Source organism: Salvelinus fontinalis, chromosome 18 (genome assembly GCF_029448725.1).
Source record: "Salvelinus fontinalis isolate EN_2023a chromosome 18, ASM2944872v1, whole genome shotgun sequence".
NCBI lineage: Eukaryota > Metazoa > Chordata > Actinopteri > Salmoniformes > Salmonidae > Salvelinus > Salvelinus fontinalis.
The window spans coordinates 44556880-44701058 of NC_074682.1; the positions used below are offsets into that span (position 1 = coordinate 44556880).

At 42.6% G+C, this 144179-nt stretch overlaps 3 protein-coding genes and 2 pseudogenes across 3 annotated transcripts; 3 read left to right on the top strand and 2 right to left on the bottom strand.

Annotated features, from left to right (window-relative positions):
• Positions 1 to 9758: 9758 nt before the first annotated feature.
• LOC129815618 (cytokine-like protein 1) lies at positions 9759 to 12254 on the bottom strand. The gene is made up of 4 exons (XM_055869591.1): positions 11527 to 12254; positions 11393 to 11437; positions 10882 to 11028; positions 9759 to 10574 (listed from the first exon to the last, which is right to left on the bottom strand). Exons 1-4 carry the CDS (start codon positions 11665 to 11667, stop codon positions 10470 to 10472), a joined length of 438 nt encoding a protein of 145 aa, XP_055725566.1. The 5' UTR covers positions 11668 to 12254; the 3' UTR covers positions 9759 to 10469.
• A 2386-nt stretch (positions 12255 to 14640) lies between these two features.
• LOC129816044 (limbin-like) lies at positions 14641 to 37270 on the bottom strand (annotated as a pseudogene).
• A 980-nt stretch (positions 37271 to 38250) lies between these two features.
• Positions 38251 to 55542, top strand: LOC129815619 (uncharacterized; annotated as a pseudogene).
• Positions 55543 to 70409: 14867 nt separating this feature from the next.
• LOC129815620 (major intrinsically disordered Notch2-binding receptor 1-like) lies at positions 70410 to 77994 on the top strand. The gene is made up of 4 exons (XM_055869592.1): positions 70410 to 71547; positions 72350 to 74483; positions 76020 to 76253; positions 76746 to 77994. The coding sequence occupies exons 2-4, from the start codon at positions 72363 to 72365 to the stop codon at positions 76938 to 76940; spliced, it is 2550 nt and encodes an 849-aa protein (XP_055725567.1). The 5' UTR covers positions 70410 to 71547; positions 72350 to 72362; the 3' UTR covers positions 76941 to 77994.
• A 6161-nt stretch (positions 77995 to 84155) lies between these two features.
• LOC129815621 (rac GTPase-activating protein 1-like) lies at positions 84156 to 97174 on the top strand. The gene is made up of 17 exons (XM_055869593.1): positions 84156 to 84335; positions 84689 to 84776; positions 85248 to 85450; positions 85705 to 85859; positions 86097 to 86166; positions 86359 to 86412; positions 86592 to 86669; positions 87820 to 87940; positions 88077 to 88222; positions 88629 to 88796; positions 89011 to 89109; positions 89313 to 89511; positions 89604 to 89709; positions 89985 to 90120; positions 90391 to 90514; positions 90823 to 90928; positions 92927 to 97174. Exons 1-17 carry the CDS (start codon positions 84270 to 84272, stop codon positions 93000 to 93002), a joined length of 1995 nt encoding a protein of 664 aa, XP_055725568.1. The 5' UTR covers positions 84156 to 84269; the 3' UTR covers positions 93003 to 97174.
• The last annotated feature ends 47005 nt before the right edge of the window (positions 97175 to 144179 follow it).

A 144179-nucleotide genomic window follows, 5' to 3' on the forward strand; every position in this document is an offset into this window, starting at 1 on the left:
ACAAATAGCACAAATAGAGATAAAATTAATCACTAACTTTTGATGATCTTCATCAGATGACACTCATAGGACTTCATATTACACAATACATATACAGTGGGGCAAAAAAGTATTTAGTCAGCCACCAATTGTGCAAGTTGTCCCACTTAAAAAGATGAGAGAGGCCTGTAATTTTCATCATAGGTACACTTCAACTATGACAGACAAAATGAGAAAAAATAATCCAGAAAATCACATTGTAGGATTTTTAATGAATTTATTTGCAAATTATGGTGGAAAATAAGTATTTGGTCACCTACAAACAAGCAAGATTTCTGGCTCTCACAGACCTGTAACTTCTTCTTTAAGAGGCTCCTCTGTCCTCCACTCGTTACCTGTATTAATGGCACCTGTTTGAACTTGTTATCAGTATAAAAGACACCTGTCCACAACCTCAAACAGTCACACCCCAAACTCCACTATGGCCAAGACCAAAGAGCTGTCAAAGGACACCAGAAACAAACTTGTAGACCTGCACCAGACTGGGAAGACTGAATCTGCAATAGGTAAGCAGCTTGGTTTGAAGAAATCAACTGTGGGAGCAATTATTAGGAAATGGAAGACATACAAGACCACTGATAATCTCCCTCGATCTGGGGCTCCACGCAAGATCTCACCCCGTGGGGTCAAAATGATCACTAGAGCGGTGAGCAAAAATCCCAGAACCACACGGGGGGACCTAGTGAATGACCTGCAGAGAGCTGTGACCAAAGTAACAAAGCCTACCATCAGTAACACACTACGCCGCCAGGGACTCAAATCCTGCAGTGCCAGACGTGTTCTCCTGCTTAAATCAAATCAAGTTTATTTTATTTTATATAGCCCTTCGTACATCAGCTAATATCTCGAAGTGCAGTACAGAAACCCAGCCTAAAACCCCAAACAGCAATCAATGCAGGTGTAGAAGCACGGCGGCTAGGAAAAACTCCCTAGAAAGGCCAAAACCTAGGAAGAAACCTAGAGAGGAACCAGGCTATGAGGGGTGGCCAGTCTTCTTCTGGCTGTGCCGGGTGGAGATTATAACAGAACATGGCCAAGATGTTCAAATGTTCATAAATGACCAGCATGGTCAAATAATAATCAGGAGTAAATGTCAGTTGGCTTTTCATAGCCGATCATTAAGAGTATCTCTACCGCTCCTGCGGTCTCTAGAGAGTTGAAAACAGCAGGTCTGGGACAGGTAGCACGTCCGGTGGACAGGTCAGGGTTCCATAGCCGCAGGCAGAACAGTTGAAACTGGAACAGCAGCAAGGCCAGGTGGACTGGGGACAGCAAGGAGTCATCATGCCCGGTAGTCCAGACGCATGGTCCTAGGGCTCAGGTCCTCCGAGAGAGAGAAAGAAAGAGAGGAGAGAATTAGAGAGAGGATACTTAAATTCACACAGGACACCGGGTAAGACAGGGGAAGTACTCCAGATATCACCAACTGACCCTAGCCCCCCGACACATAAACTACTGCAGCATAAATACTGGAGGCTGAGACAGGAGGGGTCAGGAGACACTGTGGCCCCATCCGATGATACCCCCGGACAGGGCCAAACAGGAAGGATATAACCCCACTTACTTTGCCAAAGCACAGCCCCCACACCACTAGAGGGGTATCTTCAACCACCAATTTACCATCCTGAGACAAGGCCGAGTACAGCCCACAAAGATCTCCACCACAGCACAAACCAAGGGGGGGCGCCAACCCAGACAGGAAGATCACGTCAGTGACTCAACACACTCAAGTGACGCACCCCTCCTAGGGACGGCATGAAAGAGCACCAGTAAGCCAGTGACTCAGCCCCTGTAATAGGGTTAGAGGCAGAGAATCCCAGTGGAGAGAGGGGAACCGGCCAGGCAGAGACAGCAAGGGCGGTTTGTTGCTCCAGAGCCTTTCCGTTCACCTTCACACTCCTGGGCCAGACTACACTCAATCATATGACCTACTGAAGAGATAAGTCTTCAGTAAAGACTTGAAGGTTGAGACCGAGTCTGCGTCTCTCACATGGGTAGGCAGACTATTCCATAAAAATGGAGATCTATAGGAGAAAGCCCTGCCTCCAGCTGTTTGCTTAGAAATTCTAGGGACAATTAGGAGGCCTGCGTCTTGTGACCGTAGCGCACGTGTATTTATGTACGGCAGGACCAACTCGGAAAGATAGGTAGGAGCAAGCCCATGTAACGCTTTATAGGTTAACAGTAAAACCAGCCCTTGCCTTAACAGGAAGCCAGTGTAGGGAAGCTAGCACTGGAATAATATGATCAAATTTCTTGGTTCTAGTCAGGATTCTAGCAGCCGTATTTAGCACTAACTGAAGTTTATTTAGTGCTTTATCCGGGTAGCCGGAAAGTAGAGCATTGCAGTAGTGTAACCTAGAAGTAACAAAAGCATGGATTCATTTTTCGGCATAATTTTTGGACAGAAAATGTCAGATTTTTGCAATGTTACGTAGATGGAAAAAAGCTGTCCTTGAAACAGTCTTGATATGTTCGTCAAAAGAGAGTAACGGGCTCCAGAGTAACGCCAAGGTCCTTCACAGTTTTATTTGAGACGACTTTACAACCATCAAGATTAATTGTCAGATTTAACAGAATATCTCTTTGTTTCTTGGGACCTAGAACAAGCATCTCTGTTTTGTCCGAGTTTAAAAGTAGAAAGTTTTCAGCCATCCACTTCCTTATGTCTGAAACACAGGCTTCTAGCGAGGGAAATTTTGGGGCTTCAGCATGTTTCATTAAAATGTACAGCTGTGTGTCATCCGCATAGCAGTGAAAGTTAACATTATGTTTTCGAATGACATCCCCAAGAGGTAAAATATATAGTGAAAACAATAGTGGTCCTAAAACGGAACCTTGAGGAACACCGAAATGTACAGTTGATTTGTCAGAGGACAAACCATTCACAGAGACAAACTGATATCTTTCCGACAGATGAGATCTAAACCAGGCCAGAACTTGTCCGTGTAGACCAATTTGGGTTTCCAGTCTCTCCAAAAGAATGTGGTGATCGATGGTATCAAAGGCAGCACTAAGGTCTAGTAGCACGAGGACAGATGCAGAGCCTTGGTCTGACGCCATTAAAAGGTAATTTACCACCTTCACGAGTGCAGTCTCAGTGCTATGATGGGGTCTAAAACCAGACTGAAGCATTTCGTATACATTGTTTGTCTTCAGGAAGGCAGTGAGTTGCTGCGCAAAAGCTTTTTCAAAATTTTTTGAGAGGAATGGAAGAGTCGATGTAGGCCGATAGTTTTTTATATTTTCTGGGTCAAGGTTGGGCTTTTTCAAGAGAGGCTTTATTGTCACGCCCTGGCCTTAGTATTCTTTGTTTTCTTTATGTTTTTTAGTTAGGTCAGGGTGTGACATGGGGAATGTATGTATTTTTGTAGTGTCTAGGGGTGTTGTATGTGTATGGGGCAGTGTCTAGTGTAGTTGTCTAGTTATGTCTATGGCTGCCTAGATTGGTTCTCAATTAGAGGCAGCTGTGGTTCATTGTCTCTGATTGAGAGCCATATTTAAGGCCGTCATGGGCATTGGGGTTTTGTGGGTAATTGTCTGTGTCTATGTTGCATGTTTGCACTTAGTCTTTGATAGCTTCACGTTTTTTGTTTTGTTTCGTTGTCTTCTAATAAAGAGAAGATGTATTTTTCACACGCTGCGCCTTGGTCCCCTCTCTCTCCCATAGAAGTTCATGACATTTATTACTGCCACTTTTAGTGAGTTTGGTACACATCCGGTGGATAGAGAGCCGTTTATTATGTTCAACATAGGAGGGCCAAGCACATGAAGCAGCTCTTTCAGTAGTTTAGTTGGAATAGCATCCAGTATGCAGCTTGAAGGTTTAGAGGCCATGATTATTTTCATCATTGTGTCAAGAGATATAATACTAAAACACTTAATAAGTGTCTCTCTTGATCCTAGGTCCTGGCAGAGTTGTGCAGACTCACGACAGCTGAGCTTTGGAGGAATACGCAGATTTAAAGAGGAGTCCGTAATTTGCTTTCTAATGATCATGATCTTTTCCTCAAAGAAGTTCATGAATTTATTACTGCTGAAGTGAAAGCCATCCTCACTTGGGGAATGCTGCTTTTTAGTTAGCTTTGCAACAGTATCAAAAATACATTTTGGATTGTTCTTATTTTCCTCAATTAAGTTGGAAAAGTAGGATGATCGAGCAGCAGTGAGGGCTCTTCGATACTGCACGGTACTGTCTTTCCAAGCTAGTCGGAAGACTTCCAGGTTGGTGTGGCGCCATTTCCGTTCCATCAAGACAACACAATCTTTGTGTTGTCTGAGAATTTATAGCACGACTTTTGATGCTCATAGGTTGGGGTCTGAGCAGATTATTTGTTGCGATTGCAAACGTAATAAAATGGTGGTCCGATAGTCCAGGTTTATGAGGAAAAACATTAAGATCCACAACATTTATTCCATGGGACAAGACTAGGTCCAGAGTATGACTGTGACAGTGAGTAGGTCCAGAGACATGTTGGACAAAACCCACTGAGTCGATGATGGCTCCGAAATCCTTTTCCATGTGAATATTAAAATCACCAAAAATTAGAATATTATCTGCTATGACTACAAGGTCTGATAGGAATTCAGGGAACTCAGTGAGGAACGCTGTATATGGCCCAGGAGGCCTGTAAACAGTAGCTATAAAAAGTGATCGAGTAGGCTGCATAGATTTCATGACTAGAAGCTCAAAAGACGAAAATGTATTTTTTTTTTGTAAATTGAAATTTGCTATCGTAAATGTTAGCAACACCTCCGCCTTTGCGGGATGCACGGGGGATATGGTCACTAGTGTAACCAGGAGGTGAGGCCTCATTTAACACAGTAAATTCATCAGGTTTAAGCCATGTTTCAGTCAGGCCAATCACATCAGGATTATGATCAGTGATTAGTTCATTGACTATAACTGCCTTTGAAGTGAGGGATCTAACATTAAGTAGCCCTATTTTGAGATGTGAGGTATCACGATCTCTTTCAATAATGGCAGGAATGGAGGAGGTCTTTATCCTAGTGAGATTGCTAAGGCGAACACCGCCATGTTTAGTTTTGCCCAACCTAGGTCGAGGCACAGACACGGTCTCAATGGGGATAGCTGAGCTGACTACACTGACTGTGCTAGTGGCAGACTCCACTAAGCTGGCAGGTTGGCTAACAGCCTGCTGCCTGGCCTGCACCCTGTTTCATTGTGGAGATAGAGGAGTTAGAGCCCTGTCTATGTTGGTAGATAAGATGAGAGCACCCCTCCAGCTAGGATGGAGTCCGTCACTCCTCAGCAGGCCAGGCTTGGTCCTCTTTGTGGGTGAGTCCCAGAAAGAGGGCCAATTATCTACAAATTCTATCTTTTGGCGGGGGCAGAAAACAGTTTTCAACCAGCGAGTGAGTTGTGAGACTGCTGTAGAGCTCATCACTCCCCCTAACTGGGAGGGGGCCAGAGACAATTACTCGATGCCGACATCTTTCTAGCTGATTTACACGCTGAAGCTATGTTGCGCTTGGTGACCTCTGACTGTTTCATCCTAACATCGTTGGTGCCGACGTGGATAACAATATCTCTATACTCTCTACACTCAACATTTTTAGCTTTAGCCAGCACCATCTTCAGATTAGCCTTAACGTCGGTAGCCCTGCCCCCTGGTAAACAGTGTATGATCGCTGGGTGATTCGTATTAAGTCTAAAACTACGGTTAATGAATTCGCCAATGACTAGGGTTTTCAATTTGTCAAAGCTAAAGGTGGGAAGCTTCGGCGTCTCAGACCCCGTAACGGGAGGAGTAGAGACAAGAGAAGACTCAGCCTCAGACTCCGACTCGCTACTTAATGGGGATAACCGGTTGAAAATCTCTGTCGGCTGAATGAGCGACACCAGTTGAGCATTCCTACAGCATTTCCCTCCAGAAGCCATGAAAAAGTTGTCCGGCTGCGGGGACCGTGCGGGGGGATTTATATTACTATCTGTACTTACTGGTGGCACAGACGCTGTTTCATCCTTTCCTACACTGAAATTACCCTTGCCTAACGATTGCGTCTGAAGCTGGGCTTGCAGCACAGCTATCCTCGCCCTTAAGGCGATCGTTCTCCTGTATATTATGAGTACAGCGACTGCAATTAGAAGGCATCATGTTAATGTTACTACTTAGCTTCGGCTGTTGAAGGTGCTGACTAACCATGTCCAGATAAAGCGTCCGGAGTGAAAAAGTTGAATGAGGGAAAAAAGTTGTGAGGGAAAAACTAAAAATATAAACGAGTACATGTCCAGTACATGTCCAGGCCCGTCTGAAGTTTGCTAGAGAGCATTTGGATGATCCAGAAGAAGATTGGGAGAATGTCAGATGAAACCAAAATAGAACTTTTTGGTAAAAACTCAACTCGTCGTGTTTGGAGGACAAAGAATGCTGAGTTGCATCCAAAGAACACCATACCTACTGTGAAGCATGGGGGTGGAAACGTCATGCTTTGGGGCTGTTTTTCTGCAAAGGGACCAGGACGACTGATCCGTGTAAAGGACAGAATGAATGGGGCCATGTATCGTGAGATTTTGAGTGAAAACCTCCTTCCATCAGCAAGGGCATTGAAGATGAAACGTGGCTGGGTCTTTCAGCATGACAATGATCCCAAACACACCGCCCGGGCAACGAAGGAGTGGCTTTGTAAGAAGCATTTCAAGGTCCTGGAGTGGCCTAGCCAGTCTCCAGATCTCAACCCCATAGAAAATCTTTGGAGGGAGTTGAAAGTCCGTGTTGCCCAGCAACAGCCCCAAAACATCACTGCTCTAGAGGAGATCTGCATGGAGGAATGGGCCAAAATACCATCAACAGTGTGTGAAAATCTTGTGAAGACTTACAGAAAACGTTTGACCTCTGTCATTGCCAACAAAGGGTATATAACAAAGTATTGAGATAAACTTTTGTTATTGACCAAATACTTATTTTCCACCATAATTTGCAAATAAATTCATAAAAAATCCTACAATGTGATTTTCTAGATTATTTTTTCTCATTTTGTCTGTCATAGTTGAAGTGTACCTATGATGAAAATTACAGGCCTCTCTCATCTTTTTAAGTGGGAGAACTTGCACAATTGGTGGCTGACTAAATACTTTTTTGCCCCACTGTATGTCTTGTTCGATTAAGTTCATATTTATATCCAAAAACCTCCGTTTACATTGACGCCATGTTCAGAAATGCCTCCAAAATATCCGGAGAAATTGCAGAGAGCCACATCAAATAACAGAAATACTCATCATAAACTTTGATGAAAGATACATGTTTTACATAGAATTAAAGATACACTTGTTCTTAATGCAACCGCTGTGTCAGATTTCAAAAAGCTTTACGGCAAAACACAATATTCAATCATCTGAAAACAGCTTTCAGCCACAAAAGCAAGCCATACAGTTACCCGTCCAAATTGTGCAGTCAACAAAACTCATAAAAAGCATTATAAATCTTCACTTACCTTTGCTGATCTTCGTCGGAATGCACTCCCAGGACTCCCACTTCCACAAGATTTTTTTATTTTTTTTCGGTAATGTCCATCATTTATGTCCAAATAGCTATTTTTGTCGGGTGTTTGGTATACAAATCCAACGTCAGGAAAGCACGTTCACTAAAACCTGACGAAATGTCCAAAAGTTCAGAAACAGTCCGTAGAAACATGTCAAACGATGTATTGAATTAATCTTTAGAATGTTTTTAACATAAATCTTGAATAACGTTCCAACCGGAGAATTATATTGACTTCAGACGAGCGATGGAACGGAGCTCCCTCTTATGTGAACGCACATGGTGAAAGAATGGTCACCTCATGGCAGACCTGACTAATTCTCCTCTCATCCGGCCCCCCTTCACAGTAGAGTCATCAGACAAAGTTCTACAGACTGTTGACATCTAGTGGAAGCCATAGGAGGTGAAAACTCATCCATATCGCGCTGTAATTTCAAAGGGAGCTTGGTTGAAAATCTACCAGCCTCAGAATTTCCACTTCCTGTTTGGATTTTGTCTCAGGTTTTTGCCTGCCATATGAGTTCTGTTATACTCACAGACATAATTCAAACAGTTTTAGAAACTTCAGAGTGTTTTCTATCCAATACTAATAATAATATCCATATATTAGCAACTATGACTGAGGAGCAGGCCGTTTACTCTGGGCACCTCTGTGCACCTTTCATCCAAGCTACTCAATACTGCCCCTGCAGCTATAAGAAGTTAATGATTTCTGATTTCTACAGCTGCACTAGATGGAGGATCCATGACACATACTGTATCTTAAGGGAGGCCTCCTGCCAAATCCCAAGAAAAGAAATCTGGTAGATTCAAAACCTAGTGATGAGTAAGATTGATATCTTGTAAAGTATCATGTAAGTCAAAAAGTATCATACATTTCCCAGTTTGCCATAGGAACACATGTAATATAAAATTGGTCCAGAAGATACAGCGGAAATTGGAAACAGCTGACAAGCAATATCAGCTCACTCTCATAAGTCATAGTGGTTATAATAAGTACCATCTAACAGTGTGTTCCTACACTAAACCTATTCATGTGTGTTACCCATTTATCTAAAAATGTATAGGTATTTGATTTTTAGTAAGGACACTGTGAGAAAGTCATATAGATGTTTAAAATGTTACTTAATTGACCTTTCTCACCTGTCAGACAGTCATATGTAAGGCACAATCCATTCTGAGGGACTCCCAGCATCCCTTGTTTGATGAATATATATATTGCTTCCCTCAGAGCACAGATACAGGCTCCCCAAGTTCAAAACAAATAGGTCTAAACTCTCCTTCATGCCAGCTGCTATCAGCTTTCTCAATAAACTGCATTAATACAGTTAGCTGTGTACATATTGCTGCATGTGTTGTTTTGGTGTATATTGTTATGTACTCTGTGCTAAATGAATAGCCCCCTGGGGATAATAAAGAGTACTCTACAACAGATCTCAAAGGGGTGTGGAAACACAATCACCTAGATTAACAGGCTAGCAAGACAGAGGATGAGCAAGAGATTACAAAGAAAGTGGAAAAATACTGCACCAATATTTCAGTAAAGCAGTATAATGGCTTATAAGAGAGTTCATCATTTGGTTGTTTCTGTTCAACAAATGTGTGTTTAAGCAGATAGTATCACAACACCACCAACATTTATTAGTCAGGTTTCACTTGACAAACTTTGTCAAGTGAAACCGATGTGAAGTCTTCATCTCATGGTCTTGGCACACAATGTCTAGTCTGGGACATCATTTCGATTCACAGGTTAAGGGTCTGGGACCTTGTTTCGATACACAGGGTAAGGGTCTTGGAACACAATGTCTCGGTCTGGGCCTTGGTCATGGACAAGAGCAGGATTTTTGTAGTCTGTCAACCCATGTGGTCAAGATACACCACTGAGTACCAGCTCTTAGAGTATTTTAACTAACTAGGAGTGACAACTCAGAAGTGCAGGAAACTACATTTTTCCATATGGAAGCCCGAGGGTGTGCTTCCCCCCTATTTGAACTGTCTTGGTCTGATCTATAGTATGGGTCTCTAGAGTCTTGACTTCATCTCTGCGAGAAACATTACGTTTGTCTGAATCCTAACAGTCTGAGAAACATTGTCCGATTGGCAAAAAAAACAATATTTACAGGCAAGCACAACAGGTAAAGTTGAGACATGGTAGCGAATGGTTGCAATCAATTGCAATTGTGCTTGCTACTCACACAACACATTTGAAAGCTTACGAGCATTAAAAAAAGTTGTTTTATTACATACATATAACTAATACACATATGTATAAGCCTACTGCACCAATTACAAGAAAATGCAATCATGATTAAGTATAGCCTACATCTGAACAAGATACATTACTAGAGTTTAGGTTAAAGACTAGGCCTAGTCATACAATCAGCATGAGGTAATCAATCTTTTCTCGGGGATGTACGAGCTGGGACCTCGGTATGTATGAAGAGTTATGGAAACATACAAGATATTTGGATAAATAAGGCATGCCTTTCGAACGGTGTGGTAGGTAAGCAGCAGTAAGTGAGGCACACAAACATTTTGGTTTATTCTGGTAAAAGGTTTTCATCAGAATAGCTGGTATTCAGCTAATTTCCTGTGGAAAGTTCTCCATTTGAAATGTAACACATGCCATCTAACATGAGACCTCACTTGGACAAAAAACTCAAATCTTTAGGCTTACAGGTTAGAAATGAAACTATGTTGGCATGTTTTTTAGCTACAGTTGTGTGTGATGCTATGTATGTGTGTGTGTGAGTGAAACAGAGTTTACATGCCCTCACAATTATATTCCTGTGTGTGTGTGTGTGTGTGTGGTGTGTGTGTGTGTGGTGTATGTGTGTGTGGTGTATGTGTGTGTGGTGTATGTGTGTGTGGTGTATGTGTGTGTGGTGTATGTGTGTGTGGTGTATGTGTGTTTGTCTCTGGATGGGCTCATCTCTTCTCTTCCACCAGCAGCTGGAGCCTGTCCTCTCTGTAGTGAGGGGTACTCTGGCCAGTCTCAATGGCCTCACAGTCATCTGTAAAATACACTAGGTCCTGTGGGGAGGTCACACAGTCACACACGACATCTCCAACGGCAGAATGTGGGTGCACGGCTGACTGACATGTGTCCACAGATAATAAACTACAGAAGCAATTATCAGAAACACTCCAACTCACATGGTCATTGTTGTTATATATAACGGTTGGCAAGACAGCACAAACAGACCTGGAACCAGGCTAGTTATTCCCTGCACCACATCCAGAGTAGGCTATGATAGACCTTTTTTTTTCTTAAATTTTTTCTTATTCTGGCTATGAGAGACAGCATGGTTCATTCCTCTGCCGAGCTGAGCAGACATACCCGATAACAGATTCTGTTGATGATTCTGTACAGGTTGGTGACTTTCTGCTTCAACAACACGATCCTGGGTCGCTCTCTGCAGTACTGCGTAGGAAGGTTCTCCATGACATAGAGGAAGTCACGGAGCTTGGTATTGATGCACGAATTCTATAGGGAAATAATAATGGCATTGTAAATCTTATTGCTCAATGGATATTATACTATTTTGAATGAAAATGTGTCACAAACAGGTTAAGTTACTGGGGTAGAACAATGTTTTTATATGAATTTAAATCAATTGACAAGATATGTTTTTGAGCTTTGATATTGGCATTCAACAACATTATGGAATGTATGCATCTTCTAGTCTACGGCAAACGTAGGTATTGCATCACCAACTCATTACAGTTGCTGCAACATAACCCAATGAGACATCAAATCTGATGCAGGTTCACTCTGTCAACATTTTGTTAAGTACTGACGTTTGAGAATCAACCTTTTGTTCACATCAATAGGATGTATAAAAACTCACTTGCACATCCAGAAACATCTTGGGCAGAATCTCAACGCATGTTTTCTGCAAAAGAAAAAGTAAAAATAGGAAAACATTTGGATACATTAGAAAACGGTTTTATCAAATCAATAATGTAATTTGGAATAGCTCACCGTGCGATGATAATTGTTTAGTTTTTCCAAAAGGTCTATTATTTCCTTGCTCAAGCCGAGCACTCGGGAATAGCATGTCGGTGGTACACAGTCAGCCAACCAAATAAAACTGAAGAAACACAACAAAAGTGCGAGTCTCATCTTTCAACCGTTGTTGCGTCGGTCAAAACAGGCTTATTATGTTTAGGCAACTAAGCAAGAGCTTTACAACACGAGTGTACTTCGCCCAGCACCTTTGCAGATTATAGTTGGACCGAAAAAGGAAAAGTGATGATGACGTCGAAGAAAAATATTTCACTCCAATGCATTTTGGAAACAAGTGTATGGAATACGATACGCCGTTTGGGTCTTTGCGTGTCAAAAAAGATACACGTCAAATAACACTATTTGATGCGCAACAAAGTATATCATCCCATTTTGTAACAATCCACACGTTACAATCAAAATGTATTAATGCATATTTTGTTAACCATCGCCCGCAAATTGATTTTGTTCACTCACACCAGAAGCGATTAGGACATGCAGGTTGAAATATCAAAACAAACTGAACCAATTATATTAATTTGGGGTCAGGTGAAAAAGCATTAAACATTTATGGCATTTTAGCTAGCTAGCTTGCTGTTGCTAGCTAATTTGTCCTGTGATTATAACCATTGGGTTGTTATTTCACATTAAATGTGCAAGGTCCTCTACTCCGACAATTAATCCACAGATGAGAAAGGAATTCGGTTTACCGTTTTATCGATCTCTCTCCTTCCTCGGGTTTCTTCTTATTTTGGATTTAATATAGCTGTTGGCAACCAACTTTATAGCATTACTACAACCTACATAAAACCATACCGGACTCGCGAAAATTGATTTTGTACCCCAACACCAAACTCGATCACGACATGCAGGTTGAAATGTCAAACCGAGGTAAAAAGAGTTTCAGATTGGATATTCTACGGATATTCGCCTGTAGTTTTCCTTGTAACACGGAACCAATACCGTCTGCGCGCGTGCGCCATCGTGCATACATTTATTGTGTCCCCCCACAACAAACGCGATCACGACACGTAGGTTAAAATATCAAAACAAACTCTGAACCAATTATATTAATTTGGGGACATTTCGAAAATCAGTAAACATTTATGGCAATTTAGCTAGCTAGCTTGCACTTGCTAGCTAATTTGTCCTATGTAGCTAGCTTACTGTTGCTAGCTAATTTGTCCTGGGACTTAAACATTGAGTTGTTATTTTACCTGAAATGCAGAACGTCCTATACTCCTACAATTTATCCACACATAAAATGGTCAACCAAATCGTTTCAAGTAATCTCTCCTTCTTCCACGCTTCTTTTTCTTCTTTGGAATTTATATGGCGATTGGCAACTAACTTTCATAATAAGGTGCATTACCACAAGTGACCTCAGTTCATCTTTCAATCACCCACATGGGTATATGCTTCTAAAAACCAATGAGGAGATAGGAGAGGCAGGACATGCTCCTGACAACGCAGACGCTCGTTGGCGCTCGCGAGCAGTGTGGGTACAATGATTGAATAACATGTAGTATGTGTACATTTATTTTGCAACACTCGCGCACAGGACGTGCCCTGGTTTGGGCATGGTGTTATGCTTCGGACACACATTACATATCCAGATGATGCGGCAAACAATTTTGCACAATGATGCTGTCGATATGTTCGAAGCGTTACATGCTGACCACACCACTTGTGCAGTGAGCGTTGCAAAATACATTTACACATACTTGTTATTCAATCATTGCACCCACATTGCTTGCGAGCGTCTGCGTGGCCAGGCGCTAAAATAGAAATTGGTTCTATGTGAAGCTCAACGAGCTGCAAGTCCGGCCTCTCCCATCTCCTCATTGGTTTTTAGGAGCATATGCCCACCTGGGTGATTGAAAGATGAACTTAGGTCCACACTCTGCTCGGTTATAGTAATGCTGTAAAGTTGGTTGCCAACAGCCATATAAAGTCCAAAGAAGTCAAATAAGCCTGAAGGAAGGAGGAGAGATGAAGAGAAACAAATTCGGTTTACCCTTTTATCTGTGGATTAATTGTCGGAGTAGAAGACCTTGTGCATTTCAGGTAAAATAACAACCCAATGTTTATATTACAAGGACAAATTAGCTAGCAACAGCAAGGTAGCTAGCTTAATTGCCATAAATGGTTCATGCTTTTTGACCTGTCCCCAAATTAATATAATTGGTTCAGAGTTTGTTTTGATATTTCAACCTGCGTTTTCTGATCGCTTCTGGTGTAGGTGAACAAAATCAACTAGCGCGCGATGCGCATGTGGACGCATGTGTGCATGTGGTTTGGTCAGCATGTAAGGCACTGCATCTCAGTGCTGGAGGCGTCACTACAGACCCTGGTTCGATTCCAGGCTGTATCACTGAGTCCCATAGGGCGGCGTACAATTGGCCCTGCGTTGTTAGGGTTTGGCCGGGGTAGGCGTCATTTTAAACAAGAATTTGTTCTTAACGGACTTGCCTAGTTAAATAAAGGTTAAATATATATATTTTTAAATGTATTGACAGTTATAACACATTGGTTGAAATGTGTTAAAAATATATATTTTGGAACTGGCCAAAAACGGAGCTATAAGATGACTGCACTGTTGCAGATGTTTAACATACAACTGACAAGAACACTAAAATAATGTTTTTGATAAAAATGTTATTAATTTATCATAATTGCATTCATAAAATGTTTTAAAATATTGATAATAGTGAATACATATGTATTTAACAAGACGTGCAACTCATTTGTTGTAATAAAAACTACCTGCCTAAAGACAAAGCCTGCAACTATCTGACTATTTTACATTACTTGCTGACTATTTCAACAAAATTATTATAAATCATTCTGTTCATTTTTCTCATACCATCAGTGAGTAACATACTAGTGGGACATTTAAGACCACATAGCAGAATCTAACAGGGACCCCCTACCCTTGTCCCAGATCTGTTTATGCTGTTTTGGCCATTGTCATGGCATCAAACAGATCTGGGACCAGGCTTGGGGTACAGTATAGGACTAGTAGGAATCTTCTGTACCCAGAATTGATCCTATGACCAATTTTTAGACGACCAACCCGGACCAACAAACTCAGGGTTGGTCCGTGGGGGCCACCGACCCATTCTTCAGATTAAGGAAGTTCCTCTTCGTCCTCTTCCTGTTGGTGGCTCCCGTGGTGTCCTGGGGTTCCAGCGGGGTGCGGAACACAAACACCCTCTCCCCCGTAGTGGGGATGTCCAGTACTACTGCATCGTTCCCCAGGCCAGAGGTGGAGGGTTCTGCTGCAGTAGTAGAGTCAAACACAGTTTCACTGTCCACCTCTACTCCTCCTCCCACTGAAATCAGAACAAAGTCTTGGAGCTGTTCCGAGGTTGTGGTTTGGCTCATTCCAGTCGCGACTGGTTTGGGAGTGAGTTGTTGTGGAGTGGGTCGAAGAACTCCCTCCCTCCCCTTTTCCTGGACCAACACTTGAATGACGTCCCTGGGAGCCTCATGTCTGGGTTTGAGGAACAGCCTCTCCAGCAGGCTCTTTCTCTTGTCCTGAAACCTGGAAAATTAAGATCATGACATTTCCTTAGGATTTCTGAAGCACCTACAGAGCATTCGGAAAGTATTCAGACCCCTTCACTTTTTCCACAATTTGTTACGTTACAGCCTTATTCTCAAATTGATTAATTAAAAAATTTTACTCATCAATCTACACACAATACCCCATAATTACAAAACTAAAACAGGTTTTTAGAAGGTTTGCAAATTTATAAAAATAAAAAACAGAAATACCTTATTGACATAAGTATTCAGACCCTTTTGCTATGAGACTCGAAATTGAACTCAGATGCATCCTGTTTCCATTGACCATCCTTGAGATATTTCTACAACTACAACTTAATTGGAGTCCACCTGTGGTAAATTCAACTGATTGGACATGATTTAGGTAAAATAAAGGTACTTTTATTTTTTTGAAAGGTCCCACAGTTGGCAGTGCATGTCAGAGCAAAGACCAAGCCATGAGGTCAAAGGAATTGACCGTAGAGCTCTGAGACAGGATTATGTCGAGGCACAGATCTGGGGAAGGTTACCAAAACATTTCTGCAGCATTGAAGGTCCCCAAGAACACAGTGGCCTCCATCATTCTTAAATGGAAGAAGTTTGGAACCACCAAGACCCTTCCTAGAGCTGGCTGCCCAGCTAAATTGCGCAATCAGGGGAGAAGGGCCTTGGTCAGCGAGGTGACCAAGAACCCAATGGTCACTGACAGAGCCCCAGAGTTCCTCTGTGGAGATGGGAGAACCTTCCAGAAAGACAACCATCTCTGCAGCACTCCACCAATCACGCCTTTATGGTAGAGTGACCAGATGGAAGCCACTCCTCAGTAAAAGGCACATGACAGCTCGCCAGGAGTTTGCCAAAAGGCACCTAAAGGACTTTCAGACCAGGAGTGGCTTCAGGACAGGTCTCTGAATGTCCTTGAGTGGCCCAGCCAGAGCCTGGACTTTAACCCGATTGAACATTTCTGGAGAGACCTGAACATAGCTGTGCAGCGATGCTCCCCATCCAACCTGACAGAGCTTGAGAGAATCTGCAGAGAAGAATGGGAGAAACTCCCCAAATACAGGTGTGCCAAGCTTGTAGTGTCTTAACCCAGAAGACTCAAGGCTGTAATCACTGCCAAAGGTATTTCAACAAAGTACTGAGTAAAGGGTCTGAATACTTATGTAAATGTAATATTTTGCAAGAATTTCAAAAACACTGTTTTGATTTGTCATTATGAGTTATTGTGTGTAGATTAATGAGGAAAACCCCCAATTTATTCAATTTTAGAATGATGAAGTAACGTAACAAAATGTGGAAAAAGTGAAGGGGTCTGAATACTTTCTGAATGCACTGTAATTAGCAGACATACCCATAGGTTCTAATTGTCTCTACCAAGTTATTTCCTAGTAATTAGCACACATACCCATAGATTCAATTCAATTAGGGTTTACAGTATTGGGTTCAGAAAGGCTTTTCTTGTTTTTTAGTGGGACCAAATTGGATGTACCACTCTGTCGCTATGCTTTATCGTTATCGAGGTATTAACCTTTTTAAATTCACAAAGACCCACCTGTCCTCGTTAACATTGCATTGATAAGAGGGAGATAGAGAGAGAGACACAGCTGCATTTGAGCTCCTACTTTTTTCAGTATCTTTTTACAAAAAGATAGATTTGGAGTTAAATAAAGTTGGATTTTTTGGCAGGGACATATACATGATTCTAACCTCCATAGCATAACCTTCACTCCAGATCAAAACTCCCAACCTACAAATTGATTTTGGACAAAATTACCTGGAAGGTTTCCTACTGCCAAGGATTCCTTTTTCCAAGCTATACAGCGGGTGCTCTGGCAAACAAACAGCAGAGACCTGAGGACACCATCCAACCTGGAACTGAGCGAGTAATGTTTGGTCTGATGCTATTTTTAAAGCCAAGAAATACATTACAATGATATATTTTACTTTATGGGGACTGAATGCTAAGTTAATATTTTTTTCTTGTAACTTATGCTATTTGCCTCTTGACTCCTGCATGCTTTGTTGACTATGAATTTTCTTGTTCACCCAACCGTGGCACAGACTATGTTTGTTCTCACACTTGGGTCTCTGACTCTCTATTTGCTACACGGACTCTTGGCCTCCCATCCTATTCTAACCACCTCTCGGCAGCTTTGTATTCATGTTACCTGATGAAATTGCTGTACAATATGATCTTGTTGCCATCTGATGCACATTCAGATGTCATAAATCATCACTGCAGAGCTCTCCCTGTCATATGCAGTGCCATGATTGTACTACTGCTGATGATATCTGGAAATGTGCATGTACACTCTGGCCCATCTACTGTTGCAAGCCCCAATTCTGACTTGTGCTCTGATATCTGCTTCACTGATTTCTGCTCTCGTAAAAGCCTGGGTTTTCTGCACGTTAACACTAGAAGCGTATTGTCTAAAATGGATCAATTTAAAGTGTGGGTTCACAGCTCCAATCCAGATGTGTTGGTCATTACTGAGACATGGTTAATGAAGAGTGTTTTGAATACTGATGTTAACCTTTCTGGTTATAACCTTTTTCGGCATAACTTATCTTCCAAAGGGGGTGGAGTGGCAATCTTTACCAAGTATCACTTTCAGTGCTCGGTTGTCTCCACCAAGTCTGTCCCCAAACAGTTTTATTTGCTGTTTTTTGTTGACTGTTGCTGGGTGTTACTGTCCTTCATCAGCACTGGCCTGGACCATACCTGCCCTAAGCTCTCTCCTGGCCCCTTACACTAAGTCTGAAATTGTCCTGCTAGGTGACCTAAACTGGGACATGCTTAAACCACCTGACTAAGTCTTAAAGCAATGGAACTCCCTAACTCTTTCTCAGATTATTACCAATCCCACAAGGTATGACTCCAAACACCCAGAAAAAGCTACTCTCCTCGGTCATCCTCACAAATAATCCTGATAGGTATCCGTCTGGTGTTTTCTGTATTGACCTTAGTGATCACTGTTTTACAGCCTGCATTCGTAATGACTGCTCAGTGAAACGACCTGTTCTGATTTGTCATAGACACTTGCAAAAAAACTTTAATGAGCAAGCCTAGGCCACCCTAAAATGGTTTAGAATCAGCTTGATCCCCTTTGTCGAAGATGCTTGGACCTTCTTTTTTGATATTTTCAGTGGTATTGTTAACAAACATGCCCACATAAAGAATAGAGAATTAAAAACAGGTTCAAACCCTGGTTCAACCGTAATCTTGCAGAGTTACTCCACCTCAAGAATTCAATTTGGCGAAAGGCTTGGCACACGCATACTCAGGCTGACTGGCTCTCATTCAGGCAAATGAGAAATAAGTGCACTCAGGCTTTCTGGAAGGCCAAAGTTTAAGAGAAGGTCTCTCTCTATGGGTCTAACCCCAAGAAGTTCTGGAAAACGGTTAAAGATCTGGAGAATGAACCCTCTTCCTTACAGCTGCCCATGTCCCTTAATGTTGATGATGTGGTTGTTACTGACAAGGAGCACATGGCTAAGCACTTTAATCACCACTTCATTAAGTCAAGATTCCTATTTGACTCAGCCATGCCTCCTTGCCCGTCTAACATTTCCTCATCTCCCTCCCCTTCTAATGCGACTAGCACCGATGCTCATCCCTCTTTTTCCCCTGCCCCGCTACAAAGTTTCTCCCCCCAAAAACATCTGGGTCAGATGGTTTAGAGTCGTAGTCACCTCATACAAGTACTAGACGGTCCACTGTCCTTCTCTTAGCACATATCAAAGCTGCAGGCTAAAGTTAAATCTATACTTGGTTTCCTCTATCGTAATCTCTCCTCTTTCACCCAAGCTGCCAAACTAACCCTGATTCAGATGACCATCCTACCCATGCTAGATTATGGAGACGTCATTTAGAGATTGGCAGGTAAGGGTGCTCTCGAGCGGCTAGATGTTCTTTACCATTCGGCCATCAGATTTGCCACCAATGCTCCTTATAGGACACATCACTGCACTCTATACTCCTCTGTAAACGGGTCATCTCTATATACCCTTTCGCAAGACCCAATGGGTGATGCTTATTTATAAAATCTTCTTAGGCCTCACTCCTCCCTACCTATCATCCCTCATCCTCCACATACACCTGTTCTGCCAGTCACATTCTGTTAAAGGTCCCCAAAGCACACACATCTCTGGGTCGCTCATCTTTTCAGTTTGCTGCAGCTAGTGACTGGAAAGAGCTGAAAAAACCCCACTTAAACTGGGCAGTTTTATCTCAATCTCTTCATTCTAAGACGCAATCATGGACACTCTTACTGACAGTTCTGGCTGCTTCGTGTGATGTATTGCTGTCTCTAACTTCTTGCCCTTTGTGCTGTTGTCTGCGCCCAATAATGTTTGTACCATATTTTGTGCTGCTACCATATCGTGTTAGTACCATATTGTTGTCATGTTGTGTTGCTACCATGCTGTGTTGTCATGTGTTGCTGCCATGCTATGTTTTTGTCTTAGGTCTCTCTTTATATAGTGTTGTGGTATCTCTATTGTCGTGATGTGTGTTTTGTCCTATATCTTACATTTTTTTTATCCCCCGTCCCCGCAGGAGGCCTTTTGCCTTTTGGTAGGCCGTCATTGTAAATAAGAATTTGTTCTTAACTGACATGCCTAGTTCAATAAAGATTAAATAAAAAATCTAAATTGTCAATATTCTGAGATTATGAGAATTGAATTGGGGCCTTAGATAAAGTGTATCCACATTGGAAATAAAAGCTCCAGAAGAAAGTTGAGAGGCTCTTTGTCTTGCCCTCACTGGTTTCGGTCCTGGTCCGTTGCGTGGGCTGAGACATTCCTCCCCACCATATCCTCCCTCAGTCTGACAAGCAGAGATTTACCTGCTCCCCCTGGCCACCTGAGAAAACAGCCCAGAACGGAGAAGGAAATTAACTCTCTAGCTATATCAAGAATACATCAAGAATGCATCACATTTCCGTTGATGTATTTTTTATTGTACATGGTCCTTGTCAAATAAAAGTAATAAAAATAAATTTTATTATATACATTATTCAATTGAGGGCCAGGGTAACTAAGCAGATGGAGATGGATATTATGCTACTTAAGTTAACGTTCTCATGAACTTCCCTGAATAGACAGGCCAAGTCCCAGGCCAGGCGTCCTCAAACAAAGAGCATTATTCACATAAGCAACAGAGTCCAAACAGAATGTTGGCCAGACAGGACGTTGACAGAAGTGTTCCATGCTCCTAGCCAATGTATCATAGGCAGATGAGAACGTATGATGCACAGAAGTAGTATTCTTTCCTCCTCAGTGAGATCCCATTGATTGGTCTCACTACTTCGACAGTGCTGTAAAATTGGGGGAATAACCAAACTTTTGCAGATAGGTCTTTTCGCTGATTCAGTCAAACGTTCTCATGTGTACAGAAATGCCAGCACCCCCCTGTATGATCAATAAAGTCTTAGCTTGCTACTAGATCCCTAAATGAATGCTGAAATGTTGAACCATTTCTTTGTAGTTTCTTTGAAATACTAGCCTTTGTGGCAGGCTATTTGTTTGACAGGTAGCTAGTTACAATGGCAAAAAGGGGCCATATTCAAATTCCGTTGATAGGAGCCAAAATACATGATTCAACTGACATGATGAATGTGTCTTATAATTCTTTAAGCATTTCCTGCATTCAGCGTTTACTAACAAGTAACACATTGTGCTGGTGTGATTCACTGACAGACACAAGCCTAAACATATGGTGCACGGCACAAACTGCTCCAAGATTTCTATTCTCTAGTGCAGTGGTTCCCAAACTTTTTATTGTCCCGTACCCCTTCAAACATTCAACCTCCAGCTGTGTACCCCCTCTAGCACCAGGGTCATCGCACTCTCAAATGTTGTTTTGCCATCATTGTAAGCCTGCCACACACACACACTATACGATACATTTATTAAACATAAGAATGAGTGTGAGTTTTGTCACAGTGACAAAGAGCTCTTATCTTCTTATGGCTGGGGGCAGTATTGAGTAGCATGGATGAATAAGGTGCCCAGAGTAAACTGCCTGCTACTCAGGCCCAGAAGCTAAGATATGCATATAATTAGTAGAATTGGATAGAAAACACTCTGAAGTTTCTAAAACTGTTGGAATGATGTCTGTGAGTATAACAGAAATCACATGGCAGGTAGAAACCTGAGAAAAATTCCAACCAGGAAGTGGGAAATCTGAGGTTTGTAGTTTTTCAAGTCATTGCCTATCCAATATACAGTATCTATGGGGTCATATTGCACTTCCTAAGGCTTCCACTAGATGTCAACAGTCTTAACCTGTTGGGGATGGGGGCGCTGTTTAGACTATTTATGCTAATTTGGCTAATTTTTTAAACGGCTTCCCACAAAATCCTTGATCGTACAATATGCATATTATTATTATTATTGGATAGAAAACAGTCTATAGTTTCTATAGGAGTTGAAATTTTGTCTCTAAGTGGAACAGAGCCCATTCTACAGCAATTTCCCTGACATGGAGTCAGATTTGAGAAATGTTGGCCACTTTTCTGAAGTCAGTTAAAAGGGCACTGTCGTTGCTATGACTATACGGACACTTCTTACGTCTTCCCCTGGATGCCTTTACGTGATGACGATTCCAACGGGGTCGATTGCGCGTTCACAGGCCCTACAAATGAAAAAAACCTTTAGCTAGCAAGTCTTTTCTTGCTGCGTAACGCGCGTGGAAGACACCGACCCTCTCCTGTTCCAAGCGTTAGTTTAGCCTGTTATATTTCTCCGGTCATCTTTTCACTCGTTATAGGAGTTACAAACATCATAAAGTAGTTAATTTAAAGCGTTTTATAGCAATTTATATCCGTTTAGTGCGATTTTGGGACATTTATTTTTGCAACGATGTGAAAAGTTGGGCACGCTTTTCAGTTCATCCCGAACGCAGTTGACATTTCCACATGGCAAGAGGACAGCTTTCCACCAAAAGACGATTTCTCCCAAGAAAGGATCCTTTGCCCAAGATACTGATGGAAGAACAGCTCAAGGTAGGACATTTTTATTATGATAAATCGTGTTTCTGTCGAAACATTTTAGTGGCTTAGGACGCCATGTTTTTTGACGTAGCTTCGCTTGGCGCAAACTGTATTGAAAAGTAAGGATAAATTAAAAAATGTAATAACGCAATTGTATTAAGAATTAAATTGTCTATCAATCCCTGTCCACCCTATATTTTTTAGTCACGTTTATGAGTATTTATGTATAAGAGTAGATCACTGTCTAAGTGGCGCAAGGACATTTTCTGACCAGCTGAGCTACATTTCACATTGTCTAACCATGATTTTGGTGGCTAAATATAAACATTTTCGATCAAACTGTATATGCATGTTGTAATGTGATGTTACAGGAGTGTCATCGGAAGAATTCTGAGAAGGTTAGTGAAAAAATTAATATCTTTTGGCGATGTTGACTTTTATCGCTCACTTTGGCTAGAATCAATGCTGGGCTGCTAATTGCTATGTGCTAAGCTAATATAACGATTTATTGTGTTTTCGCTGTAAGACACTTAGAAAATCTGAAATATTGTCTGTATTCACAGGATCTGTGTCTTTCGATTCGTGTATGCTGTGTATTTTTACGAAATGTTTGATGATTAGTAGTTAGGTAAACACGTTGCTCATTGTAATTATTCTAGTCCATTTGTGATGGTGGGTGCAATTGTAAACTATGCCATATACCTGAAATATGCACTTTTTTCTAACAAAACCTATCCCATACCATAAATATGTTATCAGACTGTCATCTAATGAGTTTTTTTGTTGGTTAGGGGCTATAAATATCTTAGTTTAGCCGAATTGGTGATGGCTACTGGTGTTGGTGGACAAATAAAAGATGGTGGATTATGCTAATGTGTTTTTAGGTAATAGATGTACATCTTTACATATTGTGTCTTCCCTGTAAAACATTTTAAAAATCGGAAATGTTGACTGGATTCACAAGATCTGTGTCTTTCATTAGCTGTATTGGACTTTAATGTGTGAAAGTTAAATATTTTAAAAAAATATTTTTTTTGAATTTCGCGGCACTGGTTTTTCAGTGGGGGGGGGGGGGGTGTGCCGCTACCGCCACGCTGATCCTAGACAGGTTAAAAACCTTGTTTCAGACTTCTACTGTGAAGGAGGAGAGAATAAGAGCTGATTGCTTAAGTAGTCTGGCAGAATGCCATGAGCTCAGTCAGGCGCACGCCCGTGAGAGTTAGCTGCGTTCCTTTTCCTTTTGTCACAAGCCGGCTCATAGCCTGTGACAAATGAGAGGACACGAACAGGTATAGGCCAATTTAAAAGTGTTCTTTATTATAAACAACCTACTAACTTAAACTAAGAAATAGGAATGAGGTGTGGATGTATCATAATGTAAGGTGTATGTAAAGTGCATGGGTGCATGAATATGTGTGTGTGAACATGACTGAGTGGAAACTATGCAAAACTAAAAAGGAACAAACAAATCATGAGCATACCTGGAGGAGCAGAGAGAGAGAGAGCAAGAGTGATTAGTGACAGCTTTATACCCTGAGCCCAGGTGGCTCCAATCACTTAACGACCCTCCTCTGCCTACAGGAGGAACCACCCCCTGCACGGCAGAGGAGGAGCCGTGACACCCCCCTCCTTAAAATGAGGGTCCCACCCTCAACCCAACTTCCTCCAACATATTCAAAATAATTCAAATTTCCCAAAAAACGAATAAACAAAAATACCAATCCCGGCTCCTAGCAGTAGCCCCGTGTCCCCCAGCTGACTGTCCGCCCCTCAAACTCAGCAGCCCTGGTACCTGGGGAGCAATTTAAGAGAAAAGAGGCGCAGACAGCCCGTAGGGGTCAGCAGAGAAAAGATACAAGCTAGGTTAAAGGAGCACGGGACAGAGCATCAGCAATGATATTATCCTTACCCTTAATGTGCCTAATATCAAGGTTGAATGGTTGCAAGAACAAAGCCCAACGCATCAGGCGCTGGTTTGGGTTTTGCAGAGACCTCAGAAAAACAAGTGGGTTGTGGTCAGTGAACACAGTTAACCTGTTTGGGGTGCAAGCCCGACCTCGGACCGAAAATGACACCCCTGCAGAGCGCGAAATTCAAAATCTATTTTTGAAAAATATTTAACTTTTACACATTAACAAGTCCAATACAGCATTTGAAAGATAAACATCTTGTCAATCCAGCCAACATGTCCGATTTTTTAAATGTTTTACAGAGAAAACACCACATATATTTATGTTAGCTCACCACCAAATACAAAAGTGGACAGACACGTATGAATTATGATTATGAAGTATGAATTATGATTGAAGTAGCATGCACAACCAACCGAAATAAACTAAAACCAACCTAAAGAGCCCAGAAAAAACGACCTCAGATGACAGTCATATAACATGTTACACAATAAATCTATGTTTTGTTCATAAAAAGTGCATATTTTAGCTATAAATCAGTTTTACATTGATGCTACCCAAAAATGCTAATACATAGCTACAGTCTGAATCCAGCCGGGAGTAGCCAGAGAAAATACATACACCAACGTCGGCTACTAATTACACCTCATAAAACATTTCAGAAAAACATATGGTGGATAACTAATGAAAGACAGATATCTTGTGAATACAGACAACATTTCCGATTTTTGAAGTGTTTTACAGCGAAAACACAATATATCGTTATATTAGCTAACATCATAAGCTAGCATAAGGCAGCATTGATTCTAGTCAAGCGCTAGCCTAGCATAGTTAGCAGAGTTAGCATTCAACAGTTCGACATATATATGAAAAAGCATCCCAAATTGGGTCTTATCTTTCTTGGTACTCCATCAGAATGTTGTAACGGGGTCCAATGTCCAGTAGAGTCTTTAGTTGGGTTCCAGAACGAATGATTTCCCTCTTTGGTTAGCTAGCACGGTAGCATTGCTGCGCCAGAAAGCGTTTCTTCAAAAAATTCTTCCGTCGTTTCACATCTAAAGTCCAGAATAAATTGCAATAATATAATTAAAGTATATTGAAAAAACACACTTTAGGATGATTTTGTGACATGTAGCAAATAATATCGTAGTCAGGCATCATATTCAACGTTAACTACCTTGTTCCAGAAGCCGAGATCAAATTATCCTTCGCGCCCGGATTTTTATTTTAACTGCGCAGGTCTCACAAGAAGTTCTGTTATTCAGTCCAGGGAAGAGATATTCGACTCCTTTCAATTCTCACTTCCGCATTACAGTCTGGCGAACGCCTCTGACGTGTCCCTATGGTCATAAGTCAAATGGCCTTTTATAGAGAAGGTCTTAAAGAGACACATCGCATTTTGGGAAACTCAATTCGGCTGGGAAAATGGCTGTAAAAATATTTCTGTTCGACTTAGAGAAACAATTCAAACCTTTTTAGAAACTACAGACTGTTATCTATCCAACAGTAGTAAATATATGCATATTGGAAAATAAAAAGTTTCTTAGGAGGCCGTTTGAAAATGTGCACACATTTTCCAGTTTTCAATATTCAGCGTGCAGCCCAAACAGGTTTAAAGGGGTCAAACCAGAACCAACATAGACCTTGAAGTGCTGTAAAGCCCAAATGAGACCTAAAGCCTCCTTTTCAATTACAGAATAGTTTTTCTGATACTTATTAAATTTTCGGGAGAAGAAACTGACTGGACACTCAACCTTGTCGTCATTCTCCTGGAGAAGCACAGCCCCAGCACCGATTTGACTGGCGTCTACCTGCAATTTGAAAGGTTTCCCAAAATTTGGTGCTGCCAACACAGGTGCCAAACACAAAAGAGTCTTAACTGCATCAAATGCCTCTTGACACTGGGTGGACCAGATAAATTCAGCCTTGGCCTTCAACAGATTGGTCAGTGGGGACACTACTACCGAAAAGTTTACAAAAAGCACGGTAGTACCCCACCATTCCCAGGAAGCGCATCAGTTCTTTCTTTGTAGAGGGCTGTGGGAACTGCTTCACAGCCTGAACCTTGGCTTCTACGGGACAGACAAATCCCTGACCAACAACCTTGCCTAGGTATGTGACTGTAGCTTTGGCAAACTCACATTTTGCCAAATCAATACCTGTGTCCAACATAGACTGCATCTCTGTTTCCAGTTTTAGTCTCTTCTCCTCAGATACACGATAAAATCTGTGTTTGATAGGCTTAGCATCTCCGATGTCTATCATGTTCAATTAAGTGGGTTTGTGATGGAGTGTCAGAAAACAAAACAGGGTAGTTTCTAATAAGAGCTACCAATTCATCACGTTTCTCAGGGTCTAAATGATCTACCAAAACCCCAAGGTTTTGCAAAGTCTGAGAGTTTTTCAACCGACCTTGTAAGACCTCATCTGAAACTTTAACTTCCTCTTCTCCCCCCTCCACCAAATTAAAGCCACAAGATGCAGGGACTGGGGCAGCAGTCAACACTGACCTCACTGCTGGAGTGCCTTCAACTTTGCTTAGATCACGGGAGTGATAACATTTTAACAGGTTCACATGGCATAATTTAGAGGACTTCCTATGACTAGGGGTTTCAATAAGATAGTTCAAATCTGACACTTTACGCAACACAGTGAAAGGACCACAGTATTTTGCCTGAAAAGGTGAACTTACAAGAGGCAGAAGAGCAAGTACCCGATCACCGGGACTAAACTCACGCAGCTCAGCCTGTCCGTCATATTTCAGTTTCATTTTCCGTTGAGAACATTTTAGTTTTTCTTTCGCTAGTTCACCAGCCCTATACAACTTCAACCTAAAACCATTTACATAGTCAATAAGGTTCCGAGGTGGTTCCTCAGGCAAACAACCATCCTGCAACACTGCTAAAGGCCCACGCACCTTATGGCCAAACACTAAGTCATTTGGGCTAAACCCTGTGCTTTCCTGCACTACTTCACGAGCAGCTAGTAACAGCCAAGGTAACCCCTCCTCCCAGTCGGCAGACAGTTCCGTACAATATGCACGAAGCAAGGATTTTAAAGTTTGATGAAAACGTTCCAAAGCTCCCTGGCTCTGGGCATGGAACGCAGTAGACTTGTTGTGTTTAACTTTAAGCTGTTTGAGAACCTGAGCAAATAAATGAGAGGTAAAGTTAGACCCCTGATCTGACTGGATGGTTTTTGGAATCCCAAATGTTGAAATAAATTGAGTTAAAGCTTTAACTACTGATTTTGAAGTTATGGTACGCAAGGAAAAAGCTGCCGGATATCTGGTTGCTTGACACATAACAGTTAATAAGTAGCTATGACCTGACTTGGACCTTGGTAATGGCCCAACACAATCGATAATAAGATGCTCAAAAGGTTGCCCTACGGCTGGTATTGGATACAACGGTGCAGGCTTTACAACTTGATTTGGCTTGCTTGTGCGCTGACACGTATCACAAGTTTTAATAAACTGAGATACATCCCGCTTTAAACGTGGCCAGAAAAAATAACGAAGTATACGATCATACGTTTTACGAACACCCATATGACCTGCCACATCACCATGTGAAGTTTGCAACACTTTATTTCGCAAAGTAGTAGGTACAACTATTTGAAAGACTGGTTCTCCTAAACCCTTATCATAGTGTGGAACCCATTTCCTGACCAACAGCCCATCAAGAAGAAAATAACACTGAGCACTATTCCTCACCACTGAATCAGGAACCACTTTATCAAACAGATCAGCCAAAGTAGTATCGGCTTTTTGCTCAGCCATCAATGAATCTCTAGAACTAGTCAACTGTTCTGTCTGGAGTTTGACTGGCAACTCAAGACTTTCTGGCTTACTCTCAATCTCCTTACGAGAGGCTGCGCGGATAACCGCACAAACTGGAAATACCTCAGGAGACACACAGTTCTGATCCGGAGATTCCCTTGCAGGGGTCACTGAAGGTTGCTTCTTACAGATGTTTAATTTGCCATCTGCCCACACCTTACTACCTGCCAAGTCATTCCCCAAAATCATGTGCACTCCCTCTACTGGCAACTGAGGTCTAACCCCAACATCTACATCACCCTCTACCAGACCACATTTTAGGGTAACTTCATGTAAAGGACAAGAGAATGGAACTAAACCCATACCACATACCATTACACAACGGCCACCCTCACTACTAGCAGACTGACCGCCAAAAACACCCATTTCCCTAAGACCCTGCTTTAAGCTAGTTTTAACAGTCTCTTTAATTTTTTTATCAACAATATCAATCTGATAATGTTCAGCAATTTCAATTAACTGCTCCTTAGTACACAACTCTAAGGCTACCTCTGAAGGAGCTTGAACAAAACTACTCAAAATGGAAGACATTTTCCTCAACCAATACAACTATTACAAATGCTCAAAAAAAACACAACTCACCTGCTGTCAATCTGGGTTCAAGGACAAGAGCCACACCCCACTATCCTCCAAAAACTACTAACTAACTGGCCCTGGTCTTCGTGCAGTCACATGTGGTGGGGTTTTATGCACACAAAACCAGTGGAGTGGAAAAGACAACCAGAAACTGGCAGCCCTCCCATAACCACAGAGGTGCTCCCGAGCCGATGTAGGGGAAAAGGGAAAAGGATGCTCTACCCACGTTCACTGCCACCTAAAACAAAAAACACCACGAGCCTCCTATGGACACTCGCTGATAAGCCTAACCAGGAGAGGACTCTCACCTGAACAAAACCCAGAAAAACAGAGTGAATTGCTTAGCTACGAAGCTAACTGAACCAAAAGAACACATGGCTCTCAACGCTCTCTTCAACAAAATTGGCCCAACCAAAACATCCCCTCAAACAAAAAAACATTTGGCAAACTAAACTAAACTAACCCAAGTTAACTACTATCCTGGACGAGCCCCCACTTGTCACAAGCCGGCTCATAGCCTGTGACAAATGAGAGGACACGAACAACAGGTATAGGCCAATTCAAAAGTGTTCTTTATTAAACAAACTATTAACTTAAACTAAGAAATAGGAATGAGGTGTGGATGTATCATAATGTAAGGTGTATGTAAAGTGCATGGATGCGTGAATATGTGTGTGTGAACATGACTGAGTGGAAACTATGCAAAACTAAAAAGGAACAAACAAATCATGAGCATACCTGGAGGAGCAGAGAGAGAGAGAGAGCAAGAGTGATTAGTGACAGCTTTATACCCTGAGCCCAGGTGGCTCCAATCACTAACGACCCTCCTCTGCCTGCAGGAGGAACCGCCCCCTGCACTGCAGAGGAGGAGCCGTGACACTTTCTAAAGACAAAGAAATTCTCTGGTTGAAACATTATTGAAGATATATGTTAAAAAACATCCTAAAGATTGATTCTATACATCGTTTGACATGTTTCTACGAACTATAATGGAATCTTTTTTACTTTTCGTCTGGCCTGCGCGTCGTGAATTTGGATTTTCTGAACTAAACGCGCAAACAAAAAGGAGGTATTTGGACATAAATCATGGACTTTATCGAACAAAACAAACATTTATTGTGGAACTGGGATTCCTGGGTGTGCATTCTGATGAAGATCATCAAATGTAAGGGAATATTTATAATGCTATTTCTGACTTCTGTTGACTCCACAACATGGCGGGTATCTGTATGGCTTGTTTTGGTCTCTGAGCGCTGTACTCAGATTATAGCATGGTGTGCTTTTTCGAAATCTGACACAGCGGTTGCATTAAGGAGAAGTTTATCTAAAGTTCCATGCATAACAATTGTATCTTTTATCAATGTTTATTATGAGTATTTCTGTAAATTGATGTGGCTCTCTGCAAAATCACCGGATGTTTTAGAAGCAAAACATTACTGAACGTAACGTGCCAATGTAAACGGAGGTTTTTGGATATAAATATGAACTTTATCGATACAAAACATACATGTATTGTGTAACATGAAGTCCTATGAGTGTCATCTGATGAAGATCATCAAAGGTTAGTGATTAATTTTATCTATATTTCTGCTTTTTGTGACTCCTCTCTTTGGCTGAAAAAATGGCTGTGTTTTTCTGTAACTAGGTACTGACCTAACATAATCAGATGGTGTGCTTTCGTCGTAAAGCCTTTTTGAAATTGGACACTGTGGTGGGATTAACAACAAGTTTATCTTTAAAATGGTGTAAAATACTATTTTAATTATGAGATTTCTTTTGTTTGAATTTGGCGCCCTGCACTTTCACTGGCTGTTGTCATATCGATCCAGTTAATGGGATCTCAGCCGTAAGAAGTTATAGGACCAGGGAGCAAATACTAATATAATAATCAACAATTTTGCTCTTTATTTAGCCATCTTACATATAAAACCGTATTTGTTAATCAACAATTGTGAATAACTCACCACAGGTTAATGAGAAGGGTGTGCTTGAAAGGATGCACATAACTCTGCAATGTTGGGTTGTATTGGAAAGAATCTCAGTCTTAATCATTTTCCACACAGTCTGTGCCTGTATTTAGTTTTCATGCTAGTGAGAGCCGAGAATCCACTCTCACATAGGAATGTGGTTGCAAAGGCAATCAGTATCTTAACAGCGTAATTTGCAAAGGCAAGAAACTCTGAGAGCAGCCCTATCCAGTAATCTGGCAGTGGTTTCTGATTAAATTCAATTTTCACAGAACCGCTTGTTGCAATTTCGATGTAGCTCTCTTGTTCAAATATCGGTAAGTGGACTGGAGACAGGGCATGAAAGGATAACGAATCCAGCTGTTTGTGTCATCCGTTTCGGGAAAGTACCTGCGTAATTGCGCACCCAGCTCACTCAGGTGCTTCGTTATATCACATTTGACATTATCCTTAAGCTTGAGTTCATTTGCACACAAAAAAATCATACAATGATGGAAAGACCTGTGTGTTGTCCTTGTTAATGTAGACAGAAAAGAGATCCAACTTCTTAATCATAGCCTCAATTTTGTCCCACACATTGAATATAGTTGCGAAGAGTCCTTGTAATCCTAGATTCAGATCATTCAGGAGAGAAAAAAATATCACCCAGATAGGCCAGTTGTGTGAGAAACTCGTCATCATGCAAGTGGTCAGACAAGTGAAAATTATGGTCAGTAAAGAAAACTTTCAGCTCGTCTCTCAATTAAAAAAAATGTGTCAATACTTTGCCCCTTGATTACCAGCGCACTTCTGTATGTTGTAAAATCATTACAAGGTCGCTGCCCATATCAGTGAATATTGCAGAAAATACACGAGAGTTCAGGGGCCTTGCTTTAACAAAGTTAACCATTTTCACTGTCGTGTCCAAAACGTCTTTCAAGCTGTCAGGCATTCCCTTGGCAGCAAGAGCCTCTCGGTGGATGCTGTAGTGTACCCAAGTGGCGTTGGGAGCAACTGTTCGCACGCACATTACCACTCCACTATGTCTCCCAGTCATGGCTTTTGCTCCATCAGTACAGATACCAACACATCTTAAACACCAAAGTCCATTTGATATCACAAAGCTGTCCAGTACTCTAAAATATCCTCTCATGTTGTCCTAGTTTCCAGTGGTTTGCAGAAGAGGATGTCTTCCTTAATTGGCCCCCCATAAATGTAACGGACATATAGCAGGAGCTTTGCCAGGCCCACCACGTCTGTTTACTCATCCAGCTGTAATGCATATAATTCACTGCCTTGTATGCAAAGCAGTAATTGCTTCAAAACATCTCCTGCCATGTCACTGATGCGTTGTGAAACAGTGTTTTTTGATGAAGGCATTGTCTGTATAGTTTTTTTGGTCTTTTCCCCCAGCTTTGTCCCAGCATCCAGTATTTATGCTGCAATAGTTTGTGTCAGGGGGCTAGGGTCAGTCTGTTATATCTGGAGTATTTCTCCTGTCTTATCCGGTGTCCTGTGTGAATTTAAGTATTCTCTCTCTTTCTTTCTTTCTTTCTCTCGGAGGACCTGAGCCCTAGGACCATACCTCAGGACTACCTGGCCTGATGACTCCTTGCTGTCCCCAGAGCTACTGAGTGTGCAGGCTTTTGCTCCAGTCCACACCTGTTTCAAATAATCACCTAACTATTGTCTTCAGCATTATTAGCTGAATTAGGGTGGGTTAGCGCAATGCTGGTGCAAAAGCCTGCACACCCACACTCTCCAGGAACAGTGTTAGCCAAGCCAGCCCTGGACTAGGGGGTTGGTTCTCCATCTGTGCCCGTAGGAGCCATTTCTGGCCTGTTTAACCAATTTCTTGTGCACAAGTCACATTGATCTTTACCTGAGCCAGTGATTTTTGGATTGACGATAGCCCCTACAGACAGTACCTGTTGGCCGGCATGCTGAAACAGCACCTCTGCCGGGGCCTTCTCCTGGGCTTCCCTGCAGTGCTCCGCCTCCATCTGTTCCCTGGTCTCCAGGTTACACTGGGCTGCCATGCGCCACGTGTTCCTCCTTCAGCTTGCCCTCCATGCCCATCAGCTGGCTGTGAAGCACGCTCAGGAGGCGCTGCTCCGCCTGCTGGGACATGTGATTCTGGGAGCACAGCGTGACCAGCAGGGTGGCGATCACATTCTTGTACATCTGAACATGGCTGCTCTCCAGGCTGGAGGTAGCCCCCAGCAGGCTGAATGACCACCTTATAACGTCTAAGCATCCTGACATAATGATGCTGACTAAATTTCAGTTACTTCAGTCTAGTCAGAATATAAATATATCATATAAGCCTTGAGTATAAGACACAATTGTAATGAACACGAGGGGAGACCGAGAGCTGGTTTCAAGCGAAGGGCGCAGCAGGTGTTTATTACAAAGGACCACAGGAGGAGGCAGGTAGCTGGGTCCAGGGGAAGGCAGGTCATACACAGGGGTCCAAAAGGACAACAGTACAGGCAGGGAAAAGGCTAGTGACGTAGTCTGAGGGATCAGGCAATAGGTAGATAACAGGAAATCCGATAGGCTAAAGTACAGGCAGGGAATAGGCGTCGTTTGTGAGGCAGGCAAAAACTATCATACACGGGAGGAGTAAATCACGGGAAAAACAGAGTTACGAAAGAAGTGTGTCACAAAACAAACAATACCTCACATGGGTTACAAAGAACTGAACTAAATAGTGTGTGATAATGACATACAGGTGTGTGAACAAGTGATTAGAATTCAGGTGATTGGGATCTGGAGAGTGAGCTACGTTCAGGGGATCTATGAGTTTGAGAGTGTGAGCTGGAAAGTGAGCTGCGTTCAGGGGATCTACGTGTTTGAGAGTATGAGTTGAAAGCAGACATTAGAACAATAAAGGCTCATATACGCTTGTGACAAGTAATAAAGCAATATATCTGCTGGTGTAGCCATTCTTCTTCAGAGCTTGATACATGTTCTGGGGGTCTTCCAGCACCATAATGTCCACCATCTTGTCCTCGAATGCCGCCTCTTCCTTGGCCGTCTCGCTCATGTTGCACACTGCATACTTAGGGTCTGAATCACCTTGCTTTTTCTATGGGAAAGACAGACATACAGAGAAATAGTCACACTCTCGCTAAAATAAAAAAAGAATCCTTAAGTCAACCAACAAGAGGGAAAAAAGGCATCACTCTAAATATTTCAAATAAAGGACAAAAGAGAGTCCATTTTATTCAATACATTGGTTTCATTGGGTTTTATCCTGGCTGTAGCCCGAGTCCCACATCTGTTCTGCTGTCTTCCCTACTCCATTGCTGTCATTGTCACACAGCCAACATGGTACTGACAAGCAGCAATGGAGTTGGCAAGACAGCACAAATAATCTGGGACTCAGGCTAGCTAATAGTCGTGAGGTAATAGTCATAACGGCCTACCCTTCACTGCAGAGAGGTTTTCCTGGCTCTGGCACATATCAGGTTCATGGCCAGAAATCCTAGGGACAGCAGCAACAAGGATAGGAAGAATCCCCCAACAAACCCAGCAAAGTGGACACCGTGATTGGGGTGAATCTGAAAGTAGGTCATGAGATATTTACATAATATTCAATATAGAGAAGGAAATTAGTATCAGGGTCATGGCCAAACCTGTGACCTGATAACTGTGATAAAACATCTGTAAGGTGAGGCAGGCTAATGTATTGAAAAGTCCATACTAAGTTACCTTGTCCATGGAGTTCACCCTTAGTGTTAAATTAGCCACTACTGGACCAAACATATTGACGTCATTCTGTGGAGCGAGAACAGTTAAATGTTTTATGGCTACCGAACACGACCTGTGTGACAGACAGACTGAGGAGAGACAGATTTCTCATGACTTACAGTACCAGTTAAAAGCTTGGACACACCTACTCACTCAGTTTTTCTTTATTTTTACTATTTTCTACATTGTAAAATAATATTGAAGACATCAAAACTATGAAATAACACATATGGAATCATGTAGAAGCGAGAAAAAAAAGTGTTAAACAAATCTAAATATATTCTATCGTTGAGATTCTTCAAAGTAGCCACCCTTTGCATTGATGACAGCTTTGCACACTCTTGGCATTCTCTCAACCAACTATAAGTTAGTCACCTGGAATGCATTTCAATTAACATGTGTGTCTGGTTAAAAGATCATTTGGAATTTCATGTGGAATTTCTTTCCTTCTTAATGCATTTGAGACAATCAGTTGTGTTGTGACAAGGTAGGGGTGGTATACAGAAGGTAGTCCTATTTGGCAAAAGACCAAGTCCATATTATGGCAAGAACAGCTCAAATAAGTAAAGAAATGACAGTCCATCATTACTTTAAGACATGAAAGTCAGTTAATCTGGAAAATGTCAAGCACTTTGAAAGTGTCTTCAAGTGCAATCACAAAAACCATCAAGCGCTATGATGAAACTGGCTTTAATGAGGACCGCCACAGGAAAGTAATACCCAGAGCTACCTCTGCTGCAGAGGATAAGTTCATTAGAGTTAACTGCACCTCAGATTGCAGCCCAAATACATTCTTCACAGAGTTCAAGTAACAGACACATCTCAAAATTAACTGTTCAGAGGACACTTCATGAATCAGGCCTTCACGGTCGAATTGTTGCAAAGAAACCAACACTACTAAAGGACACCAATAAGAAGAAGAGACTTGCTTGGGCCAAGAAACACAAGTAATGGACATTAGACCGGTGGAAATCTGTCCTTTGGTCTCATGAGTCCAAATTTGACATTTTTGGTTCCAACCGATGTGTGTTTGTGGGACGCAGAGTAGGTGAACGGATGATCTCTGCATGTGTGGTTCCCACCGTGAAGCATGGAGGAGGAGGTGGGATGGTGTGGGGGTGCTTTGCTGGTGACACTGACTGTGATTTAATTAAAATTCAAAGCAAACTTAACCAGCATGGTTACCACAGCATTCTGCAGTGATAAGTCATCCCATCTGGTTTGCGCTCAGTGGGACTATCATTTGTTTTTCAGCAGGACGATGACCCGAAACACACCTCCAGGCTGTGTAAGGGGTATTTGACCAAGAAGAAGAGTGATGGAGTGCTGCAACAGATGACCTGGCCTCGACAATCCCCCGAACTAAACCCAATTGAGATTGAGTGAAGGAAAAATCTGCCAACAAGTGCTAAGTATATGTGGGAACTCCTTCAAGACTGTTGGAAAAGCTTTCCTCGTTTTTTATTTTGTTTTATTTCAACATTATTTCACCAGGTAGGCCAGTTGAGAACAAGTTCTCATTTACAACTGCGACGTGGCCAAGATAAAGCAAAGCAGTGCGACAAAAAACAACAACAAAGAGTTACACATGGGATAAACAAACGTACAGTCAATAACACAATAGAAAAATCTGTATACAGTGTGTGCAAATGAAGCAAGGAGGTAAGGCAATAAATACGCCAAAAGTGGAAAAGTAATTACAATTTATCAGTTTACACTGGAGTGATATATGTGTAGTTGAGGATGTGCAAGTAGAAATACTGGTGTGCAAAAGAGCAGAAAAACAAAAACAAATATGGGGATGAGGTAGGTAGTTGGTTGGATGGGCTATTTACAGATGGGCTGCATACAGTTGCAGAGATCGGTAAGCTATTCTGACAGCTGACGATTAAAGTTAAGTCTCCAACTTCAGTGATATTTGCAATTTGTTTCAGTCATTGGCAGCAGAGAACTGGAAGGAAATGTGGCCAAAGGAGGTGTTGGCTTTGGGGATGACCAGTAAAATATACCTGCCGGAGCGCGTGCTACGAGTTGGTGTTGCTATGGTGACCAGTGAGTAATATTGAAGCTGATTTAGAGAATGCCAAGAGTGGGCAAAACTGTCATCAAGGCAAAGGGTGGCTATTTGAAGAATCTCAAATATAAAATATATTTTTATTTGTTTACCACTTTTTTGGTTACTACATGATTCCATATGTGTTATTTCATAGTTTTGATGTCTTCAATATTATTCTACAATGTAGAAAATTGTAAAAAATAAAGAAAACCCTTGAATGAGTATCCAAACTTTTGACTGGTACTGTATACCTGGAAGTGAGTCGATGGTGAAGGTCTGGAAGCCTGTCTCCACCATCATCCCCCCACTCTGCAGGGGTGCTATCCCAGATACAAAGTCCCTGATGGCCAGCTTGGACAGGTTGGTGCCCCCTGGAGGCCCAATGTTGTGGATGAGCAGGAAGAATGTCAGATGGGGAAACTCAGTCCCCGCCTCCACCTGTGTCCCAAAGGATCATATATATAATAGTGCAATGGGAAATATGAAGACATGAGAGAGCGAGAGAAAAATATATATAGTGTTGAGGACATGATATGATAGCTGTGAAGCCTTCCACTTTGACTACAAATGTCGCATGGGCACACGTATAGACTACCACATATCCGGTCTACATGAACGGTAACAAGCAATAAGCAAAGGAAGCCTGTCCGTTACACAGTCAAAAGGACTTACCTGGGCAAATTTGTGAAATGTGCATCCAAACGCTGATGGCTGTGCATCACTCTGAACCCGAAAGAAAATACAAAAGTAAACGCTACATGTTTTTTTTTGTTTCACGAAACCAGGAATGGAAAATTGCATCATTATTTTCCATTAGGATTTTTTTTACCACAACCCCTGGGGCTGTGTGTGTGTGTATGTATGTGTGTGTGTACTTGTGTGTGTGTATTTATGCTATGTGCATGATTACATGAGGCAGAGTGTGACCAGTGATGTGTCTGGTGAGGCTTCTCTTGCGGCTCTGGGCTTATTGAGGCATAGAGGGACTGTCCCCAGGGGCCTGCTGCTGGGGCCAAAGAACAAAGAGGACCCTCTTCAGCACAGAAAGCCAAGGGACCCCATTGCCCTTGTTGTCCCGTGAAGGACCATTAGTTAACATATAGTAGCGTACAGTGACAGTACACATCTGATGACCCAATGGGTTTGAACATATGTAACAGCTTAATCATTGGCTACTTACAGCTGAGTGTCACTTTGGATGTTATGCCCTTATCGCTACCCTAGGGATAATACCGGATTAAAATATACCTGATAAAAAAATTGCTGAGTAGATAATAACAAACCATCCATCTTCTTCAAACTCGGCTCTGCTGATTTTCCAGCAGGGTCGTGATGAAATGGTCTGGGAGAGTCCTGATGAGGGGGGAACTTAGTTAAAAACTAAACAAAAACCGGTCAACTACTGCATCTCAGGCAGACGGATATAAAACCCTTCGTTGAGGATGGAATAGAACAGGCACAGAAATAAAGGAATTGCTCTCACTCTAGGTCGACCATTTCCAAATGGGTTCTGTAAAGTTCCCCATGAGAGTAGGGAGCTACAGAACGCCGGATGTTTATCGTTGCTGTCCCCCAGGATAGCGGAATGGCATGGACTTTCATGATGGGTTACATTGTAGAACCCATACAAATTAAAAGGGAGGTGTTGTAGACGTTGTATCCGAAATATATGCCTATATTCTAGTTGAAAACAGAGGAAAATAAAGAATACAGTGACTTCCACGAAGAAATGTAATTTACCTGAAGAATTCGTTTGTGTCCAAAAACTTTCACTACTTCCGAAATACGTTACATCTTGCATCATCCTGCTACTGTGACCAAAAGTCGCACATACAATGTCAACATTGTAATTGTTCTCTGATAACACGACATTGTGTTATATTATATAAAAAAATGTGTCAAGGAAAATAGACAAAAAACAGTAGGCTAAACAGTTTGTCCACTGTAAAAACACTGGTTATGGAAGTTGGTCATCCAAACTTCCTTGAAGACTTCCCCAAAACTATGATGAAAATGACAAGCTCCACCCCTGAACGTGCGTATCATCAAATCTGTTCAATCATTGGTTGAATACGCCAACTGTGAAACATCGACTCTGTTAATCTAAAAAAAGGTACTTTGTAAGCTTGGTGCCTTAGTATATTGTTGTTTTGTTATTTGCTGTGCCATACCTCAAGTTATTACTTTCTCTACCATAAAAAGGTTTTAGAAGTAACTTTTAGGGTTGTTTTCTGTAGCGCAATGCTGTGCGATGTTTATCCATGATCAGTTTGAGTTGTTGTCCTGATTCATTCTTTCAGACCTAGCCTAAAATCTTTGCGTGTTTTTCGGTTATTTTCTTCAATTGCACCAGGGAATTATCCAAAAATGAACGACCAGGATATGATTACTGAATGCTCCAATGACGTCTTCGTTCAGTTTGCCGAATCTCTGCACATATTTACAGGATATGTATGCGGGGGTTTTCTAGAATCATAGCAGCAGCCCTTCTGTATGTGTTTTACCTAAAGCCTATGCTTCTAACTCGACAAGTAAGTTTGTAAAGGTGATTATTATTAGTTTGTGTCATAGCATGTTTGTTGAAATAGCCAAATACTGCACTGAGAATACTAACAGCAATATTCCATAACAGTACAGTCATATAAGCGCACTATTTGGCAAACATCAATGTAATATTAGCACTATTTCAACCAATGCGTTGTAACTGTTTAACTTTGGGATAGGGGGCAGTATTTTGACCTCTGGATGAAAAGCGTGCCCAAAGTAAACTGCCTGTTACTCAGGCCCAGAAGCTAGGATATGCATATAATTGGTAGATTTGGATAGAAAACACTCTAAAGTTTCTAAAACGGTTAAAATAATGTATGTGAGTATAACAGAACTGATATGGCACGCAAAACCCAGAGGACAAACCACCCCCCCTCAATGGCTAGCACTTTAATTATATGGCCAAGTCCTCCCAGATCGCAGTTCCTAGGGCTTCCACTAGATGTCAACAGTCTTTAGAAAGAGTTTCAGGCTGGTTTTTTGAAAAATTACCCAGAAATTGTAGTTTTTCTAGGTCGCTTCCATTTTGGCTGTAGTGTTTCCAAGCGTGTGAAGAAGAGCGTGTTCTTTGGCATTTTTCTCCGGCAAAGACAATAACGATTCTCCGTGTAAAATGTTGTTGTTTATTTGCGTATTAGGATACCTAAGGTTTGATTATAAACGTTTTTTGACTTGTTTGGAAAAGTTTATTAGTAACCTTTGGAATTCATTTTGATGGAGGGAAACTGGGTGGATTATTGACTGAAGAGCGCCAGCTAAACTGAGTTTTTATGGATATAAAGAAGGACATTATCGAACAAAATGACCATTTGTAATGCAACTGGGACCTTTTGGAGTGCCAACAGAAGAAGATCATCAAAGGTAAGGCATTTTTTATATCGCTATTTCTGACTTTTGTGTCGCACCTGCCTGGTTGAAATATGTTTTTCATGTGTTTGTATGCGGGGCGCTGTCCTCAGATAATCGCATGGTTTGCTTTCACCGTAAAGCCTTTGTGAAATCTGACACAGTGGCTGGATTAACAAGAATATTTATAATAATTTAGTTTGAATTTGGCGCTCTGCAATTTCACGGGATGTTGTCGAGGTGTCCTGCTAGCAGCACGCCTTTCCCAAACAGGTTTTAACAACTTAAAGTCAGGAGTAGTCCTTTTGAATACACCCCGGTAAAAATCTATTGTTCTGCCCCTGAACAAGGCAGTTTAGAAGCCTTTTGTATTGCTCACATACGCATGTTTAGCAGATGATATAGCGGGTGTAGTGAAATGCTACCCACTGTTACCTGGGCGCCGAATACGTGGATGTCGTTTGAGGCAGCCCTCCGCACCTCTCAGATACAGAGGGGTTGGGTTTAATGCGGAAAACACATTTCAGTTGAATACATTCAGTTGATCAACTGACTAGGTATCCCCCTTTCCATATTCATATAATCTATGCACTGATAGTTGAACTGTCTTCCTTTCCACCAGGGCTATGATGCCAGAAGACTGTTTGAGGGAGACGACGTGGATAGGGAGAACAACCAAAGTGACTGTGTCAGCAAGAAGAGATTGAGATAAACGTCAGCTTCAAATGAGAACAAGTGTTTGTTGTTTAGAAAAAGTAAACCATGACATACAGTATGTGTAAATAAAAGCTGATTTGGCTTTTATTGACTTTCCATAACAATTCACTGTGTTTATTAATTTACCAGGAAAAGAAGAAGCCACCCATGAACAGCGATGTGGCTGCTTTTGCATCACAGGCAAAGGTGGTGTACCCCATCAACCAGAAATACAGAGTAAGATCCTTTATTTAACCTTTATTTAACTAGGCAAGTCAGTAAAGAACAAATACTTATTTTGTAATGACGGCCTACCCGGACAACGCTGGGCCAATTGTGCGCCGCCCTATGGGACTCCCGAACCCGGGTGGTTGTGATACAGCTTGGGATCAAACCAGGGTCTGTAGTGAGGCCTCTCGCACTGAGATGCAGTGCCTTAGACCGCTATGCCACACGGGATATCTGTTTATATTACAGACTTCATACCACAGAAGCTATAAAAGGTTCTAACCAAATCTATCCAGATTGTAACCCTAATTGGAATATCATTTTGCCTTCAATCCAGAGCATTGGATGGGGTTCAAAGGATAGTTCAGCACAAATACATATTTCAATATTTCTTCCCTTTCCTTGAAAGCAGTCTATGGCTGAACTTTCCATTTTAAGATCACATTAAATAGGACTGAATACATCTGGCAAACTTTGACTTTGATGCGAACTGTCCCTTTAATGTCAATTCCCAGCGACAGCCCTTAGCGGATGGAGCCTCCATCCCATCGCTGCATGAGCACTCCAAGCATCCCATCCTCCCCAACGGAGTGTCCTCATCTGACTCTAGCGGAGTCACTGAGCCATGACCAGGACGATGATGACAGCAGCCAGTTCATCTCCTCGCTGGTCACCAAGAGCCTCCAGAACGAGAGTTTCACTCAGGTGGCCCACTACCCCCACACAGTCTTTCAGACAGGGTGAGCTGATGTGGGATAGATATTCAGTTAAAGGGATAATTCAGAGAAATTACATATTAAGATATGTGTTTTCTTACCTTGAAATCAGTCTACACTCTTAGAAAAAAGGGATCCAAAAAGGTTATTTGGCTATCTACATGCGAGAACCCTTTTGGGTTCCATGTATATCCCTCTGTTGAAAGGGTTCTACATGGAAACCAAAAAGGTTACTCAAAGGTTTCTCCCATGGGCTGTGTAAGATTGTATAGACAATCCTCACTTTAATGTAGATAAACTATCCCTTGGACTGGATCATCAAAGTTCTAGCTGTTTATGATGATGTCATATTTCTGAGTACCTTTGAATGCGTTGTGTTTCTAGTGTAGCTGTTATCATTGTAGATTTGAGTGCAGGATTAGCCTATACTCTCTGGCTCCGCAGGAACGTGCAGCAACACTGTTCACAGGCCTTGGAGGAGAAATGTGTGGTGGGTGACCTCTTTCTTTCATCACACACTAGCAAACAATTTATAATGCTAAATGTTCATAATGCAATGACTGACTGGTCTGTTGTGACAAAGCTCTTAAAAGAAAAGGAGAAAAAAAGCGAGAATGGACTCTACCTACATGTGTATTTATCCTACTGTTTTTACCAAACTAAGCCAAATATTCATAATCTGTTATGAATGCACTTATAGTGCCTATTATATCCCCATATAGCATTATAAGACATGATATAAGCTTTTTTTTGTGCATTTTTATCGATAATACTTGCTATGTAATTTCAAATCAAATAAAAATGTATTTGTCACATGTGCCGAATACAACAGGTGTAGACCTTACAGTAAAATGCTTACTTACAAGCCCTTAACCAACAATGCAGTTTTAAGAAAATACCTAAAAAAGTAAGAGATAAGAATAACAAATAATTCAAGAGCAGCAGTAAAATAACAATAGCGGGGTTAAATACAGGGGGTGCAAGTACAGAGTCAATGTACAGAGTCAAAGTACAGTGTCAACTTTAATAACTCTATCTACATTTACATTGAGGTAATATGTAAATGTAGATAGAGTTATTAAAGTGACTATGCATAGATAATAACAGAGATTAGCAGCAGGGTAAAAGGGGGGGGGGGGCAATGCAAATAGTCTGGGTAGCCATTTGATTAGATGTTCAGGAGTTTTATGGCTTGGGGTAGAAGCTGTTTAGAAGCCTTTTTGTCCTAGACTTGGTGCTCCGGTACCGCTTGCCATGCGGTAGCAGAGAGAACAGTCTTTGACTAGGGTGGCTGGAGTCTTTGACCATTTTTAGGGCCTTCCCATGACACCGCCTGGTATAGAGGCCATGGTTGGAAGGAAGCTTGGCCCTAGTGATGTACTGGGCCGTACGCATCACCCTCTGTAGTGCCTTGCGGTCGGAGGCCGAGCAGTTGCCATTCCAGGCAGTAATGCAACCCGTCAGGATGCTCTCGATGGTGAGGCTGTAGGACCTTTTGAGGATCTCAGGACCCATGCCAAATCTTTTCAGTCTCCTGAGGGGGAATAGGTTTTGTCGTGCCCTCTTCATGACTGTCTTGGTGTGCTTGGACCATGTCAGTTTGTTGGTGATGTGAATGCCAAGGAACTTGAAGCTTTCAACCTGCACCACTACAGCCCCGTCAATGAGAATGGGGGTGTGCTTGAAGTCCAGGATCTAGTTGCAGAGGGAGGTGTTTAATCCCAGGGTTCTTAGCTTATTTTTTATTTTTTATTTAACTAGGCAAGTCAGTTAAGAACAAATTCTTATTTACAATGACGGCCTACCAGGGAACAGTGGGTTAACTGCCTTGTTCAGGGGCAGAAGGACATTTTTACCTTCTCAGCTCGGGCATTCGGTCCAGCAACCTTTCGGTTATTGGCCAAATGTTCTAACCACTAGGCTACCTGCCGCCCCTGCCGAGCTTTGAGGGCACTATGGTGTTGAATGCTAAGCTGTAGTCAATTAATAGCATTCTCACAGTTGTTCCTTTTGTCCAGGTGGGAAAGGGCCGTGTGGAGTGCAATAGAGATTGCATCATCTGTGAATCTGTTGAGGTGGTATGCAAATTGGAGTGGGTCTAGTGTTTCTGGGATAATGGTGTTGATGTGAGCCATGACCATCCTTTCAAATCATTTCATGGCTACAGACATGAGTGCTACGGGTCTGTATTCATTTAGGCAGGTTACCTTAGTGTTCTTGGTCACAGGGACTATGGTGGATTGCTTGAGACATGTTGGTATTACAGACTCGGACAGAGAGAGGTTGAAAATGTCAGTGAAGACACTTGCCAGTTGGTCAGCGCATGCTCAGAGTACACACCCTGATAATCTGCCTGGCCCTACGGCCTTGTGAATGTTGACCTGTTTAAAGGTCTTACTCACATCGGCTGTGGAGAACATGATCACACAGTAGTCCGGAACAGCTGATGCTCTCATGCATGTTTCAGTGTTACTTGCCTTGAAGCGAGCATAGAAGTTATTTAGCTTGTCTGGTAGGCTCATGTCACTGGGCATGTGTCAAATGTTGGTGCGTCAAAATCTCAAGACGATATCTCCCTTACTTCTCCTGTTTCCTTGTTGTAGCTCTTTCTCCAAATTCTCATAATTATACTCAGTGGTCGGTTTCCAAGATAAAAAGGATTCAGATTTGTACATCAATGTCTTCTCCTGCAGGAAAGGGTAGGAAGGAATCTCTGTCAAAATCTTGATATACTGTGGCAAGAAAAAGTATGTGAACCCTTTGGAATTACCTGGATTTTTGCATAAATTGGTCATCAAATTTGATCTGATCTTCATCTACCATAATTTCCGGACTATAAGCCGCTACTTTTTTTCCCACGCTATGAACCTTGCGCTTTATACAATGACGCGGCTAATTTATGGATTTTTCCCGCTTTCACAAATTCATGCCGCCAAAAACCTGAGCACCGTCACATAATGTGAAGTAAATCGAGCGCGCTCAAACTTTCCATCATTCTGATTACGGTAGTCATTTTGTCACCCTCATCATGGCAAAGAGAAGGAGAAATGCATATGATGCAGCTTTCAATTTGAAGGCGATCGATCTGGCTGTTTGAAAAGTAAATAGAGCTGCTGCACGGGAGCTTGGCCTTAATGAGTCGATTAAAAGACGTTGGAAACAGCAGCGTGAGAAACTGACTTAGTGCAAAAAGACAACAAAAGCTTTCAGAGGAAAGAAAAGCAGATGGCCCGAACTAGAAAATGAGGCTTGGGTGACAAGTGGGGAGAAATCCTTCACTAAAACGGGCCGCATGCGAAGAGCGATTTATGGTCAAGTCTGCCAGTGGGTCCTGACAGCGTGGAGCTGCTGCGTATTGAAGAGGGCAGCATAAGCTCAGCGGGGAATTTGCCTCCGGATGAAAGTGAGGAGAGCACAATGAAAACGATCCAACATCGGATGAAGCAATTCTGAGACTATTCAACTCCGACACCAAAGGAGATGACAGTGGTTTCAGTGCACAGGAGGAAGATAGTGACCAAGGACTTTCTTGGTAGGCTACTGTTTACTGCTATTTAAAAAAAAAAAAATGTTACAAGCCTGTTTCGTTAAAGCCTATTTATTTTTGTTACAAGACGTGTTTCGTTAAAGCCTATTTATTTTTGTTACAAGCCGTGTTTCGTTTAAAGGCTGTGTAAAGTTCATTTGTTTCAATGTACCGGTAGGCACCTGCGGCTTATAGACACGTGCAGCTTATTTATGTACAAAATACATTTTTTTTTAAATTCAGTGGGTGCGGCTTATTTTCAGGTGCGCTTAATAGTCCAGCAATTACGGTCACAATTACGGTCACAATTATTAAGTCACAACAATAGACAAATATAGTGTGCTTAAACTAATAACACACAAATTATTGTATTTTTCTTGTCTTTATTGAATACATAAACATTCAGTGTAGGTTGGAGAAAGTATATGAACCCCTAGGCTAATGACTTCTCCAAAAGCTAATTGGAGTCAGGGGTCAGCTAACCTGGAGTCTTCTTACATTTACATTTTTACATTTTAGTCATTTAGCAGACGCTCTTATCCAGAGCGACTTACAGTAGAGTGCATACATTTTATTACATTTTACATACTGAGACAAGGATATCCCTACCGGCCAAACCCTCCCTAACCCGGACGACGCTATGCCAATTGTGCGTCGCCCCACGGACCTCCCGGTTGCGGCCGGCTGCGACAGAGCCTGGGCGCGAACCCAGCCCAGCCTGGGCGCGAACACAGAGACTCTGGTGGCGCAGCTAGCACTGCGATGCAGTGCCCTAGACCACTGCGCCCCCCGGGAGGTCATTTCTTCTAACCTTAAGAAGAATCCTAGAGTGTCAGCTAAAGATTTACAGAAATCTCAGGAATGTGCTAACATCTCTGTTGACAAGTCTACGATACGTAAAATACTTAACAAGAAGGGTGTTCATAGGAGGACACCACGGAAGAAGCCACTGCTGTCCAAAAAATACCTTTCTGCACATCTGAAGTGCACCTGGATGTTCCACAGCGCTACTGGCTAAATATTCTGTGGACAGATGAAACTGCAGTTGAGTTGTTTGGAAGGAACACCCAACACTATGTGTGGAGAAAAAAAATGCACAGCACACCAACATCAAAGCCTCATTCCAACTGTAAAGTATGGTGGAGGGAGCATCATGGTTTGGGACTGCTTTGCTGCCTCTGGGCCTGGACAGCTTGCTATCATTGACAGCAAAATGAATTCACAAGTTTATCAAGACATTTTGCAGGAGAATGTTAGGCTGTCTGCCAATTTAAGCTCAACAGAAGTTGGGTGAAGCAACAGAATGGCTTCAACAGTAGAAAATACACCTTCTGTAGTGGCCCAGTCAGAGTCCGGACCTCAACCTGATTGAGATGCTGTGGCATGACCTCAAGAGAGCAGTTCACACCAGACATCCCAAGAATATTGCTGAACTGAAACAGTTTTGTAAAGAGGAATGGTCCAAAATTCCTCCTGATCGCTGTGCAGGTCTGATCTGCAACTACAGAACATGTTTGGTTGAGGTCATTGCTGCCAAAGGAGGGTTCACATAAATCCAAGGGTTCACATACTTTTTCCAGCCTGCACTGTGAATGTTTACACGGTGTGTTAAATGAAGACATGAAAACAAATAAAACGTTGTCTACGTAGTAGACTAGCACAGTCAAACCTTTCAACCCGCATAGTATGTAATTCACATTATACAAATTGACCCGCCAAATCTGAACCATATTATTTGCTCAGGCAAGTAAGACGTGATTTAAATGGGGGGAATTAAGTTTATGGGTAAACTTTTAAAAATACATCTTGAAGTTTGTGGGAATTTTTTTCTAAAAAGATCTTAAAGTTTGGTGGGAAACTTTAAGTACTGTATGTGTCGCTCCACAGACAAAGGGCTTTAGCAAACAGGTGGAGACCTTCTGCCAGAGACTGCTGGGCAGGTCTAGTATTCTCCCCAGAAATGAGGCCCAGGATGTTATCCACACCCTCATCCACTGTCTCCTATCGGTGGAAAACCAGTTGACTGAGACTCAGGCCGCAGACATGAAGGTGAGAAACTGTAAGAATGAGTCAAAATAAGGGAGAGACATCATCTCTACTCAATACATTTCTATCTGGACGTTCTGTAACGTTGCAGTCTTCTGAACAGGCCCCAGGTTTCACTCATCATGGGTCGTATTCATTAGGTACCAAACTGAAGAAAATGGACTGAAACAGGGAGGGATAACCTGGACTTGTTCAATAAGAACCACTTGTTTTTGCTTTCCATTGTAAAATGTTTTGCTACGGTGTGCCTTAATGAATACATCCCTGTTTTTGATATTATTTGTTTGACCCGCTCTAGGTATGGCATACGCGTATCCAGTATTATAGGCTTCTCAGATCTAGCTACACAAGTCAATTGAAATTTGATCAAATTTATTCATAAAGTCCTTTTTACATCAGCAGTTGTCACAAAGTGCTTATACTGTAACCCGAACTAGACCCCAAAGACATTGCAAAAACAAAAGCAATGCCAAAGCGGTAAGGCTTGTTTCTAGATCCATATCTCTCTTCCCACCAGCTCTCCCAGAGGACACAGGAGAAGCTGCTGTGGTGGGAGGAGCTGAAGTGTGTGCTGCGGGCCAAGCAGGCCCTGCTCCGGCAGAAGGCATCCCCCAGACAGGGCCTAGTGGCCCGAGGCCTGGAGCAGCTGACCAGTGACGGGACACCTGACCTTCGCCACCATGGAGAAGACCCTGGCCGAGCTGCAAGCTGCCCTGACCGATGGGCTCCAGTACTGCAGTGAAGGTGACTCATGACGCAGACACAGATGCATGCACACTCACACACACACACACACACACACACACACACACACACACACGTTTTTCGTTAATCTGTAATCTGCTAACCGGGGGATTCCTGACACATTATTGTTCTTGCGGGCCACCAACTCCAAATAGCCAACCAGTGAAGCAAAGAAACTGGTGTGTGTTTTTAACAAAAGAGTGACCTCCTTGAATTCAATATCAGGTCAAATATTGTGTAGTAGATTAGCATTCTAGTTCATGTGAAATCAGTACCCAGAGGGTAGAATTTGGAACATAGTGTCATAATGACGTCTTTGCAACCAGTTATGCCCACTGGGAAGTTGTGTAATTCTGTAATACCCTGCTGGATGTCCCTCCTGAGGAATATGGTGGCAATCTTTCAGTATTATGTGGCCTAGTTCCTCATCTTAAATGAACTGGTGTCTTAAAATAGCCCATTTTACGGCCTCTTCTCCATTTCTAACAAGATTGAATCAAATAAATGTATGGAAGTATCAAGTGATTAGTCTTTGAGAGCACCAATGCAAACCAAAATAAAACATAATTGTATAGTAATACAGTTTTGACATAGGGAAAGGGGGATACCTAGTCAGTTGTCCAACGAATGAAATGCGTCTTCCACATTTAACCCAACCCCTCTGAATCAGAGTGTTGCGGGGGCTGCCTTAATCGACATCCACGGCACCCAGGAAACAGTGCCTTGCTCTGGGGTAGAACGACAGATTTTTACCTTGTCAGCTCGGGGATTTGATCCAGCAACCTTCCGGTCACTGGCCCCCCAATGCTCTAACCACTAGGCTACCTGCCGCCCCATCATAAGTACATTTGTAGTAATGAAATGTACTACTCGACTATAAATGGTAAGTGCATAATGATACACAGAAAAATGAAGTGAATTGTGTTAAACTGGTCATATTCTGTGCCGAATCAGCAACTTAGTGTAGTAGCATTGTGATCAAAACTACATGTAACTTCATTTTTTATACAGAATGCAGGATAAAGACCAAGGAGCTTGAGTATGAAAAGTGCAAGAAGATCGACTCCAATAAGAAGAAGCTCTTGAGGACTCAAGCGAAGGAGAGAAGCCGTGTCTTGGATTCTGCACAGACTCACAGTGACCCACAGGAATTTGTGAAGGTCAATATCTCTCTTTTAGTAGGCTCATTCGTTCCCTGTCATGTGTCCAGTGCCACAACAATAGTAGTAGTAAACTACTGCTCACATTGATCTATTCAATCACTTCACTATAAAGTCTACTTTGGATGAGTGCCACCTCTGTGTAAGTCTATAACAGTTATCCATCTCATTACATTACATTGTTAATGGCTCCTGATAGCTGCATGCTCTGGGTTTAACAGTTCAATTTTCCTCTCCAGTTGTATCAAGAGCAGGTAGCTTAGTGGTTAGAGTTTTGGGCAAGTAACCGTGAAGTTTAACCCACTGTTCCTAGGCCGTCATTGTAAATAAGAATTTGTTCTTAACTGACTTGCATAGTTAAATTTAAAAAATGTTCTGAAACAAAAGAAGCAGAGCAGTGACTTGGAGCTGCAGCAGGATGGTAGAGTGGCTGGGGTCTTTGGAGGGTAGGTTGTCATGATGTATGGGGACAGCTGCTCAGTTGAACATCTCCTTCCAATATCATGTGCATTAATATGGAGGTAATCCCCCTTTTGCTGCTATAACAGCCTCCACTCTTATGGGAAGGCTTTCCACTAGATGTTGGAACATCGCTTCCATTCAGCCACAAGCGCATAGTGAGGTAGGGCACTGATGTTGGCGATTAGGCCTGGCTCGCAGTCGGTGTTCCAATTCATCCCAAACTTGTTTGATGGGGTTGAGGTCATAGCTCTGTGCAGGCCAGTCAAGTTCTTCCACACCGATTTTGACAAACCATTTCTGTATGGACCTTGCTTTGTGCACAGGGCATTGTCATGCTGAAACAGGAAAGGACCTTCCCCAAAGTTAGAAGCACAGTATTGTCTAGATGCTGTAGCATTAAGATTTCCCTTCACTGGAACTAAGGGGCCTAGCCTGAACCATGTAAAACAGCCCCAGACCATTCTTCCTCCTCCACCAAACTTTATAGTTGGCACTATGGATTGGGGCAGGTAGCGTTCTAATGGCATCCGACAGACTAAAGATTTGTCCTTCGGACTGCCAGATCGTGAAGCTTGATTCATCACTCCAGAGAACGCGTTTCCACTGCTCCAGAGTCCAATTGTGGTAAGCTTTACACCACTCCAGCTGATGCTTGGCATTGCGCATTGTGATGTTAGGCTTGTGTGCAGCTGCTTGGCCATGGAAACCCATTTCATGATGCTCCCGACTAACAGTTCTTGTGCTGTCTTTGCTTCCAGAGGCAGTTTGGAACTCGGTAGTGAGTGTTGCAACCGATGACAGATGGTTTTTACGAACTTCAGCACTCGGCGGTCCTGTTCTGTGAGCTTGTGTGGCCTACCACATTGCGGCTGAGCGTTGTTGCTCGTAGACATTTCCACTTCACACTAACAGCACTTACAGTTGACTGGGGCAGCTCTAGCAGAGCAGAAATTTGTTGAACTGACTTGTTGGAAAGGTAGCATCCTATGACGGTGCCACGTTGAAAGTCACTGAGCTCTTCAGGAAGGCCATTCTACTGACAATGTTTGTTTATGTAGATTGCATGTGTCGTGACTTTACTTTCATGAATCTGTTATTTATCTAATCAACTAACTATTTTTAATTGTTACCAGATTAAATTAATCATGTAACATTTGGCTCATTAGAATTTGGGGCACCACGAGAGCAGTTCTTTAAAGAGTTACTATCTCCCGAATTAAACTCTAAAGGTCTTATCACATCCATAAACAGTCAACTTATTAATCATAACCTTATATCATATCATCATTCTGAACAGTCGTAACCTCCTGTATCTGCAAAAACCAGAGCCTTACTTATGATTCAGTACTACACAAATTGGTTTAATTATTTATTTACTAGCTAACTAAATGTTAACACAGGATAAACATACACACTTAATACATTAGAAACAGGTCACTAGCGGACTGACACAATATGGCGGCTTGTTACAAAAGAGGAGGGCAGAGAGGGACAGAGACATAATACTTTGGTACATTTAGAAACTACTCTCACAGTAATCATATACTTTGCATACGAACCACCGTCCGTTTGGAGTAAGAAATCATGAATGTATTTACATGTAAATGCCTTGGTTCTTCATGTATTTCTGTCGGAACCAGGCCGCCTTGGAAATTGAGTTCAGCCTCTGCTGTCGTCCGGTATCCGGTGACAGAGTTTATTCTACTTCCATTCGCTCTGGAAGATGCTTATTTGAAGATAGGCTAGCCAGCCGTGTTGATGGTTATCAGTGGGGTGATGAGAATAGCATACTAAGGTGATTTGAGAAGAGTAGTAGAATGGTCCCACTTAAATTTGCTTCTCTAGATGCTTTACTTAGGACAGCTAATCAGCAGTACCAGTGATTGTCCGGGAGGTGACTTTATCGTCTCTACCTCGTGTTGAGATTCAGAGTTCGAACCACTTTGGATGTGAGCTGCAGCTCCACGTCTTTCTAGTCTGATATGTTCATTCTTAAAGTTCATTCGAAAGGGCGGTTCCGTCAGGCTGACACACTCTCTGACCTCACTCAAGGGTGCGGTGAATACTAACGAACAAAGTTTTAGAAACTATTTCCTCTTATAGTTTCCAAAATCACATCCTTCTCTTAACAAAAACAATCATCATATTTCATGCACAACGTATCGGAAGGACACTTCACACATATAGTGTGTGTACTTTTCAAGTTACAGTATATCCTTTATACATTTTTTAATGACATCACAAAATAACAACTGAAATGACATTATTATTCTTTAGATCGCCTCTGACCATTCCCCATGTTCTACGTTAGAAATATTTTTCCAGTATTTGTTTTAGAACGTGACAGAGTTTTGGTGGGAAAAGTGTCTGAAACAAAGGCCCATTCCTGTGGTGATCATTGGAGAGGAAGATAGGTGAATGTTCTGTCCTTGATTTACAACAGGGTGTGAGCTGTCAACTGCCACCAGTTCCCTTCTCCCCCTTCTGTGGGTGAGAGATGGTCTGCTGGAAGTAATTTGTTGCCAAGCTGATCTGACCTATTTGGATCCTTACAGGACAGTCATGACACATGGCTGGCTGTGTGCTCGATTTTATACAACTGTCAGCAACGGGTATGGCTAAAATGGCCAAATCCACTAATTTGAAGGGATGTCCACATACTTTTGTATATATAGTGTATTTCCTGTAGCACCCACCTAACGTCACAATATGACAACATGACGTCACAGTCGCAACACAATCAGAACGATTGGGAACTATTTCGCGCTGGCAAGATTTTTACATGACACCTCCCAACTTTTTAACCTATTGTTTGTGTTTTGTACTGTTTACTTCATTCTACCTTGTCAAAGAGGTTGAGGAGTCCCCTGGTTTTTGTCTATTGAATTATCCTAGCCAATAGCCCCAAGCAGTCAGCATTCGCCTTGTACCACTGATCTTTCTTATTTCTCATGGTATATCACCCATGCTTTTGTATCTCCAGAGGCATCATGCCAGACCAGGAGCAGAGGCTATGGTTGGATCAAGATGGTGACCTGGCTGCACTGCTGCAGCAGGCAGAGGGCAATGCCAAACGGCAACTGGAGGGCCTACGGGCTCAGCTGGAACAATATGGACAGTTAGGAATTCTTCCAGACCTAGAAATGTAATGAATAGAGCTGACTCGATTTCTTATTTTACCTGACAGACATCCTTTCTGCTCAATACATTTCTATCTGGAGGTTCTGTAATATTACAGTCTACTGAAAAGGCCCCAGGTTTATCTCATCTTGGGTTGTATTCATTAGGTACCAAACTGAAGAAAACGGAGTGAAACAGGGAGAGAATACCTGGACCAATAAGAACCACTTGTTTTTGCTTTCCATTATAAAAAGTTTTGCTACGTTGTGCCTTAATGAATACGCCCCTGGTTTTAATACTGTATTTCTGTTCAACCCGCTGTAGGTAATCAAATCAAATTTTATTTGTCACATACACATGGTTAGCAGATGTTAATGCGAGTGTAGCGAAATGCTTGTGCTTCTAGTTCCGACAATGCAGTAATAACCAACGAGTAATCTAACCTAACAATTCCACAACTACTACCTTATACACACAAGTGGAAAGGGATAAAGAATATGTACATAAAGATATATGAATGAGTGATGGTACAGAACGGCATAGGCAAGATGCAGTAGATGGTATAGAGTACAGTATATACATATGAGATGAGTACTGTAGGGTATATAAACATAAAGTGGCATAGTTTAAAGTGGCTAGTGATACATGTATTACATAAAGATGGTAAGATGCAGTAGATGATATAGAGTACAGTATATACATATGAGATGAGTAATGTAGGGTATGTAAACATTATATTAAGTGGCATTGTTTAAAGTGGCTAGTGATACATTTTTACATACATTTCCATCAATTCCCATTATTAAAGTGGCTGGAGTTGAGTCAGTATGTTGGCAGCGGCCACTAAATGTTAGTGGTGGCTGTTTAACAGTCTGATGGCCTTGAGATAGAAGCTGTTTTTCAGTCTCTCGGTCCCTGCTTTGATGCATCTGTACTGACCTCGCCTTGTGGATGATAGCGGGGTGAACAGGCAGTAGCTCTGGTGGTTGTTTTCCTTGATGATCTTTATGGCCTTCCTGTGACATCGGGTGGTGTAGGTGTCCTGGAGGGCAGGTAGTTTGCCCCCGGTGATGCATTGTGCAGACCTCACTACCCTCTGGAGAGCCTTATGGTTGTGGGCGGAGCAGTTGCCATACCAGGCGGTGATACAGCCCGACAGGATGCTCTCGATTGTGCATCTGTAGAAGTTTGTGAGTGCTTTTGGTGACAAGCCGAATTTCTTCAGCCTCCTGAGGTTGAAGAGGCGCTGCTGCGCCTTCTTCACAACGCTGTCTGTGTGGGAGGACCAATTCAGGTTGTCCGTGATGTGTACACCGAGGAACTTAAAACTTACTACCCTCTCCACTACTGTTCCGTCGATGTGGATAGGGGGGTGCTCCCTCTGCTGTTTCCTGAAGTCCACAATCATCTCCTTTGTTTTGTTGACGTTGAGTGTGAGGTTATTTTCCTGACACCACACTCCGAGGGCCCTCACCTCCTCCCTGTAGGCCGTCTCGTCGTTGTTGGTAATCAAGCCTACCACTGTAGTGTCATCCGCAAACCTGATGATTGAGTTGGAGGCGTGGGTGAACGGGGAGTACAGGAGAGGGCTCAGAACGCACCCTTGTGGGGCCCCAGTGTTGAGGATCAGCGGGGTGGAGATGTTGTTACCTACCCTCACCACCTGGGGGCGGCCCGTCAGGAAGTCCAGTACCCAGTTGCACAGGGCGGCGTCGAGACCCAGGGTCTCGAGCTTGATGACGGGTTTGGATGGTACTATGGTGTTAAATGCTGAGCTGTAGTCGATGAACAGCATTCTCACATAGGTATTCGTCTTGTCCAGATGGGTTAGGGCAGTGTGCAGTGTGGTTGCGATTGCGTCGTCTGTGGACCTATTGAGTCGGTAAGCAAATTGGAGTGGGTGTAGGGTGGAGGTGATATGGTCCTTGACTAGTCTCTCAAAGCACTTCATGATGACGGAAGTGAGTGCTACGGGGCGGTAGTCGTTTAGCTCAGTTACCTTAGCTTTCTTGGGAACAGGAACAATGGTGGCCCTCTTGAAGTATGTGGGAACAGCAGACTGGGAAAGGATTGATTGAATATGTCCGTAAACACACCAGCCAGCTGGTCTGCGCATGCTCTGAGGACGCGGCTGGGAATGCCGTCTGGGCCTGCAGCCTTGCGAGGGTTAACACGTTTAAATGTTTTACTCACCTCGGCTGCAGTGAAGGAGAGCCCGCAGGTTTTGGTAGCGGGCCGTGTCAGTGGCACTGTATTGTCCTCAAAGCGAGCAAAAAAGTTATTTAGTCTGTCTGGGAGCAAGACATCCTGGTCCGCGATGGGGCTGGTTTTCTTTTTGTAATCCGTGATTGACTGTAGACCCTGCCACATACCTCTTGTGTCTGAGCTGTTGAATTGCGACTCTACTTTGTCTCTATACTGGCACTTAGCTTATTTGATTGCCTTGCGGAGGGACTAGCTACACTGTTTGTATTCGGTCATGTTATGGTGTGAGGAGGTGGCCCTGGCCTGCCTCAGACACCTAGATGAACAGCAGTTGAAGATCTTCAGAGACATGGTGGTCAGACAGAGGTACGTGCTGAATTTATTATTATTTAAAAAATGTAACTAGACAAGTCAGTTAAGAACAAATTATTATTTACAATGAAGGCCTACCCTGGCGACGCTGGGCCAACCTTGCGTCGCCCTATGGGACTCCCAATCACAGCCACTGCACCACTCGGGAGCCCACTTAGACCACTGCACCATTCGGGAGCCCACGGGTCAATCCATGCTTTTGCCTGGCAGGTGTGCCAAAGTATATAATAGAATATTCATCATTGACAACTTAATAGATTTAATACAATATGTTTAAGTGTGTTTAATGTGCATAATATGATTCAGTGTCTTTGAAATCAATGACAAGATATGCATTTGGACATATTGACTATTCTGAATATCACTATTTTGTTCTGTTCTATTCTATCCCAGCCACGAGGGGATGTTGATCGAGAAGAAACAGTAACTACTGCTGGCTGCGGTGCAGAGGCACTTTTTGGCCAGACACTTCAGGATCAGCCTGAGGATCCTGAAGGAGATGAGGCTGTCCAAGCTCAAGGTGCTGTCTCAGAATGACTTCAGGTCCCTGCTGGCTCTAGTGAACCAGACCCAGGCAACAGTCAGCCCAACAAAGACCAAAGCTCAGAATCAGGTCCAGGAACACTTCCACTTACAATTACAACAATAGTAAACTATTCTGAACAAAAATAAAAATTGTTGGTTCCATTTTCCATACGCATATTTCTCTCAAAGTTTCTGCACAAATTTGTCTACATCCCTTTTAGTGAGTATTTCTCCTTTGCCAAGATAATCCATCCACCTGACACGTGTGGCATATCAAGAAGCTGATTAAACAGCATGATCATTACACAGGTGCATATTGTGGTGGGGACAATAAAATGGCCACTCTAAAATGTGCAGTTTTGTTACACAACATAATGCCACAGATGTCTCAAGTTTTAAGGGAATGTGCAATTGGCATGCTGACTGTAGGAATGTCAACCTGAGCTGTTGCCAGAGAATTGAATTTTCATTTCCCTACCATAAGCTGCCTCCAACGTTGTTTTAGAGAATTTGGCAGGTTGTCCAACCATCCTCACATCCACAGACCACGTGTAACCACACCATCCCAGGACCTCCACATCTTGCTTCTTCACCTGCGGGATCGTCTGAGACAAGCCACCCCGCCAGCTGATGAAACTGAGGAGTATTTCTGTCTGCATTAAAAACGTACGGATTGGCTGGGCCTGGTTCCCCAGTGAGTTGGCTCCACAGGCCCACCCATGGCTGCGCCCCTGCCTAGTCATGTGATATCCATAGATTAGGGCCTATTGCATTTATTTCAATTGACTGATTTCCTTATAAGAACTGTAACTTAGTAAATTCGTTGACATTGTTCCATCTTGCGTTTACATTTTTGTTCCGTTTATTTCTTACAACAATACAGCCTACAAAAGCATAAGGAGATGAAGACATTAGTTTTGTCCAGAGTTTCTCAAGCCATTCCCAGGGGTGCACATATCTGTTCCATCCCAGCGCAAACATGTCTAATTGCCTAGCCCTTGATTAGTTGAATCAGGTGTGTTAGTGGACACTCTAAGACCCCCCCTAGGAATTAATTGACAAACTGCTTTAGAGGCATTCACTGAGTATACAAAACATTAAGAACACCTGCTCTTTCCATGACATAGATTGACCAGGTGAATCCAGGTGAAAGCTATGACTCTATATTGATATCACTTGTTAAATCCACTTCAATCAGTGTAAATGAAGGGAAGGAGACATGTTAAATAAGGGTTTTTAAGCCTTGAGACAATTGAAACATGGTTTGTGTATGTGTCCTGTTCAGAGCGTGAATGGGCAAGACAAAATATTTAAGTGCTTCTGAACAGGGTATGGTAGTAGGTGCCAGGCGCACCAATTTGTGTCAAGAACTGCAACACTGCTTGGTTTTTCACGCTCAACTGTTTCCCGTGTGTATCAAGAATGGTCCAACACCCAAAGGACATCCAGCCAACTAGACACAACTGTGCGAAGCATTGGCATTACCATGGACCAGCATCCTACTGGAATGCATTCGACACCTTGTAGACACCATGCCTCGACTAACTGAGTCTCTTCTGAGGGCAAAAGGGGGGTTGCAACTCAATATTAGGAAGATGTTTCTAATGTTCGCTATACTCCATCCAACTATGGCTCTGTTTGAGACTGTCAAGATGTCCCTGTCACCTTGTCACTGTGGTCTGTCACTCACCTCCCTATGTCTCCATCTCCCTCCAACCAGATCTCAGTGCCAGAATCGCCAAGGCGCACCTGGGACCGGAGACGCAGCTGATTGGCCACAGTTTCCAGTAGGAAACTGGAGACGGGAGCGGAGCTCCTGCAGGCCAACGCCCAGCTGCTGGTGGGATACGCCCTCAGCCAGAGCCTCTGGCAGCAGATGGATCAGGCCCCTCCCAGGTCTGCGCCCCAACCTGACCACAGCAGGAAGGTACCAGATCCTCTGGCCTCATCCAGAAACAACCCCTCGGCCACTGTTTCCTAAACTCGGTCCAAGGGACCCCAAGGTGTGCACGTTTTGTTTTTTGCCCTAGCACTACATAACCGATTCAAATAATCAAAGTTTGATGATGAGATGATGATGTGCGTCTATATCTCGCTGGGTCTTTGTAGAAGCACTTTGTGACATCTGCTGATGTATAAAGGGCTTTATAAAATACATTTGATAGATTAATTGAGTTAATTATTTGAATCAGCTGTGTGGTATTAGGGCAAAGAACAAAATGCATACCCCTTAGGGTCCCTAGAGCCGAGTTTGGGAAATGCTGCCCTAGTCCCTACCCCCTAGGCCAGACATGGGAAAACTACGGCCCATGTGATCATTTTGGATTAAAGTTGAATGACTAAAACCAGATAGAAATGAGAAGGGACCTATATGTGTTTTAATAACCACACATTTTGTCATATATGGGATATGTGATCTATTCTCACTGTTTATGCTTTGTGTATGTGTAGAGCCATCTGACGGTGGTAGCCTCGGAGTGTATATGTGACCAGGGATTCGCTTAGTGCTCTGGTCACCAGTTACTACTCTCAGATCCAAGACATCACCAAGGGCCTTCAGCAGCAGCACTCTAACAGGGCCAAAGATGAGATCTAGATTATATTATAAACTGGGTGGTTCAAGCCCTGAATGCTGATTGGCTGATAGCCATGGTATGTCAGACCGTAAACCACTGGTATGACAAAACATGTATTTTTACTGCTCTAATTACGTTGGTAACCAGTTTATAATAGCAATAATGCACTTTGGGGGTTTGTGGTATTTACACGGCTAAGGGCTACACACAATACCCCATAATGACAAAGTAAAAACAGTTATTTAGAATTTTTTGCAAATTTTATAAATAAATACAAAATAATATTACATTTACATAAGTATTCTGACCCTTTACCCAGTCATTTGTTGAAGCACCTTTGGCAGCGATTACAGCCTTGAGTCTTCTTGGGCTTGACGGCTGTATTTGGGGAGTTTCTCCCAATCTTCTCTGCAGATCCTCTCAAGCTCTGTCAGGTTGGATGGGGAGTGTCCCTGCACAGCTATTTTCAGGTCTCTCCGGGGATGTTTGATCGGGTTCAAGTCCAGGCTCTGGCTGGGCCACTCAAGGACATTCAAAGACTTGTCCCGAAGCCACTCCTGCGTTGTCTTGGCTGTGGGCTTAGGGTCGTTGTCCAGTTGAAAGGTGAACTTTCGCCCCAGTCTGAGGTCGCTCAGGAGCAGATTTTCATCAACTATCTCTCTGTACTTTGCTCCATTCATCTTTGCCTCGATCCTGACTAGTCTCCCAGTCTCTGCCGCTGAAAAACATCCCCACAGCATGACGCTGCCACCACCATACTTCACCGTAGAAATTGTGCCAGATTTCCTCCAGACCTGACACTAGGCATTCAGGCCAAAGAGATCAATCTTGGTTTCATCAGACCAGAGAATCTTGTTTCTCAAGGTCTGAGTGACTTTAGGTGCCTTTTGGCAAAATCCAGGCAGGCTGTCATGTGCCTTTTACTGAGGAGTGTCTCCTGTCTGGCCACTCTACCATAAAGGCCTGATTGGTGGAGTGCTGCAGAGATGGTTGTCCTTCTGGAAGGTTCTCCCATCTCCACAGAGGAACTCTGGAGCTTTGTCAGAGTGACCATCGGTTTCTTGGTCACCTCCCTGACAACCCCCTTCTCCCCCAACAGCTCAGTTTGGCCGGGGCGGCCAGCTCTAGGAAGAGTCTTGGTGGTTGCAAACTTCTTCCATTTAAGAATGATGGAGGACACTGTGTTCTTGGGGACCTTCAATGATGCAGGCATTTTTTGGTCCCTCCCCCAGATCTGTGCCTTGAAACAATCCTGTCTCAGAGGTCTACGGACAATTCCTTCAACCTCATGGCTTGGTTTTTGCTCTGACATGCACTGTCAACTGTGGGACCTTATATAGACAGGTGTGTGCCTTTCCAAATCATGTCCAATCAGTTGATTTTACCACAGGTGGACTTCAAGTTGTTGAAACATCTCAAGGATGATCAATGGAAACATGATGTTCCTGAGCTCAATTTCGAAGTCTCATAGCAAAGGGTCTGAATACTTACAGTATGTAAATCAGGTATTTCTGTTTTGATTTTTTTTATACATTTGCAAACATTTCTAAAAACCTGTTTTCGCTTTGTCATTATGGGGTATTATTTGTAGATTGCTGAGGATTTTTTTTATTTAATCCATTTTAGACTAAGGCTGTAATGTAACAAAATGTGGAAAAAGTCAAGGTGTCTGAATACTTTCCGAATGCACTGTATACCACACCCTGTCGGATCTTATTGCTTAATTCTACTCTACTCTATTTGAGTTGAATGGGGGCGTTTCATGCAGACAGAATAAGCGCACTGTCTGTAAGGGCTAAATCTTAACTAGAGATACTATGGCCTTTTCTCAATTGCATAATCCTTGCGTCCTTTCTCCTTGTTGCCTTCTCAAATCTCAATGGATGAAAAGCCAGAGGTCCCTCCCCTCTGACCGTCTCTTACAATCGGTTTTGAGAAGGAGACGAGGAGAGAGGAAGCAAGGAGTTTGCAATTGAGAAAAGGCTACTATATGTGTAACTCAACATTTAATGTAACTCACGCCTCTTCGATTGATTGAATTTGGGCCTAAATTAATACGGCTGTCACTGTCACAGAGGGGTGGGAACGACGAGAGGACAGCTCTCAGATTAACAAGGCCCTGCTGAAGGAGCTGGTCAACAGGGGGAGAAAGCCCATGTTCACTGAGTTTCACCAGAGGTATTGTTTCTCTACTAATCAATTGCTGTTAACATATTTTTCTCTTATGTCTTGGCATGCCAACAAACAAATACGAGCTGGCTACATTTTAAGCATGTGCTGATTAAATACTGTATGTACAGACCTGGATTCAAATAGTATTTGTTAAATACTCTGAGTGTTTGTTTGATTGAGCCTGCCTGGGGTGGGCAGGGTTTGTACTTTTTGGAGTATTCCCATTGGTTCCATTACAGCCAGGCAACCTCAATCAAGTGCAGCTAAAGTTCACATAAAAAAGCTAAATAAAACAAATATTACTTGAATCCAGGTCTGATACTGTGAATATATTATAGAGAGAAAGGCTCACTCTTTTTCATTGTACACTACAAGCAATACTTATATAGAGTTGAACTGCAGAAGAAGAGGATGTTGGAACAGTATGACTTGGAGCTGGAAGTTGCGTGTGGAACTTGGAGAGTAGGAAGTTATCCCAGCAAAAAAATCATGGAGAAATTCAAAGGACAGTTACAGGTGAGAACCACTCTATACAACCTGAACAACATTGTGGTTCTTGATTATGATCATTTAGATGTGAAAGCAGAGAATGTTCATAAGAGTTGGCAAACATTTTATTTGAAGAATGATATATAGTTTACTAATGGTTAACAAACTATTTATGAAAAAAAAGTAAATTAGCAGCCTTAACAACATTTGCATAATGCATTTTTATGTTTGCTCCATCAGGAGGCAGAAGAGGCCTTCATAGCTAAACTGTCTGCCTTAGCCCGGATCCCACTATCCTGCAAAGAGCTTGACACTGAGGATGACATCATAGGCAGGGACTTACAGCATGCTATACTACAATATACTACACTATACTACACTACACTGCACTATAAAAGTAGAACCTACCACACAGTTTTATTTTTTATTTTATGATACTGTTTGAGAGTACTAATTGCATTATCAATGTCACATTTTCACAGAGGAGGAGAGTCTGACATTTTATCCAACATCCTGGAAGAGGCGGGAGCGTGAAACTATGCTCAAAAATCCAAAACTAGAAAATTGGAACACAACAATGTTTAATTAATACCTGAAAGTGTAGCTCTGTGATGGGGGGGGGGGGGTACTGGGCATTTTAGCTGTTTTCATGTGTAATATAACCCTTTTTAAACCTCTTTATGTAAATTATTGTTTTTTTTATATATACAACAATCAAAATGACTCATCTCTAACATCCCAAATGTAATGCTGCCATTTTCTGGTGCATGTAAATAAAACAGAAAAAAATAACTGTATATTACTTGATCTGTATCACTGCATATACACTGAACACAAGTATAAATACCAAATGTAAAGTGTTGGTCCAATGTTTCATGAGCTGAAATAAAAGATCCCAGATATATTCCATATGCACAAAAAGCTTATTTCTCTCAAATGTGTGCACAAATGTATTTACACCAGTTAGTGAGCATTTTTCATTTGCAAAGATAATCCATCCGTCTGACAGGTGTGGCATATCAATAAGCTGATTAAACAGCATGATCACTACACAGGTGCACCTTGTGCTGGGGGCAATAAAAGGCCACTCTAAAAGGTGCAGTTTTGTCACACAACACAATGCCACAAAAGTTTTGAAGGAGCTTGCAACTGGCATGCTGACTGCAGAAATGTCCACCAGAGCTGTTGCCAGAGAATTGAATGTTAATTTCTCTACCATAAGCCACCTCCAACTTCGTTTTAGAGAATTTGGCAGTATGTCCAACGGGCCTCACAACCTTAGACCACATATAACCAGGCCAGCCCAGGACCTCCACATCCGGCTTCACCTGTGGGATCAATCTGAGACCAGTGGGCAAATGTTCCCTTTCAATGACCAATGGCACGCTGGAGAATTGTGCACTTCAAGGAAGAATCCTATTTTCAACTGTACTAGGCAGATGGCAGATAGCGTGTATGGTGTCGTGTGGGCGAGCGGTTTGCTGATGTCAACGTTGTGAACAGAGTGGCACATGATGGCGGTAGGGTTATGGTATGGGCATGGATAAACTACGGACAACGAATCCAAGTCCATTTTATTGATGGCAATTTGAAAGCACAGAGATACCGTGACGAGATCCTGAGGCACATTGTCGTGCCATTCATCACCCCATGTTTCAGCATGTTAATGCACGGCCCCATGTCGCAAGGATCTGTATACAATTTCTGTAAGCGGAAAATGTTCCAGGTTTTCAATGGCCTGCATACTCACCAAACATTGAGCATGTTTGGGATGCTCTGGATCGACGAGTACGACAGAGTTCTCCAGTTCCCGCCAATATCCAGCAACTTCGTACAGCCATTGAAGAAGAGTGGAACAACATTTCACACGATACAATCAACATCCTTATCTATGCGATGGAGATATGTCATGCTGCATGAGGCAAATGGTGGTCACACCAGATACTGACTGGTTTTCTGATCTTCTGATTTTTTGCATTTGTGCAGATGGTTAGTCTTTATAGTGGTCTAGGGGTTAGTAAGACTGAAATATACACTCTTTCATAATCAACCAACCTATTTAATAACCAACCATCAAGTGCTTACTTTGACATAGGTGACCAAAATACAATGAGAGCAGTCAACTGCAATCTAAAGTGACTTCACAGTTACTTCACACGAATTAACTCTGTCCATGCGCTATAGTCACAGCACCACTAAGGGATCCAGAGTGTCAAAGTCACGAGGACAGACGTCTAATAGTAATATGTCTATGCATTTCAATGGTTACATTTCTTCAGCCCCATCCCAAAACAATCAAATTACAGACTGCCCCTTTAAGTTTAGTTCTGTACTATTGAGGGTGATATTATTACCCAGTATATACACTGAAGACAAAATCACTTGAATAAATAGGTCTACTGGAAAACATAATAAAGCATCACGATTGCATGGGGATTGTCACTACTATCATAGGGTACAAAGCTCAGCAGTAGTGTTGCTTTCAAAAAGCCTGAACCCAGGATAAAGGGACTGAGTGAATGTGGTCTGGACTCTGGAGGAGGGTCATTGTTTCAGAGACACTGTAGAAGGACAGAGTAGGACAGGGTTGGCTGGCCTCTAGTCACTAGTAGGCTCAGTCACTGGTATACTTTTATTTACAAAGCCATTTTGGGTTTACTACCTTTTTATTTGGACATTTTTATTGTTCATAAATGTGCTGGGTACTCTCTTCGTTCGCTGGACTTTATCCTGCTAACTGTTCCAAATGTCTGAACTGAATTTGGTAAAAGGGCTTTTATGTACTCTGTGCCATCGTCTTGGAACGCCTTACAAAATACTTTTAAACTGGAAGAACTTGTCTCGATTGGTATTTTTAAATCACTGATGAATGATCTTGAGACTGATTCCCTGACCTGTCAATGTTTTTAATTTGCTGTTTTTGATTTTGTTATACTCTTGTGAATTCAATGGTTTTTACTAGATTACTTGTAGTTTTTCATGTTGTTTGTCTGTAATTTTTGTAATGACTTGGTGCTGCCTATCTTGGCCAGGAGCTTCTGGAAAAATAGATTTTAAATCTCAATGAGCCCTTCCTGGTTAAATAAAGGTTTAATAATAATAATAAAAAATACCTGCCTTGTAATTCAGGTACACTCCTACTCTGGAGAACTGAGGGCCTGAGTTTTTAGTCACAACATTATTGTGTCTGAAACTATAACTACCACTAGAGTAATATAAGGATCCAGGATTTGTCATTGTTTCAAAATGTACTGTCATCACCTGCTATTCTGATGATGTCTTTAGATAAGACGGCTGTATAAACCTGCCTTTCACTCCTCTTCACCTCCCAGTAACACCCTCTCTGCACAGAATCTGGAAAAAGCTGGTGAATTTGTCTGGATGGAAAGGATGGAGTTGGTTTAATTCTGTATTTGTCAACTTTCTGTTCCCCTCAGACAAAGTGAGGTATGTGTGTGCTGTGTTTGGGTCCAATGTGAGCTGACATGAATCTAGAAAAAGAGCAGAGACCAATGAGGGGAGTTAGAACAATAAGTTAAGTCAGATACTGTATCTACCCTCTTTGATTATAGCAGAGCAGAGATCAAATCAGAGCGATACCAAGAGTCAGATACTGTGTCTAACTAGTATTTGGCTATGTATTTCTATCTTATGGTTTATGAGGAGTGTTAATAAAAAGAGACTAAGTTACTTCAGGATAAAGACACTCACATAAGAACTGTTCTCTGGTCTTTGGCTTTGGAGGCAGTAGAACATCCACTGTTTTCACTGCAGACACACAAACACATTCACAGAGAGAATGTTATGATCATATTACACACACGTAAAGCAATGGCTATAAGACCTCATTGGTCTAAAGTGTTTCACAATTTGTTTTAGTATTATTTTCAACCCACCTCTGTAGAACATATCCTTTAAGGAATCCTTGTAGTTTATTTTTCATTTCAGCAACAGCCTCAGTCACATCTTCAATGTGAAAGAGGATGGACAACGATGCTGGGTAAGTCTGAAGATATACTGGGGCTGGAGAGAGACTGATAACTCTAGAGAGAGAGAGGGAGAAAAAAACTGTCAATCTGGCAGCTGCTGGTCTCCTGCCATTGCCCTTGAGAGAGTTTCTCACATAATGGACAGTAACGTATCTATTCTATTCTTTCCATATCACCTGTATCAAGGCATTCTAGTTACCTGGAGGAAATGGATGTGATCCTCTGTGTTTGAGAGCTGCTCCAGTTCAGTGCCTTTCCTCCTCAGCTATCTCCTGCTACAGTTGCCCAAGGAGTACTTCAGCTTGACTCACTTGAGCCTTCTCTTGGACTCTGATCAGCTCCTTCACCTCAAAGCGCCTTCTTTCAATGGAGTGGATCAAATCAGTGAATATCCTCTCACTGTCCACTGCTGCCTGTGAAGCGCGCTGTTAGGACAGAGAGAGAGAAAAGACAAGACCACTGTTAACTGGGGGCCAATATGACCCTGTTCCCCACATTGGGGCTCAGCGGGATTGGAGAGTGGCCTCTCATCGGCTGACTGGAGGAGAGAAGTGGAATTGTCTCCTCTGATCAATAATACTCACCTTGAGAGATTCCACAGCCTGTTGGAGCTCCTTCAGCACATTCACTCTCTCCTGGACTCTGCTGGACCTTCTGATGACTCATGTCCAGTTACCTCTGTGGACAGCAGTCGTCATTGAGATGTCACGATATTTGCTCAATAGTTCAATAGTATAGTAAAGTGATTTAACACGATATTTGCTCAATAGTTCAATAGTATAGTAAAGTGATTTAAGGCCCATAGAGGGTAGGGATTCAAATGTTATGGAAGTCCCTTCAAAAAATTATATTATCTATGTTAAGAGTTGAAAGATTATTGCTTTTACAGTACATGTATCCGGGAGCTTAGCCTGTTAGGCGGGCTGTCCCGACGTCGGTACACTTATGACAACATCCAGCTCAATTGCAGGGCGCGAAATTCAAAATCTATTTTTTTTAAATATTTAACTTTCACACATTAACAAGTCCAATACAGCATTTGAAAGATAAACATCTTGTTAATCCAGCCAACGTGTCCGGTTTTTAAAATGTTTTACAGCAAAAACACCACGTATATTTATGTTAGTTCACCACCAAATACAAAAGAGGACAGACATTTTTCACAGCACAGGTAGCATGCACAAAGCCAACCTAACTAACCAAGATCCAACCAAACAAACCTAGAAACAACTTCCTCAGATGACAGTCCTATAACATGTTACACAATAAATCTATATTTTGTTCGAAAAATGTGCATATTTGAGCTATAAATCAGTTTTACATTGATGCTACCATCATAGCTACAGTCAGAAATAGCACGGGAGTAGCAAGAGTAAATACAGACACCAACGTCAACTACCTAATTACTCATCATAAAACATTTCAGAAAAATATATGGTGTATAGCAAAATGAAAGACAAAGATCTTGTGAATACAGACAATATTTCCGATTTTTTAAGTGTTTTACAGCGAAAACACAATATATCGTTATATTAGCTTACTGCAATGGCTAACACACAACAGCATTGATTCCAAGTAATCGGTAGCGATAGCACAGCTCGACAGATATATGAAATAGCATCCCAAATTGAGTCCTTATCTTTGTTGATCTTCCATCAGAATGTTGTAAAGGGGTCCATTGTCCAGAACGGTCTTTGTTTGGATCCAGAACGAACTATTTCCCTCTTGAATTAGCAAGCACACTGGCCGTGCGGCGCTAACCTCTCCTTCTTGAAAAAAATCTTCCAACACATCACGTCTAAAGTCCCGAATAAATTTCAATAATATAATTAAACTATATTGAAAAAACATACTTTAGGATGATATTGTGACATGTATCAAGTAAAATCGAAGCCGGAGATCATATTCACCTATAACGACGGTTTTCCAGGAGGCAATTCCAGGTCCAACTTCGCGCCTTCGAAACAAAAAATAATGGTGGACCTCTCACTCCAAGATGATGTATTCAATCCCTTAACGAGATATTCAAGTCATTTCTGCTCTCACTTCCGCATGACACCCAAGGGAAGGCGTATGACGTGTTTCTATGGTCCCAAGTGACATGCCCTTTTATAGACAAGCTCTTGAAAAAAGACCTCGCATTTGGAAATCTCACTTCCGGATAGGAAATGGGCTGCAGAAAGAGTTCTGGTTCACTTAGAGAAATAATTCAAACGGTTTAAGAAACTAGAGAGTGTTTTCTATCCAATAGAAATGATAATATGCATAATGTACGAGCAAGAATTGAGTAGGAGGCCATTTGAAATGGCCACGTCTTTCCAGGCTACTCAGTGCTGCCCCTTGCAGCCATAAGAAGTTTTAAACTGACTTTTGGATACGATTATGGTGTCTGTCTAGAGCATGGGGATATTCTGAGAATCTAGATTCATCAATATACTCCTGGTTTATGATCATATTTTCATCTTTGGACCTCAATTTATTTCATGTGAATAACTACACTACATGACCAAAAGTATGTGGACACCTGCTCGTCAAACATCTCATTTTAAAATCATGGGCATTCATATGGAGTTGGTCTCTCTTTGCTGCTATAACAGCCTTCACTCTTCTGGGAAGGCTTTCCACTAGATGTTGGAACATTGCTGCGGGGACTTGCTTTCATTCAGCCACAAGAGCATTGGTGAGGTCAGGCACTGATGTTGGGTGATTAGGCCTGGTTCGAAGTCTGCGTTCCAATTCATCCCAAAGGTGTTCGATGGGGTTGAGGTCAGAGATCTTTGCAGGCCATTCAAGTTCTTCCACACCGATCTCTACAAACCATTTCTGTATGGACCGCTTTGTGCACGGGAGCATTGTCATGCTGAAATAGGAAAGGGCCTTCCCCAAACTGTTGCCACAAAGTTGGAAGCACAGAATCATCTAGAATGTAATTGTATGCTGTAGCGTTAAGATATCCCTTCACTGGAGCTAAAGGGCCTAGCCCGAACCATGAAAAACAGCCCCAGACCATTATTCCTCCTCCACCAAACTTTATAGTTGGCACTATGGATTGGGGCAGGTAGAGTTCCCTGGCATCTGGCAAACCCAGATTAGTCTGTTGGACAGCCAGATGATGAAGCGTGATTCATCACTCCAGAGAACACTTTTCCACTGCTCCAGAGTCCAATGGCGGCGAGCTTTACACCACTCCAGTCAACGCTTGGCATTGCGCATGGTGATCTTAGGCTTGTGTGCGGCTGCTCGGCCATGGAAACCCATTCCATGAAGCTCCCAACGAACAGTTCTTGTGCTGACGTTGCTTCCAGAAGCAATTTGGAACTCGGTAGTGAGTGTTGCAACCGAGGACATACAATATTTACACCCTACGATCTTCAGCACTCAGCGGTCCTGTTCTGTGAGATTGTGTGGCCTACCTCTTCGCGGATGAGCCTTTGTTGTTGCTCCTAGAAGTTTCCACTTCACAATAACAGCACTTACAGTTTTTTGCCTTACAGAAATTTGCCAAAGTGTTTGGTTGGAAAGGTGACATCCTTTGACGGTGCCACGTTCAAAGTCACCTTACCTGTTACTCAGTCCTCTCTGCTGCAGCTGACACTGCATCATGGCCTTTATGTTCATCCATTGTACAAATATAAAAAACCCACTGCTGATCGGTACGGCAGTAAATATCCAGCAGTTTGTCAGGACGAGAGAAGATCGTCCCCTGTAGATGGCTTTGACCAGATTGTGTTTCTTTTGTCCAGGAATATTATAGTGAGGCTGGAGGTGAGTCTCACAGCAGTCACCAGACATACCAGACAGGACATGAGGGCTTTCTGCTTTCTGGTCCCAGTGCAGAAATCACATGCCACATCTCAGGTCCAGCATAGTACAGAGCAGGAGCAGCCTGGAGTCCTGTCTTCTTCAGTTTTTCCACCACCTCAGCCAAAATGTTATTTTTCCTCAGAGCAGGCCTTGGAGTGAAGGTCTGTGTGCAATGGGGACTGTGTGCAATTGTCATCATCCTGATCACAGCAGCCTTCAATACAGCTCCTACAGTAACTGTGTCCACAGTGAATAGTAACCGGCTCATTCGGTAGATCCAGACAGACAGAACAACAGAACTGGTCCTGGTCCAGCTGAACTCTCTGTTGTGCCATTTGGACTGTTGTTGTTCACTCTCACACAGACAGACAACTCAGAGACTCAGATCAGTTTTGTTTTCTCAGAAACTGAAGAATGTTTGTAGGAGGTACTTCTTGTCTTCTTCCTCTTGTAACTTTCCGATGCATTGCTGCCTTTCACAGGTTGGCGTAGGTATTATACATTTATATATCTCATATTCCAGCCTCACACCAGTAAGTGCAGGCCAGTGGTATAGAGAAACGCCAAAAGCTGTCAAGCTATTTCGCACTGCCGGTCATATTGAACCCAAGAGAGTTTCTAGTGAAATTAATGCCAGCTCACAGTGCAATTCCCTCCTATTCTCTTTATACCACCTGCATTATAGCAGGACATGCTGTTCAGACTCCACCACCCAACATTTCTCACACTTCCCATCTGTATGTTTCCCTACTAAAGCTAACCCACTTCCCAATCCACAATGACCTAACCTCAGACTTGTTACTCCCCAGGTACCTACTGACCTTCCTCACGGAGTTCTGGATAAAGAAAAACAATCCTCCGTTCTCATTTCTCTCCCACTCACGTTGCCACTTCTGAGTCATCCCCTCTGCTATGATGTGCCTACATTCCATCCTCCCTAACGGGACCACCACATCTACCTCCTCCCTCTTCAGAGCTGCCTTAGCTTCCTTATCTGCTGCTTCATTTCCCCTAACCCCTACATGGGCTGGGACTCACAGGAAACATACCTTACACACCCTTTCTGCCCCACCCCATAAAGTGCCATCAGTAGCTCGATTAACAAATCTTTGGAAGTGCCCTAGACTTCCATTCGCTCAGTACAACCAGGAGAGTGGCAGAATCTGAACACAAAATGATCCTGTCAGGCCCCACTTCTTCCACCCACTACAGAGCCCACATTAGTGATAGCATTTAATCAGAAAAGACTGAAAGTCCATCATACAGCTGCTTGCCCTGGTGTATCTGAAACTGGGAAACATGTATCCCAAACCCTGCTCTCTCACTACCCGGGACCCCACGCCCACTGTAAATGAGCCTCAACCACCCTGGAAGAATCTCCAAAGTCCTCAGCCTGCATTTCATCCAAAGTTTTCATGTCAACAGCCATCATGTCAACATCCCCCTCTTCCAGACCCCCCATTCCTGTATTTGGGTCACATACTAGAGGGACTTCCTGGTTCTGAGAGAGATAGAGAGAGATTTTGTGGAGTGGCCCATTTTTCTAACTCTAACTCTGTATTGCCCGCTATGCACCACCACACCATCCTTGCAAGGAAATCTGGGCAAACTGTAAAGGCACTTAGCTGATTCTGGTGGATGAATTGCCATGTCGGCTCACAATGTTTAACTCACTAGGACTGACGTCTAATAAAGCAGTTGGTGGCTGACCTGACCAGAGTATCTACTTGTAAAACTACTAGAAAACTCAAGGGTAAGAGAACTGTAAATTAAAGTCACCCATTACAATACAGTATTTACCTTGTAGCAGTGGTTAGAGATAGTTGATAGTTCTTTACTATTGAGGGAGTTGCAACATTATTACCCAGTATCTATATGTGAAATTACTCAATAACACCATGGTAAGATATCTGTTGGAGAGAGATCTGTTGGACGGATTTCATTGTGGCCTTGTGTCCCAAAGAGATGAAGAGAGGATTATTAACTATTAAGTTAATTGCACAGTATGATGAAGAGAGGATTATTAAATATTAAGTTAATTACACAGTGTGATGAAAGACGATTATTACCTATTAAGTAAATGACACAGTATGATGAAGAGACGATTATTAACTATTAAGGCAATTACACAATTTGATGAATAGATGGTTGTTAACTATTAAGGTAATTACACAGTATATTATAATTGTTTTCAAACATTGTACAAACAATTGCCAGAAATTACCTGCTACTATTATGTTATTTCTAGGCAAATACATCATAATTGATTTACTGTAGAATAAAATCTTATATAAAAGCGCTTTCCTATACCACCCACTCATTTTATGGATCGAAAGGGATTCCATACTCGGTATATAATAGATTTATTCCTATATGGCTGACAGGTGAAACTGACAGAGATGTAGAAGCTGAAAGCTTTCCTCTCCTCTCAGTCTAATGGGGGTTTAAGTATTGGCCTTTATGGATGCTAATGTTTGCTAATGATGACAGATCCAGGAGAACTGGCCGGTGTGTGTGTGTGTGTGTTAGTGTGTGTGTGTTAGTGTGTGATTAGGTCGTCCACGCCTTATGGTTTACTGTCAAGCTAGATGTTGTTGAGGAGTCTGAATTATGAAATCATACATTTTTAATCAGTTTTCTCCTTTACACACTCAAACACACTTTTGTCATCTCACAGCCTAAAAGAAACACTCCCACACTCCATCACACACAGAGATATACTGTGCCAACCTTTATTTTAGGCTGGTGTATGATTAATATGATTAGCCTACATGTAGCCTCTAGTTTGTGTTGACATTTCAGGTGTCATAAAGCTATTCTATTCAGGGAGATCATACTTAGTTTAATAGTTGCTTTTTTGAGGCTCCTTTGGGGACTTAGAGACTAGTGAGAGGATGACCTGGTTTCTAATTTTCGACTCTCAGTCTGGTCTGTAGCTACCCGTTTTAACAGAGCTCATCCAGGCAGATGAGAATTAACTGTGCAGTGGATTGGATCTTTCTTTCCAAAGGAATATCGTCCTTTCATTAATCTGCAGACAATATGCTTCCTGAGGTCATTTTGCGATTCTCAAAGCCAGTGCTGTTATTCTAACGGAGGTGCTGCTGTTGAAATTCAACTATTCTGTGCCCAGAGATAACAGGTAGGCTAGCTAAGTCTCCGACTTTGTGTGACTGTTATTTAAAACCTGACTGTTGATAAAATATTGTTTCTAAATAGGCTATCCTACTTTAAAGGCTTTTCAACCTTTTCACCAAGCACAAGTGAAGATGATTTCATGTTCTCATGTGATGGATTATTAATTGACACAGACTGGATTGACTCCATGACTGTGTTTGATTCTGCACTCCCAATTGTTAAACTTTTAGTGCTTCTGAGATGGCTTAAAAACTACTACATTATCAGATTAATGTATGTCATATGTGCTATTTTATTTGTTTAAGATGTCTTTTAAAACGTTGCTATTTAAGTTTGGCTTTTCATTTAGCCTACTTTTTTTTCTGGTTCATTTCGAGTTAACCGGTGTACAGTATATGATAGGCTATGCAGCATTTCCTCGTCATTTTATCTGGTCAGTTATTTTAAGGCTCAAATTAAGGTCACTTGCTGTAAAGTGTGACTCTCAGTGAGATAGATCATTTTACATCACTGAAGTAAAACACCAGGGTCCACATATTTTTGGTTTGAATTGCAAGAGGGTGCATGCTTCATTAATTAGCTATAGATTGTGATTTCTTGTTATTTTGATATATGATAAATAATATTCTACTAATATGTTCTTTAGGCTAGCACACACTTTAAACTCCAGAGGTTTTACTCTGGCTTAGTGGTATTCAAGTGGTAATAAATTAGTGGTAACAAATTTGTGGTATTTATCCTAGGAGTTATTTCCAACCACTTTGATTGTTCTCACATCTCCTGTTGATTTTATTGTTGATATGAAGGTGTTATTGGCTCATGGCCAGCCTGCAACAGGAGTACCCCCTGGTCCTGCTGGGTATTCTGGAGGAGCTGGCCGCTATGCGCCACTGGCTCTCCTTCCAGGACCTGTGTCGAATGGTCAGCACCCGCTTCGACCTGCAGCACCTCACAGAGCTTAGGAGCCTGCTGTTCTCCGCAGCCTGCCGCGACCCCTGTTTCCCCGCCACCCTCTTCAGAGATAGGGTCACCCCCAAGGGACTGGGGACATCCCCGATAGGCGTGGCAGCTGACATCGTCACTATATTCAACCTCATTCAAATGACGGGTGTGGCTCCCGATGAGGCCCAGGCTTCACAGCCAATAAAAGGCAAGCCCGCCCCTCACATCGACCAATCCCCAGAGCCCTCTTTGCAAAGCTCTTTGCCCATCACTGACGAAGTGAGATTCTCCAGATGTGATAGGATGCGCACACTTTCAGACTCTCAGACCATCTCAGGCCCCATCGACCCAAGCTTGCTCTGGCCCAAATCAAATTACTCATTCCGCAAGCGCGCCAGTCTCCCTCCCGATCCCCTCTCTCTTGTATCCTCATCCCCTCCGAGCCGTGCCAGGGCTGTGTCTTTCGACTGGCGCCACAACACCCCACTGTTCGCTGGCAGCGGCAATATCCCAGGCATGCAGAGCATCTACCTCCCCCTGGAGACGGACAGTGAGTCCTCCAAGGATTCCCTGAGCGGAGACTCGGCACCCAGAGATCCCGGATCGGAGCCGGGATCAGAGCCGGGATCACAGCCGGGATCGGAGCGGCATTCCTGCGTGAAGAAGAGAGACATCTTCAAGAAAGACTTCCACAACCAGTCGCAACTGGTTCCCCAGGTGACCATCAGTACTGAGTCTCAGACTCCAAGAGGAGGAGTAGGACGAAGAGGGAGGCAGGAACTTTTTTCCAACCGCAGCTTTGAACTGCTATCCAATCCGTATCCTTCCCCCACTGTTGGTCGGTCTTCGCCGGAGCGCCGGGCCAAGCATGAAAGCTTGGACGACCTTCAGGACTCCACGTACTTTGGCCCAGGGGATACTATTCAAGAATGGTCCCCCCTCCACCTCCAACCCCCCAGGGCCCAGAGGCCAGGGTGGGCCGACAAGAGCCTGAGTCTGGACGACAGGGTGGTGGGCTTAGCGGGGGTGGGTTTGGATGGCTCCGAGGGCTCTCTTCAGGTGAGACTCACTCCCAGCCCCACCACAAATAACATTGCTGGGGGGTTGTCCCCTCCAAAGGGATGGGAGGGGAACACCATTCCCGCACTTGGGGGAGGGGGGTTGACGGCCTGCAGCAGGGGCACCCAGACTGACACCATGCCGGACCCCCGGCGCCTGCGGAGCCTGGTGCACGCCGACCGGCTGTCCTTCATGACCTCGATGGATGACCCCGACATGATGGGCGAGGATGACATCAGCGCCATCTTCCGCTTCCTGGATGACATGAGCATGTGCGGCTCCACGGGGGTCCTCCACCCCCACGACGTGGGCCCCTCGGCAGCCCAGGATACCCAAGAGGCACGGCGTGGCCGCCTTGGCCAGCTCCAGAAGCTCTTTCACTCCCTGGATGGCAGCGACGATGGCGGCCTCAAGGCCAGCGTATGTAAACTGCTCCTGAGAATGGGCCAGATCGAGCGACGCCTGGAGTCGCTGTCCGAGGTCAAGGCCGAGATCTCCCAAGTTCTCTCCTTCCTCCAGCGACTGGATGAGAAGATACAAGAGCAGGCCATTAGAGGGGGAGGAGGGAGTGGAGGTAGGTGGCTGGGACCGCCCAGCGGTGGTGGGTCTTCCCTGGGTAGCCTGAGCCATTCGCTCACTCCTGGGTCTGGGGGCTCATCGGAACCCCAGCCCCTGTCTGTGTCTGGGCATTCGTTTGGCAGCCTGGACTGGAACAAGTGGGGCAGCAGCCAAGGGAAGACAGAGACAAACGGAGGTCTGGGCGAGACCGAAGGGGGGAAGAAGGGGGTGCACTCTCGGCTGGCCTCCTCCAAGCCTGAGGAGAAAAGTGGCGCAGACTCCAAACGGCCGAGCGTCGTCTCCAACTCGTCTGCGCGGGATTGGACGGTGTCGTTCTCGAAAAGTAAAGATGGCAAGGCCCAGCCCGGGAAAAAACGGCAGGTGATGTACGACCTTAGTCAGTGCAACAGTGTATGTCAGTGTGTGTGTGTTGCTGTGCACGCATCAATTTGTTTTGAAATGTTTGGATTCGGTTGGGGGTAAGTGAGTATGTGTGTGTTATTGAGTGTGATCATTTTGTTAAGTCGGGTGTTTAACTGTGTGTGCTGTAAAGCAGTCTCAGGGTCTAACCTGTTATCTGCTCTGTCTTTTCGTGTGTTGGTGTTTGGGCCTAGCCTGGTAAAGGAGACTGGCTGCTACTTCTCACATTTCATTTCACATTAAGTTATACAGAATGTGAGCTATTGTAAGATCAGTCGGGTTCAGTTGTGGAAAAAGTACTCAATTGTCATACTTGAGTAAAAGTAGAGATCCCTTAATAGAAAATGACTCAAGTAAAAGTGAGTCACCCAGTAAAATACTACTTCAGTGAAAGTCTAAAAGTATATGGTTTTAAATTGACTTAAAAAAGTAAAAAGTTTACTTTAAATGCTATACCAAAAATTCTGTATATTAAGCAAACCAGATGGCACAATTCTTGTTTTTTTATTTACAGATAGCAATAGGCACACTCCAACACTCAGACATCATTTACAAACGCAGTATTAGTGAGCCCGCCAGATAAGAGGCAGTAGGGGTGACAATGCATAATATTTATAGGTGTATGAATTGGACCATATTGTTGTCCTGCTTGAGCATTCGATATGTAACAAATACTTTTGGGTGTCAGGGAAAATGTATGGAGTAAAAAGTACATACAGTATATTATTTAGGAATGTAGTGGAGTAAAAGTAAAAGTTGACAAAAATATAAATAGTAAAGTAAAGATACCCCAAAAAACTACTTAAGTAGTACTTTATAACACAAGGCTAGGTTTCACAAGGCTAGTTTGGGCCTGTGTGTGTCAGAATAAGGAAATATAAGCTCTGTGGATTTTGGAGTTTTAGGCAGAGATGGGAAAAGACTAATACTCAAACCTAAAGCAGAACTTGAGTCAGACATGTAATTAGCTAGCCTGTTGGTCAGACTGTTTAGGTGGTCAGTTGAATACATAGTCGATTAGTATAACCCATGGCTCTTTTACTTTCAATGCAGGACTGTCTTTCATCGTACACTCTTCGAAAAAAGGGTTCAGCCGTCCCCATTGGAGAACCCTTTTTGGTTCCAAGTAGAATCCTTTTGAGTTCCATGTAGAATCCTTTGTTCAAAGTGTTCTACATGGAGACAAAAAGGGTTTTAACTGGAACCAAAAGGGTTCTAGCTGGAATCAATAAGGGTTCTTCAAATGGTTCTCCTATGGCGACAGCTGAAGAACTCTTTTAGGTTCTAAATAGCACTTTTTCTAAGACTGTAATCAGTAATTTTCCACTTAAGATAAGAAGGCAAGAGAAGGTCTGCTTGTGTGTATCCAGTTTGATCACGTTTATTCCAATATGACAACTTTTGTTTCTGCCTTTACGTTTGCTCTATTTTTCTCTCTTCCTCCTTCTCATCCATCCGCATTCTCTCTTTCACATCTCTGACTCGCCCTCCATGCAGATGGACCAATCAAACAACTCCGCCCAGAGTCATAAGCTCCCCCTTCAAAAACACTCCCGCCTGGTGGAGCCAGTGTTCAGTTCCTCTCTCTTGCGTCAGAAGGGTGGCGGGTTGACCAATCCTGGGTTGTCCTCTGGGTTGCCCTGTGACCCCAGATTGGCTGGGGGGGGAGGAGGAGCCCCGGTCTGGACCGTGGAGGACAGAGAGGCCAGAATGTCCCCTCTGGAACTGCAGGTACATTAGGACCTTATTGGCCTTTTGGTAACACTTTCCTTTAATTAAACCACAGACCACATTTAATCAGCTTGCCGGCCGTATCTGGCCCATCGGCCCCCAGTTTGAGACCCCTGCTTTCCAAGAGGAAATATTTTGTTGTTATTATGAGCACTTAAAATGTCTTATTATAAGCTTAAATGTATTAATATGCTGTTTATTCAACAGACTGAAAACAGATGTTATTCAGTCAGGGTCATTATGAGATGATGCTTATAACTGCATCATAAAGCATTCGGTAAAGTTTCACAGAGCTTTCTCCTAAAATGATATAAACCAGGATTAGTCATTGAATCTTTAGAAAACATATATTCAGAAAATGTATATTCACTGGGATCCAAATGGAACTCCCAGTGAATAATACTTTTAACGAAGAAACTCAAACAGTTATCTATCTGACTGTCTAACATCTGGCATGATAGAGTAGTGTTGACCTTATGTTTTGTTTCGTAGGCCCAGGAGTCTCTAAACCCCAATAATCTGGAGTTTTGGATGGAGGACATCTACACGCCAGGTTACGACACACTACTGAGGCGCAAAGAGGCTGACCAGCGCAGAGCCAAAGCCTGCAAGCTGGGGGCGCTCATCTTCACAGCCATTACCATAGTCCTTGTCATCGTCATCCCCATCGCCACAATGAGCTCCTGAGGCTCTGATTGGATATCAGACAGGAAACCTCCAAACAAAGACTGACTTGATTGGTTGATTAGTGATGACGAGATGCAGGGATTCTGAAGTCTGAATGCAGTGTTTATCTGATATATAACCGTTTTTTCATATAACGATGTAGGGGACTAATATGCCCTACATATACCATGCTTTGCACCACTTCTCTCAGGAGAGAGTAATAACAAAAGACAAAGCTAAACTAATGCAAACTCTTTGTGAATCCCCATGTTATCACAGTCAGTTATGCCCTTGAGTTCTATTTTGGCCTTATCCTTTAGCCCACAAACCCTACAGGGCGATTTTCTTTCAAGCACAACTGAAGAAATTCTACATTGTAAAAAGCACAGCACTTGTGTGGGTCTACTGTCTGACTTTGAAAGCCTTTGTTTCTCATTAAGCAGTATGGTGCAGTAAGTTATGTTGAATAAAACAACTTTGTTGTCATAGTGGTTTTTCAAGAGTGGGAAATCTGGGATTTCTGCTATTTTTCACTGGCTAAGGCAATGTATTTGTTTCATGAGATATGCCACCCCTGTTTGCAGGGCCGGTCCTTGCTGTTCTGTGCCCTAGGCAAGACCAAAAAATGACATCCCCCAAAACTAGAATAGTGCCAGTAAGCAAAATCACATTGAAAAGACATCTAAAATATGTATTTTCCAGACATAGAAGTTAGGTTCAATTTAAGTCTGAATGAAAGGTTAAAAGATGTATTTTCCATACGTTTAAAATACATATTTTCCAGGACGTTGAAAAGGCATATTTTCCGGACGTTGAAAAATAAATATTTTCCTGACGTTGAAATAAGGTTAATTTTCGGTTCTATTAAAAGTTGAAAATACTTATTTTCCGGATGTTGAAAATACGTATTTTTAGGATATGTTGTTTGTTAACATGACAGTACATTTTTTTTAGGTTATGCTATTTGATCGGAGAAACCTGCATGATGTAAAAAGTGTCTTAGGTTAGGCTATTTGATTGAAGAAACCTGCATGATGTAAAAAGTGTCCTTGTCATTAAATTGTCATATATTTTATCACCAGCCTGTAGGCTACAGAAAAAGCAACGTGCTCTTTCTACCATATCCGATATCTGCTACACAGGGGTGCAACTTTCACTGAGGACGGGGGGAACATGTCTCCCCCACATTCTGAAATTGCATTTTTGTTCCCCACAGTTTTACCATTGGAATGTGATACAAAACTAGGCAACGGTGTGCTTTAGGACCATGTGGATGCCTCAGAACGGACGGGTAGGCTGTTTGGAGTGTTTATCCGACTGGATAAAAACATTACAATAATTATAATTTCCCCCCCCCCACTTCTAAAACCAATGTTGTGCCCCTGCTACTACATGATTTATGTTTTACATTGGTGGAGCGCCGCAGCAATGCGTCTCTCCAACAGAACCCCGGAGAGGCCTGCTGGGAATGGACAAGCAAAATATTTTGCGCCGCTGCCTTTGACAAAGTGGGCACTGCTTATCACAGGACGGTATCAATGTTCACCTAAAAAGCCTATATGCTACTGGTTGAAAGAAATTGCCATTGTTTTGGGGCCGGATAATGTGAGGTTTTATGTGTTGTTGTTGGAGGTGCATCTTGGTCAGTTTAGCTCAGAAAATGCCGCCCTCATCAATCTGCCGCCATAGGCGGACGCCTAATCCTGCCCAATGAGAGGGCCTGGTCGTGCCTGTTTGTTTAGTTGTTGTTGATGTTTTGGTTCTTTGGGATATGGAAAAAGGAATCCTCTGCCAGGAACCACTTTGTGAATAGGGGATTCACTGTGTAATATAATTTGTGTGATACCACTCTACCATGTTACTGTATGTACACACACACGCATGCACATCACATCACATTAATAAAATCAAGGCCTGTATAATACACACAGCCAAAGTTCCTATGACGTGATTGCCAGGGAACCTCACCCACCCACACACGCAGAATGTTGAGAGCATTGCTTCCTCTTAAGTGGATGTGTGTCGACGAAGTGGTCCCCTCGAGTCTAGTTGCAGATCCATTACCGTTGTTGTGTTGGAGCCACAGGAAAGCTGTTGTGCTCAGCACAACGCTGCCAGTCTGTGGGGATTCAGTAATAGTAATGACTTGAAACTCCACACCCTTGGATCCCTGGTCTTTTCCAGTGACCCACTAAATACAGAAAAGCTAGATCCCGATTTTAAGGAACAACACAAAGGGGGTTTCCTGCAGTCAACCATCTTTGCTCATACCGGATGCACATCAAAAGCGTTATTACGCGCCTTGTACACGACACAGTTTTTGTTTTGCGTTAAACAATAGACTTGATGTTTTGTTACAACGAAAGGCAGAACACATTGCCCTTTCCAGCAGGAAAATGACCAAATCGCCTTCTAGAGCCCTCATGGTGGAATGTTATTCATATTTTCAGTGCTTAAAAACCTCTTAAGTATCTGGCCCCTTTTAGTCAATTTTCGCCTAAAACAACATACCCAAATCTAACTGCCTGTAGCTCAGGACCTGAAGCAAGGATATGCAAATTATTGATATCATTTGAAAGGAAACACTTTGAAGTTTGTGGAAATGTAAAATTAATGTAGGATAATATAACACATTAGATTTGGTAAAAGATAATACAAAGAAAAAAAGATGCATCTTTTTTATTTTTCCCCCATCATCTTTGAAATGCAAGAGAAAGGCCACAATGTATTATTCCAGTTTAGGCGCCATTTAGATTTTGGCCACTAGATGGCAGCAGTGTACGTGCAACGTTTTAGACTGATCCAATGAACCCTTGTATTTCTGTTCAAAATGTTGGATCAAGTCTGCCCAAATGTGCCAAATTGGTTTATTGATACATTTTCAAGTTCATAACTGTGCACTCTCATCAAACAATAGCTTGGTATTCTTTCACTGTGATAGCTCCTGTAAATTCTGCCCGTATCAGATATGTCTATGTCCTGGGAAATGTTCTTGTTACTTAGAACCTCATACTAATCACATTAGCTGCATGTTAGCTCAGCGTCCCGAGGTTGGGACCGATCCTGTTGTAAATCTGGAGGTGCCAGAACAAAACGTGAGCGTGAGAGGTGGTTGAACTCGGGAGCTCTGAGGTCTGAGGAAGCTCTGAGGAACGCATGAGAAATAAAGCCATGCATATATATCGTCGCATTTGTGTAGTGGCATTGAGCAGTAGAGTAGAGGCACTTACAGAAGTTGAACACATGGGGAACATTTTTAGTAGCCTAGTGTCCAGGAAAAATGCCCTTTTATAAACGCATTTCATGCAATTCTACGTAAATTTAGATGACTGGAGGCTTTGGCATAATATTTTTTCATACCGCACAAATGATTGAAATGACAGGCTACTTTGACACTAACAAACTGAGAATCTGAGATCAATAAAAATGACCTTGTTTTGAATACATCAATAGCCTAGGCCTAGGTGTATGGAGACATATTGGCTACAATATGATAAGGAAACTATAGTCCTTAAAATGCTTTCCAGTTTCACTGACTCACCCAATGATGAGCAGCTCTCTCGCTGGTGATAGCCGATGCGCTGGTGCCAAAAGAAAGCCTATCTTACTCTTGTTTTACTTTGTACACCAATATTTGGAAGTTGATCAAATATTTTGGTAGCCTACAGCAGGCTCATGTCTATCAGAGCAGGGAAAGGGAGAGAGAGATCATATAAAGTGATTCTCATTCTAGTTCTGTGAGAGACACATGCGCGCTTCTCACACAGCCACCGCCAGGCGTTGGTCTCAAACATGCTGTAGGTTACAATGTTACGCAAACCATAAGCCCAGGTCGGCCCAACTCTTAGAATATCAGGCCCAGGCTGAAAATCTACTTTTTCACACTGTGTTTTTAAGGGGGAAGGAGAATTAATGAAGAGGCAACTCGAATGAACTTTGATCTCTTTTATTAGAATTTATACATGCCATGAGGTACCGGATACAGATAGGAAAAAACAAAGATGTGCCGACCCTGTTCTGGCAGGATCCAGCTCAATGTAAGCACTTTCACAATTAAAAACATTGTTATTTTTTAAAATATCAGATTATGTGTCAAACTGTTTTGTTATACATTATTTCATTCTTCTGTGATGTATGTAAAGTGTCATATTGGAATGCAAATTCAACATGGAATATATCTACATAGGTTAATTGTTTGTCTTTTACCCTCATTGTTGTTATTCCTGAGTCTGATAGTGAAGGCTTTTTCTCCTGTACCCTCTTTACTGTAAAATACTTGATCCAGCCACACTGTGTTACAGGTAGTTTCATGTTTCACTCTAATCAGTTTAACTAATGTGTGAACACATGCTTGTAGGTGGCGGGAAGCCCTATCAGCATCATACGTGTTGATAGTATGCATTAGAGTTGCAGGATTGGTCTGTGTTAAAGTGCTACAGTGGATGGAGAATTGTGTGTACAAAGAATGCGTACAGATTTAAGTGATGTAGGGCAGAAGGAGTGGTGTGTTTTAATAGAAATCTGTTGGTAAAACTCTTCACTGACATGATAGGTGGTGGCTTATTTCCCAAAATGCCTTCTCTGGGTTGTTTGGTAATGCAAAGTCATTCCATATTCTCTTTCCATATCACAGTCTTTGTAAGACGGATGCCAAGCTTCCTAGAGAGGAAACTCACTAACTTCTCTAGTCAGTCCAAGACAAAGTAGACTGATTTGAGAGGAGAAAGAGAGTTCCGGCAGTTAATTGATGCTTGATTAGTGGAATATTTGCAGAGCCACGAAAGGGCCTCTAGCTGTTGTATAAATAATAGATATAGACAAAGAGGCAGTATTATTGACTGACAAATCCAATGATCTCAAATCAAGACTAATGGACCTACAGTAGTGGAAGAGCAATTTGAAACACAAAGAAGACAATTATGAGTGAGCGACTAGCATAGCAGAGTTAATGATCGTGGTGTGTGTGTACAGGTGTGTGTTTGCCTATTTGCATGTCGTCCTATTTTTTACAAACACATACCATTTTGATCCAAATGTGTTTGTATGTTAGCGTGTGTCCGCAAGTGAGTGAGTGTCTGTCCTCCTCATTATATGGCACAGTAAAGCTGATGCAGGGCCCAGATACGCCAGCATGGTTTGATTAATGATGCTGTGGGGTATGTCCCATGTGTGACAGACAAACTAAAGGAGAACATGTCTGAGTAAAAGACCTGATAATTCACAGACATTCCACCCTATATCTCTTTAGTGTCTTACACCCCAGAGCCTTGGAGAATGTAACATGGAACACTTCTCTCTAATGTATTCTCTATTTTTTTCTACCAACACTGGTTTTTACAAGGCAGTTGTATGTTCCCTATTCCAGGGTTTCCCGAACTCAGTCCTGGGGACCTCCCTGGGTGCACATTTCAGTTTTTTGCTCTAGTACTACACAGCTGATTCAAGTAACCAACTCATCATCAAGCTTTGATGATTTGAATCAGCTGTGTAGTGCTAGGGCAAAAAACAATACGTGCTCCCAGGGGCCCCCAGGAGCGAATTTGGGAAAACCTGCCCTATTCGAATGTACCACTGCTCAAAAAAATAAAGGGAACACTTAAACAACACAATGTAACTCCAAGTCAATCACACTTCTGTGAAAACAAACTGTCCACTTAGGAATCAACACTGATTGACAATAAATTTCACATGCTGTTGTGCAAATGGAATAGACAAAAGGTGGAAATTATAGGCAATTAGCAAGACACCCCCAAAAAAGGAGTGATTCTGCAGGTGGTGACCACAGACCACTTCTCAGTTCCTATGCTTCCTGGCTGATGTTTTGGTCACTTTTGAATGCTGGCGGTGCTCTCACTCTAGTGGTAGCATGAGACGGAGTCTACAACCCACACAAGTGGCTCAGGTAGTGCAGTTCATCCAGGATGGCACATCAATGCGAGCTGTGGCAAAAAGGTTTGCTGTGTCTGTCAGCGTAGTGTCCAGAGCATGGAGGCGCTACCAGGAGACAGGCCAGTACATCAGGAGACGTGGAGGAGGCCGTAGGAGGGCAACAACCCAGCAGCAGGACCCCTACCTCCGCCTTTGTGCAAGGAGGTGCACTGCCAGAGCCCTGCAAAATGACCTCTAGCAGGCCACAAATGTGCATGTGTCTGCTCAAACGGTCAGAAACAGACTCCATGAGGGTGATATGAGGGCCCGACGTCCACAGGTGGGGGTTGTGCTCACAGCCCAACAACGTGCAGGACATTTGGCATTTGCCAGAGAACACCAAGATTGGCAAATTCGCCACTGGCGCCCTGTGCTCTTCACAGATGAAAGCAGGTTCACACTGAGCACATGTGACAGACGTGACAGAGTCTGGAGACGCCGTGGAGAACGTTCTGCTGCCTGCAACATCCTCCAGCATGACCGGTTTGGCGATGGGTCAGTCATGGTGTGGGGTGGCATTTCTTTGTGGGGCCGCACAGCCCTCCATGTGCTCGCCAGAGGTAGCCTGACTGCCATTAGGTACCGAGATGAGATCCTCAGACCCCTTGTGAGACCATATGCTGACACATGCACATTTGTGGCCTGCTGGAGGTCATTTTGCAGGGCTCTGGCAGTGCACCTCCTTGCACAAAGGCGGAGATAGCGGTCCTGCTGCTGGGTTGTTGCCCTCCTACGGCCTCCTCCACGTCTCCTGATGTACTGGCCTGTCTCCTGGTAGCGCCTCCATGCTCTGGACACTATGCTGACAGACACAGCAAACCTTTTTGCCACAGCTCGCATTGATGTGCCATCCTGGATGAACTGCACTACCTGAGCCACTTGTGTGGGTTGTAGACTCCGTCTCATGCTACCACTAGAGTGAGAGCACCGCCAGCATTCAAAAGTGACCAAAACATCAGCCAGGAAGCATAGGAACTGAGAAGTGGTCTGTGGTCACCACCTGCAGAATCACTCCTTTTTTGGGGATGTCTTGCTAATTGCCTATAATTTCCACCTTTTGTCTATTCCATTTGCACAACAGCATGTGATATTTATTGTCAATCAGTGTTGCTTCCTAAGTGTACAGTTTGATTTCACAGAAGTGTGATTGACTTGGAGTTACATTGTTTTGTTTAAGTGTTCCCTTTATTTTTTTGAGCAGTGTATTTAGCCTCTTGTTGTAAGCGTATTTACACTCCAACTCTCATGGTGGCGATAATGCCAAAATAGCTGCCATCTGCATAGTCAGCAAACCAACCCGAAGAAACGCCTTTTTTCTCGGCGCCTGGTTTTTGAAAAGCTTGGAAAAGTTGGAACAGACAGGTGTTGTAGCTTGCGTTGCTAGAAACAACGTAACCCACTTATTGTCACGATATACAATATATGTTGCCTTTGATAGCAGCTGGAAACTTCCGCCGTGGGACACTGTTCATGAAAGGACCAAAGTCCGTAAGTTTCTGCTCATGTTTGTTTTCAATATATTTGTATTTTTTTTATTAAAGTTAGCAAACGTTAGCTAGCTATAGTAGCTAATACCCTGCTTGCTTGCTAAAAAGTGGAGGTGAGTCCGTTTCAATCTGTTTAGCTAACTTTGGCAGCTAGGCTAGCTATCTATTATTTATAATCTTGCTAACGTTATAACTACCTACCAAATAAATAAAGTCGTAGAGAAAAAGCTATACTAGAAACAGAGTTTCTAAAACATACTGTATTGTCTTTGCTAGAAAATCTTTGAAGTCCCCTGCTGGGTTTCTGTCACGTGACCGTCCCCCCCATGTCCTTTTGTCACCTTGCATTATCAGGACATGGAATCGACAGTGCTGAACCTGCTCAACCATTTCCAGAATCTTTGTGCATGCTCCAATATTCTCAATGAGGGCCTCGAACCACGTAAGTGACCAGTGGAGCATGCTTTTGTTGGATTGTTGAATCAATGCCCATGCCATTGCATATCAGGGATGGCAGGTTTTCAGCAGACCAGAAACTCGCAGGTTGTTGCTGGTTGAAAACCCATGTGTAATGACATTGAACGTTTGCTGGAGTGAGTATTCCAGGTGCCCTTGCACAAGACACTTAATGACCCCAAAATTGAAAGGGGGGTGGAGGTAGGTTAGAAAAACACTAAATCATCTAAAATGGATAACAAAATTACTTATTGCGCATTCACTTAGACAAGGTGGAACCCTTGCCCATCTCTGTTGCCACCTACCTGAAAGAATGTTGGCATCAATTCCCCCCCCTTCACCCCTCACCAGAAAAACCATAGGGGAGATTGACTTCAAAAGAGTAAACTGATCTGAATGAGATGAAAGCAGATCTTCAACCAATAACCATCCCCCTTGGCCTTATTTCTTTGATCAGAGTTCATCCAAATGGCTCTGAACTTCGAGGACTGCAGGAGGAAGTGGCTGCAGTGGGAGGAGGAACTGGGAGCCTGCAAGGAGGTGCTGACCAAAACAGAGACTGAGAGGGGGGCTCTGGAGATAAAGCTAAAGCACGCCCGCAACCAGGTGGACGTGGAGATCAGACGGCGCCAGCGGGCAGAGGCAGAATACGAGAAACTGGTTGGTAAACATTTTATAAGACTGCTACAGTACAGGTCGCAGGTGATTCTACGTCAGAATTGTACATGTTGTGGTAGCTTCTATTGCGTAATGCTGCTCCTTTGTGATGTTTATTGTCAAAAAGAGGACACAGTTTGAAGAAATCTATGGTTAGAATAATTAGTTACTAGTTATGAGTTGGTAAGAAATTCACAAAATCACACACTGTTTGGGTGGCTATGACATTGTGGGGTAATTTCCTGATCTCTGTGTAGGAGCGTCAGATCCAGCTGATCCGGGATATGCTGGTGGCAGAGAGCTCCAGCAGCAGCCTCCACCTGAGTGAGGAGCAGCGCTCTGCCCTGGCCTTCCTGAACGCCCACTCCCAGGCCGCGCAGGCTGCCAAGAACAACCTCAACACCAGCCACAGGCACTGTACACCCCTTTACTAGGCCCTCATCAGCCGTGTCTGGCCTGCATTCATTGGAGCACCCAACGGAAGATGTTTTGAAATGCAAAACAAAAATATATGTTTCTTTTAGGATGTAATTAGATATGCCTACCCTGTTTCGGAACGTTTGATTAAGTTTTGTGTTTAATGAATATGACCCAGATTGTTCAGGTTCAAAACAGGGATCGTAACCAAGCCTACCGTCATGTCTTTCAGGTTAACCACCATAGATGAATCTGCTTCCTTGTTGTCAGACATTAGCTATGACAAAACAGATGATTCTCTGGTTAGTATTGCGTTTTACATTTTCACCTTGTCCCCAAGGGGACATTTGTCTTGGGCATCATAGTGACACATCGCAAAAATACATGAAAACAATATGCCAAAACTAGAAAAAGTGACAAACAGATATAGCCACACTAATAGTACCTATATAAACATGAACTATTGGGTTGTCATCTCTCTATATTTCCTGTAGGATTGGGACTCTTCTGTGATGAGGACAGTGCGACTGAGAAAACTGCAGAAAAGGGTGAGTGGAGAGTTACTGTTTAGTTTAGAGCTTGACAGATCCTCAATGGAAATGTACGTAAAAATGTTTATCATTTTATATCTAAAGTGTCTAGTCAAGGATAGTGTGGGAATGTAGTGCTACAATGCTCAGTCATATGGAAGTATTGTTAGCTCAGTCATTCCTATTTGTTTCCACAGCGTTCCTCCAGAACCCTTGCTGAGCCTCCCCAGCAGGTGGTGAAGAAACCCCGCTCCACTGGCCGCACTTCCGAGAGGGTACTACACAATTCATTGCCTGACCACTCACCCTGAATTGAATTCCTCTGCTCTATTGATCGCTACATGCATTCAGTCTGAAACTGCAATCCTAGAAGTTGTTTGTGTGACTTCAAAATGAGGGGTATTGAACAAAATAAATTAATAAGTGATTGGATCTTCTCTAACCAATCGATGTTGATAACGTCATCATGTAGGCTGGCTCCGACCCAAAGAATCGGGTTCTGGGACCAATCAGAACAATCAGAATGTGTTTGCATTCTAGACATGTTTTATTTATTATATTTTTTTAGACTAGAGGAAAGAGTGCCTCCGACTGGCCCTCCAACACCACTTCCAGCTGCACCTGGTCTCCCATCCAGGGACCGACCAGGACCATCCCTGCTTAGCTTCAGAAGCAAGCCAGCAGTGGGATGCAGGGTTTTCAGCAGGCAAATCCCAACTAATCGTGGAGAAGAACCGTCAGTTTGGCTGGAGCGGTGTGGATGGGTAGCCGGGCAACTCCGTGCAGGCTTCTGAAGTTAACGCCAATGTAGCTAATACTACAGAAAAACTGAATTTCTAACCGTAGTCTCACTTGATTTGGATAGCATTCAGCACACTTGTATTCAATGTGTTGAATTTCAGTCAAAAGACCTATTTCCCGCCCGCGTCATGAGAAGTTGCGTGCTCAGTTTGGCACCAGAAAGAGGCTTGTTTACATTGAATTTGACAACATCCAAATTCAGATGCAGCACATGCAAGTTAACAAAAGTAGTCACATGGTTATCATCTCCAACATTGCAGATGTCAGAGTATTGATTACCTAGCAACCCAAGCGAGACAAGGTACAATATCACAAATAGAGAGAGATAAAGCCAGAAGAGTAATATACTTGTTGAACATACAGTAGCTATAGCCATTGTGGGTTTTCATGGTCATCACTCACTGATAAGTTTGTCAAGGTACCAACATCGGTGTAAAGCTATTATGCTACAGGGTTTTTGATGTTGGCATGCGCGCGCATCACTCGAACGTTTGCGTGTAAACAAAACATTGCTCTGTAGACCTTTATCAGTTGCTTCCAATTGTAAAAAAATACTTATGTTTCGCTTTCTCCTTTTTCAGCATTATTTCATGTGACTCAAGTTTTATATATGTATTATTACAGGTGAACGAGTCCATAGTGACCAAGACCACCATCACAGTGCCCGTCAACGGAGGCCCGGTAGAGGCCGTGTCCACCATGGAGACAGTGCCTGGCTACTGGATAGGCAGCAGGAAGAGGACCGGTGAGACGGCACTAACAAGCCATGTTGACAGCCATGTTCAGATGCGCACAATGTATCAAGATTTAAAATTTGAAGAAAATTAAGTAGTTCTTCCAGTTTTGAGGGGTAAAAACTTGGCGTTCGCTTGTTTTTCCAGCTGCTCAGGGCTGGGACACTACTTCTATTGACCAATCAGAGACAGCTAACGAGGCTCTCAGCACTCCATGCAGTAAGGCTCTGCCCCCAACCAAAACACCCAGAGCCAAAGTGGGGGCCCGAAAGCACGAGTTCCTTGCCAAAACGGTACACTTTCTGTTATTGCTTTTGTTTGTAATACACTTGTTGTTCTGTGTGAATCTAATTATCATAAAAAAAATCAAAATCCATCAGTTTAAGCTAGAGATATGTTTTTTGCGTTGGATGCGTTTCAATCCATCACATCTGCCTATGTCACACTTCCGCATCAGGTGACAGAGCTAGAGCGATGTTTGTCAGACCATGAAAATCGGTCTACTCATGAAAATGTCTTTAGCGTCCGAAAGGTTTGGCCTACAAACCTGTGTCACCAGCCTCTGTCTCTCCCGTCTGTCACCAGCCTCTGTCTGTCCCATCCCTCTTCTACCCTTTGTGTGTCCCGTCCCCTCTTCTACCCTCTGTCTGTCCCATTTGTCACTAGCCTCTGTCTGTCCCGTCCCCTCTCCTCACACAGGTGATCAGGTCAGAGTTCTGCGTGCCGTGTGGAAGGAAGACCAAGTTTGGGAAGCTCTACCTGAGGTGCCAGGACTGCAGGCTGGTGGCTCACCCAGAGTGCCGGGACCGCTGCACCCTGCCATGTAACCCTATCTCTACAGGCAGCACCCCCATCAGGACCAGAGAGGTATTACACCTGGGCAGTTAGTTATATATTCTTAGATTGACAACACTTCATATTTGCAATGCTTATACAGCAATAACTAATAATGATTTTGTATTTTTTATGATTCAGGGTCCTGGGTATGGTTAGATGGATTATGACTGATTTGTATCGCACCATATGTGTTTTGAATGCCTTCTCCAAATGTCCCATGTCATGAGTGTATCTTGTGTTGCAGCCAAGCACCCTTGCAGACTACGCTCCCTCCTCCTCTCCCATGATCCCTGCCCTGGTGGTCCACTGTGTCAAGGAGATTGAGCACAGGGGTTTACACGAGGTGAGCAGCCATTTCAGCACTTAAATGTTGCCACTTTAGCACATACAAAATTCACGTAATTTTTTTTTCTTCCGCATATCAGCACTTTTTACAAATGTTTTGTTTTTACCTTGATAATTTCCATTGAACTAATGTCATCATCCCTATCCTGACTGCCAGTTAATATTTATCCCATTTTTTCTTTTTCTCTCCCTCCCTGTCAGATGGGTCTGTACCGTGTGTCGGGCGAGGGGCGCACTGTGAAGGAGCTGAAGAAGAGCTTCCTGCGGGGGAGGACAGTGCCTGCCCTGGCCAAGGTGGAGGATATCCACTGTGTCACGGGCCTCCTCAAGGACTTCCTGAGAAACCTCCCGGAGCCCCTCCTCACCTTCCGCCTCAACCGTGACTTCATGGAGGCTGCAGGTCCGTCTACAGCTGTTGACTGACGCATTGGTTTCTTCACCTTGTAAATAGTCTATGGAGCTCTTATGTCACTCCTCTTGTCTTGCACACAGAAATCCCGGACAATGGCAATAGCCTGTCAATGATCTACCAGACCATCAGTGAGCTGCCCCATCCTAACAGAGACACTCTGGCCTATCTGTCCATCCACCTGCAGAGGTATGGCAGAGCTTCAATCCACCTCATGGTTACTCCATCAAACCGCCATTTGAGGCACAATCTGTAACTTGCAAAACCAGTCAAAAGTGGTGCCCCTGCTTGCACATGTTTGTAAACTGTAGTGGTGGATGTTGGCAAATGTAACTGTCAATGTTATTTAAATTCTGTAGTAACTGCCCCCCATAATCAAAGACGAGTTTAAAAGCAAGTCCTGATTTCACAAGGCACTGGAGGAGCTTGAACCTGACTTGAATCTCTCTGAAATGGTCTTTCAGGGTGGCCCAGTGTGTACTAGACACCAAGATGGACATCACCAATCTGGCAAGAGTGTTTGGACCCACCCTGGTGGGTCATGCCGTCCCAGACCCAGACCCCATGACCATCCTGCACGACACAAACAGACAACCACGGGTATGTAGAGATCTATACAAATATATATTTAGACATACATATGTAAAATAATACTCAGACCCTAAGCTGAATTTAAGTTATTTCTATATTATGTGGACACTTATTTATTGGCTGTCTAGTTGAACAGAATATTGTTATTGTATTACAGTACCTTTTTGAATACCCAATAACAATGATTCTCTCCACACAGAGAAAGGCACTGTTCTTTCTAGAGAAGGCAATTCTTAAGTGGTGAAAACAGTTTTGAGAGATTCCTATTGATGTACACAGGTGATGGAGTGCTTGTTGGACCTTCCTTATGAGTACTGGAGCCAGTTCACAGTGGAGCAGCACACCCATCCAGACGATGTGGTCAAAGACGATGCTAACTGCTACAACACTCCAGACCACAAAGGTAAACAGCTTTGAGAACCCGTCTCTCCTGGCCTATAGACATACAGTAGTGTCAAGGAAGGTCTAAAATACCAAACATACAGTATCCTTTACCATTGCTATGTTAATAGTTTAAAAAGGTACTGAATGAAGTAAATGGCATGCTCTTAGTTTCACTTTGGAGCTACAGTACAGTTTCACACTGTGTGTGTGTGTAATGCTTGAATGTGATGTGGAAATACGGGGTGGGCAATTTTCCAAAATGATTTCACAATATTGGCCAGTCTAAAATAATTTTCTCCTAAATGTGTTAATTCTCTGACCACACAGTGAGCATGCTGGGACCAGTGACCACTCCAGAACATCAGATGACTAAAACACCCTCCTCCAGCTCCCTGTCCCAGCGCATGAAACAGACTTTCTCCAGCACCACCATGTAAGCACCACATTCTAACCATAGGGCACATCTCAAATGGGTCTAATGTGTTTTAGGGCTGTCCCCAACAAAAATAAATCTTGGTCGCCCGAGAGTAGTCTGGTCGAAATTTGAAAACGTGTATTTTTCCATATATAAACAAATCCTATGTGTTTTAATCAAATCAACGAAATATGCACTGAGCTTGTCTGATGCTTTAAGTGCACTGTTTGATGAAAACTTAGTCACACTGCACTTCTAGTCCCAATAGTCACACGCATGACTAGAGGGAGTTTGACCGCAATTGATTTGATTGTGCCGGGCTGGACTCACACTTGCAGCTCTGTGTTAAAAAAAAGTGATTGTGTGACTAGCACCCGTTGTCTCTCTCTTAAACTGCTGCAGCGACCACCACAGAACATCAACAGTGTTTATCACGCTGTCTGTTGCTGAAGCTGCAACATAATTACTGCCATTTATGACTGAAAAGTTATGTTACCGAAATCCCTCAGTTGTTTAGGAAAAACATTCCCTCAACACTCTTTACGTGACACGTATGCATCGCATGCACGTGAACAATAGGGCCTGAACTATATCATAATCGCATCAATAAATTGCTTATAACAAATTCTGAACACGTAGCACATGTGACAGCAAAATGGAATGAATTTGACTAGTTGTGGAAAATACTGGACATCAAGAAAAATAAGTTAAGGAGCAAGCACATATTATGTGTTCCAAACAGGTTCTGTATAGATTACAAATGGTCAGAAAAATATATTGTAACAATGAATGCATTTTCCGAAATGGAACTTTTTATTTATTGTTTGCGCTAATTATTATTTGGTCGCTTATTTTAACTAAAATGCTTGATTGCATTTCAAATCATGAATGTCTCGTATGCTGTGTGATGACATGAACAAATAAATGATTGATTGATACAGTAGCCTATATAAGTATTGAAATATAGGCCTCAGTAAGTTATGGTATTAAGGCTAAACAGGATGGGCTCTTAGGCCTACAGCTCGATGGTTGTTATACAAGGCTGCTATACTAAGCCTATTAATATAACAACATTACTTATTATTCTAATGATGATCATAATAATAACTATAAGAAGGAATTTGGAACGGCGTAAACAGCACTAAATCAATTATAAATGATACCAGAGAGGCTGTTCTAATTGAAAAATATATCATTTAAGCCATTACAGCATAGCAAAGATCAAAACCAGTTTAATTTGGGAAATTGTTTATCTAACATGTTGTGGTTGGTGCTCACGGAATCAGTAGGCTATTAAACAAACATTCAGATCCTGCTTTTGTTGCCTGTTTGTCTTATTTCTGTAGATATATTGATGATCTATTAAACCAGGCACATGTAAGTTAGGCTATTGATTATAGACCGAATTAAGTTGGTTTCCTCTCGCCTCACTTTTCTTAGACAATTAAGACAAGGGCTGTTTTCTCATCTCCTAACTCCGCTGCTGCCTCTGCCACATTGTTCTCAACACCAATATACTGGTTAACTTTGCTATTATGCACATAGCAACATGGTCTAGGAAAATGCACTGTTTCAGAACAAGAAAAATAGAAATCACATTTGTTATAAAATGTTTTATTAGTGTTGCACCGTTGTTCTTATGTAATATAACCATATACAATTTCAGTAGCACATGTTATAGAGTGATGGACTGTGTCATCCCCACGGCCTCCACAATGGATTAGTCCACTCAGACAGGCGCCAATCAGGCATGTGTCTTGTACATCATCATTTTTTTTTTTTTTTGCTACTGCTCAACTAAGGAAATCTCGGTCGCCAACAGCCTATTGACCAAACAATCGACCAGTCAACTAAATGGAGTCAGCCCTAAATGTGTTTATTGGGTGATAAATCTGCCTGAATGTATTTTTAATATTCTCGTTAGCTTGGATTATATCTGTTCTTAATTTGCTTAATCTGTGGTTATATCAGAGTGAGGGCGTTGAATGTTTTTTTTATTCTTATATACGTTTACAGATTTGGAAGCAAGAGCAAGGCATCCACTAGCTCAAGTTGCCAAGAAGGCTTCTTTGCCTCCCCTCAGCTGAAGTAATGGTCAAACCACGGTATTATGATGAAAAAGTAACATTTTAAACTCTTTTTCTAAAGGTTATGTGGTCAAGGAACAAAACTGTTCATTTTTACATAGCCACTGTACATGGGGAAACCACTGCAATGTCACAATGTTTTTTAAACTATTTTATATCTGTCCTAAACTGGGACATGCTTAACACCATGGCCATCCTACAATCTAAGCTTGTTGCCCTCAATCTCACACAAATGATCAATGAACCTACCAGGTACAACCCCAAAGCCGTAAACATGGGCACCCTCATAGATATCATCCTAACCAACTTGCCCTCTAAATACAACTCAGATACAATACATCTCAGAGATCACTGCCTCAGTGCCTCTATCCGTAATGGGTCAGCGGTCAAACAACCCCCACTCATCACTGTCAAACGCTCCCTGAAACACCAGCGAGCAGGCCTTTCTAATCGACCTGGCCCGGGTATCCTGGAAGGATATTGACCTCATCCCGTCAGTAGAGGATGCCTGGTTATTCTTTAAAAATGCCTTCCTCACCATCTTAAATAAGCATGCCCCATTTAAAGAAATTTAGAACCAGGAACAGATATAGCCCTTGGTTCTCTCCAGACCTGACTGCCCTTAACCAGCACAAAAACATCCTGTGGCGTTCTGCATTAGCATCAAACAGCCTCCGAGATATGCAGGGAAGTTAGGAACAAATATACACAGGCAGTTAGAAAAGCCAAGGCTAGCTTTTTCAAGCAGAAATTTGCTTCCTACAACACAAACTCAAAGTTCCTCCCAGCTGCCCACTGCACTGAGGATAGGAAACTCTGTCACCACTGATAAATCCACTATGATTGAGAATTTCAATAAGCATTTTTCTACGGCTGGCCACGCTTTCCACCTGGCTACCCCTACCCCGGTCAACATCACTGCACCCCCCACAGCAACTCGCCCAAGCCTTCCCCATTTCTCCTTCTCCCAAATCCAGTCACCTGATGTTCTGAAAGAGCTGCAAAATCTGGACCCCTACAAATCACCCGGGCTAGACAATCTGGACCCTTTCTTTCTAAAATTATCTGCCGAAATTGTTGCAACCCCTATTACTAGCCTGTTCAACCTCTCTTTCGTGTCGTCTGAGATTCCCAAAGATTGGAAAGCAGCTACGGTCATCCCCCTCTTCAAAGGGGGGGACACTCTTGACCCAAACTCCTACAGACCTATATCTATCCTACCCTGCCTTTTCTAAGGTCTTCGAAAGCCAAGTTAACAGATTACCGACCATTTCGAATCCCACCGTACCTTCTCCACTATGCAATCTGGTTTCAGAGCTGGTCATGGGTGCACCTCAGCCACGCTCAAGGTCCTAAACGATATCTTAACCCCCATCGATAAGAAACAATACTATGCAGCCGTATTCATTGACCTGGCCAAGGCTTTTGACTCTGTCAATCACCACATCCTCATCAGCAGTCTCAACAGCCTCGGATTCTCAAATGATTGCCTCACCTGGTTCACCAACTACTTTTCCGATAGAGTTCAGTGTGTCAAATCGGAGGGCCTGTTGTCCGGGCCTCTGGCAGTCTCTATGGGGGTGCCACAGGGTTCAATTATTGGGCCAACTCTTTTCTCTGTATACATCAATGATGTCGCTCTTGCTGCTGGTGAGTCTCTGATCCACCTGTACGCAGACGACACCATTCTGTATACTTCTGGCCCTTGTTTGGACACTGTGTTAACTACCCTCCAGACGAGCTTCAATGCCATACAACTCTCCTTCCGTAGCCTCCAACTGCTCTTAAATACAAGTAAAACTAAATGCATGCTCTTCAACCGATCGCTGCCTACACCTGCCCGCCCGTCCACTACTCTGGACGGTTCTGTCTTAGAATATGTGGACAACTACAAATACCTAGGTGTCTGGTTAGACTGTAAACTCTCCAGACTCACATCAAACATCTCCAATCCAAAGTTAAATCTAGAATTGGCTTCCTATTTCGCAACAAAGCATCCTTCACTCATGCTGCCAAACATACCCTCGTAAAACTGACCATCCTACCGATCCTCGTCTTCGGCGATGTCATTTACAAAATAGCCTCCAATACCCTACTCAATAAATTGGATGCAGTCTATCACAGTGCCATCCGTTTTGTCACCAAAGCCCCATATACTACCCACCACTGCGACCTGTACGCTCTCGTTGGCTGGCCCTCGCTTCATAATCGTCGCCAAACACACTGGTTCCAGGTCATCTACAAGACCCTGCTAGGTAAAGTCCCGCCTTCTCAGCTCACTGGTCACCATAGCAGCACCCACCCGTAGCACGCTCTCCAGCAGGTGTATTTCACTGGTCACCCCCAGGGCCAATTCCTCCTTTGGCCGCCTCTCCTTCCAGTTCTCTGCTGCCAATGACTGGAACGAACTACAAAAATCTCTGAAACTGGAATCACATCTCCCTCACCAGCTTTAAGCACCAGCTGTCAGAGCAGCTCACAGATCACTGTACCTGTACATAGCCCATCTATAAATAGCCCAAACAATTACCTCATCCCCTACTGTATTTATTTTGCTCCCTTGCACCCCAGTATTTCTACTTTGCATATTCACCTACTGCAAATCTACAATTCTAGTGTTTTTAATTGCTATATTGTATTTACTTTGCCACCGTGGCCTTTTTTGTTGCCTTTACCTTCCTTATCTCACCTCATTTGCTCACATTGTATATAGACTTGTTTTTGTACTGTATTATTGACTATATGTTTGTTTTACTCCATGTGTAACTCTGTATGTGTCAAACTGCTTTGCTTTATCTTGGCCATGTCGCAGTTGTAAATGAGAACTTGCATACCTGGTTAAACAAAGGTTAAATAAATATCAAACGTATTTTCTGTGCAATATTAGATTTTGCTTTAAACACTCATTCTTGTTAACATATACTGTAATATGGGAAGCTACTGCCGTACATTTTATACCAATTTATATCACAAACTTATTTTAAACTTTATTTTCTAACGAACTATGCAATATTTGATTTTGCTTTAAACACTAATGACTTGAAATAGCTTTATTTAACGTTAAACTAAAATCACTGTTACACAAATCACTTAGCCTAAAATATCAACATAAAAAGGATTGAGGTTTGCATCTCTATTTAATGGGATACCTTTGTATATGCGATAATTAATCAGTCTGATCTGTCTAATCATGGAAGAAGAAGTAACTGTTAGCCAGTGTTGCTGCTACAAGTTGCTGCTACATCAAACCAAGGACCTTTGGTGATCCGACATGGGCTCAAATACTTTTTTCAAATCTTGAAGTACTGTTATCATTTACTTTAGCCTGCCTGGAGTGCCAAATGGACAGGATTTGCCAGTATTCTATTAGTTCCATTGTGCCAGGCAAGCTCAATCAAGCCTAGGTAAAGTATTTGAAACCAGGTCAGGTATTGACCAGTATACATTACAGTACATAGTGTTGTGTAACGCATAAGTTGATTAGGTCTATAAATGATGCATTGGTAGTGGTACTCTCTTATTCTGTGATTGTAATGACGGAGTTGGAGGGACACTAGCATTGGATTGGAACAGAAAAAAATGAACATTTGTACAGTCCTGTAACCGTTAATGTGATCTGTATTTTGGAATGCAATGATTGTATGTTTTTCTTTATTGATGATTTAAGTAGTTTTTTTGTGGTAAAATAATCATGCCAACCTTTTATTAGATAATCCCCTCTTATGTGTTATGTAAACGTTCTAACCAAAGATTGCAAAGAACATCAGAATGTCCCTTGGGCTATATCTCTAAGAATTTGAAAAATGTAATTGTCCTGTTATTGATATACAATTCTCACAAAAAAATTACAACTTGATGGAAGGTGATGTGATTGAAGTGATTTCTCTTTCAGGTGTGTTTAGCTGAGTAGTTTCAAGGGGGTGCAATTGCACCATTTGATACACCATCAAAATGCACTGCTTATACTATCTTTCCCCCTCTAAGAAATGCAATTTGTTGATCATGTGAATATAAAGTTTGTACCAACATTTTTTTTGTATGCTCAGTATCTTGTTCATGAGGACAGGATTAAAGGGATATTTCAGTCAAATAATTTTTTCAAAATAGTTTCGGATCTAAAAATAATTGTCTGAAGTTTACTTAATCTCATTCTACCGTTTGTATAGATTCAGGCTATATCTCAATCCAAAATAAAAGGAAGAGATTGGCGCCCAATTATTTTCCTTTCAACTGTTGTACTGGCTTCTTTTATCCTTAGTAGCACAGATTTTGACTGCAACTATTTTTGAGGAATGTTATTGGCTACTTGCAATTATCGGGATATGCAAAGTCTCATTAGCGTGCACCACATCCCATTTGAAACCAATGTACTTCCAATGTACTTTCACTATGAAACGCAGCTTAGAAGAAGCTAGGCTGCGAGTCAAGTTAGAGGTAGAAAATGCTGCCAGACGAAGGACGCTAGAAGACAAGCGAAGAGAGTTAGAGTGCCTAGAAGTGCTCAAGAAACTAAATGCTGCCAAGGCGCGGATGCATGTGTATGAGCAAGATGAAAACTCAGAGGACGAGAAGAGAGAACTACTCTCTAACTGCAAATCTGTGAAAGAAGTCATGCACAGAAGTGGGTCATTTCACAGTCTCTCACCACAACATGTTGTGACAAGCACACAACAAGAAGATGGCACCAAGACCATGTTCAGGTTACTAGCGGAATCAATCAGTGAAAGCCGCCTCCCCATACCAGAACCAGTAACATTCAATGGAGAACCACTCTCGCTCACTGACTGGAAGGTCTCTTTTCAGACTCTGATAGACAGGAAGAACATACCAGCTACTGAGAAGATATATTACTTAAGAAAATACATTGGTGGGCCTGCCAAGAAAGCCATTGAAAGTTACTTTATGTTAGGGACAGAGTCAGCCTACCATGCTGCATGGACCATTCTTGAAGAAAGGTACGGAAACAAATTCCTCATCGCCAAGTCCTTCAGAGATAAGCTCAATGCATGGCCTAAGATAGGATCCAAGGACAGTCTTGAACTTAGAGACCTTGTAGACTTTCTTCGCAGCTGTGAGGCTGCTATGTCTCAGAATAAGGGCCTGGAGGTGCTTAATGACTGTAATGAAAACCAAAAGATCCTCGCTGAACTTCCAGATTGGCTAACTTCAAGATGGAATAGAAAGGTCATAGACATCTTAGAAGAAACTGAGACCTTTCCAAGCTTCAGTCAGTTTGTGAAGGTTCTCACGAGAGAAGCAAAGATAGCTTTCAATCCTGTGACATCCCTTCATGCTTTGAAACTAAGTGAAGATGGAAAACCTAAGACGCCAAAGATTCAAAGCCCCGGAGCAAGGGTATTAGCAACTAACTCTGATGAGAAAGATACTGTTACTAGTTGTGTCTTCTGTGAGAAGTCAGGTCACAGTCTCCACAAATGCTGGAAGTTCATGGATAAGCCCACCGCAGAGCGACAGAAGTTTGTTCAAGAGAATAAATTGTGCTTTGGCTGTTTAAGGCCTGGGCATCGCTCGAAAGATTGTGATAACAGGAACACCTGTGACACGTGTCAGAGGAGGCATCCATCCTGCCTGCACGAAGATCGTACTAAAGAAAGGTTAAGGGATAGGAAAACAGAGCCCCCACAAGATAAGGGGACAAGAGCGTCAAGTGAGGCCATATCTAACAGAGTCGTAAGGGACATTAACAACACTCACACCTCCACAATCATTCCAGTATGGGTGTCAACCACAAGTGAGCCAGATCGTGAAGTTCTTGTGTATGCACTTCTTGACACCCAGAGCGACACCACTTTTATCCTTGAAGAGACAACAAAGACTCTCAATACAAGGAAGGAGCCAGTCCAACAAACTCTCTACAATGGCTTCAAGGAATACCATTGTGCCCTGCCAGAAGCTGTCTGGTTTGCAGGTTAGAGTGTTTTACTTGGAGAAGAAAATCCCTCTAACAACAACCTACTCAAGAGAGTTTATTCCTGCAAACAGAGATCATATTCCTACTCCAGAGACTGCAAGAGCATGGTCTCATCTTGAACACATTGCAGAGGAGATTGCTCAACAGAGCTGTGACGTCGGTCTCTTAATTGGCCACAACTGCTCCCAGGCTCTCCTTCCAAGAGAAATTGTGTCTGGTAAGGGAAATCATCCTTTTGCTCAGAGAACAGATCTTGGCTGGAGCATAGTCGGCTATGGAAACCCATGTATCGACTATGGCGGCGCTATTGGAGTGAGTCATCGGGTTATCGTTAGACAGGTGATGCCAAGCCTTCAATCTTCTTCCAACCTCACAAATCCAGTACACCATGTTTGTAGAACATGCGTAAGAGAGGTAATCACAGCACTGGACATTATCAAGACGCTCGAATCTGACTTCAAGGAGAGAGCTGCAGAAGAGGACCTCATATCTCAAGAGGATATCCGGTTCCTGACAAAAATGAAAGCGGGCATCAGACGCAAGGACAATGGACATTATGAGATGCCGCTGCCGTTTAAGGAAGAAAGACCCAACCTGCCGAACAATAAAACATGTGCAGTTCACCGTCTCAAGTGCCTGGAAAGGAGGCTAAGGAGAGACAAGCAGTACTACAAGGACTACACAGCATTCATGGAAGAGACCATAGCTTGTGGAAATGCTGAGAAGGTCTCCAAAGAGGAAATTAACAAGCATCCAGCATGGTACATCCCGCACCATGGGGTTTATCACCCACAAAAGCCGGGGAAGATACGAGTCGTCTTTGACTGCTCAGCTAAGTTTCGAGAGACGTCCTTGAATGACCATCTCCTTACCGGTCCAGAGTTGACAAACACATTGCTGGCCGTCCTTTGTTGTTTTCGTAAGGGTCCAGTTGCAATCATGTGTGACGTAGAGCGCATGTTCCACCAGTTTCATGTGAAAGCAGAAGACCAAGATTATCTACGGTTCCTTTGGTGGGAGAAAGGAGATCTAGAGTCTCAACCCTCAGTGTATCGTATGAAGGTCCACTTGTTCGGCGCAGCTTCATCTCCTGGTTGCGCCAACTATGGTCTCAAACATCTTGCTGCCGAAGGACGAGGAAGCTTCAGCGAGAAGTCTATCCAGTTCATAGAAAGGAACTTTTATGTTGATGATGGGTTGACGAGTGTATTGTCTGAAGCTGAAGCGGCCCAGCTGGTGAAAGAAGCAAGAGAGCTTTGCAGCATTGGCAAACTTCGGTTGCACAAGTTTATCTCTAACAGCAAGGAAGTTATAGCCACAATTCCAAAGGAAGAATGTGCTGAGGGTGCCAAAGACCTGGATATGGCTCTGGGTGAACGACACATGGAGAGAGCGCTTGGGGTACTGTGGTGTGTCGCATCAGACGAGTTCCAGTTCAGAGTAGTTGTCAAGGAACGCCCACTCACAAAAAGAGGCGTGTTGTCTACGGTAGCCTCTGTATATGATCCGCTTGGGTTTGTGGCACCCTTTGTCCTGGCAGGGAAGCAGATCTTGCAGCAGATGTGTCGTGACAAGATCGACTGGGATGACCCACTTCCAGATGACCTACGCTCCCAGTGGGAATTCTGGCTCCAGGGTTTACAAAACTTGTCTGAAGAAAGGATCCAACGAAGCTACTTGCCATCAAGTTTCAAGGAGGTGCAGAGTTATGAACTCCATCACTTCTCCGATGCTAGTACCTCAGGTTATGGAGAGTGCTCATACCTCAGAACAATCAGCACAGCAGGAGAAGTTCATTGCTCCCTAGTTATGGGGAAGTCGACAGTCGCCCCTTCCAAGGTTACGACCATACCACGACTGGAACTTTCAGCAGTGGTGGTCGCTGTTCGAACAAGTGACATGCTCAAAAGGGAGCTAGAGATACAAGGTCTACAGGAATACTTCTGGACAGACTCGAAGGTAGTTCTTGGCTACATCAACAATGAAACCAGAAGATTCCACGTCTTTGTAGCTAACCGTATTCAACGCATTAAGCAAAGCACAGATACCGAACAATGGAGATATGTGACCTCTGAAGAGAATCCTGCGGATCATGCTTCGAGGTCTCACATCAGAACAGCTCATGGCTTCCAACTGGTTCACAGGTCCAGACTTTCTTTGGCAAGAATAACTTCCCAAAGGACAAGTCAAGGGGGAAGAGTTCTCAGACAATGATCCAGAGCTGCAGAAATCCCTGGTCCATGATACCCAGGCAAAGGAAGAAAGATCTTTACTAGATCACCTTCACAAGTTCTCAGACTGGGCAAGAGTGGTAAAAGCTATTGCCAGGCTCAAACGACGTGTCAAGGAAGCCATAGGCTTAAAATTGAGGTCCAGTGAAGCTACAAGCATAGAAGAAAGGAGAGAGGCAGAGCTCACCATTATAAAGATGGTTCAAGAAGCAGCCTTCTCCCATGAGATACACAACCTTAGGCACCAGAAAGACATCAAGACCAAAGATAAAGCAAGCAAGTTGCATAAATTGAGTCCATTTCTGGATGAGCAAGGTATCCTCAGGATGGGAGGTCGCTTGAACATGCAACTCTTCATTCCCATGTGAAGCATCCTGCAATCCTGCCAAGAGAGAGTGCTTGACGAGCAGCACTGACAAGTGGCTATCATGAAAGAGTACGACACCAAGGACGTGGAATGACGATCAATGAGCTGCGATCCAACGGTATATGGATCCTAGGATGCAGCAATGCCGTTTCCTCTCACATCTACAAATGTGTGAAATGCAGGAAATTCAGAAGATGTACAGAAGGGCAAAGAATGGCAGATCTTCCGAAGGAACGCATGGAGACCACGCCTCCCTTCACATACTGCAGGATGGACTGCTTTGGACCTTTCTATGCCAAGGACGGAAGAAGAGAGTTAAAGCGTTATGGGCTCCTACTCACTTGCATGGGCTCTCGAGCAGTTCACATTGAAATGCTTGATGACTTAACCACCGACGCCTTTATCAATTCCCTGCGTTCATTCATTGCCATACGTGGTAATGTTCGTCAAATCAGATCTGATCAAGGCAGCAACTTCATTGGCGCAAGACGCGAGTTTGTGGACGCCCTGAAAGAAATGGATCAAACACGACTGAAGGAAATTGGATGCGAGTTTATCATGAACACCCCATTTTCAAGTCACATGGGTGGTGTTTGGGAAAGGCAAATCCGCACGATACGAAGTGTCTTAACATCCATTCTTGATCAGTCAGACGGAAGACTCGACAGCGCTTCTCTGCGTACCTTTCTCTATGAAGTCATGGCGATTTTAAATAGTAGGCCCCTAACTACGGAATATCTGAATGATCCATTAGGTCCAGAACCTCTCACGCCAAATCACATCTTGACAATGAAGTCCACAGTTATCTTACCGCCACCTGGACAGTTCATCAAGGAAGATCTTTATCTCCGCAAGAGATGGCGCAGAGTACAATTCTTAGCCAATGAATTCTGGACAAGGTGGAAGAAAGAGTACCTCCTAAACCTCCAACACAGACAGAAATGGAATAAAGACAGAAGAAATGCAAGGATTAATGACATTGTCATCTTGCAAGATGATACCGCACCACGCAACCAGTGGAAATTGGCAAAGGTTACAGAAGTGTACCCGGGACAGGATGGCCGGGTGAGAAGATTCAAGTTACTGATCAGCGACTCAACCCTGGATGAGAGAGGTAAACGCATCACCAAACCCACCTATCTGGAGAGGCCCATCCATAAGACAGTCACCCTCCTGGAAGCCGATCAAGAAACCTGCAGACCCCTTTCACAGAAATCACCGGTGATTGGTGGGAGTGTAACTGACAGTTAGACTTAAAGGTTATGTCGTTGTTTTGTGTTTGAATTGTTTACGTGTCCGCTGTACGGGGAAATGATAAGACAAGCGGAACTACGTAGCTAATAACTGTTGTAACGGGGATTCTTATTGTAGCAACACACTTTTGGAGGGAAGGCACTCCCGCGCTGTGTTAGCTAAGTTTTCATGTCATCGGGTGTAGTTCATAAAAAAGTGTATATGTTAGGAGCGTATATGTTTGAAGCGTATATGTTAGAATGGTAACGTTATAATAATTAAGGATGAAGCGTGAATTCATGCCAGGAATAATAAGTGTGAAGTTTGATTTCCTCCCTTCTGTAATAAGCAGCCAATGAGGTATTTTTCCTTTATTCATGTGTTTAATCTAATACTGTTATAGCGCCGGCTAAACTGTTTATGTATGTAAGCACTTCAGAGTTATACCAAGCTAATAAGTCACTCGTAAGATAAGGTTATAAGAGTATGCTTAACTGTATTTTTCATTTACTTTATAGTTCTCACGGAAGGTGATAATTCTGACTAAATCTACAGAATAAAGCCGCCAGTTAAAATCAAGGAACGGTTGTGCTCGTGGTTACTGGAGGGAGCTACACAGAGTAAGAATGGATAGCTGGAGCTGTTCTTCCTCTTCCTTCTGGGCCTCTCACTGGAGTCCAATCAGACTCTCCTCTGAGGCCTTCTGACACAGACAAGAAGCCTCTCACTGACCAATAAGAGGATAGTCAAGTACATCAAGGAGAAGATCAGAGAAATACCCTCCTCAGAGAGACGCATTAATCTGTTCCACTGTCTGATTGAGCTTAATTACTATTCTCTGGTGGAGATTCAACGCTACCTGAGTTCAGGACATATCTCAGAAGCCAACATTTCCCCTGCTCAGGGGTCAGCTCTGGTCTTTGTCCTGCTGACTTCAGAAGAGGAGCTGGATGTGTTTGACCTGAAGAAATACTCCAGATCAGAGGAGGGTATCTGGGGCTGCTGCCAGTGGTCACAGAGGAAGGCTTTGCTTCTCTACCCTCAGCTCTGAGGTCAAACCCCTCCCACCTGAGAGAGCTGGAACTGAGTCACAATCACCCAGGAGATTCAGGTTTGAAGCTGCTCTCTGGTGGACTGGAAGATCAACAGTGTAGACTGGTGTCACTCAAGTATGTTAAGAGTTTGTGTCAATCAGGATTTATGTTAGACACAGGACCAGTTTGTTGACAGTTTGTGTGTGCACTTGTATGTGAGTGCATAAGTGTGTATAAGTAAAGTGCGATGTCTGTAAGCTCACACTGTATCCAAACACAGCATACAGACAGCTCTCTGTCTGAGGAGAACAGAACAGTGAAATGGTTGAGAGAAGGGTTGCCCTATCCTGATCACCCAGAAATATTTCAGGACATCAATAAGGGATCAAAACGTTCACCTGAATTCACCTGGTCACTCTAGGTCATGGAAAGAGAAGGTGTTCCTAATGTTTTGTATACTCAGTGTATTTCCTCTAGCTATGTCTATGAATATTTACAGGTCTATGAATATTTACAGATCTATGAATATGTATAGGCCTATATGTGTTTCTGTCTGTGAATTCCTGATTGTTCTCCCAATTTAGATGCAGCACACCTTCTACCTCAGGTAAAAATGGACAAACACAAAAGTCTGGAAGTTTGTATATGGTGTATCCTCCTTGTTGTAATAACCGTTATCGCTTAGCCTAAAGATGAACAGACTAGCCTTCATCTAAAATGTAATGTAACATGCCATTCACCCTTCCCCGGTTAGAAATGGTTGAATTTGTCAGTGTCATTTAGATTGATGTTTGTGTTTTTGTAATGTAGGCCATACCAGTGTTATTACATACTGGCCATGAACCAATCATCAGTAATCCTTCCTTCCTTCCTTCTCGCTCTCTCTCTCTCGCTCTCTCTCGCTCTCTCTCGCTCTCTCTCTCTCTCTCTCTCTCGCTCTCTCTCGCTCTCTCTCGCTCTCTCTCGCTCTCTCTCGCTCTCTCTCGCTCTCTCTCGCTCTCTCTCGCTCTCTCTCGCTCTCTCTCGCTCGCTCTCTCTCTCTCTCTCTCTCTCTCTCTCTCTCTCTCTCTCTCTCTCTCTCTCTCTCTCTCTCTCTCTCTCTCTCTCTCTCTCTCTCTCTCTCTCTCTCTCTGGTCTCACTTGGGGGGTGGCGTGGGAAAGAGAGGCAACGCAGGGCAGATCAGACACATTCCATATAGACACCCCTCCATCACTACTGCTGCTGGATAGTTATGTAACTAAACAACACAATCAATTTGGTCAGCACGCATTTGTGTAATTACTAATAATGGCCACTAGGGGATAGTGTTGTACTATGTGAGCCATTATAAAATCAGGTGACAGTTTATTCCTCTGTCATGTCATTGAGCCTATCATGAACACATAATCTTTTCCTAGAGCACCATCTCATTTGGGATAAGTTCTCGATAGTTGCTGGTGGTTTAGAGGAAATACTATGTTCTTGTCCTGTCAAATGCATAGGTCTGTTTGAATTGAAAAAAGTATTCCCACGGGTAGATGTAGCCTACTACATGAGTTGCTAATTTGCCAACTTTCCTCCAAGACAGAGCTACAGGGTGTGCAGGTTTTTTTCCTCAGCCCTGCTTTAACACCCTTGGTTCTTCCAATCAGCAGCTCCACAGGACCTTTTATTCAGTGAATTTGGAGAGTTAAGGTAGGAATGGAACAAAAGTCTGCACACTATTCAAGAGGAGGGTTGGGAAGTAGGCAACCGCTTATGTACTGCATCTCAGAGTCAGATGACATATATTACATTACAGAACTCTTTGTTATTTTGCAAAACAGTATATGTCATTGCTTTCTCAAAACATATACACAACAATTACACTGTAAAAATTGTGAATACATTCATAAAAAGAACACGACTGCCTGCAAAAAGATGAACACAACATTTTTCTGTTGAGTCCAAGCACACAAAACAGAAAGTTAGTCTGTCTTTTTTTAAATCTCAGTAGATCAATACATTTTCATTGCAGTCACTAAATCATGATGATCAAAATTGGAAGTACAACTATGTAAAGGTGCATATTTATGAGCAATTAGTCTCCTTTTATGCACATTTCACTAAACAATTTCATACCCATCAAATGATATATTATTTCTGATTTTTAATTATTTAAAAAATAAAGTAGCACATTGTGTGCAAGATTCATTCATCGGTATCATCACAATCCAATTCCACGTATTCAATACATTGGCTGATTTGCTCATTGTTTTATAGACTTTCCATTGGTGCACAGAAACACAATCCACGATAGAAATAAGGAAAGGTGAACACAATGGAGGAATACAACTGATATGACTGGATAGGCCTCAAACCACACCAAAGCAAAGCTCTATACTGGAATGTCACAATGTTTGAGATGTAACCCAACTTCCTTATCTGCATCTCAACATAGAATCCAAAAAATGCTTGTACGCGATTGAGAAAAACTGTAAGATCATAACCATAAAAATAGAATATGTTCTATAGATGATACTTCTATGGTTAAGATCCATCTGTCTTGGTCGAAACCCCCAGGGTCAATATTGTGTGAGGTGGATCAGAATTCATACATAAATACATATTCAATCGACATTGAGGTACGCATGTACCTCAATATACGTGTACTTCATGTGTATGTTCAGGATTGATTTACACGGAAGAACAAATGTAGGAGGCATGGTCTCAGTCACCCTTCATCAAGTCTCACGGTGGGTGGATGATGTCAAATTAAAAAACAGGGAACTTCAGACATATGTTTTCATCAACATGATATGAGATGCCACAGCACTGATCAATGCAGTCTTAATGCTATCCCTCTGTGGCACATGCTGTAACATCCTCTGTTCAGGAATAAAGAAATAGAGGGGCTTTTGTCTTAGGGTCCTAAAATGTGCAATGTACAGGTGGGCCACAACTTAACGCTTATTCCTTGTTGAACACGAAGCAGCTAGGGATGAAAAGTTCATATGTATATGATGCCATTAGCTGTGTGTCTATGAAGTTATTGTTGCACCAAGGTTTTCTAACGTACCAGGGCCCAATGACATCCAGCAGGTGGATAAACCTTAAGATTGCTTGACAATGATTGGCGAAGGCAGATGGCTGCAGAAAAGGTAGTGGAACAGATGAATCACACACAGATTTCCATTTGCTTTTTACAGTTACTTGATAGTTACTGCAGTCTGCAACATTTTTGCCTATCTTTTTGTGTTAATCTATGCTAATGTTAGCATTGTGTGGCTATATTAAAGTACTAAAAGCCTGGGTTGTGTTCATAAGGCACCAAATGGAAGAAAAGAGACTGAAACAGGATGCGACTAACTGGACTTGTCCAATAAGAAACACACATTTTTGTTTTCCATAGCAAAACATTTTAAAACCTTTTCCAATGGGTTCCCCAATGGACACAACCCAGATCGCACTTGCAGGTATTCTTGTCCCAGAAGAGACTGTCAAGGTAAGAAAAAAATGAGCAAAATATTAAACTTGTTTGTGAAGGGTCACAGAGCATTGTCTGTTGCTCTGGATGAAATCCAAAGGCCAGCAGTACAGATCAATTTACCACAAGATTTGGACAATTTAGTTCAAGACGGTGTAATAAACTGGTCTCCTCTCCAGCATAGGGTAATTTGTAAGTGCAAACCATGAACCTATTGTTCAACAACTTTGGCATATAAATATGAACCCCAGGAATGCCATCACGCATACATGTCTCCTGTTATGAATTTTATACCAATTGAAAACAATGGGCATTTAACAAGCCTCCAATGTGTCTACCCACCTCTGACCATCCTCTTACATTCACGGCTCATGCTGACAACCCCCCACAACACTACGCAGAGAAAATAGCTTTTGTACACATATTTGGCCATTTTTATTAATGGCACATTGGCCATTTTTATTAATTTCCTGTTAATTTCTTGAGCATACATTTTTTACAGAATGCAAAATATTGTATCATTTTATGTGGATAACGCTGAAAAAATCTGAGTGACAAAGAAAAGGCATTACGGAGATAAGCAAATAGCAGGGTTGAGTAGAAGCAATGGAGAATTTACATCTAAGGAAAAATGCTTTTTTCTTGTTGAATAAAAGGGCTTGTAATGAAATATCCTTTTCAGACAGTATTTCAACTAATTAAACTAGTTCAATCAAGACGTCGGAAAGAGAGAAAGCTCTTTTTACTGACTTGTCACTTTAGAAGAATGAGCACACTGATGTTTTGTAGAAGATTGAGAATGTTCCCTAAACAAAAGTCACTGTCTCATCTTCACCCATCTAACTTTCTCACTTCAAAGCTCATTCGCTCTCTCACTCTTTCGCAGAAATAAATGAACAATAATACATTTGTAGTCATTCACTGATCTATTCAGAAATGTCCTTTGCTTGTGTCTGTAAAATGAACAACAAAGAATATCATGAGTTTAAGTCCCAATGCACAATGCTAGGTTGTTGTGAAAGCACATAGGCTCTCTAGTGCCAGGTAGAAATTGCTTGTAAGCAATAGGCACAGATCTAGGATCAGCTTACCCCTCGCCCTACACAAACCTAATACCAGGTTTTTAGGGGCAAAGCAAATTGAACTAACCCTGCCATAATATCAGGGTGCGGTTTGACCTGCACACTATTGCTGGGGGATTTGTTGAACCACAGTCGGAAACATCATTGTGCTGTTGGGTAAAATGTTTATTTTTAGGGACATTTGGTCAGACAGTTGGCAAATATGGGTTGTTCTGTGTCTGTCTGAAGGGTGAAATTGATAAGTGTTGGAATAATTATATACACAAATGTATAGTGTAAATGTTTGAGGTCCTCCAATCAGGGGTGAGGGTGGGGATGGGACTATTTACTTTTCGTTTTTTATGTTTATGGTTTGGTGGTGCTGGTAGTTATGGGTAGTTTCATGCTGTGAGTGGTGTGTCTGCTGGTCCTGGTAGTTATGGGTAGTTTCATGCTGTGCGTGGTGTGTCTGCTGGTCCTGGTAGTTATGGGTAGTTTCATGCTGTGAGTGGTGTGTCTGCTGGTCCTGGTAGTTATGGGTAATTTCATGCTGTGAGTGGTGTGTCTGCTGGTCCTGGTAGTTATGGGTAATTTCATGCTGTGAGCTGGGTGTCTGTTAGTCCTGGTAGTTATGGGTAGTATCATGCTGTGCACGGTGTGTCTGCTGGTCCTGGTAGTTATGGGTAGTTTCATGCTGTGAGTGGTGTGTCTGCTGGTCCTGGTAGTTATGGGTAGTTTCATGCTGTGCACGGTGTGTCTTCTGGTCCTGGTAGTTAAGGGTAGTTTCATGCTTTGTTTCGGTGTGTCTGTTGGTCCTGGTAGTTATGGGTAGTTTCATGCTGTGAGTGGTGTGTCTTCTGGTCCTGGTAGTTATGGGTAGTTTCATGCTGTGCGTGGTGTGTCTTCTGGTCCTGGTAGTTATGGGTAGTTTCATGCTGTGCGCTGTGTGTCTTCTGGTCCTGGTAGTTAAGGGTAGTTTCATGGTGTGCGCTGTGTGTCTCCTGGACCTGGTAGTTATGGGTAGTTTCATGCTGTGCGTGGTGTGTCTTCTGGTCCTGGTAGTTATGGGTAGTTTCATGCTGTGCACGGTGTGTCTGCTGGTCCTGGTAGTTATGGGTAGTTTCATGCTGTGCACGGTGTGTCTGCTGGTCCTGGTAGTTATGGGTAGTTTCATGCTGTGTGCGGTGTGTCTTCTGGTCCTGGTAGTTATGGGTAGTTTCATGCTGTGCGCGGTGTGTCTTCTGGTCCTGGTAGTTATGGGTAGTTTCATGCTGTGCGCGGTGTGTCTTCTGGTCCTGGTAGTTATGGGTAGTTTCATGCTGTGCGCGGTGTGTCTTCTGGTCCTGGTAGTTATGGGTAGTTTCATGCTGTGCGCGGTGTGTCTTCTGGTCCTGGTAGTTATGGGTAGTTTCATGCTGTGCGCGGTGTGTCTTCTGGTCCTGGTAGTTATGGGTAGTTTCATGCTGTGCGCGGTGTGTCTTCTGGTCCTGGTAGTTATGGGTAGTTTCATGCTGTGCGCGGTGTGTTTTCTGGTCCTGGTAGTTATGGGTAGTTTCATGCTGTGCACGGTGTGTCTGCTGGTCCTGGTAGTTATGGGTAGTTTCATGCTGTGAGTGGTGTGTCTGCTGGTCCTGGTAGTTATGGGTAGTTTCATGCTGTGAGTGGTGTGTCTGCTGGTCCTGGTAGTTATGGGTAGTTTCATGCTGTGCGCGGTGTGTCTGCTGGTCCTGGTAGTTATGGGTAGTTTCATGCTGTGCACGGTGTGTCTGCTGGTCCTGGTAGTTATGGGTAGTTTCATGCTGTGAGTGGTGTGTCTGCTGGTCCTGGTAGTTATGGGTAGTTTCATGCTGTGCGCGGTGTGTCTGCTGGTCCTGGTAGTTATGGGTAGTTTCATGCTGTGCGCGGTGTCTGCTGGTCCTGGTAGTTATGGGTAGTTTAATGACCAGAGCACCCACTGTGGCAGAGCACCCTCTGACCAGAGCACCCACTGTGGGAGAGCACCCTCTGACCAGAGCACCCACTGTGGGAGAGCACCCTCTGACCAGAGCACCCACTGTGGGAGAGCACCCTCTGACCAGAGCACCCACTGTGGGAGCGGACATTTGTATTGTCTGTATTGTATTGTTGTTTGTAAGATGAAATATACAGTATATACTGTATATAATATAAACAAATAAAAATCAACTTGCAGAATACAAAATGGCCACCTTTGGCCTTCAAACAGTACCAACATACGGATACTTCCCCTCACAGGCCATTCTGTTATTAAAGGAGGGGAATTAACCAACCTGCCTCCTCTGATCCCTTTCAGTGAGGTGAGATAGATCGAAGGGATTTATTCAACAACCATGTTGCTCCCAAACAGAAACGCTGCATACACAATAGTCAGAGAGGTTGTTATTACCCAAACTTTAATTGCTTAATTTGAATTATAAAATTAGATTTTTATATTCTCTCCCGGTATCAAAGGCAACCTGCATTGTATTGGGAAATGGCACTCAGCAAATGAAGTGCAGTAGCATTCATGTTGAAGAAAGAAGGGGAGGCTGTTTGGAGTTATTCAGCATGTTCTTTGTTTTGTTGGAGACTCAACACTTGAATGACAATGGGTAAAATGATCACGGTTTAAGATTGCAATCCTGAGAAGAAGAAAAAAACGATTATTGTGGCACTGTTGTATGTGGCCAATGCACATGATAATAATCAAACAGCTATGGTCATGTGAATTGTTGTTTCTTACTCTGACTATTCATATAAACATACTCATTGTCAGCTTGGATCATATTGTTCAATATTCAGTACTGTATCTGGTTAAATTAGTTAAAAAAAAAAAAAGGCTTTTGTAATGACAAATTATTCTAGGTTGCATTTAAATATGAAATTTGATTGTACCTCAAAAGGGACTCGCATGTACTATTGCTTTGTCTCTGTCTCTCTTTCTGTCTATGTCTCTCTCTGTCTCTCTGTGTCTGTCTCTCTCTCTCTTTCTATGTCTCTCTCTTTCTGTCTGTCTCTCTATGTCTCTGTCTCTCTCTGTCTCTGTGTGTGTGTGTGAGAGTTTGAGTGACAATGTGTGTATGCATGTGCGTGCATGAAACCTAAGTATTTAGCCATTAAATTCATTCAATGTCAGAGTTCAGCTATCTTTAGTAACATTTTCCAAAGTAAATGTGTCATATTGCATCTCACAACCCATCCTTGTTTTCAATGAATACAGGTTTGAGTGTGAGAAAATACCCGTAAAGAAATGTTAGAAGTGAAAGGAATTGACACACAAGCACAAAGAGACTAAGGATACTAATACATTAAGTTGGTTATAAATAAATGTTCCACAAAGTAAACCTGTGAGAGTAGTATGAGAGAATGCACTTCCTTTGCACTGGGCACAGATGTCAGTTCAACGTCTAGTTAAGGTTGGTTGAGTTGTCAACTAACATGAAATCAACTTGAAGTCAACAAAACATTTCACGTCATTGGATTTAGATTGAAAGTTGAGTGAACAAAAGACGCAATTCCTTTATGTTGATGACTTTATGAAAATCCAATCAGTTTTCCACATTGGTTCAAAGTAATCATCTGCGCAATCCACAATGACACGACAACCAAAACACGCAGCACAGGTACTCACACGACCAACGGACAATGAAACAATAATTGACAGGATAATGGTAAACCAAGGACACACTTATACAATTACTAATCACTGGGAATAGGTGCCAGGTGTGCGTAATGAAGTTCCGGAGGGATCCGTGACAGCACCAGCAGCGCAATGAAACTGGCCTCGAGGATGATCACAGGAATGCAGTGCGGGTCAATTAGAACCTGATGCAGCTGCCGAAGTTGCTTCATTGTCAGACAGGCCAGTTTCTGCTGCCGAAGTTGCGGTGGCATAGGATGGACCAATAGCAGTGGCGTCGGAAGGATTGGTTGTGGCGGCATAGGATGGGCCAGTTGCAGCTGCTGAAGTTGCATCGTTGGACGGACCCATTGTGGCGATGTCGGAAGTCCCAGTTGCAGCTCCAAAGATGCGGCGGCGCCGGACGAACCAGTTGCAGCGTTGCCGGACGGGCTATTCCGCTGTCTCCCGTAATGGTCGATTATTCTGTCATGGCGGTATAAAGGGTCGGGAGACAGGCACAGGAATGCGTAATAGAGGTTTTAATTTACCCAAATCACAGCGTGCCGTGTAAAGGCACGGGGGTGAAGACCAAACAAACAACATACAAGACACAGGGTTGAAACCCAAACAAAAGAGCGAGGAGTACCTTGAATAAATAGCACAAGAGCACAATGATTATCACATGGGACGAGACCCGTAATAATCTGGCACGAATGGCCAATGGCACGAAAGCCAAAACACACAGCACAGGTACCCACACAACCAACGGACATTGTAACAATAATGGACAATGGTAAACCAAGGACACACTTATACAATTACTAATGACTGGGAATAAGAGCCAGGTGTGTGTAATGAATGTTCCGGAGGGATCCGTGACACACGATCTTGGGAAGAAAATCCAATAATCATTGCAAATGAATCCTAGCTTTGCTGTAACAGACAGCTGTGTTTCTGTCACATTGTGTTCTTTGCTATTCTCCTCATACTATGTGATTCTGTCAATCATCATGAAGGTACGTTACTGCCTGTGGTCTTCCACTGATCCCTCATGCTCAAAATAGAAGCATACTGTTTACCTAATTAATAATTTGGTCCGCTACAGTTATAGCTGTTTTGAAGTGATACATCATATTAATCTTAGGGCTAGGCCCCTTTAACTCAATTTCGCCTGAATAACGTGCCCAAAGTAAACTGCCTGTTGCTCAAGCCCTGAAGCCAAGATATGCATATAATTGATGCCATTGGAAAGAAAACACTTTGAAGTTTGTAGGAATGTTAAAATAATGTAGGAGAATATAACACAATAGATATGGTAGGAGAAAATCCCCAAAAATCCACGATGAAGACAGAACGCACCTGCTAAAATCGGTTACCTATTGAACATACTTCTTTCCGTAAGAAATATTATAGTTTCATTACATTTTAGGGTATCTGATGAGTAAATATAAACATATTTTGACTTGTTGAAACAAAGTTTAGGAGTAGATTTTCAGATTCCTTTCTTTGCATGTTGAACGAGTGGATTACTCAAATCGATGGCGCCTACTAAACAGACTATTGGGATATAAAGAAGGATTTTATCTAACAAAACGTCACTACATGTTATAGCTGGGACCCTTTGGATGACAAATCAGAGGAAGATTTTCCAAAAGTGAATATTTAATCGCTATTTGTGAATTTATGAAACCTGTGCCGGTGGAAAAATATTCTGATGTGGGGTGCCGTCCTCAAACAATCGCATGACATGCTTTCACTGTAATGGCTACTGTAAATCGGACAATGTAGTTAGATTAACAAGAATTTAAGCTTTCAATTGATATAAGAAACTTGTATGTACCTAAATGTTTAATATCCATTTTTTTTTTGCGCGCCCTCCAGTTTCACCGGGAGTTTAGCGGGATCCCTAGCCCAAACAGGTTTAAAAAAGAAGCACTAGAATAAAAAAAGTGAATGAAAAATATAGAACCATTAAAATGTGAAGGAGGTGAGAATGTTGTTGCAAACACATGTGCTTCATTTCTCTCAAATCATTGTGAATCTATAATGTCTGTCTGGTAATATGGTACCCACTGAGACTCCATACATTTATACATTTATTCATGCATCTACCTCATTAAACAGCAAGTCCATAAGTTAACTACAACTTGTTGATTTTCACATTGATTCGTTCCACAACTCATCGTGTACATCAAAATGGTATAACGTGTATGTCAAGAAAAAAAAACAAGTATCATTGATCACCATGGAAACACAACATAGAGAACAAAACAATTAGGTTACGGACAGTTTCTGTTTCAGTTTTGCTAGACTTTTAAAACAACACTTTTTTAAACCCCTTTTAAGGGGGGGCTGAACATACTGATTTCGGATCGTTTTTCCACATCCTCATAAAGAAACACGTGATTTGCATCAAATGGGGTTTGGTTTGTGGGTGTGTAGTGTTCGCTATATCATACCCTGGCAGTTAGGCGTGTTTGTTCCTCTTCGCTCACTGTAGCTGAGTTAAAGTTGGAATGACAGTTATGTTTGTGATGCTCACGTTAGCTCACGAATGTAAGGATGTTTGTGTTGGAGAAAAACTACAAGCCGTTCATAAAAAAACACGTCTCGTTCTTTCAACATAAAACTGGCGATAATGTTGTGTAGCTATTTCTCATTCATTGTCTCAAATCAATCAAACAAGTTCCCAGGCGCTGCATGCTAATGACTCAATTGGGTAGTTTTGTTGTCCGTAAGGAAATGGTCGGGCTGTAGGTTGATATAGCTTGCAGCTTGGTCCTTTAGGTGTTACCAGGCAGCTGAACCATGTTAGTGGGCATGTGGGTATGATTGAAATCCAAACCCAACCCTCAAATGTCCAATGATTTAGCAACATCGTTAATACATCTCGCAATTCTCTGTTTTGGAAGACACTGACTAAAAACTTCTTCGGGATCGGTGTCCCTTCCACGGGACGGTTGAGCAAACATAGGCTAATGCGATTAGCATGAGGTTGTATGAAACAAGAACATTTCCCAGGACATAGACATATCTGATATTGGCAGAAAGCTCAAATTCTTGTTAATATAACTGCACTGTCCAATTTACTGTAGCTATTACAGTGAAATAATACCATGCTATTGTTTGCAGAGAGTGCACAATTTTTAACATAAAAAGTTATTAATAAACAATTTAGGAATATTTGGGCAGTCTTGATACAACATTTTGAACATAAATGCAATGGTTCATTGGATCAGTCAACAACTTTGCACATACACTGCTGCCATCTAGTGGCCAAAATGTATATTGCACCTGGGCTGGAATAATACATTATGGGTTTTCTCTTGTGTTTCAAAGATGATAGTACAAAAAAAATACAAACGAACGGTTGGTTTTTTCTTTGTATTATCTTTTACCAGAACTATTCTGTTTTATTCTCTTACATTTCTTTCACATTTCCATAACCTTCAAACTGTTTCCTTTCAAATGGTACCAAGAATATGCACATTCTTGCTTCAGGGCCTGAGCTACAGGCAGTTAGATTTGAGTATTTAAGGGCGAAAATTGAAATAAAGGGGCGGATCCTTAATTACCAGAGTTATATTATTTACACTTTGTAGTCAATTTGGCTCTAGAATGAATGTTTCTGACTACTATCGATGCCATACAGACCCTTTTCATCAAGATATGCTCCTATATAAACAAACACTTTTTAAACAAACATTCGTTTGACACTTTCTACTGCCTTTTAACCTAAATGCTCTGTGGCGTAAAGGAAACAGAAGCCACACAAGCTCTGATAGCAAACATGGGCGTGCTTGTGGTGACCAGATGCCAGGATCAGATCTCAGAACAGTTGTCAGGGTGAGACTGGGGGATTGTCCCAATGCAAACAGTAAGGGCTGGCTGCCCTAGGGACTGTCTCACTGTCCAAGACCGTCTGACAGCAGACTATATCACTGCATGTGGACAAACGTTCAGATCTGATGCACAAATTTACCATACACCATAAACAATCCCGTTATTGAAAACATAATCCATGCGCATTCCAACACACATGGCACATGTGTACACAACCACACACACCCACACACATAGAGGCATGTGCAAGTGTACACTTGCCACGTAGCAAAGGACAAGCGCACACACATACACACACACACACACACACACACACACACACACACACACACACACACACACACACACACACACACACACACACACACACACACACACACACACACACACACACACACACACACACACACACACACACACACACACACACAAGGCAGAACATATGGAAGAGGTTAATACATGCAGGACCCAACGCTTACCCTTCTAATTGCCTCGTACAGTTAAATGAGTCCCACCTCTGCTAGAACCTCACACAATGAATACCCAGAGTTGACAGGCAGAAGAGAAATAAGAGGCCAGACATGCTCACCTTCTCTCTCCAGAGTGACCAAGATCTCATGTAGTAAGAATTAAATTATTCAAGTTAAAGTGGATTGAAAATAAATAAATTACTTTTTCGGAGTCTAGAAATCAAAAACACGTGTGGCGTTTATTGTTCACTAATGTGGTATTATTGTAAAAGTAATTAGAAGATGCAGTGGCCCAATCAAACCAGTGGGCTTTCAGAGTGCACGGTGGACACCAGGAGTAATTAAGGATGAAGCGGTGACTCAGCTTCATTTATAACCTACACAACGCAAGAAAGCAGTTACGCAAAATGACGATCATGTGTACTTGCATTGAGTAACAAATTGCGGGGCTGCCCACCTAGAGTATGTAAGGAAATGTTTGTTATAAGTTCGTTTTTTTCTAGGAAACATATGTTTCGCGTTGTCTTTTCCATGACTAATGAGAAAATTAATGAATATGGTGCTATGAGGGTTGTCTTAAAAAGTAAGCGCTAACACTTGTTCATTATCAAAATGCATTTGAGGACCAACAATCCAGAGAGCACCAGTCTCAGTTAAAGGCCCTCATTCTCTAAACCCTATCGTCCAAGTCACCTAGGGCCCGTTTCCCAGACACAAATGAAGATATTTTCCATTGATCGTGCTTTTTTAGTCCAGGACCAGGATTAATCTGTTTCCAAGAGACCAGCTGCTAGAATCAACAAAAAAGGTTAGAAAAACACTTCAAACTAGCCCCAATAGACATCTAGGATTAGGTTAGTTTCCTTTATACAGCTACATAAGGCCATAGAAAAAACTAGATACAGGCCGAAGAGACGCTTATCTCCTCAGAGACAGGTTGTGTGGGGACAAACCTATGATAAGACCGGGTGTAGATAAGGTTAGAGATCCTAGAGTTGAAGCTTGGGGTCTGCAGGGAGATTCTTAACAGTGATATGGCTTTATTTTTTTTATTTTTTATTATAATAAAAAACTATTTTATTTTATTTATTTTTATTTAACTATGCAAGTCAGATAAGAACAAATTCTTATTAACAATGATGGCCTACCCTGGCCAAAACGTAACCCGGACGATGCTGGCCCAATTGTGCGCCACCCTATGCAATTCCCAATCCCGGCCGGTTGTGATACAGCCTGGAATTGAACCAGGATCTGTAGTGACACCTCTAGCACTGTGATGCAGTGCCTTAGACCGCTGCGCCACTCAGGAACTATGACACAACACCATGGTCAAGCCACACTGGAAAATTAATTACACTGACTCTTCCTTCCTCGGCTTCAACCAACCAACACAATCCTTTAATGAGTCGATTCCACTTGCAATAAACACAGCTGGTGTTCCTGTGTCAACAGGAAGCGAGTGATGAAGACTACCTCATTGGTAATGTCCCTGTGGCCTCTAGACTTATACACTGAAATACCAGTGACATACACTGAAATATCGGTGCCCCGCACATTGACTCTGTACCCTGTAAATAGCCTCGCTATTGTTATTTTACTGCTGCTCTTCAATTATTTGATACTTTTATTCTTTTTTTACTTATTTTTATTCTTAAAACTGCATTGTTGGGTAAGGGCTTGTAAGTAAGCATTTCACTGTAAGGTCTACACCTGTTGTGTTTAGCGCATGTGACAAATAAAATTTGATTTGATTTGATTTTACTTATACACTGAAATACCAGTGACTTGTACACTAAAATATCAATCACATACAGTGAAATACTAGTGACTTATACACTGAAATACCAGTGACTTATACACTTAAATATCAGTGACTTATACATTGAAATATCAGTGACATACACTGAAATATCAGTGACTTATACACTTACATATCAGTGACTTACACACTGAAATATCAGTGACATACAGTGGAAGGCTACATACACATGCTACACACCACAGTTGGAGGTATACATGTCCCTCCAGTGTCTCTGAACCATGTTACAGATCAATTTGACTGCGGAAGAGGAATGTACATCTCCAAAGTCTAATACTATACCGGACACAATATCCAGCATATCACTGACACAAGGAACATCAGACACATCAACAACTGGCCAATGGGAGAGTACGACAAGCTCTGTCTAGCACTGCAGTAATTGCCTGACATACCCTTAAACCTTCAGGTACTGCAGACGATCCCAGAAACACGGACCGACCATGCAACAATACAGTTTTGTTGCATTGAGCCATCACTGAATCTGACATCTCCTTGTAGCCTTTGTGGGGTGCCATCAAACAGCTTGTCACCCGGGAGTGTGATATTAGGTCGTTATTTTATGACTTGGAATGTTCACGCTTGCCTTGTTATAGGCCAAAAGTAGCTCAGGCTGCTCTCACTTTTCAGTTGGTTGCTTGTAGCCCGGCACTGCAACTGGTCCCACAGGGGCTCGTTAGAAAATGAGATGTTTGGGCTTGTTCTCACCACCTCAGCACAAGCTTCTCCCACTATATAGCACAGCGAGATGAGAAGAGATTCATGTCAGTGGTCTTACGTCATCTGACTTCAGATCTTTCGCAGCGCTGGCTTGAGTGGAGATGCCTCGTGTTCATCTGCCACATTTTGTTTCATAGTATACCAGTGGAATTGTTTATTTCATCATGTTGTATGTATAAAAGATGATATTTCAATAGCGAAATATATAGAAACCAGGTCTCACAAAGAAATTATGTATTATCTCTATTCAATAAATATATGTCACTGACTACAGTTTGGGAAATGTATCATCTAAAACCATCCAAAGGGGTTTGACACACTTGTGTAGAAGTTTAGCCAAAGCTTCAAACTATCTTTGTCAAGGCATATTTGTGACAACAAGCTAACACAGAGAGGAGTTGGTTAATGCAGACAGGCGGGACCCCTAGGATTAACTCATTTAACTCATATTTTTCCAGTCTAGATTTTTAAGTCGCTCTAAGTCATTTTAAATCACATTAAGTCGTACTAAGTCCTGAGTTATTTTTTCATTGTTTGGCAGAGTTTGGCTTTCTCCCTCCACTTATCTCTCTACAGCGTTATCTGAAAAACAGAACTTTGGGGGATTTTGCCAGGGAACTTGGAGGTAGCTTTGAGGTTTCCCTCATCTTGATAATGGCTTTAACTAGGATAATCAAGCAGCTTGCATTATGGTAATTGGACATGAAACAGGCCATGCGAGGGAGAGATTAGACTTGTGAGGAGTACGCCAACATTAAAGAGACCATTTTGCTCTCTGTCAGATCATTTGTTCTAAATCTGGAATGGACAGAAAGTGTTTATTCAATTTAACTCACTTTCATTTACTAGAGGAGGATGAGATGTATCAGGGATGCTGGGTTATGTTTATAGCTCTCTAGTAGTGGGTTCTCACATTCACAGCAGGTATTCTCCCTATCCATTTGGTTAAAAAAAGCTGAGGGATATGGCTGGAGAAACATAACCACTCTCAAATTCATAGACTGAGCTATGGAAGCAATGACTGACCATCCATGATATCAAAATTATAGTTTTAACCATGTTTTGAGGCTGTACACTGTTTGTTTGCATTTACTTTGTTTACAAACATCAAAGTAAAACAAGCTTACATTTTGAGTTCTCATGGGATACGACAGTTGAACTAAGCCCCTGATGCATGTATAAGTTATAATCTTCAAGAATCAATGGGTACCTAACATTGGTCTATAAATCAAAAAATGGATGTAGCAGATTGCCCCTTTAAAGAATAGTGCATATTTAAGACAGGTTATTAATGAAACTACTTCAGACCATGATTGTGTTAGCAGCACCCCCACCTAAACCTTGCTTTTCATCTCTATTTGGAATTGAAGTCTCCCCTCAGAAACCTGGACAGCAGATAGCAGAGCCAGAAGACGACTGGCCCTCCCCCAGAGCCTGGTTCCTCTCTAGGTTTCTTCCTAGGTTCCTGCCTTTCTAGGGAGTTTTTCCTAGCCACAGTGCTTCTACATCTGCATTGCTTGCGGTTGGGGCTTTAGGCTGGGTTTCTGTATAAGTCCTTTTTACATCAACAAATGTCACAAGGTGCTTATACATACATTTGATTTGATTTGATAGCAGAGGCAAACCTATGCGCATCACCATTGACAGGTGAGGTAGAGGGAGGTAGGGTTAGCACAGCAAACTCTATGCCTATAACCAGGTCTGAAAGAACCAGATAGCCTGTTGGCCAAGAGCAAAGATTAGTCTATTTATGTACATATTATAATTCAGTAGCTACTGCACTTTAAACATCTCTGAAAGGGACACTTTTCTAAAACGCAACATCAAAATGCATCAATACTTCTGAAGAAAAGTCCAGGGGTGATTGGCTCTAGAATCTGAGGTTGGCAAGATGTGGCATAAAGTAATTTCATTACATAGCTTTATGTGGAATCCACATGCATGCAGGCACACACACAAACATGCAAACACACAAACACACACACACACACACACAAACACACACATTTCCCCAAAATCGATCAAAAAACTGTTTCACAGCTCCTTTCCCTGAGGGGAGAAGTTAGCAGCGCTATAGCTTCTGCTGCCAGCTTGTCGGATTTGAAGTTTATGAAATATATCAAACCAGGGCCGACCCCCTCAGGGAACATGTGCCATCCAAAGCTCCGCATGCATTCGCTGCCGTCGCACAAGCTGTCACAAACACTCTGCTTAATTTGCAAAGCATCACACATAGGGGAAAATAGGAAACAAGTGTAATTTCCTCCGTGTGTGAATACACATCTAAATCAGCCAGAATGCTGCTGGTGTTACTGTGAGGACAGAGAGTAAGGGCCTTATGTTTTGAATGTATCTATGTACCCAGTATTCACATGTATTGTAGATGACACCACAGGTTTCAAGTAGAAAGAAAAAAAGGCTAGCCAGGCAGACACCAGCAAGCATGCTAGTGTGCGTGTGCGTGTGTGTATGTGTGTGTGTGTATGTATCTGCGTCTTTTGGCTGTCTTCCATCCTAAAATGATTACCAGATTTACTCTAATAGTCAACATGTTCCAAACCATTTAATCTATGTGTGAATCGATGTTTAACAACATATTTTTTCAATGTTAAAAAAAGGATTGCTCAACAGGAATTATGTTTACTGAACGAAAATATAAACGCAACATGCATCAATTTCAATTAATATACTGAGTTACAGTTCATATAAGGAAATCAGTCAATTGAAATAAATTCATTAGGCCCTAATCTATGGATTTCACATGACTGTGCAGGGACGCAGCCATGGGTTGGCCTGAGAGGGCACAGGCCCCCCCACTGGGGAGCCAGGCCCAGCCAATCAGAAGGAGTTTTTCCCCACAAAGGGCTTTATTACAGACAGAAGACTCCTAAGTTTCATCAGCTGTCCGGGTGGCTGGTCTCAGACCAGGTGAAGAAGCTGGATGTGGAGGTCCTGTGGTGGCGTGGTTACACGTGGTCTGCGGTTGTAAGGCCGGTTGGACGTTCTGCTAAATTCTCTAAAATGACGTTGGAGAAATGAACATTAAATGATCTGGCAACAGCTCTGGTTGACATTCCTGCAGTCAGCATGCCAGTTGCACTTTGTGTTGTGTGACAAAACTGCACATTTTACAGTGGCCTTTTATTGTCCCCAGTACAACGTGCACCTGTGTAATTATCATGCTGTTTAATCAGCTTCTTGATATGCCACACCTGTCAGGTGGATGGATTATCTTGACAAAGGAGAAATGCTCACTACAGGGATATAAACAAAGTGATCAGACAGGTGATAGAGCCGTTTTCCCAGTCAACACAGTGCTTGGAGAGAACCTGTGTCCTATGTGAGATAGATAGAGAGTGATAGCATGGCCATGGGCGTGTTTGCATGTTTAAGAGAGTGTGTGCGATAGAAGGTGATAGTATGGTTATGGGATTGACTCTTTTGCGATCAGACAGGTGATTGAGCTTGCAAGAAAGGCATTACAGAAAGGCATTTCACTGCATGCGAAATTAAAACTTGAAACTTGAGACTTGAAACTTGATATCACCTCTGTAATGTCAGTCAGGTAACACTGTCATGGCAAACTATGCAAACTATGCTTAGACAATAATTCTCCCTCCCTTCCTCCCTCTGCTTCTCTTTTCTCCATTCTCCCTCTTACCTCCACTCATCTATCCATTTCTCCTTCTCTTTGTCTCCTTCTCTCTGGCTCTTTCTTGCTGTCTCCTTCTCTCTGTCTCCTCCCCCCGACTCCTTCTTTCTGTCTCCTTCTCTCTCTCTCTCTCCCTCTCTAACACATTTTTATATCTGTCTACCGTTGATTGTTAAGTCTCATAGATACACACACCTTTGGGGTTTCAGCTAAACGTTGATTTAGAATCTTTAACTCCCCCCATTGCAGAAATGCCTGACCTTCAACGTCAGACCTTAAACAGCTCAGTAAAAATTCACTCACAAAAGAAGCCCCTGTGTCCTAAAATGTATAAAGCTTTGTAATGAAGAGGACTTGTGCCTGGAGCCACAGCTCTATATCTCTCTCTCTCTCTTATTTCATTTTTTAAATATATTCAGATTGCCATTTGGAAAATAGGAGAATCAAATGTCTGGCGTTATATCAAAGGGAATGCTCTTTCATTTATAGACGTACACATCTGCCTATAAATACAGTGTCTTGGTGAATTTGAATAGTTCCTTGCAATGCGCGGTGAAAAACAAGCAGGCTTAGTGTTGAGTTTAAACCAAGACTTTAATAGAGCATGATGAAAGGAACAGGTGTCATGCATGTTTTTGACTTGAGCTAGCCCGTGACATCAAATCTGCGTCTTCCCTCTAAAGATGAATAAATACTATGCCCTAATGCCATATATAGTTAATTATATATTTCCATTTTGTAGTAATGTGACACCAGTATGGAGGTATTTAAATACATTTATCAAAAAATGTTTTCAGTTAAGACATATTTCCATATCTAAATATGAGCAGAAGCTATTTGCGGCATTGCTTCCTCTTCTCCCTCAAGAGGCTGAAAGAATTTGGCATGGCCACTCAGATCCTTAGGAACTTTTATAGCTGGAGAGTATCCTGACTGGTTGTATCACCGTCTGGTATGGCAGCTGCACCGCACTCAACTGGAAGGCCCTACGGAGGGTGGTGCGGACAGCCCAGCGCATCACTAGGGTGAGCTCCCAGCCATCCAGGACGTACACAAAAGTATGTGGACACCCCTTCAAATTAGTGGATACGGCTACTTCAGCCACACAAGTGGCTGCCAGGTGTACAAAACCGAGCACACAGCCATGCAATCTCCACAGACAAACATTGGCAGTAGAATGGCCTTACTGAAGAGCTCAGTGACTTCCAACATGGCTCCGTCATAGGATGCCACCTTTCCAACAAGTCAGTTCATTACATTTCTGCCCTGCTAGAGCTGCCCCAGTCAACTGTAAGTGCTGTTATTGTGAAGTGGAAACGTCTTGGAGCAACAACAGCTTAGCCGTGAAGTGGTAGGCCACACAAGCTCACAGAATGGGACCGCCGAGTGCTGAAGCGTGTAGTGCGTAAAAATAGTCTGACCTCGGTTTCAACACTCACTACCGAGGTCCAAACTACCGAGGTCCAAACTATCGAGTTCCAAACTGCCTCTGGAAGCAACGTCAGCACAATAACTGTTCGTCAGGAGCTTCATGAAATGGGTTTCCATGGCCGAGCAGCTGCACAAAAGCCTAAGATCACCATGTGCAATGCCAAGAGTCGGCTGGAGTGGTGTAAAGCTCGCCGGCATTGGATTCTGGAGCAGTGGAAACTCATTCTCTGGAGTGATGAATCACGCTTCACCATTGTCCGGCGGACAAATCTGGATTTGACGGATGCCAGGAGAACGCTACCTACCCCAAATGCACAGTGCCAACTGTAAAGTTTGGTGGAGGAGGAATAATGGTCTGGGGTTTTTCATGGTTCGGGCTATGCCCCTTTGTTCCAGTGAAGTGAAATCTTAAAATGACAGTATACAATAACATTCTAGACAATACTGTGCAACCAACTTTGTGTCAACAGTTTGGTGATGGGTCTTTCCTGTTCCAGCATGACAAGGCCCCTGTGCTCAAATCGAAGTCCATACAGAAATGGTTTGTTGAGATTGGTGTGAAAGAACTTGACTGGCCTGCACAGAGTCCTGACCTCAATCCCATCAAACACCTTTGGGATGTATTAGAAGGGCGACTGCGAGCCAGGCCTGATCGCCCAACATCAGTTCCCGACCTCACTAATGCTCTTTTGGCTGATTGGAAGCAAGTCCCCGCAGCAATGTTCCAACATCTAGCGGTGGCTGTTATAGCAACAAAGGGGGTACCAACTCCATATTAATGCCCTTTGGAACGAGATGTTCGACGAGCAAGTGTCCACATATTTTTGGTTATGTAGTGTACATGCCAGACATGTCTGAGAAATGCCCTAAAAATTGGACTGTTCTCCATGCTCCTGTCCGCCAGATGGCACCAACATACTCCTAAACAGCTTCTATCCCCTGGCCATAAGGCTGTTAAATGACTAACTACTGCTCCCCTCACACCTACGCTCCTGCTAAAATGATTATTGATTTGATTTATTACTACCACTACCGCTGCTGTTCATGGGATCCTGCACTAAGACATCAAGAAACCGCTGTGGTCGAAACCAGCCTATAGCCCCGAAGTTCATATTAATGCACAACCATTGCTCTCCATGCATCTAAATGTTTCATTACAGGCAGAGCGCAGAACATTTCTCAGCCTGTATGTGGCCGCTCGCCGCCAAGCGCCTTCTTAAGGGAAAAGTAAAGCATGACTAATTGAAATAAATGAGAGAGTGGAGAAAAGAGGAGGAGAGAAAAGGAGAGGAGAAGAGAGGTGATCAAGTACAGGGCCTGCCCCATTCTCTTCATCTAGCCAAAGGGAAGGGCATATTCCTCTCTGTATTCCTCCCCAGCCTTGCTTCGACAGTTGACAGTCCTCCCTACCTCCGTTTCTTTCACTGCCCCTCTCCAATTCCTTTTTTTAAAAAATCTATTAATATACTCATCAGGCTATGAATGAAAAGTGAGAAGTGGTTGACTTGAATTTGTCCGTGCCCTTCCTAGACAATGTGCTGACGAGGATGGGAAGGGGAACTTTTTACATGTTGAAAGTATGTTCTTAACTAACGTTTTGTCAGGGCGGTTTTCTAACACATCTTGTGCTATACCACGTCATTCAAAAGACCCTATAAACCAAATATCTTATTCTGCACTATGAGTTGACAGTCCAGAAAGGTGATCTTATGTTAGGTATTTGGAATACACAGAGGAGAACGACTGCCCCTCTCATTGAATCCATGAAGTTCAAGGCTGGGGTACTGCAGGTTGTTTTTCCAGAAAGCAGGATATCCCATTATAGTGAAAGGGAAAATGGCAATCTTCGTGGTCAATCCTTGTGTAAAGAAAAGGACAGCACTGAGATAGCCTGCAACGTCACTTCCTAGAGTAGCTCAAACTGCGCATTTGATATTTCCAAAACGACACTTCCTGATCATCAAATGTGCCACTGAGACTTCATATAGGAAACAATGCGGTGGCATCATTGATGGCTCTGTCCATTCTTTTTACAGTCTATGGGTATATCACATTATATACAGTATATCTAGCAGACCAATAGAGGGAAATACACTTAGCCCCTTGTCTATATCACAGTATGGAGAGATACAACTGAATTCTGAAGTGAATAAGGAAGCTCAAGCATGCGACAGGTGCATACACACTAGCATACACACATAGACCCCCCCCCCCAAACACACACACCCACCCTACCAGCAGCCTCAAACCCTTTACATCACTGAACTTTCTTCCAGTCCGACTCTGCAGGTGTGTTACCACAGCAACAAGCTTTTTCATTTGGAGCTGTGCTGATATCCTCATTCCGTATGCAGATACTGCTCCGCTCTCTCGCTTGACAAGTCAATCTTACTTTCATCTAATTTCTTACTTCTGATTGGCTTCTTCTTCACTGCTGAATGACAATGAGGAGTGAACTACATGTACTTATACTCTGTGAGTGTGTATTTGTGTGTGTGTGTGTGTGTGTGTGTGTGTGTGTGTGTGTGTGTGTGTGTGTGTGTGTGTGTGTGTGTGTGTGTGTGTGTGTGTGTGTGTGTGTGTGTGTGTGTGTGTGTGTGTGTGTGTGTGTGTGTGTGTGTGTGTGTGTGTGTAACAATAATCTGTGATAGTGTGTTGGTTGTTACACCTGTTGCATGCTTGAATGTCCCAGTTGAGGACTTTTTCAAGGTGAAACAAATGATACAGGTGAATATGATGGCATACAATTTGAAGAGCGGAAGGTGGGGGGATTTCAATGTTATGCTATGGTTTATGGGTCATCAATGTCTGTCTCCATCCCTTAGCGAATGAGGGACATTTGATATAACGAAGTGACTAAATGTGTTTTAACTCTACATAACAGTACACATGTGTACAGTAGGTGTGTGTATATTGTGTATGATTATACTGTACATGTGTGCTTATTTAAGTGATTCTATACATACAGTATGTGGGGAAAAAAGAGAAGCAGAGAGAAAGAAGCCAATTGAGCGTGTTTGAACACGCACATGTGCATAGGCTCCACGAGTTTGTTATTAGTCGAAGCTCAGTCTGTTTTGCTTGACTTTCTCAAGATCCCCGGGGGGGCTGGAATTATCGACTGTCCCTCTGTTTCCCTCCAACCTGTGTGCTCAGGTTGTCTGCTTCGCTGAGCTCCAAAGGATGGCTAATGCATTCTGGGAAGACAAAAGAAGGCAAATGGAGTTGTGATTTACTGGGAAGTTAGCTCTACTTATCTCCCGGCTGATCTGCTGAGTGACATCCACTGTGTTTATAGTGATGGAAATGATGAACGGAGATGTACTGTGTGGAAGAAGACACAGAGAATACCTATTAGTGACCTCACTCACACAAAACACACACACAAGCTATCTCACACACACACACACACACACACACACACACACACACACACACACACACACACACACACACACACACACACACACACACACACACACACACACACACACACACACACACACACACACACACACACACACACACACACACACACACTCTCTCACATACAAACACTCTCACATACGAACACTCTCACATTCTTGCTGATGTCCAATGTTATAGAGACATTGAACCACTGGTCACTTCCGGTTTCACACTGTGTATTTAAATACTGTCATAGCTTATTTCTACTACTGCTTATTTCTACTGTATTTTAGTTACACTGTTTATACACACCGCATATTTATATATTGGATTCTTGACATGGCTCACTCTAATACAACTACTGCTTACATATCATTCTTACAGTTTTTTTCAATTGTTTAAGCACAATTTTGAAAACAGGGCCCGGTTTGTCAAAACACTACACACAATTAGCACAACCCTACACCAAAGTAGTACAACACTTCAGGTAATTTGCAAAATGGAACACTTTTGTCAAAACTATACACGATTTCATAAAAATAATATTTTGTTACCATACGAAACACACACATTTCATATGACTTCAATCTTTTTGAACCAGTTACACACTGCTGTTGCTAACCTAAAACACTTTTAGCAAGTCTAATTGTCATTGATTAGAGTACTGTAAATGAAGTACACAGAGAAAGTGCAACTATACAAACACTACACAAGACCAATGCTGTAGACTGAGGAAAATATCATTTATTTCTCTCCATATACCCAAATCAGTCAACATGTCCCAGTTTTCATGCTATTACAGTAGTGTGCATAACACTGTTAGCTCAGCAAACAACAGACAAACGTAAAATACTGTATCCAGTACAGGTTACAATTACAGTAAATAACAACAACAAACATAAAAAATTATCTGAAAAAAAAAATGACAATATTGTACAGAAAATACTACAGTAAACATTCTATACATTATCTTTTCGCCTAGCTGGATCTGGCCAGAGAATTTCATCAACATCACAAGCAATATCGCCATTAGCAAGACAATGCGGGAAGAACCGTCTTGAATGTCGAATCCATCCTTGCACAGCTGCGGCGTCGACTTGGTCACAGGCGTCCTCCATGGCCTGAATGAGGGGTACCTGAGCCTTGGGCTGGAGATCGTAAACCTTCCACCGCCATGCAGAGAAAAACTCTTCGATAGGGTTTAGAAACGGAGAGTATGGTGGAAGGTATAGTACTGTCAACTGTGGATGGTGTTGAAACCAGTTCTGGACCAAAGCAGAGCGGTGGAATGACACATTGTCCCAGATTACCGTGTATTGCATCTGGTGCATTTCATTACCTGCTGTGACGATGTGGTGCAATCGGTCCAAAAATGCGAGAATGTGAGGTGTGTTGTAAGGGCCCATTTTGGCATGACGGAGAACAACCCCATGCTGTGAAATGGCAGCGCAAAGGGTGATGTTACCCCCACGTTGCCCTGGGACATTGATTATAGCCCTGTGGCCAATGATATTTCTGCCTCTCCTTCTTGCTTTCGTGAGGTTGAACCCTGCCTCATATATATATGAATTCACGCAGGATTTCCTCAGCATCCATCTGCAAAACTCCCTGAAATACAGTGAAAGACAAGATTGTGTAGTTCAGGATAGGTCTAATATACAGTCAATGTAAAGAAGTCATGTGTGCAGTATGCAACATCACAGTGCTAAAGTGAACAATACAAACCTCCACATACTCATGCCGCAGCCGTTTGACCCTCTCTGAATTCCGCTCAAAAGGCACTCGATAAAGTTGTTTCATTTCAACCTGATATCTTTTCAGGATGCGTGCCAGTGTTGACTGAGAGACCTGATGGACATTATTGAAAATGGCATGGTCACCGATAATGTTGGCTTGTAGTTCTCTGAGCCTGATAGCATTATTGGCCAAAACCATGTTAATTATCTCTCTCTCTTGTTCTTGCGTGAATATGGGCCCCCTTCCTCCTTGTCGTTCCCGACCCTCAATCCTATGTAGAGAATAATACATGTAACTTAATGTACAATGTCACAGGAAGGGGTATCACAAGTGCTGATATGGTGCATACAATAAGCGGCTGATTACTGTAACTGTAGACAGATCTTCTTTTACCTGTTTTCCTGTCGAAAAGTCCTTATGACAGCTGCCACTGTATATCTGCTATGATTTGGCTGAACTCTCAGTCCAGCCTCCCTCAGCGTCAATCCGTGGTTCACAACATGGTCCACTAGTGTTGCACGAATGTCATTTGATAAGTTTGGTCCTCTTCTTCTTTGTGCACGTTCTCCTCCTGCTTCGGGTCTTCCTCGACCTCTGGCTCGGCCTCTGCCTTTTCCTCTACCGCCTTCTCCTCCTCTGTGTACTCCTCCTCTCACCCTCACTCTTCTTCTGACTCCTTTCATTTTGGTTGAATGCAGGTGAACCTACCTGCTGCATTTTTATAGTGCTTAAACCTGATTGGTGTGTCTACAATTTAGCAATCATGTGTTTGTGAACCTGATGGCTGTGTTTAACAGATTGGCTCATAGGTGTGGTAACTTGACAGTCAGTGCTTTGGAATTGCAAGGAAGTGAGATCATGATATACTTCTGTGTCTGATGTATACAAGTGTGTTTAGTGTTTTGCAAATCACTGTGTGTAATGTTTTGCAAATAGCGTGAAGCTGACAATGTGCTTACAGTTGTGCAAATCTAGCCTTGTGTTTTGCTCCTTGAGTGTAAGGTTTTGCTAATTGTGGGAAAAGTTAAATTTTAGTGTGTAAGCAATCGTAAAAAACTGTAGTTGATCTTGTGTAAATTCTGCCAGTGTACTGTACAGTATGTATAGATCACATTTTGATACTGCTACAGTGCTATTTGTGTTGTTACAGTTTTTTCCAACTGCTTACACACAAATTCTTTTCATGTCACACGATTTTTGAAACCTCTCACTCAAAGTGCAAATCTACACACCAAATGACACCATATTTAACAACATCAACGCTGTAAACCTGTCGACCATACAACGCATCCTCCAACGGCACCGAGTGACGATGAAACAACTTTACAAGGTGCCATTTGAGAGAAACTCTGACAGAGTCAAGAATATGTGAGATGACTTTGTAGAGGTATGTATGCAACACTACTTCCAGTACTTCAGACATACCATATTTACTCATCTGTATATCCTTTTGTCTGTTACAGAGAGTATCGGAGCTGGATGCCCATGTAATTCTCCACAAATTTATTTATGTGGATGAGGTTGGCTTCAACCTCACCAAAACCAGGCACTGCGGAAGAAATGTAATAGGACAGAGGGCAATTACCAATATCCCTGGACAGCGTGGGTTAATATAATATGTGTGCTGCCATCACTCAAAACGGGGTCCTCCATCACAATGCCACACTGTACAACACCGGCCATATGCTCACTTTTCTGGATGCAATTTACACAATGCTTGTCCCTGATCCAGATCAGGAGCCTGCTAGATTTGTGGTTTTTATGGGACACCGTTAGTTTTCACCGGGCTGTTCTGGTCCAAAACTGGTTTGCCACCCATCCACAATATGTAGTTTTGTACCTACCCCCATATTCACTTTTTCTAAATCCCATAGAGGAATTCTTCTCAGCCTGGCGCTGGAAAGTGTATGATCGCCAACCCTATGCCCGCATGCCGCTTCTCCAGGCAATGGAGGACGCATGTGGGGACATAGAGGTTGCCTCTGTCCAAGGTTGGATACGCCATGCTAGGAGATACTTCCCTCGATGTTTGGCAAGAGAAAACGTATCTTGTGATGTGGACGAAGTATTGTGGCCAGACCCAGGCCGGAGAAGAGATGAAGCGTAGCTTAGCACTGGTGACTGTCCCCCCCGTACCAATTCCTGGACTGCCCCCCCGGGACCCCACACACACAATTGTGTTCTTTACTGTATTCTAAAGAATATACTTTTGGTTTACATATGTTTATGGTTTTGTTGTATGTTACTGTATACAACAGTAATGTTTGGCCTAATAAATATTTTCTGTTTCTACATTGCATTGGTGTTTACAGTGTACTTGTTACCCGTCTCAGCAGATTACTTTCACTGTAGAACATTGTATTTAAATGTAGATATAAGAAAGACTAAAGAGCTTTAGATTTAGAACAACAGTGTTTACATGGTATATCCAAAAATGTACTATTATGAAAGCAGTGTTTGCCATTTGATGCAAATGCTTCATTCTGACATGTGTTTATGGCATTTTGAATGCAGTGTTATATTTTCAAGGAGATGTGAGGCATTTTGCATTTTGTGTGTGCAGTTTTGGGAATTGTGTGTAGCGTTTTGAAAAAAGGAGACAGTTTTGAAAACATGTGTAAACAGTTGGAAAAAACTGTAATTGGATTTGTCACACAGTTCTTGATTTCTTGCTTTTACTTTGTATTTTAATTGTTTGACATTTGACTGCATTGTTAGGAGCTAGTAACATAAGCATTTCACTGCACCGCTATAACACCTGCTAAACTATGTAGTTGACCAATAAACTTTGATTTGATTTGAGTGCGCTGTAGCTGGTCTGTAGCTGGTCCCTAGCTCATCTCTAGCTGGTCTGTAGCTGGTCTATAGCTGGTCTCTAGCTGGTCTCTAGCTGGACTGTAGCTCATCTCTAGCTCATCTCTAGCTGGTCTGTAGCTGGTCTGTAGCTGCTCTCTAGCTCATCTCTAGCTGGTCTGTAGCTGGTCTGTAGCTGGTCTCTAGCTGGACTGTAGCTCATCTCTAGCTCATCTCTAGCTGGTCTGTAGATTTTGCAAGATTTTGTCAAGCAAGACCCTTTTTTATTTACCCATTGTCAGATGATATCTGGATATGGACATGCTAGCTGTTCTGGTAGACTTCCGTTCATTGTGCTAACGCTAGTTAGCAATGATTAGCAAAACTTCAACTTCTTTCAAATTGCACACAGGGACATGCCATTGGTATCCATGAGTTCATCTGACTCTGGGTAACTAGAAAAGTGTCTTAGCTGAAGTGTCTAAACATGTCCAAAATCTCAAACAATCCCTTTAACAGGATCTATATCGCATAAGATGTGTACTTAGCTATGTAAATACCATGCGCATACATACAGTATTCACACCACCTTGACTTATTCCACATTTTGTTGTGTTACAACCTGAATTCAAAATGGATTCAAAATCAATGTTTTAGCATTTATTGAAAACGAAATACATAAATATCTAATTTCCATAAGTATTCACACCCCTGAGTCAATACATTTTAGAATGTGGTAGCGATTACCATTGGTAGCGATTACCTTTGGTAGTGATTACAGCTGTGAGCCTTTCTGGGTAAGTCTCGAACTTTGCACATCTGGATTGTACAAAATTTATTTTTTTATTCTTCAAGCTATGTGAAGTTGATTGTTGATCATTGCTAGACAGCCATTTTCAAGTCTTGCCATCGATTTTCAAATTGGTGTAATTCAAAACTGTAACTAGGCCACTCAGGAACATTCAACGTCATCTTGTTACGCAAACCAGGTTTTCCTCTAGGATTTTGCCTGTGCTTAGCTCAATTTTGTTTATTTTCATCCCCCCAAAACTCCCTACTCCTTGCCGATGATAAGCATACCCATAACATGATGCAGCCACCAACTTGCTTGAAAATATGAAGAGTGGTACTGTGTTGGATTTATCCCAAACATACCGCTTTGTATTCAGGACATGAAGTTAATTTCTTTGCCACATTTTTTTGCAGTTTAAGTTTAGTGCCTTATTGCAAACAATATGTATGTTTTGGAATAGTTTTTTTCTGTACGGACTTCCTTCTTTTCACTCTGTTATTTAGGTTAGTATTCTACAATGTTGTCGATCCATCCTCAGTTTTAAACATTGGCCTCATGCTGAAATCCCTGAGTGGTTTCCTTCCTCTCCGGCAACTGAGTTAGTGACATTCAATACCGTTGCAAAGTAGAGTTTCTATTGGACAAATTCAGGTATGTTTATCCCTGTTTTGTTCTGTTTGCTTCCGTTTAAGAAACGTTTTTCAACAGAATCGGGGGAATGAATCCACCACTGATCACGCGTAAACACAGTTCACTTTCATAGCAGCCACGTTGTGTTCCTTCTCACATCTATGGCTCTCCTCCTCTCACCTCTTCCCTTTGCTTGTGGACTTCATTGCACAACACATCAGCTGTATGTGACCGAGCCAAACCAATGCATACAGCCTACATGCACACAGTCTACATTGTTGTCACCATATTAGCTAAATTAACATCATAGTCAACATAGCTAATAGAACTAACGAGTTAGTAAACCTGCTACAATCATGCAGTACTGTTTGCGTACAGTCAGTAAGCAGTTACACCGGCGCGCCCCGGTGGCAATGAATTAGTAGTACCAAAAGCTTACCTTGACTTGGAAGAGTTACAGTGTTGTGTTGGAAAGTTATAGCCAGCTAGCTAACATAGCATTCCTCTGTTTAATCAGGGTGTTTCAGTATGCAAAACTAGCTAACTGCATTTGATAGCTAAGTAAGTGAAATTGAAAGTGAAAAAGAATGTCAAATCTCTCTCTCTATTTCTCTCTTGCTTTTCCTTAATTTTGCAAGAAATGTATTTGTTCACAACTGTTCAACTATTGTCTTTCTCTTTCTTTGTGTCAACGACTCACCACCTTTTATATACTGCAGTGCTTGCTAGCTGTAGCGTATGCTTTCAGTACTAGATTAATTATCTGAACCTTTGATTAGGTGGACAACATGTCAGTTCATGCTACAAGAGCTCTGATAGGTTGGAGGATGTTGCCATAATTACTGTGTAAGTGTATGGAAGGGGGTGAGAACCATGAGCATCCTAGGTTTTGTATTGAAGTCAATTTACCCAGAGGAGGACAGAAGCGAGCTGTCCCCCGGCTACACCATGGTGCTACACTACAGTGTGCTGTTGACGCTACTGTCATGACGTGGCCCTTTCTGGGAATAGATCGTGGCACCCCCCCCCCCTCTCTCTATCTCCTACATCCAGGTTCTGTTATCTCAGGTCATAAATTCCTGGAGGAGACTCTCTCCCCATGGCCATGCAGAAAGAGAGACACATAGAGAGAACAAAGGATTTCACATTGCAAACTCCTAAATCGCCAAAATGGGAATTTGATACAAAATGTCCACTTGTGAGAAGGTGGGAATGGTCCGTGGACGCTTAAAGGAACGGGTATGACGAGTGTGTTTCATTTGGTGACCTCAGAGAGGACAGGAAGCACATATAACTATATCTCTGAATATGTACATTTCTCATTTATGGGGTTTGCATCTAATTCTTGAATAAAATGAATGAGTAAAGTTGAAACTATTTGTGATATGATGTAAGGTGATGTTAAACCTTTAATGAAAGAGAATTGTATTCCCTTTAAAGTTTAACTAAGTCATTGGCCCACCCCCGTGAGCAAAGACATGATCTGGCGTCATGATCTGGCCTTTTCTATTGTTATGAATAAAACCCCCACCTGAGGAAATCCTATTCAGACCACACATACCTCGATGGACACCGAGGGGGCACAGGCTGAGTTTAGACCACAAAAACCTCAGTATAAGCTCAGGTTGTAATGGTTGTTGAATTCCTAACCAAACCACGTGGAGCTAACCAAAACCTACACGGTTGGAAATGGTTCAACTCTGAGACTATCGATCCCAACAGAATAAGAGCAAATCTTAGATACTAATTACTAGTCTGCAGCTAGAAATGACGTCAACCTGGGATGCGCAGACCGACAACTGCCGAAACATCTTTCTATGAGAACATTTTTGAACATTCTCTGAAGCATACATTCTAACCACGAAAGACTTTGATCTTCAGGGAAGCCGAGAGAGAGACGATGATGAACTGACTCTCCAACAGAAGGACTGACGAATATATATATTGATTGCAATTATTCCCGAATGAGTGAGCGTTTATGTGCAAAGGATTAGCATTTCAATTAATATAATTATCAACTGTGTAGTGACTCCTTTTGTCTTTCCCTCACTTGCTCAGTCCACACCCACTTCCCTTTGTCCACCAAGTCATCATATCGGCTTAGACCACTAGGGAAACTCCCCATCATTTCCTTGTAACCATAACTGTTGTTTGTTTATGCATTTCTGTCATTATTTAGTTAGTTAGTAAATAAATGATTAAGACAATTGGTGTATGGATGATTCATAGAAAAGGCTGGGTTCGTGCAGATAACCAACAATTTACGACGTTTGGAATGAAACTAACGTGAGGTAAAGAATAATTCATTAATAAGAAGACTAATTGATCAGATTTGAAAATATCTGAATAGTTATATTAGGAGAATTATAATTTTGTAATCTGAAGATCTTCCTTGGTTCCCCGACTTCCTAGTTAATTACATTTAGATGATTAGTTTAATCAAGTAATAAGAATTACAGAGAATTGATTTGATAAAATAAGTCTTCACTGTTAATGATGCCAAAGACATGACACTACTGTAGACCTTCTTTGCAAAATACTGTGTTTTAATCAGTTATTTGGAGACGTGATTATATTTAGTATAATTTCATCAAAAAAAAAAAAAAAATATATTTTTAAATGTTTTAGAATTTTTATTTTTATGAAATTCACTGAGGAGGATGGTCCTCCCCTTCCTCCTCTGAGGAGCCTCCACTGTTGCACACAGATTGAGTCCATGGAACTTATTGTGACTTGTTTGTCACGTTCCTGACCTGTTTTCTGTTGTGTGGTATGTGTTTAAGTGGTCAGAGCGTGAGTTTTGGGTGGATAGTCTATGTTATGTGTTTTCTATGTTGGGTTAATGGGTTGCCTGGTATGGCTCTCAATTAGAGGCAGGTGTTTGGCGTTTCCTCTAATTGAGAGTCATATTAAGGTAGGTTGTTTCACATTGTTTGTTGTGGGTGGTTGTCTTCCGTGTCTGTGTATGTTGCGCCACACGGGACTGTTTCGGTATGTTTGTTCGTTCGGTTTTTGTGTAGTCTGTTTTTTCCCTGTTCTTGCGTTCTGCGTGTTACATGTAAGTTCTTAAGTTCAGGTCAGTCTACGTTGTTTTGTTATTTTGTAAACCATTCCAAGTGTTTCGTCGTCTGTCTAATAAATCATTATGTATTCACAACCCGCTGCACGTTGGTCGAATCACTACTCCTCCTCTTCGTATGAAGAGGAGGAACGCCGTTACATTGTTAAGCAAATGCTTACTCCTGAACTTATTTAGGATGCCATTAGAAACGGGTTGACTCAAGACATTTCAGCTTTTCATTTTGAATTAATTTGTAAACATTTAAAAAACATAATTCCACTTTGGCGTTATAGGGTATTGTAGGTATAACGATACCCTATCGTTATAGGGTATAGGGTATTGTGTTAAATTCCGTCTTTAACACAACTAAATGTGGAATAAGTCAAGGGCTGGAACATAAAACACAGTCGCCTTCCCATCCAGGGTTTCGTCATCAACTGCACTACACCTTTCCCAAATGGGACAACAAAGATACTGATTGATATTGATTGCATTGACAGTGCCTTCAACTCAACCTATTCCTTAATCAGTACTCAGTAGGGGATGGGGACAGAATCATATGATTGTACCACAACGGTTTGCTACTACCAGCAACCGCTGACCACTTCCCTCTGATCTCAGTACAGACAGATCAGAGAGAGAGAAAAGCAGGGTTTGTTGACATCAAGCCAGGTTCCAGGATTTTAAGACAACAAGAAAAATACACATCAAAGACAGAAGATGCCCTTTGTTCTTGTCATCTTTGGTTGTAATAATCTCATAAAAAGTGCACAACAAAGGACCAGATTGGCTCTGCCATAGACACAGTACATTTGATTCACAGTGGGGGTGCCAGTAGAGGGGTGGGAGGGGGCTGAGCTAATTTAGAATGTTGGATCCAGGGGGAGAGTTGCAGCTGGTTGCTTGTGGAAATGAGACTGACATGGATATTAATGTTTTAGTTTAGATTGAAGGCTTCACACAGTGTAAAGTGCAACAGATTATACAGATTTTGCTCCAATATGAATTGTCTGTAATCTACATGGAACTGATGTGTAATATCATGGAACTGATGTCTAATAGCAGGGGATATGTGTCTTGTTACATTTTATGGTTCTGAAATAAGTGAGACCCCTGCCTGTAAACACTCAATGCTGAGAAACAACCAATCAAAGCTGTTGGTCCTTAAATCAAACTGGAAAAGCCTCTGGAAAGTGCACTAAGAATCCAATAAATGATGAAATTAGTTAAATAATATCCCATTACCAAATAGACTGACCAAACGAACACAAGTGGCTTGCATCGTGGCCAACCAATAGGAGGTAGAAACTCTATTGCGAGTTAGAATAGTAGAACACACAATGCAATTTCGAAACTTGGTTCTGCATCAGCAGTTTCCTCTTGTTACACTGAGTGTACAAAACACAGAACATTCAACTTCCAACACTGCTTGCATCATGGCCAACCAATAGGAGGCAGAAGCTCGATCCAAGCTATGGAAAAGGAACCAATAGGAGAGTAGATAAATGTCATAGCCAATAACGTTGCTCTTTCTCTGTCTGTCTCTTCCTGTCTCTTTCACCTGACTGAGTACTTTTGATGGATGGGCCTATTTGGTGAGGACCCTATAAATAATATTCAGGGTCCTCGTGGTACAACATGGCACCTCATTATGAGATCCCCTGTGCAACACTCACACACATGCACAAATGCACATGCATGCACGCACGTACACACACACTGACAGATGGGACAAAAGTGACGGGTGACTGACAGTGTCAAAGCCACAGGGCCCACTGGGGAATGACTAGGGTTAATACGAGGAAAAACAGTATCCCTCCCTCCCTCCCTCCCTCCCTCCCTCCCTCCCTTTCTCATATGGAATTAATTCAATAGGCTACAGTACAGTACCTTCCACTGAACTTAGAATATTAAACACATATTCATCAGGGTTGAAAAGAGCTCAAAATTCATGTCACATGCAGGTGTACACGAGGTGGTAAACTCGCCTGATACCCAAAGACCTGAGCTAATGACTAGGCTATTCAGCAAACTAACACAGTCTCATAGCGTGCAAAAACACAGATTCAAACCCTGGTCGGTCACACAGGCAATTTCTTTATCCCTGCTTCTCCTTCACTTGGTAATTATTAACATATCTCTCCCTCTCTTAAAACACCTTTCGTCCCTTCCTCTCTCTCCTTTCTCCTCTCTCCTTTCCTCTTTCTCCTCTCTCTCTCCTTTCTCCTGTCTCTCCTTTCTCCTCTCTCTCTTTTCTCCTCTCTCTCCTTTCTCATATCTCTACTTTCTCCTCTCTCTCCTTTCTCATATCTCTACTTTCTCCTCTCTCTCCTTTCTCCTCTGTCTTTTCTCTCTCTACTCTATCTCCTTTCTCCCCTCTCTCTCCTTTCTCCTGTCTCTCCTTTCTCCTCTCTCTCTTTTCTCCTCTCTCTCTTTTCTCCTCTCTCTCCTTTCTCATATCTCTACTTTCTCCTCTCTCTCTTTTCTCTTCTCTCTCTTTTCTCCTCTCTCTCCTTTCTCATATCTCTACTTTCTCCTCTCTCTCTTTTATCTTCTCTCTCCTTTCTTGTCTCTCCTTTCTCCTTTCTCATCTCTCTCTTTTCTCCTCTCTCTACTTTCTCCTCTCTCTCTCTCTTTCCTTTCTGCTCTCTCTCCTCTCTCTCCTTTCTCTCTCTTTTCTCCTCTCTCTTCTTTCTCCTGTCTCTCCTTTCTCCTCTCTCTCCTTTAATTATCAGTTTTTTCCCAGAAGCCTGAGAAAGAAAGAGCACGATCACATTACCGTGGCAACCATTTGCTTATAATTCAGTGTCCTTTTGTTGTGCAGCTGGTGAATAGAATGAGGAAGTAGCGTGAGCTCCACTGAGAGACCATCCATTAAAGAGGAAATATGAATTCTAATAACCCATCGTAATGTTTTTGTCCTCCAACCTTTCTCCTTCCCTCCCTTTCTCTTTCTCCTGAGTCTCCATTCTTCATCCCTTTTTCTTTTCCCTTTCTCTTAGTAGTGTAAAATGGGTCAGAGAGGGGCTTCATCAAAAGGTAGTTCATGATTCTCAACGGAGAGATAGAGAGGTTTTTCTACCTTAATGGAGCTGCCCTCAAAAGATACATTTTTAAAGGGAGGAGGGAAGGTACTTTATTTCAAAATAGGGTTTTGTGAAAGGGAACCATGAAATCAAGGTGCTTTATTTCATGAGGGGCACTATTGGTGGGGGCCCTCGCTGGAACCGGCTCTGTGGATGCATCATGTACTAATGACAGGCCAACACAAGAGCATGCTAAGTGGTGCTAAGAGGTACTTCAGATGGGAAAGGGAGGCTCTATTGTGATGTTTGTTTCCTAATATCATGCGGAAAATTATCAGGACGAAACAGAAATGCAGAATAAGACGTAAAACATTTTGACATTTACTATGAATATCAATATATTCCCATACATTTCTTTCTGATGGGGTTACTCTAAAACAGATGACCTAAGATTTGATCAGTGTCATACATCTGCAAACATGTACTGTTGTTAAGCATGCACTGTTGTTAAGCATGCACTGTTGTTAAGCATGCACTGTTGTTAAGCATGCACTGTTGTTAACCATGCACTGTTGTTAAGCATGCACTGTTGTTAAGCATGCACTGTTGTTAACCATGCACTGTTGTTAAGCATACACTGTTGTTAAGCATGCACTGTTGTTAAGAATGTACTATGCAAATGACATTGCAAGTCTCATTGCTAAAATTGTATCACTTTGTGTACACCAAGTCAATGAGTAATTTGCATAATATGGGCTTGTACACACACACACACACACACACACACACACACACACACACACACACACACACACACACACACACACACACACACACACACACACACACACACACACACACACACACACACACACACACACTACAATTGTACCTCAGGCAGCAATATTCTGGCAAATGCTGACTGTGCCATGTAAATTATGTTACACAAATGAGCCTTTCCTAATGAAACACTTGAATTGACTAAAAGAGGTGTGTGGAAGCAGGGTGAGAAGGGTACCAGTGCTGTCGTGCCAGCTAGCTTAGTGTAACTGCACAGCAACAACAGCAGAACGCCTAAGGTAATGTTTAGGATGATGAATATGAATAAAGCTGTGTGTTTTTTAAATGAGCTATTACAGGGAACATGGAGCTTAGTGAGTTTGATAGGAAGGATTTATTTCCTGCTGTCTCCACATGCACTAACACACACACACACACACACACACACACACACACACACACACACACACACACACACACACACACACACACACACACACACACACACACACACACACACACACACACACACACACACACACACACACACACACACACACACACACACACACAACCTGTTCACCTGTGAGAAATGCCTTGTCCTTCCTGTACAAGGCTAGCACCGGCGGCTAATTCCGTGTTTCATCTGTTCGGCCCAAAGGGAAATGCTATCTTCCTATAATTTACAAAACACCTTCTTTAAAGTTAAATTAAAATAAAAAACCTTCCATTCTACCAGAAGGTGCCTAAAATAAACAAATTGGACTCAATGGACCTTACAGTAAAATATATCAATACAGTGTAACCATTCTGAGTGAACCCACATTGATTGAGTGAATCATCAGTTGCTTATTTGATTGATTGATTGATTGAATTAGGGCCCGAGTGTTTGGTCATCATTCCAAAGGTGTGATAGCCCAAGTTATGTTTGTAAGCACTGTACCACGCTGTCTTGTCACCATCAGTAAAGTAGCCACCCAACTGTAAGTAAGGGCTAAATTCCATCTATCTCGCTGAAGCATTGCAGACTGAAGAGTTGCAGACTGAAGAGTTGCAGACTGAAGCGTTGCAGACTGAAGAGTTGCAGACTGAAGAGTTGCAGACTGGAGCGTTGCAGACTGGAGCGTTGCAGACTGGAGCGTTGCAGACTGGAGCGTTGCAGACTGAAGAGTTGCAGACTGGAGCGTTGCAGACTGGAGCGTTGCAGACTGGAGCGTTGCAGCCTGGAGCGTTGCAGACTGGAGCGTTGCAGACTGGAGCGTTGCAGACTGAAGCGTTGCAGACTGAGGCGTTGCAGACTGGAGCGTTGCAGACTGAAGCGTTGCAGACTGGAGCGTTGCAGCCTGGAGCGTTGCAGACTGGAGCGTTGCAGACTGGAGCGTTGCAGACTGGAACGTTGCAGACTGAAGCGTTGCAGACTGAAGAGTTGCAGACTGGAGCGTTGCAGACTGGAGCGTTGCAGACTGGAGCGTTGCAGACTGAAGCGTTGCAGACTGGAGCGTTGCAGACTGAAGCGTTGCAGACTGAAGCGTTGCAGACTGACTGGAGCGTTGCAGACTGAAGCGTTGCAGACTGAAGCGTTGCAGCCTGGAGCGTTGCAGACTGAAGCGTTGCAGACTGAAGCGTTGCAGACTGAAGAGTTGCAGCCTGGAGCGTTGCAGACTGGAGCGTTGCAGACTGAAACGTTGCAGACTGGAGCGTTGCAGACTGAAGCGTTGCAGACTGAAGCGTTGCAGACTGAAGCGTTGCAGACTGGAGCGTTGCAGACTGAAACTTTGCAGACTGAAGCGTTGCAGACTGAAGCGTTGCAGACTGGAGTGTTGCAGACTGGAGCGTTGCAGACTGAAGCGTTGCAGACTGGAGCGTTGCAGACTGGAGCGTTGCAGACTGAAGCGTTGCAGACTGAAGCGTTGCAGACTGAAGCGTTGCAGACTGAAGCGTTGCAGACTGAAGCGTTGCAGACTGGAGCGTTGCAGACTGAAGCGTTGCAGACTGGAGCGTTGCAGACTGGAGCGTTGCAGACTGGAGCGTTGCAGACTGAAGCGTTGCAGAGTGAAACGTTGCAGACTGAAGCGTTGCAGACTGAAGCGGTGCAGACTGGAGCGTTGCAGACTGGAGCGTTGAAGACTGAAGCGTTGCAGACTGAAGCTTTGCAGACTAAAGCGTTGCAGAATGAAGCGTTGCAGAATGAAGCGTTGCAGACTGAAGAGTTGCAGACTGAAGCGTTGCAGACTGCGCAATATAAAAATAAAGGTAATTCCAGATTGAGCTGACATTTGCAGCTTTTACCATGAATCTACTAAAGTCTACTAAAGCGAGAACATTGCATTTAAATTTAAATCACACTGTAACGCTGAATTTCCACGATGAGAATTGAATAGAGCCCTAGTTTAACTGTACTACAGCAACCCATGACATCAAGTCCCTCAGACGAGCTGTTTCAGCCAAAGCCATTGGGGACAACAACAGGTTAATTTGTTCTGCCCTGGTGTCACTAATAGAAATTATACCTGACACCTGCATGTATTGGGGGACAGCGGTGTGGGTAGTAATGAACAACACTGAATGGATGAACTTCCCAATGTCACATTAGAGGTCCCGTAACGTAATGTAGGTGTGAACTAATGAAGACTTTATTTAGCAAGGGCGGAGGTACGATGGCAGGTGATTTAATGAAGAGAGAGGCCTGGGGGGCACGGGAAGCCATTTTAATAACACAAAAGTACACCCTGCTGGGTGTGAGTGAGTGTGTGTGTGTGTGTGTGTGTGCGTGTACCTACCTTGTTATTTTATTCCCCACCTAGTCTGACAGCATGCCACTCCATTGGGCCACAGGAGTTATGTGTGTGAGAATGTAAGAAAGGGTGTGTGTGTGTGTGTGTGTGTGTGTGTGTGTGTGTGTGTGTGTGTGTGTGTGTGTGTGTGTGTGTGCGTGTTCTTTCATGTGTGTGATCGTGCCTGCATGTGTTTAGATGTGTGTAAGTATATACAGTATGTGTTTGTATGCGTGTAAGTATATACAGTATGTGTGAGTGTGCGTGTGCGTGTGCGTGTGCGTGTGCGCGCGCGCGCGTGTGTGTGTGTGTGTGTGTGTGTGTGTGTGTGTGTGTGTGTGTGTGTGTGTGTGTGTGTGTGTGTGTGTTTGTGCGCATGGGGTAGTGTGTGCTATCTTCTGGGTGGTAACACACAGGCTACAGTATCAGCATGTGACAGAATTAATCCACTGATTCACCTTGAGAAGACTAACACCAGCGCAATAATTGCAAGCTCTCCTTTTCTCATCTTCTCTGTCACTCTTCCCTTCTCTCTCTCTCTCTCTCTCTCTCTCTCTCTCTCTCTCTCTCTCTCTCTCTCTCTCTCTCTCTCTCTCTCTCTCTCTCTCTCTCTCTCTCTCTCTCTCTCTCTCTCTCTCTCTCTCTCTCTCTCTCTCTCTCTCTCTCTCTCTCTTTCCTTCTCTTTTTCTGCTGCTCATAACTAAATCACTATCTTTCATTTCCTCTCACATTCCCTCTCTTATAGCTTGGCTACTTGCCGTAGCCAATTAAATCATGTCCCCTTATCTTCTCCCTTGCAGATCTTCTTCTCCAAGACAGACTTCTGCCAAAATGGAAACTATTCCAGCCTTGCTTGATACTGACCATACATCAATATGATTTTAATCTACATCAAATAAATATCAGGAGAGATTTCACAGCTTAGTTTGTGAGGTGAACACAAGAGAAACACAAACACAAACACAAGCATTGATTTTTTCCCAAAACATGGGCCCAGAAGAGTGGAAGTGCTTTAGAGTCTGTTATTGTAGTTTAGGGAAACAGAAGCTTTCAGCCATGCAGTAGAACTACAGGGGTTGCAAATACAGAAGTGGCTAATACATTCTTTATACTCCTATTTCATCTAGTATTTACATAGAAATCTGTTCTGCACTCTGTTCTTTGAAAATAAATATGTGCAACAGTAAAATTACTATTCTGAATTGTATCATATTACCCAGTCGTTTCTGTTTTAATTCCACAGTCTGGGAATCAGAGATATTATGAAGTAAGAAACACACCACACCCTCCATTCCAGACAACGAGGTCAGACACCACCTTCC

Excerpts from the sequence above, each read along its gene's own strand:
- LOC129815618 (XM_055869591.1), bottom strand. The coding sequence starts at position 11,667 with ATGAGACTCGCACTTTTGTTGTGTTTCTTCAGTTTTATTTGGTTGGCT. Across the intron at positions 11,029-11,392 it reads AGATGTTTCTGGATGTGCAA|AATTCGTGCATCAATACCAA; the intron begins GTGAGTTTTTAT and ends ATTTCCCTATAG. Across the intron at positions 10,575-10,881 it reads TCAACAGAATCTGTTATCGG|GACCTAGTGTATTTTACAGA; the intron begins GTATGTCTGCTC and ends ACCTCCCCACAG.
- LOC129815620 (XM_055869592.1), top strand. The coding sequence starts at position 72,363 with ATGGCCAGCCTGCAACAGGAGTACCCCCTGGTCCTGCTGGGTATTCTG. Across the intron at positions 74,484-76,019 it reads AGCCCGGGAAAAAACGGCAG|ATGGACCAATCAAACAACTC; the intron begins GTGATGTACGAC and ends CCCTCCATGCAG. Across the intron at positions 76,254-76,745 it reads TGTCCCCTCTGGAACTGCAG|GCCCAGGAGTCTCTAAACCC; the intron begins GTACATTAGGAC and ends TTTGTTTCGTAG.
- LOC129815621 (XM_055869593.1), top strand. The coding sequence starts at position 84,270 with ATGTTGCCTTTGATAGCAGCTGGAAACTTCCGCCGTGGGACACTGTTC. Across the intron at positions 84,777-85,247 it reads CAATGAGGGCCTCGAACCAC|AGTTCATCCAAATGGCTCTG; the intron begins GTAAGTGACCAG and ends TTCTTTGATCAG. Across the intron at positions 90,121-90,390 it reads ACACAAACAGACAACCACGG|GTGATGGAGTGCTTGTTGGA; the intron begins GTATGTAGAGAT and ends TGATGTACACAG.